The sequence below is a fragment of the Eleginops maclovinus genome, chromosome 7, assembly GCF_036324505.1.
Source record: "Eleginops maclovinus isolate JMC-PN-2008 ecotype Puerto Natales chromosome 7, JC_Emac_rtc_rv5, whole genome shotgun sequence".
Classification (NCBI taxonomy): domain Eukaryota; kingdom Metazoa; phylum Chordata; class Actinopteri; order Perciformes; family Eleginopidae; genus Eleginops; species Eleginops maclovinus.
In genome coordinates this window covers 22598014-22742192 of record NC_086355.1, presented here as the reverse complement: position 1 = coordinate 22742192, position 144179 = coordinate 22598014, and the positions used below count along the sequence as shown (strand labels likewise).

Below are 144179 nucleotides of genomic sequence, written 5' to 3'. Positions count from 1 at the left end.
AGTAATGGAAAATATTACTTTTATTTTTTTGATACTCAAATTAGGTTACTGATAACATACATTTAGAGGTAACCAACCCGGTTGTAGTGCTTGAATCTGGCCTTAATACATGTATATTAATTGTTAGTCTCCTTGAGCAGGTGGCTGCTTGTAAGGAAGCATCTGCCTCTGTATGAATGGGTGAATACTGAATAGTATATATATAGCACTTTGAAGGGTTGTAAAGACTGAAAAATGCAGTCAATTTACCATTTAACACCTTTGCTGGCCTTTATTGGAAAGCAAGCTGACCCTGATTCGAGCAGCAGACTTTGAATGTGAGTATGAGGCATTGCTTGTGTTTATGCGGCATATGGAGAGTGTTTGAAAGCCCTTCAGTTAGTTTCAGAGTAGTATTTGTTTCAATCCAAAACATCACAAGGCACTTTCCCTCTTGCCCCTTTTGAAAAAAGAGCAGCCAACACAAACACAAAGTGTCAAATAGTGGAGAAATGAAAAATGAAATCACTTTTGGAAAGTAGAAAGTAAATATTTGCCCCCTTGAAAAGAAACAACATAAAAGGGTCAGAGCGCATTCAAGCCTCATGAATGTAAATACATCTCTGTTTCCCCGGCTGAACACGGAACATTTTATGTTTCTCCTTGCTTTATACCGCAGAGATAAAGGTATCATTCCCTCGCACTCAAGCACTGTTCCCCATGTGTACACTGTAAGATATCACGGATTTACACCTTGTCATCCACGTATGACAAAATATGTGTGAACAAATCAAAGGTGTATTAATGTGGATTATCTCGTTTATCATGGTGAATAATTGGAAACAAGGATCAGTGCCTGGTTTATGGAGGACAACAGAGATGGACGGAGACGTTGAGTCGCCGGGCAACATACCAGCCTCACACATATACACTGAAGGAATAAAATAAACAGGCATGATACCCTCATCTTACTGTCAGCAGTGAGAGCTCTTGATGTTTATTACACTTTTACACCTTCCCCTGCTCTTTTGGTTTCATTGTCTCCTTATTTAGCCCTGCTGGCATTCCCTTTCTTCTTCATCCCTTTCGTCTTCTTCCTTCCATTTCCAAACTGGACAAACCCAGAGCTTAGCATACAGGAGGGGGACGGAGAAGAGGCAGAGAATTATAAGAGGAATGAAATGTTCGAATGGAAAAAAGAAGGGAAAAAAAAACACCATCCCCTCCTCCTCACAAGATTCAATGTTCAATTAAAAGACTGGAGAAAAAGGAGGATAAGGTGGAGGGGGGGTGAAAGAGAAAGGAAAACAGCATTGATTGACACTTGGGGAGTTAATCCCCTAGCCATGCTCATGGAGCGGGGAAGGACCCTCACAAAAAGTAGGGATCAGTGACAGGGAAGAGGTGGAGATGGGGGAGTAACGGTGGAGCACAGACAGAAATGGAGAAAGAGGAGGAGGTGGAGGAGAAGTTTCTTTGAATGAACAGCTGTTGTGTTAGGACACAGCGCAAACTCCTACTGGGAGGATTTACACAATACATTTCTCCTTTTGAGCAAGTTGTCACCAGGAGGTTAGAGATTGGGTCAATGGTTCGGGCAGCTAACACATCTTTAATAAGTGGGAGCAATAAGATCAACCCGGTGTTTCAGCAGTGTGTTGGTGGTATCCGGCCATATTGTTCTCCAAGGTAGAAAGGTGCTTGTAAAACCACATTTACTGACATAATACAGTTGTATACAAGTTGAAAGATGGTGTACTGGGATATGTTCAGACCTCATGTTCAGATCCAGGCCTTTGCACATGGTTCTTCGATACAGGAAGTTGAGCCGAGAGACAGGCCCTCTAGGCATCCTTAACTAGCACTTTGTTTTCAGCCATACTTTTCATATTTTTTCCGGCCTGCATTTGTCCTTTTGGCCTAGTTACCTCTTCACGCTGCCACCTATTAACGGAATTCAGCCAAGTGAACAGTTGTTTTACTTGACTGCTCCTGTTTGTTGAGTGTGCTTGGGGATCTTTCGCAGACATATCCAGACAAACATGGATCTAGCATTCCGTGACCTTTTCATTGTGCCATCATGCATCCAGGTATTGGAGCCATTAATAGCTTTAGATTTATAGTGAGCATATCTACCAAATAACATTTGCGATACAGCATTATTTATTTAATTAAATTTTTCGAACTTTTGTAATCTAGTTTTAATATAATAACATTTTTATAATGGGCATCATTTAGTGAGTGAACGAGTAACGTCAGTCTCCATCTGTGTTGGGCGAGAAATGTGTGTTGTTAGGTTGGATGGAAAATGGACTACTGTTTTCCGACCACATTACTTGCCACATATCTTTGCCGGGATATTTGGGTTTTGGATTTTTTTGTTTCTGGAATGTTAACCGGAAGTCTTGTTTAATAAATTATCATTTTTCAAATGGATCTAAACAGCTTCTCTCGTGTCGGAGACCTTCACTTTATTTAGCCACTTTCCCAGGACACCCCTTTGCAAGACTGAAGGTTCAATTAAAAGACAGGAGAAGGTGGAGATGGTGGAGGGGTGACAGGAGAAGGAAGTGGTATTGATTGACGCTTCAGGAGTTAAATCCCATGCAATTTTTCATGGAGATAGGGAGGAGCCCGATAAAGAGAGTGATCAGTCACAGGGGAGAGGGGAGGGAATAAGAGTGAGGGAAGAAAAGAAACAGGGAGGGGTGTGAAGACATGGACGCAGGTTCAGACCTTTTTCCTCCCCTGCAAAGAGTTTTCTTCGTGGGAAAGAAGGGTAAGAGCCTTTAAACTTTCCACTTGGCCTTTATGGAGTTCCTGTCAGGAGCAGGTGAGCCCTCCACTTGTCTCTCCTGCTCTCAAAACACGGCAAAGAGGCTCCGGTTTAATGAAAATCTCAAGAAAGCTTATGATTTGATTTAGATTAGTGACAGATAAATGAGTAAGAGACCTTTAGCACATTCCCAGTGGATACTTTGACCCAAACCGTCACTGTGATTCAATCCAAAGGTAATGATCTTATTAACTAAATGTGTGATTGATCTGCTCCCAGTAAGTCAGATTGATCCTTTTCCTTAACTAAGAGGACTACCCCATCTCACTGCCTTCACCCCATCTAACTGTCCTCGTTCCAAATGTGCAAAAACCAATGATATATCCCACAAAGGATTGACTTAGAACACACCATTGGGTGTGGAGGTTATTCAAGAACAATTATTTAAGTCTAAGGTCTCAACTTCTTGCAAGTTTTCCTGTGGAGAAACCCAATGGAGGAAGCTTCTTAGAAGTTATTGTCATCTTCTGAAGTGGGAACCCTATGCAGCCGATTCCGAACTCATCATATTTGGTCGCACACCACCATTCTTCTAAACAATCTAAGGAGCAATGCTTCTGAAAGGACACTTCTGAAAGATTTCCAATCATGGCCAAATATACTAGGGTCCAACCAAGATCATGTCTGCATATAAACTTAACACAAAAAGTAAGGACATTTGTGTTTGGGAGCTTATTTCTTTATTGTAACAATGCTTCTTAGCAATATACCCTATACTTTTGGAAACTCTGTTTTCTTACCTTTCAAATGGTGCCACATTTGTGAGGAACATGCATTTGTGGGACGAGAAGCAGAGCTTAGTGTGTGGGTTGCACCCATGAAGAATGTGACAAATCTCCTCTGCTAATGCCAAACTGCTTTTTTTTACTGTTGACTCTTTTGGTGTTGTTTGGTGGATTGGATGATTGAAGTCTGATCAAACAAGACATATTTTCAACAATTTATTTATTAACAATTTATTAATTTAACAAGCAGCCTGAGTAGCGTGTGGAAGAGCCATACACAGCTACAACAGTCTATCCTCCTCATGCTGGTCACCAGCCTGGTCACACTGCTGTGCTTCCCATTCTTCAACCAGTATTTGTCCCAAGTCAGCCTATGCGGTTGTGTTGATCACTGTGGCATGGACAGTACGCCCAAGCTGATCCCATAAGTGTTCAATGGGGTTGAGGTTAGGACTGCAGGCCATTCGCTCCTCTCCACTCCTACTCTATCGCTGCAGCATTCAGCAAAGTGTTCTCCGTGTCTTCTCCACACTGTGACCCTACGATCCAAGTGCTGTAGGCAGAATCTGGACTCATCACTGCACATAATGTTCCTCCACATGTTGAGGTTCCAGTGCAGGTGGGCCTGACAGTGAAGAGCAATCATGGCAGACCTCCTGGCGGCCGTACCAAACCGGAGATCGGTTGCTGTTTGACATTGGCAGAGGAGATTTGTCACATTTTTCATGGGCGCAACCCACATACTTAGCTCTGCTGCTCCTCCCACAAATGCATGTTCCTCACAAATGTGGCACCATTTGAAAGGTAGGAAAACAGGGTTTCCAACGGTATAACATTTATTGCCAGGAATCATTGTTACATCAAAGAATTCATCTACCAAACACACATTTACTTAATTTTTGTGTTAAGTTAGGTTTATTTTTTCACTGTGGGATATACCATTTATAATGAGGTAAATAGCTAGGCATACCTCAAGATCCATGTGATGGAAAACGCTATGCTCTGCATCTCTTCCAGCTCCCTTCTTCGACCCTTCCAGTCAATCCCATCAATGAAAGCCCTTTAGTTGCCGCCTCCAGGATCCCACCACCCCACTGGCTCATTGATGGGCAGCGGGTCCTTATCTTGTAGCAGCTTCTTCATGTTTGCCATTGGGAACAGGTCTCCAATACCTAGTCGATTAGGTGCTTTGCTCCCGGTGTTTCTACCAGGGACATCCTGGACAGTTCCTTGATCTTTAAGTTCCGTCTTTCTCACCCTGATAAGCCAAGAGTGAGCTGCTTCTAGAGGGGGTATTATTTTATGGCAACAGCAGTATTATAAACACAATCCTTTTCATCTTCTGTTGAAGTTTAACCAGCTGCCTGTTCAGTGATCCAGTTGATTATGATATTTGTAAATGTATCCACCTTTTGTGACTCATCCATGCTCCACCTGCCCCTCACTACCCCTATAATTCTAACCTGTTTTTAAACCTCTAAGTGACTTTGTTTTCCAACAGTTGAACAGATGCAGTCGTTCATGCTCTTTTGGTAAACGGACCAAAATTCCAAATTAATGACACTGTTGTGTGAGTGTCAAATCTGACTGATTTGCTACTTTCATGAATCATAAATATTGTGTTTTACATTTGATTGCTTCAAGGCCTTATGTTATCCTCCACAGTAGGCATTTGAACTAAAATTGCTGATTACCACTTTCATTACATTTTTAGTAGTTTAGTCAACTTTTTTACACCTATGGTGTTCACGGTCAAAAATGGCCACCATAGGAAATGAATGGGTAACCCTAGATTATGCTCAACCATTAGATAGTACACACCCACAGCCATGTTCATTTTGGAACACATTTTCAGTGTTTAGTCTGTGTATTGTCTTCAGATATTCATGTTAACCAGTAGTCTGAGACATTGTTAACTGCTTAAAAGGTAGGTGAATCAAATTTGGGAATGATTAATGGTTTTTGTGTCAATGTTACAGCAGTTATACCGGGAACACCAAAGTAAGGGGGGAAGATCGAACAGGAAACTTTTGGGATTTCCCATAACAAGATAATGGATCATTGAACCGGCATAACCTTAGAGCCCCTAACCATTGCAAGCAACACATACGCATATGGGGTCACTATACACTTTCATATGACACACACACAAAGATGCACACAAATAGTCATGCACTCACTCATATACAAACCCCCCCTGTAGACTCTAGCCCCCCTGCAGACTCTATAGACGCCATTTCATAGAGGATCTCCTGCTAAGCTGCAAGTCGATTTTGAGCCAACAAGCACCATTAACGATGCCATACTGGCCTTTGTGAAAGCTCCAGGGGGGGGGAGCACATCCTGCTGCTGCTGCTTCAGCCTGACGAGCATCAGGGCTGGTAGGGCCAGGGGTTGGACCGTGGTTTATGGTGCTATCTCACAGAAGGGCTTCATGACTTAGAGAGCCTTAATGAGGTGGAGACGTTTAATATTTTAACACTCACGGCTATTGTTCAGCCATATGCCAGAGTGATCCTGTCTGTGTCACCTCCTTCTCAAAAGGGGGAGGCAGAGATGGAGATGAAGATGGGACCGAGAGAAAAAAGGAATGTTTGATTCTGTGATACTTGATGTTTGCACCTGTGTCACTGATATTTGGATAAATCTATACATTTTGTAAGGAAACCAATTGTTTGGTGTCTTGTTCAACAACAGATTTACCACTGCTGAAAAACGTTTACTTCGGTCCAAATAGCGACACTTTCAGTAAGTACTGTACCTCTACCTGATACCTCTTTGACTGCTAATGGTAGGTTAATAATCATTATACACTGCAATATGTTTGTTAATTATTAATAGCTGCAGATTTGTGTATCTCTTGCCTGATTTGTTGCATGGTACATGTGTTGTGTAAATGTATGAAGAAACATCTGAAGCTCTTTGTAACCAGTGCTTTATGAGGGATAAAGCCTTGAAATAACTGTTGTTGGGTAAAGATAAAAAACAATAGAAAACATTTATGCGGCAATGGAGTAACTTAACGGCACTACAACTGGGGGTTTGTGTTGGGTATGTGCCCTGGGAAATACACACACACACACACACACACACACACTCAAACACACTCACCAGCTTTCCTACACCCGAGTGAAAAATACCCTTCACCGCGATGCTACTAACTTAAAAATGATTTTATAGATAAATTAAGATTTCAGAAGCTAAGCTAATCCAAGCGATAACTAAAATAACTTATAAGTGTACTCAAACTTGGAAAGCCATTTTTCTCCTAATCTTGTTTTGTTAACCTCTTTCCAGTCATATTTGTAACTCAACATGTGTTTTTGAGCCGAACTGACTGATTGTGAAAGAGCAGGTCACTTAATAATATGAAGGGATTTGTCACAGGCACACAAAATACTGCGGGTTAAAGGGGGAGAGAGAGCAGGGAGGCGAAAAGACAGAGACAAGTCTTCATAGGAGTCTAAATATGAGCTTTGATGATTTGAGACAGACACACAAAACATTTGAATGAAGGAGAAGAAAGGCAGTGAAAGAAAAGGAAAAAGCCTTTACATCTGGAAGAGCCTCTGACAGGAAGCCACCCATCTGTGGCCAAACAGCTGGGGGCCAGACAGAGTGGACCCTGTCAGCGTGAGTGTGTGTATGTGTGTGTTGGGGGTGGAAGAGAAAGGCTGAGTCACCGGTCTGGAACGGTGGATGTCACAAGATGTCTTCACGGCACCGAGCTCTCCGGGACGGAAGGTTTTGTTATGGGAACAGACAATTAACCTGTTGGAACAACTGTCCTCATGGCTGTGCACCGGCAGCTCCGCTCTGACAGCCCCCCCCCCCAGCCCTCACTAATGCCGCTGTGTTTTCATTTCCCCGCCGCATCTGTCAGGCATTACCCCTCACTGCACCTGAGGTATGTGTGGAAGATGAAAAATATATGGCTCACTGGCACAGGCTAAAAATAAAATCAGGACCATGGTTATTAGGAGTATTTTTAATTTCATGCCAAAAAAGTTTGTGTGGATTAGGCTGGTGTTATTTTGTCCATCTGTTCAAAAAAACTATGATTTATTCAGTGATAAATATTAATTTTAAGACCCAATGAAACGATGAATAATAGAGATAACACTCGTGAACATAAACCATGTCAAAGTCCAACCTGCTGCTGCTCCTCCACATTTACAACCTGCTAACATCTCTGATGGATTTATAATTGATATATCTGTTCTACTTACTGGGGGTCCTCACACAGAGAGTCAAACATACATAAAACACAACTAAAACAAAATAGCTCATCATTTCATGCAATTGACAATCCTATATCAAGTGAAAACTAAAGTGGTCATCCAATTCTAGCCATCATAAGGCCAAACAAAAGAAGAAAAAAACACAAATAATTGTACATAATAATACATAGCAACAGGCACAGCTCAATTATACTTTATAATTCTGAGATGAGTTTTTCGCAACCTTTTGAATTGTACATGTGCATTTTCATGAATGATATGGATGGGTATTATGTTTTCATTAAGATGATACTTTTATCCAAAGCAACTTCCAATAAGTGCAATGAACCATGACAATGCAAATTCAGAATAGCAAGAATCCTGCAGGTACATTAGCTTAAAATAACCCAAACCATTCAAAGTGCTGTTTCATAATGACCAAGGTCAAAGTGAACATTTAGCACAAATCTAGGGCTGTAATTTCATATATATATTTTTTTATACTTCTAAAGCCATTTCAGTCAGTGTGTGTGTGTGTGTGTGTGTGTGTGTGTGTGTGTGTGTGTGTGTGTGTGTGTGTGTGTGTGTGTGTGTGTGTGTGTGTGTGTGTGTGTGTGTGTGTGTGTGTGTGTGTGTGTGTTGGCTCTCTTAATCTTAAACAAGGCACTTTATGGAACACCATTATAACTCTATGTGCAATAACCAAAAATGAATAAAGAATCTGAGTTAATGAAACATAAATGAACTTCCTCACTGTGTAAACATTTTAGGAAGACAGTCCCACTACAAGGTTTTATCAGCAGCTGTTGAAAAGTCCAACAAATTGTATTTCTATTGTAATGTTTTTTGTGTGTGCTTGAATAAGAATAATGAAATGATTTTTTCTCAAGCACCAGCTGGATGAGAGAAAGTGGACTTTATTACTAAAAAAGTAGCACACAGACAATGAGGGGTTTAGGTTGAGCCTTATAGTATTATTTCCTTTACCAACAGGAAAAGTGTGAAAGTATGCTGAATCTGTTGGAAAAGGCGGGAAAAGATCATCTCATATTGCTCTTAAACTCTTCATAATATATATCATATGTTATCATTGTTCAGTCTACTGACCTGAGAATGATTTATCTGGATTATAAAATTAGTAAAGTGGGGTGGGTGAAAAGTCATGTACCAGGAATGTGAGCTGGTAATCATATGATTGGCCATTAATTGATGTATGACATTGCATTGCTCTGTGGGATTGCATGATACAGTTTCTAAACTGCCCTTCTCCATTGTACCTAACTGTGAATAAACAGTGTTGTTGTCTAGTAAGACCGCAAACCAAATACCATCTACTGACATCACGTCCTCTTTCTCTACCTGCCATGTCAGCGTGATGTATTTACTGCAGTTGTGTGGCACCTCAGGAAAGACTGATTTACTCCAAATATGAAACAAAATCCCACACAGAGGAAGCTATTACTCAGGCATGTTATTCATGACTGCCAGCGTTTAAACACATGCAATCTACACCTATTCTGTGCGTCTTTTTCAGAATAAAACAGTGGCGAGGCCTTTTGTCCTTCCATGTCATAACATTGCTTCCAGCCAGCCGGGGTGAAGGGACAGGTGCTGTTTCCTTCTTGTTAAAAGCTTTTTTTCTCCCCTCAGGTGTGTGTGTGTGTGTGTGTGTGTGTGTGTGTGTGTGTGTGTGTGTGTGTGTGTGTGTGTGTGTGTGTGTGTGTGTGTGTGTGTGTGTGTGTGTGTGTGTGTGTGTGCGTGCGTGTGTGTGTGTGCGTGTGTGCGTGTGTGGTGTGTGCGTGTGTGTGTGTGTGTGTGTGTGTGTGTGTGTGAAGGTCCTCTTGCGTCAGCTTCAAACGTAAAGGGGTTTACCTCCGGCAGGTTTTCAAGTTCTGACACACTTGATGCCCTTGAAGTCACCGGAATAAATGTGTTTTGGATATCTGAGTGCTGTTGAGAAGGACAGAAAGTGTGTGTATGTGTGTGTTTGTGTGTGTGTGTGTGTGTGTGTGTGTGTGTGTGTGTGTGTGTGTGTGTGTGTGTGTGTGTGTGTGTGTGTGTGTGTGTGTGTGTGTGTGTGTGTGTGTGTGTTTGTGTGTGTGTGTTTGAGAGAAAGCTTGTTTAAAGTGAGTGATGGCGACTTGTGACCGCAGTTGAAATCTGATCAGATCTGTTTAACAGACGGCTGTTTGTGGCCTTTTAACGCTTTTTGCAGGTGGTACACAAGCACACACACACACACCCACACACACACACACACACACACACACACACACACACACACACCACACACACACACGCAAACACACACATACTAGCAAAAAAACAGAATCACAAAATCCCAGAAACACTCACACATACAATATGCAAGAACCATGCTGGTACTCACACACACACACACTTGCACATACAAGGTTGTCCATCAAGTCTGGCATTGCACAGGCTTTCTCTCTCTTGTGACACACACTTACACACACACACAAACACACACACACACACACACGCACAAACACACACACACACACACACACACAAACACACACACACACACACAGACTCTGTATATCAGGAAAGCACTGTAAAGCTTTCCCAGGGGAAACAGCAACACAGCCATTCAATGGTCATTGTTATTGGGCTGTTTTTCTTTAAGCGATCCTCCCGGCCGTTCCTCCCTCTCTCCCTCTTTCTCTCACGCTCACAGTCTCTGCCCTCAGCTGATAGCTCCTGTCGGTGATTAATGCACAGCCTCGACCGTTAGCGCTTTGCTAATCAGCCCAAAAGCACTTTACTTAAGTGAGGAAAGTCATCCAAATGGTGTTGCGGTGTAAAAAGCCCTGTGTCGCTGCATGAGGTCAGGGACTCTGCGTCAGAGCTGGTAGCCACCTTACTGTGGACATGCCCCGCCATTTATCCTGCATCAGGTTAGAAGGCGGGGCATGTCCACAGTTGAAGTATTTGAACACAGCTTTCATACAAAGCAGTGTACATTTTGTTTGACTTCATAATTTCTCGGATATGCTTCATTAAATGGTAAATGGTTTGCCCGGCCTAACAAATTCCCAAAGAGCATTTACATATACGCACCATCATTCACACGTGCACGCCCCATTCATACAGAGGCGGGGGATGTGAAGCCACCTGCTCATGGAAGCTAACATTCACACACATTCACAGAGCAACATGGGGTTATGATCTTGCCCAAGGATTTACTGAAAGGGCTGGGATTGAACCCACAACCTTCCGATTGAAACACGACACCACTACGTCACACCCACAGTCGCCCAATTTTTCTTTTCTTCTCATGATTGGTCATTACTGTTAGTCGGACCCCAAAAGAGTGGTGTCATCGCAAGGTTAACGTTGTTTTAACAGCCGTTTTCACTGCAAGGCTCTGCGTCCATTCTCATGGTGAGCAAATTAATTCATGTGAATGGAGCTTTAAGGTTAAACATTAAATGTGTCCATTACTGTATTTTTGACTAAACGATATCATTCCAATCAGATGAACATGCCTGACTTGCTTTTTGGGTTTTCCATTAGGAAAGGATGTGGATGGTACCTGTTAGCTGGTTAGCACCAACTTCAGGGTTCAAAGCAAGCTGTTAAAACACTGCAGACCACTGATCGCCCAATTTATTTTTTTCTCCTGATTGGTCATTACTGTTAGTCGGACGCCAAAAGAGTGTTGTCATCGCAAGGTTAACGTTTTTTTTACGTGTTTTTGTTTAGAAGCCTGAAATACAGTTTGGAATGAAGTTCGTTCTAGGACATAAAACGCATCAGTTATAACCCACTGGTATGAAGCTTCTATGTGACATTAAAAAAGCGGTTGCTAACAAGTGACCAAACAAGGATATTAAACGTCCTCATGCTGAACATTAGCCACTTTTAGTTTAGCGATGGTGATGCGCATCCATGTGACCACGATGAAGTTATCCTCACGTTAGCTTTTTACTACTGCTGATTGCATTTACACTTCAAAAACCATAAAAGTATAAATACAGATTAAGATTAAGCTGAAGTATCATAAACATGTGTTTGCGACAGATCTTACTTTATGCAATATACTGGGATCCAATTGAAAAATCCCATTGCTTTTTTGTCGGGGGAGCCCTCCCAATGCTAACCTCCGGGTCGGCCTACAAAAATACTTAATCACTGCACCACTGAGCTGCCTATTAAGAGCAGCACTAATCTGTCATTGACAATGGATCACATCCCAATCTATCATGAAATTGGGTAATACTTTGGAGAATTAACACCCAATAGCTACTACAGTTTTTCTTACTGATTTTTTAAAATTGTTTTCCAGCAGGTGTAAAGGCAACACATATTATTTTTGGGCTACCAAATACAGTAGACAATAACAAACTTCAGAAGAAAAGCACAACAGTAAATCAAGGAATGACACTTAAGTGGAAGGGTTATAACGTTAGTGCACAACATCTGAAATGTAATCTCTCATTCTTTCTCTTTGAGACATATTGACAGAGGCAAACACACAAACACACACACACACACACACACACACACACACACACACACACACACACACACACACACACACACACACACATACACACACACACACCACACACACGGGGGCTAATGAGAGTGTTTCTCAGCCTCTGTTGGTGGATTACTGCTCTGAGCAGAAGAATGGATCTGATTGAGAGAGGAAACCAGCCGAGGGGTGAAAGGGGAGCTAACAGAGCGAAGGGGGAGAGTAAATAGCACTGACCCATGGGGGGTCGGCCCCCTTTCACCAGCTCTCTCCCTGGGAATCCACTCTCAGTCATTCAGGCTCTTCACCTCAACGCACCACTATCTCCCGACCCCTTTTGGGATTCAAATGAAATCTCATTAGCTCTTATTGGATTGCAACTTTCCTGGGATGCATAGTGTTTCAGTTTTTCTCTTTTACCAATTTCTAGAAAGGACGCTGGTGTCAGGAATAAAGGGCTCCTTTTTGTTACCCTCCCTTCATCAACCGCCTCGCCTAATTTCCGCTCCTCTTCTTTCCCCCATTTATTCGTTCTGTCACTCCATGTTTCTCTCTCCCCTCCTCTGTTAATTCAACATGTTGTATCTCTCTATCTATTCCCATCTCTTATCAATACAGTCAGGATTCATCCTCTTCTGTGGCCTCTGCATCCACAGGGAGTCTTTGTATGTTTCTAATGTACCATTAAATCTCAGTGCTTGTCAACGGCCCCACATCCCAAAGGCCACATAATTAACACAGAGAGAAAGAGAGGAAGAAACTGTGCAGGGAGATAAGATCATTTAGCACACTGATGTGAGGTTAAGAGGAGACAAACAGAATGAGACACATCTTTTAGGACATATAAAAACAGTATTTCATTCACTCAGATTATTGCAAAGGAGATAACCGTAGAAATGAAATGAAACTAGACGTTGTCACTGCAAGACCCTGTGTCCATTCTCATGGTGAGCAAATGAATTAATGTGAATGCAGCTTTAAGGTTAAACATTAAATGAATTCAATACTGTATTTTTGACTAAAAGATATAATTCCCATCAGATGAACATGCTCTGCTATACCTGACTTGCTTTTTGGGTTTTCCATTAGGAAAGGATGTGGATAGAATCTGTTAGCTGATCCACCGCAGTGAGGGTTCAAAGCAAGCTGTTAAAACACTGCAGACCACTGATTGGTCGAAGAGAATCATCACTAGTCCGTCAAGACATATTATACATTCTATGTGTAGCTTTTACACCGTTCTTATTTAATTGTAATGTCTATTTTTACAAGAACAACATATTAGTTTGTTCATTGTATGTCATAACAGGCTTTTATTTGGAAATCCAATCACTCGTATTGTTGTGTTGTTCTTGCATTCTTTAGGAGCGTCAAGACAGGATGCATGTTTGTCAGTTTTTATTTAACAGTTAATTTATTTGCAAAAAGTTATCATACATGCTGTGCATTTTATTATGTGTCTAATATGTAGTATTATATGTTTGTCGTTTATACTGTGTTTGTATTAAGTTTTCATGGTGGATTTGGAGACAACACTCCTGTTAAGACAAAACTGTGCGCTGAGGAAAATATATGCATGGACTAACTACCATCAATTGTAATCACATGTTTTTTCAAAAGACAGTTGGGAAAACTGAAGGGAAAACCATGTCTTTCAATTGATGAAGTGCACGTTTATCTTTTTAGTTTCTGATGAAAAGATTCAGCGAGTCTCCCGTTTACTCGGCAGTTCCTATCATGGTTATAGGGTTTTTCTTAGTTTTATTTTGAAATGTATCTTCCTCCTTGTGTCTTGTCTGGTGTCACTTTCTGTGTTTGCCCTCCTGTGTCTGATTGTCTCATTGGGATCACCTGTTGCCCTTGAGTTTCTCCTCCCCTCCCCAGCTATGTCTTGTCCTGTTATTACCCTTCTGTGTATTTAGTCTTGTCTTCACTTGTACTCCTTCTTCGTTCGTCGTCGCTTTTCCCCTGTCACTCTTCCCATGAGTTGGACTTCATGTCATGTCTTGATCTCTATCGTCTGCCTTCTCTTGTCCAACTTTGCCTTTGTGTTTTGATACCTTTACTTTTTGTTTGTACTTTGCCTGCTACCCTAGTTTTGTGTTTTGTTAACTGCTTTTTATTGGAATAAAGCTCGCTTTTTGTTAAATCCTGAATCCCACCTCCTTACCTCACTTGGGTCCTGTTTCCCCTAACCCTGACAGTTCCAAGTGCAATCGCTATGCCGTACAGTTGATCACCGCGTCTACTCTGAGGAGGAACTATCAGCAGTAGATTATTCATTCCTGAAGAATAAGTGGTACCAAAGTGAGTTGAATAGAGTGGATTCAAGTTTTAGTCAGTTTAATCTAGCAGAAGTAACTTTTGTGCCACACATTTGAAGGGATTTCTCAGGTCACACTCGAATACAGTAAAGTTGTCAGTCATTTTGATGTAAATATTGTCATGACCTCAGTTGAGTCTGATACTGAGCCGAACACTGACTGACCCTTGAATTACCCAGTTTGCATTGCAACATCCAGTCCCATGCAGAAAACACCTAGCTGTGTGACTATAGAGGTGCACTTTGTGACAAAGCTTTTCTATTCCTCACTCTCTCTCTCTCAGCAGGATGTCTGTAAGCTTTAACAGATGGATTAACCTTTTATTCCTCTTTCTCTCTGGCGGCTAATCCTCAGCTCTGCTTTGTTTGTGTTTTTGGATGACATGAGATCATCTGGAGTCTACGCTGTGCACACCGCCTCTTCCTCCTCTTGCTGAATCCATTTGTATTTTCCTCACTGTTCTTGTCCTGTGTCCTCTCTTGACCTTTTCAAAATTAAAGTGGGCATTCCATTCCTTAATTTGACTTACTATTGTTCAGGGTGAAGATTAGAGCTCCTTAACAGACACATGAACACATCAGCTAATTATCTCTCCTGGGTGAAAAGCATCAACCTTCAAAACCCTTTGGCTGCTCGACATTCAAAGAAAATCCTACGACAAGGTCTTGATATCCTCTCAGTCTACAGAGGAGTGTTGTGATGACATAATCCTGCAGGTGCAAGAATGAGAAGTGACCGTGTAGTGTTTGCTGAGGGACTAATGCCGAATTCCTGCTGGTTACGTCTTTATTACTAAATGATTACATCTCCGTCCAGCGAAACTTTAAAAGTTAAACAACCAATATTTATAAAAGATAAAAAATGCTCCCTGCCAATACTCTTAGGGCCTATTCCAGTCAGTATTCACAAACTTGAAATTCCATTAGACTATTTTCATGCACTAAAACCTATATAACACACTACTGTAAAAAACACAAAAGCATGATAGCTTTTTAACAGTCTCCATCACCATCCAAACCTATATAACCCTCATCTGCTGATATAAACTGCTCTATTAAAGAGGAATAGTCTGCAGTAAGTCCTGAAAGACACTGATTAGAAAGACAACGCACATGAAAGTAATGTGATTGTTGATCCATGCTTGTGTACCGTATAATGATTTTTCTACGGATGGTGTGCAGCCAACACAGAAAGGACAAACCGTGACCGGGCATTTCAGCACAAGTGACTGAGGAGAGAAAGTGTGTATTATTTTTATAAAGTGTGTTTAAACGTGTGCATGTGCGAGGCTTTGTGACGAAAGAGGAAGCCAAGCAGCCGATACAGCTTACCTGCATGTGTGTGAGATGAGAAACAGTGAGACTGTGTGTTAGAGGCGGTCACAAGTTGCCATCACTTACTTTAAACAAGCTTTCTCTCAAACACACAGACACACACATACACACACACACACACACACACACACACACACACACACACACACACACACAAACACACACACACACACACACACACACACACACACACACACACACACACACATCTATCTATCTATCTATCTATCTATCTATCTATCTATCTATCTATCTATCTATCTATCTATCTCTCTATCTATCTATCTATCTATCTATCTATCTATCTATCTATCTATCTATCTATCTATCTATCTATCTATCTATCTATCTATCTATCTATCTATCTATCTATTTAATTGCTGTTTAAATGAATATCTAGATCATTTTCGATAAATAAAGATTGTTTTAGAAATGACGCAATTATTTTGATGCTTCAGTTATCCCAGTTTTCCTCCCCTTCTTATCTCCCCCCTTCCGTTGAGCCATTCCCTGTCTTGCTGTCTGTCACGTGTGTGTGTGTGTGTGTGTGTGTGTGTGTGTGTGTGTGTGTGTGTGTGTGTGTGTGTGTGTGTGTGTGTGTGTGTGTGTGTGTGTGTGTGTGTGTGTGTGTGTGTGTGTGTGTGTGTGTGTGTGTGTGTGTTGTGAAGTGTTGGCTAAATGTTAGCATTGGTGCCCCATTGAGCCGTCAGATCACGTTTAGTCACCTCCCGATCAGTCTGAGAAGTGTACAGTGCAACATGGGACACAAACAACACAGGTTCACACATCTTCTTTCTTTTATCATTTTCTTTATTCATTTTTCACATTGACAAGAACACAAAAACACCAACAAAAAACGGGCATGACAACACTGCCAAGTAGGATAACCAACCACCAATGTCATGACACCACTCAAATTATGATGAATAAAGCTAATGCTAAGATGTACACATGATGGCAACCATACAAAGAAAGAGAGAAGTAAATATCTAAACATCTCATCCTTTACCCTTTTCTCATTATCGATCCACCCCCCATCTACCCCTGTGATAGGAAGCTGTCAGTCAGGATCCCTGCTCATCACTTCTGCCCAGTCAGCTTCGAAAGAGGAGGAGGTGTGTGGGGGGGGGCACTGTCTGAGGTTTACCCTACTCATCCTCTCACTCTGAGCTGATGTGACACCAGCATTGTACCCTCTTATCTCCCATCCACACTGAGCTGTGTGAATCTGAAACAGCGTTTAAAAGCGTCTAAATACACACAGATAAGCGGCCATGATAAGCTGTAAAATAGAACAGGAATGAGTGCTAAAACCCAGAATGACTTGGCATTTTACCACTTCTGGATCCCTCTTCTCAGTCAGCAGTTTTTTGAATGTGTTGAAATATAGTCTGTTGTTAACACAAGCTGAATAGATGTGCACACTTTGTTTTCCGACAGAAAATATGCCAGTAAATACACCTCTTGATGGATGATCGAAGCTTCTGCGTTAGTGGCTGCTAACAAGTGACTGAATAAACTACTAAACATAATCTCGCCGACACGAGTCCGTTTGACCGTGACGAAGTTAATTTAAAGACAACAATAGCCTTTTTTCCTGCAGATTGCATTTATGCTTCAAAATATATAATGATAATAACAATAATAATAATAATATGTGGAGATTACCCTACTGAATGAAACGTAAGTATCATAAACATTATGAGAGCTTTTTATCTGCAATTTACATAAATCTATTGGAGAAATCACATATTCTTTTTGTCAGCCTACAAAAATACATCATCACTGCATCTATATTCTTTATTCAAGAACAAAATTATATTCACTCAAGTACTGTAAAATATATCTGGCAGCATACATTCCTCCCTTTTTTACAGATTAAGATATTATATAAAAAGCTTAGTGCTTGTAAAATACAAAGCATTGTTACATTAAACCAGTCATTTTTGATTGTTTCAAAAAGATGTTTGTAGTTGCAGCCACTCATGTTTGATATGATTAGTCAGCTGTTCAGACACATTTTCTGTCCAACACATGTCAACAGTCATTTACTTAAACCGTTAAAAAAAATCTGTCTTCATTAAAATGAAAAAAACAAAACATAAGTGGTCGAATAATCAAAGATTTTACGTTGTTTTGCCTTGAGAGTGCTTTAGTGGTGTTGATGTTTGACAAGAGGAATGTGCTTTAGTGATAATGTTTTACATTCAGAGTGAGAAGACAAGTGGAGGAGCTTGCATCCTCTTCCTCAAATAGCCTCTCATTATTGTACTTTCATTTTGTCTCACCCATTGTGTCTTTGATGCATCTCTTTTCTTCTTCCCAGAGGGGGGGCTTCTGCAGGATTTAACAGTTAGTTTAACCCATTATTCTTTGTGTTTCCTCTCTATGACTGATCCTGCTTTTTCCTCGTTTGCATTTTATCCTGAAATAGAAATTACATGGGATAATCTGGGATGAGCACTGGGATTCAGAGCTTCTCTTTTCTTCACAAAGAAGAGCGGCACATAATAATCTGCACAGTCTTTCACTTCTCCAGGCCTACTGGGCATACTGGAACAAAGGAATCTCAGGTGTAAGTAACCACAGTCCAATTTACCCCTCTCCTAATATTGTAATATAGTTTGGGAATGTACATTAAGGACTCCTCTCAATAAAAGTGTGGCCTTTCAGAAACATTTTGTTAGTATTGCAACTGGGGGATATATTATGAATCAAGTTCAACAGAGCCAGGGTTTCTTTACTTAGCTAAAACTACACAACTAAACTCTGTGTTTTGTAGGTGGCTTTCTATTGTCTTTATGAACCCAGGCGTTCCTCCTCTGGCTCTGTGTGCGTTCACATAAAACAGATTGTTTGCACGTCATATGACCCGCAAACCGCACTAAAAGGATTGATCCCCGACTATTTCCACTTTATAAGACTATTACAAAAAAAATATCATAACGTAAGGCAACCTGTTGCTGCAAATAGTAAAACGTGCTTTGGCAAATCAGGGGCTTTTGAGGGGTATCCCACTCACGGATATGGAGTAGCAAGCCGATTGGCTGACGTCGAGCAAAGTGCAAATGCTGGATTGTATGGTTTAACCAAGGCGTCGATGTAGGAAGGGGCTGACCCTCACAGCTTGGTAGGCCAGTACCAGTGTCTTTGAGCGGATTCCGGCAGCCAGTGGAGGGAGCGAAGGAGAGGTGTGATGTCATGCATAGAGCTTTGTTCGGTTGCTGCTTAGCTTTATATATAAAGCATTCCATCAGCTAGGAATCTGTACCGCTCATAGATAGTCTCCAAAGTGACATTATTGCCAAAGGAACTAGTGAGTGAGTGGTGGTATTTGCTGATTTAAGCTTAGACTCTGACCATTATCTTTATCATTTTTTAAACTGCAGCGTGTTTTTTCTAATAGAAGTTTTGGGAAGTTGTGTTTACACCTGTGGGCCACTGTACAAGTGGGTGTTGTGTATTTTTAAATTGTGCAAAAGAAAAAAGAAAAACCTTTCGAACATTTCCAAAACTTCCATCCCCATTTCCCCTCGTCTGTGCCTCCCACACACAACACTAAATGTATTCTAATAAGATGTATGCTACTCAGAAAACAACCAGGTCAAATACTTTGTTATAACGATAAAACATTTAGAAATAAAATAATCATTTCAATGACATTGTTTACTTGCATTCAGCTGTTACAATTGATTCCTATACACACTTCCGGAAACACTTCTGCTGGATAAAGCACGACTGCACCGTCCATTTGAATACTCCAAACACTCGAACATATACAAATACAGCCCTTTGTTTCACTATCGAGTGCATGTTTACCACAATTTAGCAAAAAACAAATTGGCAACACAAATGGGATGTGGTTATTGTATTATGATGAAGGAGTTATTAGAACGTTTCTATGGATGCTTTATTTACTGGACACTGGGCTAGTGTCGATGGAAATCGCTCATTTAATGAGCATGCTAAAGTGCAGGAAGACAATAAAACCTTATTTTATTTTGTATGCATTTATCTTCAACACCGTTGGGTTATTCTATTTCTATTGATATGCTATTATAAGTTTTGCTCTGAAATGTAAAATAGAGCCATCAGCCATCATAAACCAACAAGTCCTTCAAATGAAGTGTCAAAATACTGCTCTTAAGAATGAACTCCAGAATTCTACTGATGCAACATTTATCAATGACCAAAAACTGGCACCATTCGGACCAGGTCAGGGAAAACTCATGTTAATGCCCCATAGTTTTTTGTGTGCATGCCGTCATTTGTACTTAAGTCACCTTGCATCTTCCCTCATCTCTTTCTCTATCCTCTAAACGTGTCTCATGTTGCATGTCTGCTGTGTATCCTCTGTCAGACACATGTCAGCGGCCGTTATCTCCCCCTGCTATCTAACCGCCCTGCTCCTCCTCTTCCTCCTCTTGTTCCCTGCGTTAGCCTCGCTGCTTTGCGTCCCACTTGACCGCTTTAGGCCTGGGGTGAGGAGATGCAGGGGCTGATGGGGGGTCTGTGACCCCTCGAGATGCACAACCCTACACCTTTTCAGACTTTTCTCCTTGTTGTGTTACTATGACAGAAACACAAGGGGAGGGTGGGGGAGGGGAGTCTCTCAAGCCCAACTTCTAACTCTCTTTGTTTTGCATTTGCCAAGGAAAAAGGGAGGCCAAGGAAAATAGGTCCCTCTGTTATTGCACTTTAATTTATTTATTGCATTGTATTGTGCTCTGGCTTTTCTGTGTGGGTATGGTGGGAGATGCCATGTCTGCATGGGACAATAACAGTACATTTATCTCAAGTACTTTACTTTATTTATATTTCCATTTACAATGGATTTTCCCACAGTGTAATTCGCAAGCTACCAGCTGCAACTTTCAAATACGAAGAAATGAATGCATCAATACTTGAAAGCTCTATAATATACATTACTCTGAAATGGGCCGCTGTGCAGAATTAGTTTTTTCTACTTTTGCTCCTCTAAAGTATATTTTGATGCTTAAACTTTTACTTAAAGCTTAGATGTTGTTCCCTCCAAATCCACTACCCCAAATGTTCATGGAATATGGTTCTAGTGAGTATCAAGTCCCCAAGAAGTGTGCCAGTTATTGAAGATCATTCTTGATGTGGTCCAACGGTGGTACTAAAACTTCTGTGTCAGTCTGTGACATCATTTTGCATCCCCAACAAAATCCTATTGACTAAAATTGAGATGTCTGTAAATCAGCGAATAATTTTAGGTGAATGTACTTCAAAGCCTGAACTGTTGAATATCCCCTATTTAAATCCTGAAAGCTTGTAGAAATGCGCAAAAAGCCGAATCCAGAGTTATCTTGCCTCTCCAAATTATTTGAGCCGAGACTGGCTGTGACACTGTGGATTGGAAACCGGGTTTAAGGAAACCTAAGTGAGCTTGCTCTATGAGCCCGGATACGGGTATTTTTCGCTCAAGCGTCTGGCCATTTTGGCTTCACGGGGCACTGACCACCTTTCAGTGAATGGACCCGGCCTCCAACACGGTATCTCTCTACATCCATGGTCAGTACTAACAGTTACCAAGCCAGCAGCCTGTGACTCCAGTGACACACAACGAGAGCACACAGGTTGACAGACAGACAGACAGACAGACAGACAGACAGACAGACAGACAGACAGACAGACAGACAGACAGACAGACAGACAGACAGACAGACAGACAGACAGACAGACAGACAGACAGACAGACAGACAGACAGGTTGTCGGTCCAATTTTTGACGACAGATATTGTAAGAGCATTTTTCTTTATTGATTGGTGTTTTTGCATTACATTTTGAATGAAGGACTCTTACGTGTAACAGTAGTTCTACACTGTCGCATTATTACTTTTACTGGGGTAAAATATCTGATATCAGATGTCCTCCTGTGATTGTAAAACACTGTTTTACAGACCATAGCAACGCCACTTGAAACTGCCAGACATAATATACCATGTCCTGTCGATAACTTATTTATGGAGAAAAGAGCTGAGTCATGTTGAGGAGTGCTATACCATTCAGTGTAGAGGCAGTATTTGAACTACATGGGTTTTAATTCCAGAGTCGACAGATTCTGGAATTAAAAGTTGGTGCAGAGAGGGAAAAAACTGAAAAGTGGCATTGTATGCCACAGGCTGGATGACGGGTTTAATTATGAGTTAGAGTTATTATTCCAGTCACCTGAGAAAGAAAATGTCACTTTCAGTGCCAGCTTGAACGTTATTTTAATTTCCAAACATGGCAGAGTAACAGGGTCCTTTCCCCCCTGTGGCACAGTGCCTCTAATTGTGATGCACGTTTGTGTTTGTTGATAAGGTCACAAAAGAACTTGACATTGTTTGTGCCTGCTTTGGTGGGCAGCTATAAACTTTTGGGTAACAGAACAATCCTCAGCCGACGGGGAGCTGGCGCGGTGTCAGTGTGGGCGTGTCGTGTGCAAGGCTGCAAGCAAACAGCCGCACAGATAAGGTGGGAATTGAATGGGGGAAAAAACACACGACTAGACAGAAAGTTCAAGTTCATAATTAAATTGTTCAGTAATAACAATAAAATGGCACAGATGAGCTGGCACAGATGTTGACAACACGGTGGGGAAAGGGACCGGTTCCAGCTCCCAGGATGGATAATAAAAGGGTTTCTGCTCGCTGTTATTTGTCAGGTACTTCATAATCCCTTTAAATTGTGCATTATTACAGATGAGGTTAGAAACAACCAAAGCAAAGGTGGTGAAGATGTTTATTTAAGATAGCATTGCTTCTTTGAGACAATGCTATTAAAAAAGAGGAGACACTACAATTCTGATCAGCATCACTCGCTCACATTATTATAAACAAAATTATGTTTTCATTTGAAATGTAGGTCATCACTCAGGAGTATTTGAACATTCCTTACAATTTAGAAAAATGTTGCAAATAAAGTACATAAGTGTGGAAATATGAAAACATATGAAACATTTGAAATGAACATATTTCTATTTGCTTTTAAATCTTTTACTCTCGTTCAGATCGTTTTTCATTTTCGTATCATATTTGTTTTGCTTTCAGACTTTTGGCCTTGATATTGCATTGAGGGGCGGTCCTTACCTGAGAGGGGATTGGGATCATGAGTGGCAGGTTTTATGTTAGCTATTTTCAATACAAAGTCTTGGAAGTTGCCCAGGAGTTGAGCTCTAGGGCCCCCAGTCCACACCAAATATATACGTAAATATATATTAAAAAATGATTTGTCCATGCAGTGACTTGGATCAGTGAGCCTGCTGCTACTATCCCAAGCCAACCCACTACACACTGAGCTACTGCCTGCCCTTTGACTAAGTTTTCATCATTATATAATAAGCAGTTTTATTTACCATATCAATATAACATCTACAGGGAGCTCATCCTCTTCTGTTCATGTACATCAGTGAGAAATAAAGTACAATAGTCCAAATCCACGTCAGTCATTTTCCACTCGTCCTGCCTCCACCTCACACCACTGATCAGCCACTCCCATCCCATCAGCTCAGCTTCCTAGCTGCCTCCCATCTTCGATCAAGCCAGTATAAAAGGCTCTTTAGCTCTGCCACTCATTGGCAGATTGTTCTGATGCAAGACTTTCCAGCGCTTTGGTCTTGACTGATTCCCTGACAGTGAGTTTGCTTGGACATGGTGTGGTGCAGTGATGACAAACTTTTGTAGGCCGACCTGGAAGTTAGCATCACAAGGGCCCCTTTGACGAAAGGCAATGGGATTTTTCCATTGAATTTTTGTTAAATAGCAGGAAATAAGCTCTGTGGCAAACACGTTTATGATATTTAATGCTTTTAGCTCAGCAGGATAATACCCACATATAAATGTCATGTTGTGATTTTTTTAAGCGTTAACGCAATCCCTAAGTGTTATAAATTACATCCCTGTGGCATAGCTGCGTGCCACCAACCCTTAAATGAAGCTATAGACTTTGAGGCGAGGGAACCAACGTGGTAAATGCTAAGTCATTTCTGGGTTTTAAGACTCAAGCGTTGACCTGCTGTCCACTGAGCTGCAGGTCTGCTCATCATCCAAACTATTTGTGTCTGAGTGAAATGAGAAAGGACTGCAGCTAAACATTTTGCCTGCTCCTTACACACACACACACACACACACACACACACACACACACACACACACACACACACACACACACACACACACACACACACACACACACACACACACACACACACACACACACACACACACACACACATACACACTCACACACACAAACACACACATACACAAACACAAACACACACACACACATCCGCTGTTGTATGGTTTGCAGCCTTATCAGGCAGAGATAGGGGCAGCTGTGCAGATTCTCTCAGGCCCTCATCTGAACTTCTGAACCTGGGGGCTGTTGTCATGACCCCTGCCCTCTTCCACATGTGCACACACAGATAAATTGGTCGCACACTCCCGCATTTCAACTCTGTTTGCTGCTCGCTTAGTCAACACTGTCACACTCTCACAGCCTCACACAACCCAAACACACACACACACACTCCCTAACCTGAACTCAGAGCACCTCACACTTCCGTTACTTTTCTTCTGTGTATGTGTGTGTGTTACAGGTTAATCTGCCCCTGATTCATATGGTCCTGTTGTGAACCCAGAAATGTTGTCGCTCACAGGCATATGTTTGTCAATTTGCACAATTAGCATAAGTGGCGTTAATTAGCAATAATTATCATTATAGTTAAGGACTGTCTTTTCATATTTTTGACAATTCTTTGAGGGATTTTTGGGGGTACTGAGGATGCTGAATGCTTTTCTGAAATTTTCAGGATCAACAATGGCAGTTTGAACCAGAAAATTGCAATATTTGTACTCCTTGTGGACTGATTTTGATACATTTTTGGAGGATTTTGTAGTTTTAGGGGACTCTGGATCATTTGGATTGGACATTTGCTTATTCATGTGAAAAGAAATGTCCGAAGAGGTTCTCATTTTCATCTTGTGCTCTGTATATCCAATGGACAGTCACAAACTATTGTCTGCTTAGGCTATAATGCTTATTAATGCAACTTGTGCTAATTTGGCAAATTGCTCAACAGATACAAGCTAGCATCTTGCAGTTTTTATGTGCTGGGGACCTGTATTATACATTTCTATCATAAAACTTTGGGGTACTTAACATTTCCGGGTTCACTAAGCTGGTAAAGACTATGAGTCATGGTCAGATGTTTTCCCATTAGAGAACTGCAAACACACACAACCAGTAAATAGCAGTAGCGCCTCTAAGCTCTTGTTATGCAAGGTCCGCCATGTAAACGCTGTTCCCTGGGGAGTTTACACTGTTAGAAGGTAGAAAGGGGCCATAGATGAAGCACGGATCTCTTGTCACAGAGACCACATGCACACCTGATCAAACCCAGTGCTTCCTGTCACTTCCCTTCACATCTAACTCCCCTGAAGAATCCCATTGGTTGTTAGGCCACTATATAAAACAGATATCTACACACACTCTGTCATGTCTGCCTCTGTTCCCTGGCAGCAGCCCGCCCCCAGACAGGCTCAGGGTTGTAAACGATGATTTGGCGAGGCTTTCCAGCGAGATGGGAAGGCATGAGTGCCGAGGAAAAGCAAAACTACTGTTGATCCAAACATTTCTCATAATCATCTGGAGATGGGTGTGACGTGAGGAAAAGAGTGCAAGGAGGCTTTACCTCTTTGATCAAAATGCTGCCGGAGAAAAAATATTACAGATGAGAGGAGGAGAGATTTTAAAGAAGAGTGGCATGTCGGAACAAGAAGAAATCTGAAAGAGTTGTAGGGGAAGATGAAGAAGGACATACAGAGGAGATGTTTCAAGATATGGAAGGGTGGGGGAACAGGCCAAAGAGACGGGAGAAGGAAATCATGACAGGGTGATAGTGAGAAACAGATGAGCGGACAGAAGTGTGCAGGGAGAGACAAGCTGACTGCTTTCCACTTCATCTTACTGAAGAAAGATTATGAAACCCCAAAACATCAGGTTTTCTGCACCTGTATGTTCTTCTGTTTTGGAGATGCACATGGTAAATGTTGGGTATCTTTTGTGGCATATTTTGTATGTGACAATTGCCCTCTGTGGTGGCATATCAGTTTTTAAATTAAAAGCCCTTTTATGTTCACCAAAGCATTCCATACCAGCTAACTAGCTGTTAGCCTACCTAAGTTCTCCCACACTACACCTCTCACCGCGCCCTTCACTGGGTACCAGTGGCTGCCTGAATCTGCTTCAATACACTGGAACTGGCCTACCGTGCTCTCAGGGGATCAGGTCCGTCCAGTGGTGGGCCGTCAGGGCCAGCAAGGCCTTCTCTGCTGGCCTAAACATCATCAGAATATAAATTAAATTTTGATATATTTTTTCCACAAATACGTATTAAATTATTCCCCATAGTCTATTCTCTTCATTTTATAGCGTTCGTCTTGGCTGCGCTGCTTCCAGCCTCAGAACGAGATTTGGAGGGCTGGCCTTTATGTTAGAGCTTTTATCCAATCATATTTCAGCCATAATGTGTTGCTAGGGTCAAAGAAATCTGCCCTTAGGCCTTCAGAATCAACAGTGCGGGCGGCTGTAGCTTAAAGTGAACGCAAACAAAACTGTGGCGTTAACCAATCAGATTTCGAGGTGGCGACAACGGGCCAGCTGGCAGGCGTACGCTAACGTTAGCACGTGCACATCTTCTGATTGGATACGCACTATTGAGAGGCAGAGCTAGGCAGTAGGCAGAGCCATACAGTCTATGGGCAAAGCTAGCAAACAGAACTAGAACTTGAGCGAGCTAATTTGTGTAGATTTCTACAAGCTATTTTTTTCAACCCACAATGGCTGAAGGAGGAGAAGAGATCAATTTGGTCGCAGATATAATTACAACGCCATTTTCAAAACGAACTTTTCAAGTAAAGCTACATATCTTGAAAAGGGAACGACCAACTCCAACGCTAGCGAGCCTAGCACAGCAGGGAAACTACGAGCGGTACCCCTGGCTCACAGCCTCCGAGAGGCACTGCAAATTGTACTGCCGGGAATGCCTGGTATTTGCAACTGATCGATTTGGTGTTTGTAGCCACACTACATTTGCAAACTTGAGTTGTCTAACCAAGGCAGCAACGAGACACCAAAGCACAGCTGGGCACTTGGAAGCACTGGTGCTTTTGAAAACCTTTGGGGACACCCGAGTGGATCTACAGCTCAACGAACAAGTGCGCAGGGAAACGGAGCTCCACAACGAAAGGGTGAACAAAAATAGGGAAATATTGAAAGACTGATTGATTGTGTCCTGTTTCTGGGTAAACAGGAACTTTCATTTAGGGGACACGATGAAAGCGCCGAGTCCAGAAACAGGAAACTACGTGGAGCTTCTTTCTTTTCTTGCTGAGAACAACACAGATTTGCATTACCACCTGTACACAAACAACATGTTTACTGGGACGTCAGGCAAAATACAAAACGACCTGATTTATGCTATTGCTGAAGTGATGGGAGAAGAGATCAAAATGAAGATTCAAAAAGCTCCCTTTGTCGCTGTTATGGTGGACGAGACGTCAGATGTGGGTAATGTAGCACAGCTGGCTCTTGTCCTGCGTTATGTGACAGACACAGGTGTCAAGGAGCGGTTTGTCAGATAATCTGATTCATTGAGTTAACTGTAAATGCTGATGTATTGATTATAAATGCTTCAGAAATATTAATATAACTCTGTTGTACTTGACTATGTTAAGGTGATGCAACGCCCGGTTATACTGCGTTTCTGTCTAAATGTATAGTTTGTAGAGCCATGGCGTCATAATGATGGCATTAAGAGGTGGAATAATTCAGGTAGGACTGTGTAGGACATCACTGAAGGCCTAGGTGTGAAATGCACGGCCCGCCACTGGGTCCGTCTTACATCCAGGACACGGTTAAACCATACACTCCAGCACGTGCACTTCCCTCTGCATGTTAACTTCAATAGTCTTTTTTTGTCAGACCGTTTATAGATTCTTTATCTTCATAGTCAACTGTATAAACAGCCGCTGAAAAATGAAGAGCCCACTTTTAGCATTTTCTCGTGTTTTATTATTTATAGGTATGTCTTTCATTGTAGTTATTATTATTTGTTATTGTTGTATTCTATAAACTACTGACAATTCTTCTCTGTGTTGGGATTCAACAGACACTGGAATGGCTGCCATACATGTAGAGATAAAGATTTAAGAAACATTTGGAGTGGTCTCTTAATTTTTTCCGCAGCTGTATATATTTTCTCCAATTCCGGTTTATTTTTTATGCTTTTATTTATAATTTGAAATGTTTCTATTTTTGAATTGTTTATTTCTCCTTATAATTATGTGCAATGGCGGTTTTGTTTTATGCTGCTGCAACACATTTTCCTTCCCAGTTTGGGATTAAAAAAGTACTTCTTATCTTGTCTTATCAGTCAATTGGCTTGCCGCTCCCTCCCTGTGACTGGTCCAAGACACCCTTCAACAAAGGCACGTCTATCCTGGCTCTAGAATAGTGGAACAAGCTTCCCACTAATATCAGGACAGCAGAGAGCCTACATATCTTCTGTCGCAATCGGAAAACCCAAAAGTCACTTTGGACAAAAACGTCAGCTAAATGTAATGCAATGTAAAAGTAAAAAGGCAAGCGTACCTTTTACCTGTTTATTTTTTTCCCCCCTCCAGTCTCTCAACTTTTTCCACTTGTCAACCAATCAAATTGTATTTATTCAGCCCAATATCACATACTTCAGCCGTCTTTACAATCTGTACAGCCCATGACACAGTATGTCCTTATACCCTTGCAGCACATAAGAAAATATCAGTTAACAGGGCAAATATTTTACAAAGCTTAAGGAGTTTCATGCAGAGAATAAACAGCATAATAACATTACAACACAATGTAGACTTTTCCAGAAAAGTCTTAAAGTGACTTGCTTTGTTTGAGAATCACTGCTCTTCACCTGTTCTAAATACTCTCTTCACTTTGAAGCTGTATAACTGTCCCTTTCTTTTAGTAGAGTAAGCAGCTCTTGTGTTTTTGCCACAGTATGTTCAGAGTGTTTCTCATGTCAGAGCATTTGATCACAAAGTGTCACTGTCACATATGGAGGTGCATGGTATGTCCAGGTGTAAACTGATGTACTCAGAGCTGTCTGCTTGGGACTTGTTTCAACAAAGACGTGTGTAAATCCATGTCTGAACATGGCCTCTGACTAGCAGCAACTCACAGGCCTCCATCACGCCATTCCTCTCATTCCTGCAATTAGCAACACACCGCCTTGAAGAAACAACATGCTCTCCTCCTCTGCTCCTTTGTTCTTTCTCACGCTGGGACGACTGGAGATGATTGCCTCGACGAGGAGGGGGACCAGACGCAGGACTCCTCCTCGCTTCTCACTTCTTTTCACTGAATACTCCCTCCACCTCCTCCACATTCCTGATGCCAGAGCATGTGAGGAGGAGACATTCCTGGGCCTTTGAGGGGCTCAGGATGCTCCTCCGGTGAGAAACGCAGGGAGGAGCGGTAATGATAGGAGATGTTTTACCCTTCATTGTTTATGGCTGTTTTCCCTTTATTCATAAAGCTGGAAGTGGTCGGGGATCATGGGAGATAATGGCCCCTTCTTTCCCTTCAAGTGGATGAGGTGAAAAGGATGTGCAGTTAGTGTGAACCGGCCTCATGTTAAGTGGCTTTGTTGTTGTGACCTATGTTAGATATATTTTATGGAATTTAGAAAGCAAAGACAAATCTGTTAATATAATAGGAAACATTTATTTTATATTTGTAGTGTTATTGATTTCTGTGGGGCGGATATTATGCTTTATTTTAAATGTCCAACCATAGAAGATATACAGAACAACCAAATAAGAACAGGGAAACTATGACATACAAAGACAGGAATAAGGACTAAAATACATTTGAAAAAATAAGAAAAAAATAGCCATAAAATAACCTAATAATAAGGTAAATACAAATTAATAGTAAAAGAAAAAAAAGTAAAACATTTAAAAATATCACTCAAATATTTGTCTTTTCATGGTTTTGGGACAATCAATAATAGGCAACCATGTCTCAGTATAATATTATTAACAATATGTGTTTTTGGTTTGTTTACAGACCCATGGTGTATGAAAAAAAGCTAGATTTAAGACTTATAATTCATTATTTTATTAAAAGAGAGTGAATATCAAAAGCACATCCATTTGGTCGACTCCAAACCGTTTTCAGTCATAAACTGTCTCTATGCTCTATCCCCCAAAAAAATGTATACACTGTTACATATTTACACATTGTTGAAGGGCAGTTAAAACACAGATACTCGGCTTGCAGAATACTTTACTTTCGGCCAGCACTTAAATTAACAGACTGGGCCAAAATCTTGGGAATTTCCTCCAAAATTCGATCAAAACTGAAATGCACAATAAGGGGACGTGATTGAAAACAAACAAAGTGCCTCTGAGTGTATCTCAGCATTGTTCAGCTTCATTAATCTCTCCTGCTTTTTCCTTTATCCTCCCACTCCATCCATTTTCCATTGTTCAGCTTTTCTGCCTTAATTGCTGTCTGTCCGCCATGCATTAACATTCCTCAGACTTATAGAAACACACATAGAAAAACATCCACACGTCTGATGAGTGCTAGCTTAGTCAGCAAACCTGCAGATAAACACAGGGCAAAGCACACACACACACACACACACACACACACACACACACACACACACACACACACACACACACACACACACACACACACACACACACTGGTCCACATTGCCACTGCCGGATGTGTTGTTAGGCCGTGATCCATCAGGTCTGGTTCTCAGGCAAGACAGTCCAACTCATTGCATGACACACACTCTCTCTCTCTCTCTCTATCACACACACACACACACACACACACACACACACACACACACACACACACACACACACACACAAACACACACACACACAAACACACACACACACACACACACAGACACACACTTACCTTAAAGCTCTAAAGTTTCGCACCAAACTTTCACAGATAACTCCCTCAGCTTTGAATCTCAAATATGTGTTAGTTACCCTAGTCGTATCTTTTTCTGTTTAAGAAAACAAAACATATATACATATATATATATTCCTGAAATCCTCTCTCTTCCTTTCATTTCTGTAAATGAGCAGAATCTTGAAACTTCAGTTATGTGGTCATCCCACACCATTTTCAATTCAAACTCCATTAACCTGCCAGTTGTGGCGCTTTTAACCACATCACACACACCCCTTTAGCCCGATGAGTTTCCATGCCATTTTGCTTTGTAAATTGTTTTTCCTCTGATTCACCAAATTGCTGTTTGCAATGTTGTTTTTTAGTGTGCATGTATGGAACCTGTCAATTCACGGATAGTAGTAGGTATAGAAGTAGAAAACCACCCACCTCCATATTAAAGTACGAAGAAGTATGATGAAGACTGCCAATCACTGGAAAGCTGGAACTGTTGTTTAAAATAATTAAGCTTTATTTGTATTGCACTTTTTATACATCGGTGCTGCTTAAAGTGATTTACACATGACAAAATGAATAGAAACAATGAATTCAAGTCAAATATTAAAACCTTTTTTGCACACATGCAGCATATAAAGTATAATATAAAAGATTTAAAGGAATACAATGAGGTAAAATATGCAAGATAAATATGAATAATAAAAATAGATAAAATCATAATAATAAGCAGTAAAGTTAAAGACATAAGAAAAAGTAAAACATTAAAGAGGTTTTCTATTTATAAGCTTACACAAAAAATATTGTATGACATTGTGGTTTTCTCAATTTGTATTTTTCACTGGCACAATCCTTTAACGTTTAACAACCTGCAATGACACAAGCATGAGGACATGAACCTCCAATTAGTCCCTGCTCCACATCCAGGGAGGCAGAGGCTTTCTCCATAACACCTCAGCCCCCAACATGGACATGGTAGGTGGGAAACTGTCTTGTTTTCCTTGTCTCGCAGTCATATTCAAACACACAAAAGCTCTCTCACAATATCCTGTTTCCGAGTGCTGCCCCTCAATGCAGGATCCCCCTGTGCTGGGCTGGATGGAGGAGGGAAAACAGTCAGGCATGTGAGAGCCGGCCGCGCAGGGTTCACAGGCATCAGCGGCAGCCGGTGCTGTGAGGCAGCCTGGCATTGTTCACACCCTATAAGCTGTGACTGCTTCATGTCTGGCCAGAGACAATCCTAAATAAACATGCTCTTAAATCAATGCTGTGTTTCAATTTGGGGGTTTCTGTACATACACGGGCTATTTGAAGGCATAAGTGTGTACCATGGGATGTATGGCAAAATGCACTACGGGTACTAGAATGGTTGAGTGTTGAGCGCTCTACACTACTCGCCATCTTGGCTAATTAACGTAGTAGTGGGTCGGGATTTCTGTTGGACCAGGGAACACAGAACTACTTAAAAAAATTAAACATGTGGATTTTTATTTTTACTATTTATTAAACGCACCACTTCCTGTGAGGGCACAGCCACATTGTAGAAGTTTAGTCCTATTTGTAGTATACTGGTGGAAGTGTAGGTATTGGGACATAACCAAGTATGATTGGTCAGATACTGTCACGATTTGTTTATTTTTTATTTTGAATTGTTGCAGTCTGTCGGTTTCCTGTACTACTTTGCCTCCTGTCTCTGTGTTTTCCCTTCTGTTCACCTGGTGCCCCTGTGTTTTCCCTCCCCATCCCACGCTATGTCTTGTCGTCTTGATTGGTCTTTTTTGTATTAAAGTTCTGGTTTTCTGTTGGTGTTTGTGGGTTCTTTTTGCATTTCTTAGGGATTAAGAGGTATTGTTTGTTTGTATTTGGGTCCATCCTTCGCTGCTCATTCCTAACAGTAAGAACCCACCATGGACCCGACTGATGGACATTTTGAAGGGCAGTTATATTCAGTCACATATATGTTGGCTTGCTCCTATTTACTGTACGTGTATATAGACTTTGCACTGTTTGTTGTTTTATGTCTTATAATTATGTTGGATTGTTGAAGGAGCTTGTGACTTATCATTGCCATTTGTAGCTTGTGTGCTCATGGCAATAAAGCCTTTGAATCTTGAATCACAGAACTAGAACAGAAATTATTTCAGGGGGAAAGGGTTCAGAGAGGTGCATGTCCGGAGGTGCTGAGGTCAGTTCCTCTTCAAAGGAAACTGTAGCGCTTACACCTCATTCACTCATTCACTGAAACGCTAACTAAATATTTTACTTGATCAATGATCAGTGCTGCCGTTCACAATGCTGTCACTGTCTGGGCCAACAGAGCAATGTGGACAGAGTCTCTGAGCCATTCAACCGCCATTGTGCAACGTTGGCTTTAATTTAGGGATCAATGAACTGTAAACAACAACTGACAGTTCGGCAGGGAAGATCTGATGTGTGCTTTATGAGAAATATTTCAAAAGATTACAGATTTGTAATACTCTATCCACTTCATTAAAACCTGTACAGGAGTATACTCTGGAGAGTTTACCAAGTTGCTTCACCTCAGTGACCTGAACACAACGAGCGCATCTGTTTCTCAGCAGAATCCTCCAGAGTAGAAATCCTGGTTTCTCATGGAGATTATTGCTCCTGTGGCTCCCTGATTTATGTTTTGCACAAAATATGAAACCAGCTCAGTAATCAGAAGATATCAGGGAGAGTGGGAGAGGGAAGGAGCAGGAGATAGCAAAGAGTTCATGGTCAGTTGGGCAAACACACACACAACTAACACACACATCACACTAACAAACAGGTGCAATGCTCAAGTCTAGTATTGCACTTTCTGGGTCTTCAACAAGCAGACTGCTAAAAGGCAGTTTTATTGATCTTTTTGTGTGTGTGTGTGTGTGTGTGTGTGTGTGTGTGTGTGTGTGTGTGTGTGTGTGTGTGTGTGTGTGTGTGTGTGTGTGTGTGTGTGTGTGTGTGTGTGTGTGTGAATTCAAGTATTTCTGCATCACAGGGACATCTTCTATGGCTGTTAAAGCGGTCGCCTTTCTCCGTTTAGTTATTATATTTTACTGTGTTTCCTTGTCACTTAGCAAATTCCTTTTTAATAGGAATTCCTATAGGGTTAGTAAAAATATCATCCGTTGACTCTGTGTTCCTGCACTGTGGTTAATGAAATATGCAAATAAAGTATAAATGTTTAATTTAGAAAATGACTCAACTCAACTGGTTTTTCACAGCTGTAACTCAGGCTGTCTGTAGAATCAACCAGATGTTTGGTGAATTTCCACTCTGAGCATGATGGAGCAGTTTAACAGAGTCATTCCAGCCTGTTTGTGGCAGCACTTGTTTGTGTTAAAGGTGTGTTTAAGCTAAAGGTGTCCATTATAGTGAAACAGCCGCCATAAAAGTCTGCTACTGTTGCTGCTTTATGACTGAGCCTGGGGGGCTCTGCAGGCTGTGTGGGACTAATGTTTGCACACACACAAATGCACTCACATATACTGCATACACACCCTAGAGAACTTTAATTTATCTCAATAAACACACTTACACCAGAGGCATATTCAGTCACACACACATTTGAACATGCACAAACAGACTCATATATACAGTGGGGCAAAAAAGTATTTAGTCAGCCACCAATTGTGCAAGTTCTCCCATTTAAAAAGATGAGAGATGCCTGTAATTTTCATCATAGGTACACTTCAACTATGAGAGAAAGAATGGGGGAAACAATCCAGGAAATCACATTGTAGGATTTTTAATGAATTAATTGTTAAATTCCTCAGTAAAATAAGTATTTGGTCACCTACAAACAAGCAAGATTTCTGGCTCTCACAGACCTGTAACTTCTTCTTTAAGAGGCTTCTCTGTCCTCCACTCGTTACCTGTATTAATGGCACCTTTTTGAACTCGTTATCAGTATAAAAGACACCTGTCCACAACCTCAAACAGTCAAACTCCAAACTCCACTATGGCCAAGACCAAAGAGCTGTCAAAGGAGACCAGAGACAAAATTGTAGACCTGCACCAGGCTGGGAAAACTGAATCTGCAATAGGTAAGCAGCTTGGTGTGAAGAAATCAACTGTGGGAGCAATTATTAGAAAATGGAAGACATACAAGACCACTGCTAATCTCCCTCGATCTGGGGCTCCACGCAAGATCTCACCCCGTGGGGTCAAAATGATCACAAGAACGGTGAGCAAAAATCCCAGAACCACACGGGGGGACCTAGTGAATGACCTGCAGAGAGCTGGGACCAAAGTAACAGAGGCTACCATCAGTAACACACTACGCCGCCAGGGACTTAAATCCTGCAGTTCCAGACGTGTCCCCCTGCTTAAGCCAGTACATGTCCAGGCCCGTCTGAAGTTTGCTAGAGGGCATTTGGATGATCCAGAAGAGGATTGGGAGAATGTCATATGGTCAGATGAAACCAAAATAGAACTTTTTGGTAAAAACTCAACTCGTCGTGTTTGGAGGAGAAAGAATGCAGAGTTGCATCCAAAGAACACCATACCTACTGTGAAGCATGGGGGTGGAAACATCATGCTTTGGGGCTGTTTTTCTGCAAAGGGACCAGGAAGACTGATCCGTGTAAAGGAAAGAATGAATGGGGCCATGTATCGTGAGATTTTGAGTGAAAACCTCCTTCCATCAGCAAGGGCACTGAAGATGAAGCGTGGCTGGGTCTTTCAGCATGACAATGACCCCAAACACACCGCCAGGGCAACGAAGGAGTGGCTTCGTAAGAAGCATTTCAAGGTCCTGGAGTGGCCTAGCCAGTCTCCAGATCTCAACCCCATAGAAAATCTTTGGAGGGAGTTGAAAGTCCGTGTTGCCCAGCGACAGCCCCAAAACATCACTGCTTTAGAGGAGATCTGCATGGAGGAATGGGCCAAAATACCAGCAACAGTGTGAAAACCTTGTGAAGACTTACAGAAAACGTTTGACCTCTGTCATTGCCAACAAAGGGTATATAACAAAGTATTGAGATGAACTTTTGTTATTGACCAAATACTTATTTTCCACAATCATTTGAAATAAATTCATTAAAAATCCTACAATGTGATTTTCTGGATTTTATTTTCTCATTCTGTCTCTCATAGTTGAGGTATACCTATGATAAAAATGACAGGCCTCTCTCATCTTTTTAAATGGGAAAACTTGCACAATTGGTGGCTGACTAAATACTTTTTTGCCCCACTGTACAAAGAATCACATGCATACAAATGTGTGTAAACAACGCACAAATACTCACCCTAACTAACCCTCAAAGCTTTGCGTGTGTGTGTGTGTGTGTGTGTGTGTGTGTGTGTGTGTGTGTGTGTGTGTGTGTGTGTGTGTGTGTGTGTGTGTGTGTGTGTGTGTCACACCTGGTCTTGTGAGAGCACCTGGTTGCTCTCCTCCCCTTCACCTCCCGTTCACCTGGCCAGCTACAAAGTGAATACTTTCTTCGACCTCTTGACATCACCAGAGTAAAACACACACACACACACACACACACACACACACACACACACACACACACACACACACACACACACACACACACACACACACACATACAAGAACACTCCTACTCCCTGTTATTGTAAAACCATGCATTATAAAACCACATTTACATACCCTTTCGAACATCTATTTCATTCTTTAGAAAGAATACATTTTTTTCACACACACACACACACACACACACACACACACACGCACACAAACACACATTTCCCATCACTCAGATGCATAGCCAGACCGGGGCCAGTGCAGTGCGGAGTTTCAGGCAGAGAGCACTGATCTGTTAGGACAGATGCTCATCCGACACACAGAGTGTGGGGGGGGGGGGGGAACTGACCTCCCAACCTTGACCCTCACAGCCACCTGGTTGTCTTGATCAAGAGTGACATCGCCAATGAAAGTGCTATCTGTGTGATGGTCAGCTTGTTGACAGTGTAGCTTACATCCTGGTATTTGGGTGTGAAGCGATTGTAAATCAATATTTCTCGGGAGGTATTTTAAGTCTTGTTTGTTCCATATTTTTATACCCTAAAAAACAATATCATTTAAGTGATAAGCTGCATTCACGTGATACGCCTTTTGCTCTTTGCATACCTTTTGATTGGCCGCAGAGCTTTGCAGTGAAAAGAGCTAGTTAAGTCATGTCTATAGCTATACATTGACTTATGTCATTAAGTAATTGGACATTTATTTTCTAGCTGTGTGTTGTTTATATTAAGTTATTATTTCTTTAGTGTAATTATTTCAGTTAAATGAAAGTAAGTCTTTATGCTTTTATTTTGAAGGCGGTTGTGGGCCTTATTGGAGACAGGTAGGCCTAATGGTGGGATTAGCGCACCCCAGAAGGCACAGAGGGGCAACCATTGTTCTTTACAGGGCTGGACTGGCATCTGAAAAGGGCCCGGGCACTTTTGATCACCCAAGGGCCAAGCGCCATTTTTTTATATATATATATATATATAAAAAGACACAGCACAAGTCACAGCACATGTCGTCCTTGTGACAGCTGACAGCTCAAGACAAATGGAAGATTTCTATAAGCTGTCAAAACAATACAAGAAAGGTGTACGAAAATAAATCGGTACATATTTGTGACTGATTTGAGAGAGTGGGGGCGACACATTTAGTCTTAGTTTCAGGCAATAAATGGGAAAAACGCCGAAGCAGTGAATAGCTAATCTGCCTAGCTAGCTAGGGTATTTCTAGATGGGACGGCACTAGCATAACTTCAAACACATCACATGACCTTGTAACAGCTCGACAAATGGAAGATTTATATATGCTGGCGCAACATTACAAGAGAAGTGCATGAAAATATATCAAATGGGTACATGTTTGTGACTGATTTGATAAAGTCAGGATGACAACTTGGTCTCGGTTTCAGGCAATAAATGGGAAACGAAACGCCGAAGCGGTGAATAGCTACACTGCATTGGCTAGCTAGCGGGTGTGTTGAGCTGAATTCTAACCTCAATCTCTCCCTGCTGGGTCACGTCTCGTGACTCTCGTCTCTCCGTCTCCTCCTCCTCTGGTTCCCCGGCTCGAACCACCATCTCCTCCGCCTCCTCCTCCTCTACATTCTCCACCACCTGTGCGCTCGTTGTCGTTGTACCGGCGGCCCCACCGCCCGAACCCGAGGTTGAGCTGCCTGGTTCCCCATCATCTCCCACGGCCCCAGCAGCAGCCCCACTACCCGAACCTGAAGTCGAGCTTGTGCTTTTGAATAAGTCGGTGATTTTTGCACATTTTGCTGCGTCGTCTTTAAGTTTTTGCTTTCTCTTTTCCATTCGCTTCTCATGGCCACTCTTTTGTTTCTCCATCTCGCGACCTCCCTATCCTCCACCATTCGCTTACAAAATTTGAGGTGATGACTTGGGTCAAGTGAGGGCCTCTAGGGAGGGGCGGGCCTTCGAGAACCAAGGAATTTCATTGGACTAGCCAAATGTGCCTCAAGAGAAGCATCCAATGGGCCACGATGTGTCATGTTTTTACCGTCGTAATCAATAAAAAATATAATATATATAATGTATGTTTTGTTTCCGGCCCTGGGAAGGCCCAAAACGTTGGAGGGCCTGGCGGGATTTGCCCGGTACGCCAGATAGCCAGTCCAGCCCTGGTTCTTTAGGATGTTGGATTGCTGGAATACAACTAACTAAATGCACAAAAAGGATATGTTTTTTCGTAACATTCGCCTGCTGGTGCACCAGAGGCAATTTTGAGCTAATTCTCTGTTTAATTTACTTTTAAGTTTGCCGCTACATCGCGTAGCAGGAATGGTTTCAAGTTTCAAGGTTTCAAGGTTTTAGCATTGATTTGGACCCATTTCACAAACACTCTGAATGCAGATTATTTCTCTCTGTCATCACTTGTAGAGTGATTGGAAATGTTATCTAGGACTTCACACTACATTATAACCTTTTTATTGTTCCTGGTTTAACAAGCATCCCCCATGCTGCTAAATGAGCTGTGTCCCACCCATTATCAGTGTAACATCAGTTGTCTGCCCATTCTTCCTAGTTTCCTTCTCTTCCTGGTATCCCTTTCCCTCGCTGCAGGGATCAGGTGGGAATGATGCCTCTCCCCGCTCCCAGCTCCTCTGCTCTGGGACCGGGCGATGGGAATGTCCTCTGTCTCATAGTTACACCATCTTTAGTGTGACCTGCTCCGAAACACATGCAGGGGCTGGGAAAATAGAAAAAAAACAGCGTAGTGTTCTTCCTCTGCTGTGGCCTCATCTTTTGGGAGTCAGGGTGAAGGCCAGATGGGGGGGAGGAAGGGGTGTTGGTGGAGGAACAAATTAAAATCAAGTTCAGGTGCTTTTGTATCATCGGCATGAGCTGTTATATTTAAATAAAACCCGTAATGCAAAAGGAAAAATCATGGGAGGAGATTTAACATGACTCTTCAATTTTGGAAGTGGAACTCTCTTAGCAAAATCTTCCTCGTCCCATTTTCTTTTGTTCATTTGTTCTGTTTTTAATTCAGCAGGTGGACCTATTGCTCATAAAATAGTGTGTGTGGGCTTTACTGTGTGTGTTAAACTAAAACGGAGCATTGTCTGTCAGCTCAGATTTTTTCTAAACTGTATGTGCTCATGTGTGTCAGTGTTGGTGTTTAGACTACTGCCTGAATATGCTTCATGAAAGGCAGGCTTTCCTATAAATACAATTATTTTTGATCCTAAATATCTTGGTTTTGTCTTACATAAAACACTTAAGTAAATAAAATAAAAATGATATTTATTTTCTCTGTTTTGTATTTGCATTTCATTCGATATTGATGTAATCCAAAAGTAACTGAAAGTAATCAGGTTGGATTTCTTTTATATTTTTGTACTCAGATTATGTTACTGATTACATTTTTCACAGGTAACTAGTAATTGTAATGGAATACATTTTTAAAGTAACCCTCTCAACCCTTCATAATCCTCACCTTTTTCTCTCTCCCCTCTCTCTCTATCTACTATTAAAGCTATCCATCAGTCCCAACCTGTGCGGGTGAGAGAGTTGACACACTCTCAGTTCTCACAGCTCCATGTAGAGCCACACACTTCCCTTTTAGCACCGCTTTGGCTTGTTTTACGATGGGACGTCCTGCTCCGAGAGGCCATCCATCTCACTATCTCACCCTCGCCACACAAACACACACCCTCAAGTGGGTGTTGGAGTTGGGGGACAGCTTTGTTTGCAGTGCACTGAGACTAAAAACACTCACTCAAGTTTTTCTTCTTCCTCGCTTTGTTAGGCCCGGGGTGAGAGTTCATCTGTGAAAGAAAGGGGGGGTCAGACGCATCGATTTGGCCTTGTGACATAGGACTGGGGAAAGGGGGGGTGTGGAGAATGACCTCTTACTGTTGCAGCTTGGCTCGGGGACTGACTGACTCTGGCGGTGTTTGCTGAGCAGTGGGGGGACACAGGGGTATCATCTTACCCGAGTGCTCGACTGGGAGCTAACCAGGCTTCCTATTCAGCCCGACTGTCAGTCAATATCTTCCTCTATTCACACAGGCTCAGCGTCCTGAGCTGCTGCTGCTGAGACAGGGATCCGTGCTGGGGTTTGTTTACCTGCTAACTCCATTGTCCAGGGAAACAGTGTGTACAAGAGATAAAGTCCTTTTTAATCATTTAAGAGAGTGAGTAGCTTAAAGGGTCATTCTGCTTTAATACAATCCATTACTTTTGGATAACTTCAATATCAAATGCAATTCAATTAAATACAAGAGAAAATACATATCAACAAGAAGTTTTTTACTAGAGTATATTACGTAAGACAACAGAAACATGAATGGAAAATGTGTCTCCTGCTCAGAGATGTTATTGATAGGAAAAGCTGGCTTTCATGAAGCATACTCAGGCTAGCCTATACACCAACAATTAAACACATGAGCACATATTACAGTTTAAAAAAGCAGATATACATTAACATTTCACGTAAACGTTACTCCTAAAAAGTGTTCCTCAGTGAACACCAGAGTTATTGTTGAGAACTGAGGGTGTGTGTAGTGGCTAAATATAAACCGGACAGGGTGAAGAAGAGCATAATGTTATAATTACTGGTGCAACAGTGGAGCTAAACTTAAATGAAGAAATGTATATCCGTTTGAAATATGATTTTATGACATTTGTTTAGTATGCAATGCTTTGAATCAAGTCATTGATCATTATTATCCTTATTTGGTGTTTTAATATATTGTGCTTATGAGTCAGGGGTTATTCCAGAAAACTGAACAACTCCTTATATATTGATGTCCTGTCCGACACAGAGAGGTCAGTCCAGGCCTTATTATGAAACCCTAAAGCAGTTTCTTATTTTAATGAACCAGCTACATTATAACTTAATACGTTTTTTTGTTCTATTTTGCTTCATTAACTCCAATCATAAATCCTGCTTTTATACGTTTTATATTTTTGCAAGTTTAAACAACAAATACATATGTGTGAGAGGCGGTCAAGTACCAATAAAAATTGTGTCTGTGTTTGTGTGCCCCCCCTCCCTCCCCCCCCCACCCCCCCACCCCCCACACACACACACACACACACACACACACACACACACAAATAAACAAGGAGAAGGGGTGAGTGTTTGTGGATGACCTGGTAAAGGCTGCCCTCCAGTGGACAGAGGGTGATTCTACCTTTTTGCCTTAATTGTGAAACAGACACACTTTGCATTCCATTTTCTCCTTCTTGTTTCTCAGCAATGCACATCTATCGACATCCTTATGATGTGAAATGTTTCATTCTAACACAAGAGAGTTGAAGGAAGTCACTTTTCATGAGACCAGAGGTGCCAACTTCTTTTTTGCATTTTAAACTTGGCAGTTAAGAAATGACTTTAAAACCAGCTAATCAGAAACACAGTAAAACATGACAGCATCAATAATGCATTTGAGACAGAGAAAATGTGTTGTTAAATAAAAGTGTTTTTCCATTATTGTCAAAGATTTTTATTTTTATTTTACAATATTCAGAGCAAAATAGAGAAATCATTTATTTTTTTAAGCAGATGGATTAGTTTTATCATACAAATTTAAATACTTTTTGTAATCTTTTTATTAACAGTGTATACAAATAAAACATGAACAGGTGCAGAACACGATATACACGATAAGCTACAAACATATAGAACATAAACAACATGTAATGCCATAATAGACAAAGCATGAATACAAGTAGCCTATATATAAAATAAGGTAATCAAAATAAATGTAAACAAATGTAGGGATATCTTTATACTTCTATATATTAAATGTACCATTCTGTGACCCCTCTGATCTAATATAATGCATTGGACCTGTATATTTATATATTTATAAGGGATCCAATATGTGTGTATGAATGGATTGGAGGTTGTCAGGGCTATATTAATGCTAGCATACTGCCACCACCCCATTTAAAGGACAGCATGTGTTGTGTGCCAATTGAAAACTGTAAAGAAAATGTCAAAAGAGCAGATGTGTGAATACTAAAATGACTTAAAGCTCCTCCATAAAAAACCTGCTGTGATTATTGTTACTTTATTTGGATGTTTGGCCTTCACTGTGCAGGATATAATTGTATCATAGGTTGTTGTTTGTGTTTTCCTTGTTCTGAACACAGGAGCATCAGATTTAGAATTAGATTCAGAGTACTCCACTCCAGATAGCAGACTCTCCATAAGGTGTCTCCCATATGATATTACTCTTACTGCCACAAGGGAGAGACAAATGTCCGTACTCCAGTTTCAAAAATACATTTATTTAGGAATGTATTTGAAAGGATCAAAAGGTAAGAGGCGATAAGTCTTTAATCCGTGAGAGGCTTTTTGGTTTTTGCTTTTTACCTTTAAAATTGTCAAATGGTCATTGGTGCGAGTCCTGGACTAAGTAATGGCGGCGGGGTGTGCCTGGTCCGTCCGTCTGTCTGCCTGCTCCCGTGTCCCCTGGTTGGTGTTTGTTTTTCTGTTTATTTTGTATCAGCATTTTAATAAAGCTCGCTTTTTGTTAGACCCCCATCCTTGCCTCCTATGCTTTAACTACTGCACTTGGGTCTTGTTACCAAACCCTGACAAATACCTTCTCTGCCAGATATGGAAGCCCCCCTTCAGATTTTCACCTACTGAGCCCGGAGTGAAATGCTTTATTGTGCATGAACTAAAGGGGAACAGCAAACACCAGTGTGATTTTGGTGAGAGTATGACTATCCTGGACTAAGTTACTGGTATAGTGAATTCAATGTCACCTTAAAATATTCAAATAAATTAAATACCACAGAGGAAAATGACAGTCAATGGAGCAATTAAAGTGAGTAAAGCCAGTTTCAACAAATGATTTCTTAGGCTTGATTGGAAATAACAGTGTCAGACGATCTGACTATATCATATATGTTATATCATTGCTTGCCATGTTTTATTTAGTTTGTATTAGTGGTTATAAAGTGTTTATATAAGAAGGTTTTATGAAACAGGACTATACTGACAAATGACATCTTTTTCATCATTTCATCATTTCATTATCTATTCTTTAGGAAGGAGGTAAAATAACAGAGTATTCCAATACGAGCCTCCTCTCAAATGTATGCACATAAATTATTCAGCGGATTGCTGTTTAATCTGATGGGAAAGGTCTAATTCAACATGGAGAACATTTTAAATGTTTAAGTTCATCAGTTGTCTTATCAGATTGTATACTAACAATACAAATATTACATTACATAAAAAATATCACACTAAAGACGAGGGATCAACATTTTAGATGTAATGTTTCAACTTTACGGATGAAACATTACATCTAGGTTATAGTGTTTGTATCAAATTACATTCTCCTTACCATACCCGTTTTTTTTTCACCTATGTAGCTTTTTTGTTATATATTGTGTTAAGAAAAAGTGTTTACTATGCATTTTAGTGGTGGAAATAGTACTCAGATTTGAAACTTTAGTAAAAGTAGCAATGCTTAATTGTATAAATATTAAAGTTAAGGTCCTACACTCAAGATTGTACTTCAGTCAAAGTGTAAAATGTGTAAATTTTCAAATATACTGAAGTACTCGTTATGCAAAATGGCCCATTTTAGAATAACATTCAATTACTGAGTTATGAATATTGATGTGTAAGTTTGTTCATCACAGCTGGTAATTGTAGAGCTAATTTGAATTATTTTACACACAGCTGCTGAATATTTTAACCTACAATTATACCTCATAGTTTTAATTCATAATTGATTTATATTTTGTATAAACTAATTTTCTAAATCTGAACAAAATCAGGACAAACTAGGCTAACTAAAGCAATCAAATACATGTAATGGAGTTAAAAAAAACAACAACACTATTGTCTTCCAAAATGAATTTGAATAGAAGTATAAACTAGCAAAAAAATACTTTAAATTGTATTTAAGTACAGTACTTGAGTAATGGCAGTAACCCACACTTATACTGTATATGAACATGCCGGCAGTAGATGTTTCTCCCCACATGACTATTAGAGATATACAGGGGTTTGGGGGGGCTTCACAGCTCTGACCTCCATACCCTCTATCATGTGTAACACTGAAGGTGACAAAGCTTGTGGCAGCCACTCTTTAAATGATTAAGAGTTGGGAGAAAGTCCTACATAAACAACCTTAAAAAACATTAAGTTGTTTGTCTGTCTTGTGCTTTAAATATTTATTAGAAAACGTAACTTCTGTTTAAAATATTGGCAGCTCGATATTATATTTCCACCACTGCTGTGACCCCAGGAAGCCACACGGCACTGCATCCCACTCAGACAGCTCTCTGATTTAGATACTCTCCCTTCTGCAGCACCAACATTGTGACGGATAAACAAATGTATCAGGTGATTTAAATATCCCCCTGGGCTTAAAATGCATTATCAGTCTCCAGGTTGTGGGGGGGGGTTTTGTATACACACTCTACCCAACCTGTCTGGAACCTCTTCATGTTACAGTCTGGTGAGACAGAATGGACTTGATTTTGAAAACACTCCAATTGAAGGAATACTTTATATATAGAGTGTGGTGCAAGTACTCAGATATTATATTGAAATAAAAGTAGCAATACTACTGTGTTAAAATACTCGGTAACAAGTAGAAGTCCTGCATTCAGCTAACTAAACTTGTACAATAAATGTAATGAAGTAAAGAGTACATTTGCCTACAAAATGAATGGAATAAACTTCTATAAACTCAATTGCATACAGTACAGTTCTTGAGTAAATGTACCTAGTTACTTTCCACCACTGACTGCCACAGAGGGTGGGGCTGATTCCTGGTAGTTGAACAATCTTATAGGGACTAGCCAGGTTAGCTTAGCTCCTCTGTCAGCTCTCTCCCTGGGGAACTCTCTCTTCGAGGTCACTTTTCACCCTTGAAAGATGAATACAAACACTTCAGAGAAATGTTTTGTATATATCTGAGACCTATAATATATTGTGGAAAAAGAAATAGGGTACCTACATGATTGATTCCTAGTGCATGATAAGGTCCTTTTTCTTTAGAGCTACTATGAGGTGGGCATTTTTAGTTCAGCATGAAAGCTCTCAACAACTATTGAATGGACAATTTGAGAGACACTCGTGCTCTTATATGCATATATTTTAATACATTTGGGGAATCCTCCTCTATCGAATGTCCAAATATATGAAAAACACATTTCATCCTCAACGTAGCAAGTTGGCATTGTCATGTTACTATCTGACTCTCTCAGTTTAAAACATTGCTGTGTCTTTTTTTTATAGATGTGTGGCAATGACTAAACACACTTTGTTTTTGTGGGTGATTAAAGAGTGGAACGCTATGGTTTTATTTCTCAGAAATGGACTTTAGAGAAGTGTCAGGGAGGTTAAAACACTTTGTGTCCTTTTGGTGTGTGGACAGGAAGAGAAACTTCATATTTTCAACAAACACTTCTTACTCTGCCTGCACTCATGTGACTTCCTTCCTCTTCATGTTTCCTATCAAATTCCATTTAGTTTGCTGAATCGTCAGTAAAGCAACATTTCGAGTTGTGCCCAGCATTTGGTTCTGAAAATACGGCCATATTTTCTGTGTTTTTTAATGCAAATATTTCTGTTTCAATAGGTTGAAGACACGTTTTTTGTCTTTATTTTAACTATAAAAATCAAAAGTCCAAGCATTAATTCCTCACACAAAAGTAATTGTGCTTTGTGATGCAGTCGTAATAGAAACAGGAAACTGTCTGCTGAAGAACCCCACTTCTTCTAACACCTTTCATACTTCACTCCACATTAAATCATGTCTACGACAGCATCCTCAGCTTCTGTAGAACGAGTGTGCTTTGTTTTGTCCTCCCGTCTCTTTGTAAGGAGGTCCCGGACTACGTTTGTGGACCAACAGGGGCACAGCTGTGACCCCCTGATCAAAGCAGACTGGGGCCTGAGCTCTGTCAGTCCCAGCGTTCAGCAGGCCCAGTCGGTTTGGGATTATCACACCTGTGGTTCAGGGATTAATCCCATCAGAGACATGGGAACCAGGGACAAGAAGGCTCCAAAGATCCAGGGTAAAAAGGGAGGAGGGCCGTACTGTGTGGCGCATCCCAGGACTGTGGCCCCATGAGCCCTAAGTGCCATTTAACATTTGTGGGTCAACAGGTTAGAAAGGTGTTGAGCAGATACTGGCTGCTGCTTCTCAGGATCAGGATGTTATGCTCATGTTCAGGTCCATATTTGTATTTTATGCCTTTACTGGGACATGTCTCCGTGCTTTAATGCTCAAAAAGCTCTTTATTTGTCTCATACTGCCTGTGCTGCAGCTCCTCTTTCCACCCTCTGTCTGAAACCAGAGCTCAGTCTGCTCTGATTGGTCAACCGCTTAGAGATGTGTCAGAAATGTACTGGCCCTTAGCGTAACACGTAAAATGTGTTGTAGCGCCAGCCAATGGAAGCGCAATATTTAGATAGTGATGTCATTATAATACAGTAGTAAACAAAGGAGTCCAAGAACTTTAGGATTATTACCTTTGCAGACCATTTAAATGCACAAAAAGCTATATAAGTAACACACTTCCGGAAAGGGAAAACCCCAAAAAGCAGAATAGGGCCTCTAAATATAGGGTTCTTCTTGGGTGGCTGTGAGGTACAGTGACCAATTCAGTCTTTCTTTGGACAAGATACTTAACCCAAAGTTGCTCCCGGAGGCATGGTTAACTGTGTGTGTGTGTGTGTGTGTGTGTGTGTGTGTGTGTGTGTGTGTGTGTGTGTGTGTGTGTGTGTGTGTGTGTGTGTGTGTGTGTGTGTGTGTGTGTGTGTGTGTGTGTGCGTGCACGCGTGCGTGCGTGTGTGTACGTACTGTAAATGAGGCTTCAAAACAATAATTATATAGGCTATTGTCTACGGGGGCCCTTTTAATATCATTTTCTGCACATCAAACTCCATAAAAGACATAATGTTCTCTTGTTTGCCCGGTCTTTAACGGTCATGGCAACACACCACTAGGACAGTACCTCCAATGTGTGTTGATGTATGAATGTGGATGTTAGTTCATCATTTTAGAATGTATTCTATTTTCCCGTCAGCAAATGGTGTGACACAGAATTAGTATTTAAGACTGACACCTGACCCTCCAAGTGGAACCCTTGCAGTGTGATATATCTGTGCTGTATCAGCTTTCTTTCTTTTACTGGTCATGCAGAAAATCCTCTCTCCTTATTTGTTTAGCTAATTCCAATGGCATTTTTCCTAGTCTGCTCCTCCTGAGTCAGTTTGTCTAACAGCTTATGTCTCCAGCCCACTTCATCTTAAAAAAAAAAAAGATCAAGAGCCATCCCTTCAAAGCTGCTGTCCATTTGGCTTATACCCTCCCCCAATGACAAAATCCTCCAAGGCTTCTTTTTGTTTCGTTTAAACAGTTCATGGTCCCGTACTTGGATGGCCTTTGCATTACTTCTACACCTGCATACCTGCACACAAACAGTGCTCATCGACAGGTTGCATCTTAAAACACCTTTATTCCACTTCAAAAAATTCACCACAGTTATGAAACACATGAAATACATTACATTACATAGCATTTAGATTACACTTTTTAAAAAAGCTACGTACAAGTAATGCAATAAACCATGAGTCACACTTCATTGTAAGTTATGGTCCTTAAGTTAAACTGTTAAGTGCTTTTTTTAAAAAAAATATATATATATATATATATATATATATATATATACAGTGGGGCAAAAAAGTATTTAGTCAGCCACCAATTGTGCAAGTTCTCCCATTTAAAAAAATGAGAGAGGCCTGTAATTTTTATCATAGGTATACCTCAACTATGAGAGACAGAATGAGAAAAAAAAATCCAGAAAATCACATTGTAGGATTTTTAATGAATTTATTTTCAAATTATTGTGGAAAATAAGTATTTGGTCAATAACAAAAGTTCATCTCAATACTTTGTTATATACCCTTTGTTGGCAATGACAGAGGTCAAACGTTTTCTGTAAGTCTTCACAAGGTTTTCACACACTGTTGCTGGTATTTTGGCCCATTCCGCCATGCAGATCTCCTCTAAAGCAGTGATGTTTTGGGGCTGTCGCTGGGCAACACGGACTTTCAACTCCCTCCAAAGATTTTCTATAGGGTTGAGATCTGGAGACTAGCTAGGCCACTCCAGGACCTTGAAATGCTTCTTACGAAGCCACTCCTTCGTTGCCCTGGCGGTGTGTTTGGGATCACTGCCATGCTGAAAGACCCAGCCACGCTTCATCTTCAGTGCCCTTGCTGATGGAAGGAGGCTTTCACTCAAAATCTCACGATACATGGCCCCATTCATTCTTTCCTTTACACGGATCAGTCGTCCTGGTCCCTTTGCAGAAAAACAGCCCCAAAGCATGATGTTTCCACCCCCATGCTTCACAGTAGGTATGGTGTTCTTTGGATGCAACTCTGCATTCTTTCTCCTCCAAACACGACGAGTTGAATTTTTACCAAAAAGTTCTATTTTGGTTTCATCTGACCATATGACATTCTCCCAATCCTCTTCTGGATCATCCAAATGCCCTCTAGCAAACTTCAGACGGGCCTGGACATGTACTGGCTTAAGCAGGGGGACACGTCTGGAACTGCAGGATTGAAGTCCCTGGCGGCGTAGTGTGTTACTGATGGTAGCCTCTGTTGCTTTGGTCCCAGCTCTCTGCAGGTCATTCACTAGGTCCCCCCGTGTGGTTCTGGGATTTTTGCTCACCGTTCTTGTGATCATTTTGACCCCACGGGGTGAGATCTTGCGTGGAGCCCCAGATCGAGGGAGATTAGCAGTGGTCTTGTATGTCTTCCATTTTCTGATAATTGCTCCCACAGTTGATTTCTTCACACCAAGCTGCTTACCTATTGCAGATTCAGTTTTCCCAGCCTGGTGCAGGTCTACAATGTTGTCTCTGGTCTCCTTTGACAGCTCTTTGGTCTTGGCCATAGTGGAGTTTGGAGTATGACTGTTTGAGGTTGTGGACAGGTGTCTTTTATACTGATAACGAGTTCAAAAAGGTGCCATTAATACAGGTAACGAGTGGAGGACAGAGGAGCCTCTTAAAGAAGAAGTTACAGGTCTGTGAGAGCCAGAAATCTTGCTTGTTTGTAGGTGACCAAATACTTATTTTACCGAGGAATTTACGAATTAATTCATTAAAAATCCTACAATGTGATTTCCTGGATTTCTTTTTCTCATTTTGTCTCTCATAGTTGAAGTGTACCTATGATAAAAATTACAGGCCTCTCTCATCTTTTTAAATGGGAGAACTTGCACAATTGGTGGCTGACTAAATACTTTTTTGCCCCACTGTATATATATGCCAAGGAAAAAGCAAGTTGGTTTTCAGTTTGCAACGGAATATATGTAGACTCTCAACTGTCCTGATATCAGTGGAAAGCTCGTTCCATTATTTTGTATAGCATAAAGGTGAGGTTCATGGTTCGTTTGACCATGAATTGGATGTAGGACGGACCAGATCCCTTTACAGCTGTGTAAATGTCAGTACCAGTGTCTTTAAACAGATTCTGGCAGCCACCTGGCAGAACTTGGGGAGGTTGAAGGCCAGTCAGCATGATGCCTTCTGAATTAGCTCCAGGGATCAGATGGCATATGCAGGTAGACCCGCCAGGAGTGAGTTGCAGTAGTAAAGGCATGAGAAATAGGTTGAAATAATTTTTACAAAAAAATATTGGACAGATGTATAGAAGAACTGATTTAGACTAAGTCACTGTTTCGATTTGATTTGATTTATTTTTAACGTGTAAAACAATAATACAAAAAAAGTATTAAAATAATGAAATGAAACAAGAAAATTATGATAATGTTCAAACTTAAGCCGTATCAAATTGAAAAACAAAAAATATTATTTACAAATGATATAAATTGATCTACCTGATTACACATCCGAAAAGGGGTGGGAAGAAGATTAAACTTGTTTAATCCCATCCCTTCTTCCAAAAACCAAATTATTTACGCTTGTTTTATTCTTTAACAAAATGTTCATCTAAATGTATGTCTACATAAATTATACATTTCCAATTATAAATAGATGATATCATTATTACTACAATATATATAGCCTACAGCCGCGGAAAAAATTAAGAGACCACTCCAATCTGTTCTTAAATCTTTATCTCTACATGTATGGCAGCCATTACAGTGTGTGTTGAACAGTAATGTCGGTAAACGCGCTACTAAGTAACTCGTTACCGATTTAGTAACGAGTAATCTAACGCGTTACTATTTCCAAACCAGTAATCAGATTAAAGTTACTTATCCAAGTCACTGTGAGTTACTATTTTTGTCATTTTCCTTAGTAAAAAGATTTATTTTTGCTTTCTTCTTGCGTCTCGGGGAGTGACGTCTATGCAACAATTAAGTCACGTTTTCAGCACGAGGACACCTCACGTGTAATACCACGCAGCGACACAAACGTAAACAACAATGGAGGGAGGAGAGATGCGGGTTTTCTAGCTGGAAATACAGGCACTATTTTGAGTTTGTGTCAGCTAAAGATGACAACATTAAGGTTAGTAATAAAGTAACTTGTAATCTAACTTAGTTATTGTTAAAATCAAGTAATCACTAAAGTAACTAAGTTACTTTTTAAAGGAATGAACAGTAAACAAATTACTTTTTCGAAGAAACTGTGGCAAAGTTGCCAGTAGTTTATAGAATAAAATTTAAAAATAATTTAACTCAAAGAACATATAAATAATAAAACAAGAGAAAGTGATAATGCTGAAGTGGTCTCCTGTTTTTTTCGGCGGCTGTATATATAGATATTATTCTTTTACTATATTTTTACATCCACCATCCAAAATAACTTTGTTATTAAATAACAAACAAAACAAAACATAAAAAGAACAAATAACAAATACATAAAAGAGGTAAATGGTCATTAAGAAAAGTTAAGATAACAACTTCAAGCTGACACTTATCCAAAGTGGCTTGCATTTACTTTAATATGGTAGACATGCCCACGGGAGCAATCTGGGGTTCAGTAACTTCCCCAAGGACACTTCTCCTTTTCCTTTTTAAACAGCATTTAGGAGAAATTCACAATCACACTTATATCTTGATAATGTTGTGAAAACAAATATATGCTATATTGAGCTATTATTATTAAGCTGGTTTATACCAAGTTCACAGTGTGATTCATGATTTATGGAATTCAGAAACATTTCATTAGATGGGAAATAGGTAAAAGATGTTGTGAAATGTAAAAAGTGCTGCAGACGTTTTTCACCCAACACATCCTTTCATTTCTACAAGAAAGAAAAGACAGAACATTCATAATGATGTCATTTCTCTCATGTTTGATATCTGATAAATGAAATGCCCTGGAATTAAAAAGAAAAGTCACATTTGAGGAGCTTCATAAAATTCAGATCCAGAGGAGAACAGCAGCCATCATTAGCACTGCAGTCAAGGCAGGGGGGCCCCTCTCTGCTCCACCTGCAGAGATGGGGAAAAAAAGGTTTCAAAAAGAATATAGTTCTCTTTTAGTACCCAGACTTTAAATGAATAAGAATGTGTCAACAAGCAATAGTCTAAATTCATTGAATTCATGAATACAGTCTACATACTTATTTATGTATTATTACAATACATGGTATTTCAATTTACCCCACAGTGCAGTATGTAAAAATCTGGTTTAATTTGACTTCATTCTATTTTATGTATATATAGTTGATTTGTTCTGCATTTTACACTTTACCGTTCTTTTGCACTGGTTTATTTGTATTATTTCTTCCAATGTTTTAACTTTTGTCTTAAATATATTACGATGCATTGTTGGAGGAGCCTTAATATTTGCATTGCCAAAATAACACTGTAGCTGTTGTGCATATGACAATGTTTAAAGTATTAAAAATCATAACACTTCCTGTAGAATGAATATCTCTATACGTACAAAACAGACCTTTTTCACAGGAGACAGTTTGACTTGTCATAGTAGGTTAAGAAAAAAACAGGTGTTTCTCTCTCCTACTGAGACATGATAACATGTCTTCTGTGAAAAAGGCCTGTGGCTATTACACAGTTAGTCCAGCAGGCGTCAGTAGCGCCACATGATAAGGCATCTAGTTCTGTGATTTAGGTCTGAATGAGGCCCAATACAAACATATCCCTCTACCCTCACATTTCATGATATAGTAAACTCCTTCTGTATCCTGAACTTGTTAACATCAGTCTGACAATGTAAAATGTCTCTCCTCTTTTGCACAGTTCACTTTAAGTTGTTGCAGGAAACTTTTGTACACGACGTGCTTTATGAGGGACACAAACAGTGTTGCAAACAGTCAGGTAGGGCAGCTGGTTAAGTCAGGACCAATGCAAACTTCCCGTTGGAGGGTTTAGTAACATCCTGTTGGAGGGTTTAGTAACATCCTGTTGGAGGGTTTAGTAAATAAGTTAGCATCACAAGTGCTCTCTTGGATTTCATTAGATTACGGATAAAGCAGAATATACGATTGTGGCAAAATCACATATTGTTTTGCAGGATAATCTCCACACTATCACCGAATTTGTCATTTCTGAAATGAAAATGCTTATTGCCAGAAATGTCGTAAGTCAAAAGGTGAACATCTCTCGTTAGTGTTGACCACAGATCTTGTTTCAGGCATCTTAACAAAAACACATTCAAAATACCATTGACATCGAGATAAGGGAACCTGAAGTAGTAAAATGCTAACTAATCTGCGGTTCCTGCACCACTGTATTGAGCCCAATGTTAAAATTCCCAACCATATAGCAGAAATAAACAAGTGTACATGCAAGTTAAAAAAAATGCAACTGTACAGGTGGTTATAAATCTCTCATTTTAAATTATATTAAGCGTGAATTTAAGTCATGAATAAGGGTGTGTCTATTTTGAGTGACAGGGGGATGCAGTGACCCTAATGGGTAGGTATTTGCTACTGAGCTCCACCCACGATCTACCTCTCTGAACATTTTAAGAATAGCTAGCTGTTAGGTGGAGTCATCACTACCAATATGGCCACCACATACATTGAACTACTGAACGGCTCTTGTAGAATATTTTTGAGACGTCAACAATTTATGCAGTTCACAGTTTTAAATTAGGAAATTATCGGTTAAAGGATGCCTCACAACAATCAATTCTGCTATTGACCTACTGTGGTTTAAAGTGTAGTTGTGGCTCTGAGTCGCATTGAGGGTAGGGTTGTGGATGAGGCACGTTGCAGATAGATATGGACCTCCATGAATCTGTATGGTGCTTCTGAGACGGTAGAGATGATCTTTAGGGTCCTGCTCTGCTGTAGTTTGGACGTCACTCGAGGCTAAAAAGTGTTGGGATTTGTTGAGCTGCTGAAGTCTCCAGCTTACCGACGACTCAGGGAATCCTTTTTGTGCAGTGCAGACTGCAGTCACCTTATCATATACAGCCAGGCTGATATCCTCGTATGGAGCTGTGAGAAAGTGAAGTTACTGACAAAATCCGTTTTGTCCGCAACATTGCTTCTCCTTTCTTAACTGAGAAAATGCTATGTTTTCATCTATCAGATTAATCCTGTAAAGAAAAGAGAAATGTCCTTCCTTACCTGCAACATGTAAAGTCATTTGGCAGATTTGATTGTTTTCACCTTCGCTCATAGTCCCTCGGCTTTCAAAAACTTGTGCATAAACATGGAAAACCTTTTGGTCATCTTCGAGTGTTGTGTTTGTAAGTTTGACTGAGACATTTCCTCTTATCATGTCCTGATGGAAAACTTTGATCCTGTCTCGATATAGTGTGTCCACATGTTTTGGCATCTCTTTTCCTTTATTAAAAGAGTATAAAACAGCCTTTCTGTTATCTTGCCAGTAAAATCGTAGATTACTTAAATTAGTAATAGTGTTGTTCATCAAACACGGAAGTATTGTTGATTTCCCGACAGTAGTGTTGACCCGAGTAATCCCTGTTGCATCAGACACTGAAATAACAGAGGACAGTAAGATATTTTCTGTCTATCCTCACACAATGCTATTCCCAAACTAAACAAATGCTATGGATAATGAAATATTCCATTGTGTTCATGTCATGTACACACACACACACACACACACACACACACACACACACACACACACACACACGGCAGACTTACCTAACAGGAGAAAGTTGATCACTGATAGAATTATCATTTTTACTTGTCAAACACCACAGAAGAAAACTAGTAGACTGTTCGCTGCTAACACACACACAAGTTTGATGATCATAGGCCGTCCCTCTATCAGACCTCTGTTTCCTTTCTGTGGACAATTAACCACCCTTGTCTTCCCCTTGTTGCGTGTGCTGACTAACCATTTATATTTATAGAAACTGTCGCTTGAATACTACCAATTATTTTTAAAGTCGCACATGGGGACATTTTTTTTCTTTTTAGTACGATAGAGTGTGGTCAGTGTATACATTTAATACAAAATAAGATGATCAAGTGGTGGGAAGTAACAGACAAACCACGTCATCCTGAAGTCAACTGAGGACACACTTCCCTAAAATGCACATGTACATCGGTTTATACTTCTGCAAATACACTAAGGCCTCAATCCTTATTCTACTAAACTTGAGTTCTGTCTTTCCCAAAAACTTGGTGGCTCTTTCGAAGGGAACTCTTAACCAGTTCAGAACACAAATTACTTTAAAAACAATGTTTTGTTAGTATTGGAGACCATATGTCCAAGAAATATGACATATCTTTTGGTGTTGTACAAGGAAGCTGTCTTGGTCCCCTCCTATTTTCATTATTTGCTACCACTTACTTGGTAATATCATCAGGGAGCAGAACGTTGATTTTCATCTCGCTGCTGATACACCAACACACTAAGCTCTGTGACCACCTGCCTAAAGGGAAGAAACATTCTACCTTCACAAGATGAAGGTGACTTATTTTCAAACGCTGCACATACATCACTTCAGTTACATTTATGCTACAGCAACAGGGGGATGCAGTATTCTGTAGCTCCCATGACCTTCTCTACATCAGTATTCATTGTTGTCGTTTTGTCTATATTTGTCAAACAGGTATGGCACGTGACAGAGAAAATAATGCATCTATCACAAAGGGGCAAGAAAATGTGACTTCTGAAAAAAAAAATGGAGTCTTGTGGCTTAACTTGCCCCATCTAAGGAGTACATTGATCCGTGCCAAGGGATACATAGAGCTTGGAGTAAAATGACAAATTTACTTTTTCAAGTTTCAAGTTAAAAAAAGACATCATCCTTTCTCTGCCACTACCTGCTTTGGTGTCTGCACCGTAGTGACACTTGTTTCATCAACAATATAAATTAATTAATGGGAGTGAAACAAACATGTAAGAGCCAGATTAGAATCAGAATGAACTAAACCGCTCTAAATATATATATCCTTGTAAATGTAGCTTATAGGTACACACATGTACCAGTCTGTAGTCCAGACTGTCAAAGACCTGCCAGGCCTACTGCAGGAAAGATGGTGGTGTGACTTCATATTATTGAACCACTGTAGACCTTAAACAATATAATTCATTATATGAAGATACTGTATTTAGGTTGTTAGCAGAGCAGCCCGTTACAGCGGCTACTCGTTGTGAAACTCAACTGTGGGGTGCACCGAACGTGGAGGACAAAGAAAAAGACGAGAGCCTCTCTGCTGCTTCTCATGGCACTCACTCTGCTACTCAGCGCAGCTGCGTGCAGGAAGGCCCTTTATTAACCACGCCCACCACACAGGTGGCTTGTCCGTGTGAATCACAAAGAAAATCACACATTTAGTATTAAGCACCATTCAACACCCCCTCTTGCTCTCACATTATTACAAACAAATCAAAACATTACCTTTACAACCAGTCAGAAAAACATCACATATTACATCTCCAGATTTTTTTTTTCAGTTATCCCCAAACATAAATCTGGCAAATTTAGCCAACTTAAATTTTGTTGCAGGCTTGGTCATCAGATCTGCAACCATCTGGTCAGTTGGACAATATTCCAATAATACTTTACCATCAGTCACAGTGGACCGTATGAAGTGGTACTTAATGTCCACATGTTTACATCGCTGCCTACTGACTGGGTTCTTAGCTAAAGCTATTGTGCCTTGGTTGTCCTCATACACTGTGGGTAATACATATACATGTCCATCAATACCATCTAAAAGTTCTGTGAGGTACAGACACTCTTGGATGGTTACAGCCAGAGCAATATACTCCGCCTCACACGTGGACAATGCTACAGTGGGCTGTTTTTTCGTCTTCCATGACACCAAAGTGGCACCCTTAGTCAGGCTTACACAATACCCACTCGTACTTCGTCGATCATTTACATCACCAGCCCAGTTTGCATCACAGTACGCATGTATACCCAGGTTTTCATCACACTTTCTATAACACAACTTCTTATCACTTGTGCCTTTTAGATACCTCAGCACGTGTTTAACTGTACCGAAATGCTGATCAGTAGGTTCATTACAGTACTGTGACAGTTTGCTCACAATAAAACTCAAATCAGGTCTTGTGCAAAAAGTCAAATAAATCAGACTACCTGCTGCTTCTCTGTATCTTGAAACGTCACCCATCAATGCAGCATCTGTGTAGTTCAGTTTTTGCTCACAAGGTGTTGATCTAGGTTTGCAATCATGCATGTTAAACCTTTCAAGGATTTTCCCAACATATTTTTCTTGAGACATTGTTACACAGTTGTTGCCCTGTGCAAAATCAATACCAAGAAAATGTGTTAGTTTGTCTAAATCTTTCATTTTAAACCTTGCTGTAAGCATGTCCTTTGTAACCTTCATAGCATTTTCATCACTTGCAGCAATTATTAAATCATCGACCCAAATTACCATGATCACCTTCTCATGTTCTCTTGTGTGTAAACACAGTGATCAGCTTGGTTTTGTAGAAACTTGTTTTGTGTCAGATACTCGTGTAACAACTTATTCCAATTCCTGCCTGATTGTTTCAGCCCATATAATGACCTCTCTAGCTTGCACACCAACTCTCTGTCTGTGTGAGATTTCACTTTGTACCCTTCTGGCTGTTCCATGTAAATCTCACAGTCTATGGGTGCATTTAAATAGGCAGTCTTCACATCCATTTGGTGTAAGATCAAATTTTCTTGTGCTGCCTTCTGCATCAAAACTCTTACACTAGTCATGTTAGCTGTAGGGGAAAATGTCTCCCCACAATCCACACCCATCTTTTGACTGTACCCCTTAGCAACATATCGGGCCTTGTATTTTTCAGATCCATCAACATTGGTTTTAATAGCATACACCCATCTACCCCCCACTGCTTTCTTACCCTCAGGCAAGTTGGTCAGGGTAAATGTGCTGTTCTCCCTAAGTGAATGCATTTCCTCATCCATTGCTTTGACCCACTCTTTTGATTTATCTGAGGTTACATCTTCTGTAAATGACACAGGTATGTTACACATCACACGATAACAATAATCAATGTTACTCTGGACTTGATCAGTCTCCTCCTCAGACACATATTTAGAAACACCGCTATCTGTGTATCTGTCTGGTCTCCTCCTCTCTCTGGAAGGGTAACGGCTGCACTCAGGCTCACACTTGACCTCAACTGTCTGTGGTTGGTGGTGGCTGACTTCAGGTCTCTGTTCCACTTTAACATGATGATCTGGACTTCTGGACCTGTGCTGGATGAAGTCATCATTCTCAGGTGCAACATCAGTCTGTGTCTGTTGTTCTACACCTGATTTAGCCACAAACTTTACCAGTCTGTGCTTCTGCACTTTCTTATGGACAGGAAAGTAAACAATGTATGCAGGACTGTTTTTATCGTACCCGATAAAAACACACTTTTCACACCTTGGATCAAGTTTTCTCTTGTCTTGTTTATAAGCAAAACATTCGGTTCCAAACCTTTGCATTCTAGACAAGTTGGGCCGTCTTCCTGTCAACGTCTGGATTGGTGTCTGCCCTGTGCGTTTGTTAAAACACCTGTTCCGAACCACAGCCGCAGTCTGGACTGCATAGGTCCACAGTTGTTTTGGCAAACCACTTTCAATTAGCATGCACCTTGCCATGTCAAAAAGTGTGCGCCAATTGCGCTCAGCAGTCCCATTTTGGTGAGGAGAGTAAGGTGCTGATGTTTGATGTCTGATTGCATTTTTAATGAGTAAGGTCTGGTATGCTTTCCCTGTGAATTCAGTACCATTACCAGATCTGAAGCATTTCACTTTGCCATATGGGGCAGTATCAGCTAGAAACTTCTCTGTAGCTTGTACTGTGTCACTTTTATTTTTCAAGAAATACACAAACACTGTATTGGAAAAATCATCAGTAAATCAAAGTGCATATCTGTACCCTTCTCTCGACTCTGGGTGGATTGGTCCTGCCAAGTCTGTGTGTAATAGCTCTAGAGGGGCTTTAGCCCTCACATCAGGGTCTCTGTTTCTAGTTTGGTAAAACTTGCCCTGAGTGCACACTTCACAATGTAAAGGTTTGTTCGTTGAACGCTTAATTTTCATACCGTCCACAACATCTTGTAACTTCTGAATGTCATTGTAGTTACAGTGTCCCAGTATCACATGCCATGTCTGCATATCATGACATCCCTTGCATTGATCATCACATTCATTGTCATCATTGTTTACTGTGTGCAAATAATATAGTCTATCGTGTACGTGAATGTGGAATTTGGTACCGTCTTTGTGGATCAGAACGTCCTTCCCCTTCTTGAAGATCACCGTCGCTCCGCTGGCAGTAGCTGCTTTCACGGATAGAATGTCTTGTGTGTAGGATGGGATATACAGCGCCTCCCTCAGCGTTGCGTTCAGGCGTCTTCCTTTGCTGTCGATCAGACAGACTTCTGCATCGCCTCGGCGCTCTGCGACGCCCTTGCACCGCGTCCCGTCCGCCAGCTCCACGCAATGTGTTTTGGCCTGCATGGAACCCGTCATCAAAGCTAAAGCTTTGCCAGGTCTGTGACGATGTGCGAAGTTGCCCCACAGTCGACCATCAGGCCCCTCACGTCCACTCCTGCTGCTCCTTCGCTCACCCGGAAGACGTACTCCTTGTCCTGGTCAGCTGTCTGCCCGGATACCTTTCGTGCGTCGTCTCAGGTCCCGCCGCTGCCTCCGTCTGCAGGTTGTGTCCCGGTGTGTGTTGCTCTTGCAGTGACTACACCAGAGTTTACGCCGGCAGGCTCTGGCCAGGTGTCCCTTCATGACGCATCTGAAGCACACCGTGTCCGCTGCGGCCCTCTCGGCTCCCCGGTCACCTGCCCCGGCGGGTCTCGCTCTCTGCTGCCGCACGTTCATCACGTTGTCATCTGTCGCTGCAGTGCGCATCTTCTCCGTGTCCTCGTAGCTGCGTAGATTTGTTTTAAACTTAGCAAAAGATATTGTCTCATCTTGTTGTGTAACATGGATCGCGAATGGTTTGAAGGACTCAGGCAAACCTTTCAACACCATCGCTACCAAAAGTCCGTCACTTAATGTCTCACAGGCATTTCTTAGCGCTGTGATTGCGGTCTCTGCCCGGATCGGTAGCTACTCCGTCACACTTTCACTTTCTGACTTCTGAAGTGAAGTCAGTTCTGTTTCGGCTTATTATGCGTGGCTTTCCTTTACCTTGATAATAGTCTCTTAAAATTCGTAGGGCTTTCCGCCCGTCATCGGCAGCCTCCCGCATCACCAGCGACAAACTTTTATCGTCCAGAAACTGAATGAGTTCTGCATAGGCTTCCTCATTCTTTCTGGTATCTTCCAGCAGCTCATCCGCGTCGTCGACAGTGGGCTCTGTTAGAATTGTTTCTTTTAAGCCTTCCAAACGAAGGTGGCCCAAAAATTTCGCCTCCCATAACTCATAGTTCTTTTCATCTCCATCAAACAGGAGCCGCGCCCAGTGGCGGCTACTTCCATCGGCAGCTCGTCCGCTCATGGTGCTAAAACTTTTATGGAAACAAAATAAACAATAATTGAGAGTACCATTCAACATAGGTACACAACACCAGTTAACCTTAGCTGACCTACCTGCTAAGCCCTTCTCTTTCCAGTTGTTTGGTACAGGAAGGATGTTTCCATAATGTTTAAAACCTAAAAAACAAATCAGGTGTGTAAAACTACATTGAAATAGCATGTTATACTACAGAGACTTAAATTCAGTGCCTTATGGGGGCTTACATTGAACCACTGGCTCACTTTACCCCACAGCATTTGACTCACTTTGCCCCATAGTCACTTTTTTTGAAAAAAAAAGTCTAGTTTAGTCATTCATGTTAATATTTAGCTAAATGAGTCACATGGTTTTACACCTTGATAAATAACCAACTTGATGATACATATTTTCAGATCTGGATACATTTGCTTTGACCTAACAGTAATTATACCTGACATGTTGAAAATGTGCTTTGTTTCACAATATACAGTGTTTTTGTGAATATGTAAACCTTTTTAAACTGACTAGTTAAGATCTCAGAATTAGTATTCACCGCCAGTCAAATGACAGCATATATTTTCCCCCAACATAGAAGGTGGTACTGCTGGACAATCTATTCTTCTATTAACTTACATTACACACTTTTTGTATGGTTTATACAAACAACATATGAGTGTATACTAGTGAATCAGTTCCTAGTGTGGATGAAGCAAGGACAGCTTTAAGCTCGCAGTGACCAAATGTAATGCTTTTCATGATGGCTTGACAATGAAACAAACAAACGGGCAGGGTAACCGTGGTAACACATGTGGGGAGAGAAAACAGAGAGAGAACAAGAGAGGGAGAGGGCTACAGAAGAATAGAGAGGGGGAGAAGTTATTCAATGGCCAACTGGACAGATTAACTGACCCTGTGGAATTTCAGCTCAGCTCCTCAGAGATTTGAAAACTCCTCACAGGGAGGATGAACGAAGAACAAGTCGTCCGGATGGCTGTAGGAGTGCAGGAATTTCTACAGTGAAAGAGAAAGCAGGAGCACACAACACAGAGGTATGTTCAATTTCATGTGGTCTCTGATTGGCTGGAATGGGGTTTTGATGCATGTGGGCTCCCCTAGCTCACATTTTCACTTGGACAGATATCTGCAAGCCTCAGTTTCACTGTGTGTTCCAATGTTAACATGCTAATACCATGAACTACAAAGATGAATATTGTCAACATTATACCAGCTTAGTACATGTAGCATGTCAACATATCATATAAAGCTAAAAGCAACATCACTCTGCCTCCTACATCCAGCCTCACTCTCCAAATACTTTATATACTTTCAGTATGTGCTGCAACTGCACTACAAAGGAAATACTATTGCATTAAATCTACATACAACTAGACATAATATTTCTTCATAACATTTCTCTGCATACTAAACCTTTCTCTAACATAGTTTTCAAACAATTAGCCTTTTTTGTCCTATTGATGCTTGATGTTTCAGCTACAAGGAGATCCTCAGATCTCTCCCTGTGCACAGCGTTTGTTTTCTGCACATTAGAAATGTATGTCGCTGCTTATTTCAATGAGATGCTGTTTCTACAAAATAATTGAAACCAGAATATACAGTAGACCAGGACTGTCATAACTTGATGGACCTGGGGCCTAATGCTGCTCGTGGTCAATTTAGAATAGGACTGGAGCAAATTCTAAAAGTTTAATGGAATATATCCCACAGATGAAACATGGGCTTGTCTCATATTGTACTTGCTAAATATGTAAAAATATATACTACTCAGTATTCATGTGTTAATAAGCCCACAAATAAATGTGGTCAATTAAATTTGAAAACATTTTCAAACAAAATCTTAGTTTTTCAGTTTCAGTTGTTTTCTTGGACTCAGTTTCCTTTACCATTACTTAGGCCCATAGTGCGTTTTCATCCATCAGTTCTTAGAATGTTTTCTTTTAACCACGATAGAATAAATAAATCCACATGCATGTACACAACAGCATGTCCAGTTTTTTACCGGGGCGGCCCAAGTGAGGCACTGACACCTGGGGGAACATGAAGCATGTGCTCAAGGTCTTAAAGGACAGCATTTTTGCCTTTGTTTCCTTTTTAATAATTAGAAAATTAACACACACACTACAGATTTCTCTTTAAAAAATGTAGTATGAGGGCGCTGCATTTGTATATAATCTATGTAAATTCTCATGAGAATATGAACAAGATGCCTCTGCAAACGTAAACAACAATACAACGTCAGAGCTCCGTAAAAACAAAGCTTTTTGTTCTGTTTTTGACAAACAGAAGTACGCACGTCGAAAGTAAACCCTATGCACACGGTCATTTATTGGCTTTTTACATATAAGGGTTTTGGGGTTGAAATGCAGTCCCATTGTTAAACGTTAAACGAATATAATATTTTTGAGTTATGGAAGATGAGTTCAGGATTTGTTCAAAGAAACTGGGTTTTTCATTCACCCAAAAATTCTGTAAACATTATAAACCAAGAATCTTTAAGAAGCCTATAAAAGAAGTCAAGAGAAAATAACTTCAGTAAAAATAACAGCAACTTAACAGGTGTCATCTGAACACATCGTTTTGGCCAGACCAAATACAGAATCAGAATCAGAATCAGAACAAGGGGCAAATAAGATTAACAGAATACAAAGGAGACAAAACCCAAATCTCCCCTTTGACATGGAAGCATGTGGTTTGTCCTAATTTGTCCCAATTAGCTGCTGGCAGTATTTAGGAGTCCTCACCCCTGAGCTATTGATTTTGCTGAACCAGGAAGTAACCTACCCCATGACCACGGTAACTCAAGTATACAGAAAATCGATAAAACAAACAAATACTTGTGTTAGCTGTGCTACAAATGTGTGATAGTAGGCTAAACAAAATTATGTCAGGTAAAAAGTTTACCATTTAAATCAAATATGTGGTGTTAATTGTTGGTGTTTACTGCAACTGAAATGAAGCAAGACTCCTGGAGGATGGGTGCAGTGTAATTGCTTGACCATGTGTGGCTGTGACCATCACAGAGTCTACAGTATCTTTGCATCTTGTATCCACTTAAGTTCACTCTGAGTTATTTAATTAGTCATCTGTCAGTTATTTAATGAACATTTGTGTCAGAAAAAGCCGCTTGTGAAAAGTTTGCAGACCCAAACACAGCAGTTATTATTTTTAGACTTGCTTGGTGCCGGTTATTATAGTTCTCCTTATAGGCTAAAAAATATTGTGAATACTGTATGGCTTTTAGCTGAGTGTAATTTGGAGGTTTATAATCTCCACCTCAGATTTCATCACTCTGTCCTGAAGAAAAAATAGATCATGGGTTCAAATCCCAGCAGTGCCTCAGACCAGAGTCGTTGAAGGAACTGTAGGGGTGATTTGGTTCGGGGAGAGTGAGTGTGGCGAGCAGACAGGGTCTCGGTCAGAAGACCCAAAGGGCAAGGATGCAATGAGGCAAGGAGAAGGCAGGGTTTAATGCAAGAACCAGTATTTATTTTCCCTTTTGGTCTTGATTATTTTGTGTGCTGCATGAGAAAACAAAGAAACAATACAACTACAATTAAATAACGAAGTGGTCAATCAAACAGAGAAACCAACAATCATGTGCAAATACACAATTCAGAACTAAACAGCAAAGGCAACGAACAAGCAACAATCATGTGTGAATACGCAATCCACAACTAAACAGCAAAGTAACAAACAAGCAACAAACAATTCCCACATGGCTCCTAGCACATGTCTGAGAACAAAGGGATCAGCAAAACTACCACAAAGGCATACAAATGAAACAATAAACAATGAATTGACCACTCACGTTAACTTGAAAACGCACACTTCAGGATATGTGGAGGAAACTCAGGACACAGGGTTAAATTGGTGTGCTGGCAGGGAGTGCAAAGGATGAACTAAAGGGTGAGCAGGCTATTTATAGTCTCCGCCCCTTAGCTGGCAGGTGGAGTGGGATTCAGTTTGGCAGATTCACCATATTAGAAAGATAACTGAAAAAAAAGGACGAAAATCCAGGGAGTCTTTTCATAGCCGCCCCGGAATTGGGATCAATTCCTCCTGAAAGAAAGACTCACTCTTCTTCCAACTCTGGAAGCACCATCAGACGACACACTGGTCTGGTGTAGGTTTGACGGCCGACCTGGACGTCAACGGACCGAACACGTCCGTCTCTACCGGCCATGACAGCTGTTACTCGACCTGTTGGCCAAGAGGCCCGCGGCAGTTGGGGGTCAAGGATCAGAACAGTCTTCCCTACTTCCAGATTCTGGACTTCCCTCAGCCACTTTCCTCTGGGTTGTAGGTTAGGCAAGTAGTCACGAATGAACCGTGTCCAGAAATGGTCCGCCAACATCTGGCTATGACGCCACTTCCTTCGCCCAAGGAGCTTGCTGTTGGCAAAGATGGCTTGTGGCAGGGAGGCGTCCCGCCGCCCCATCAGCAGCAAGTTGGGAGTGACCGGATCAGGATCACTGGCAGAAGATGAAAGATAGCCTAAAGGCTTTGAATTCATAATGCCTTCTACCTCAACCAGGACAGTGTGAAGGACAGCTTCAGAAGTGGTCTGATTCCCGAGGATCACTCGTAGGGCGTTCTTGACTGATCTGATTTCGCGCTCCCAGACTCCTCCAAAGTGTGGAGAACATGGCGGATTGAAGTTGAAGGAAATCTGCTGATTGGCCAAGTGTTCCTGAAGCTTGGGTTCCATGGCCTGGAAACATTGATTCAACTCCCTGTCCCCAGCACGGAAGTTTGTTCCCCTGTCCGCCCAGATCTCAAAGGGCTTGCCACGACGGGAGATGAAACGACGGAGTGCTAGGAGAAAGGCATCGACATCCATGCTTCCAAGCAAATCCAGATGTAAGCAACGAGTGGTTAAGCATTTAAAGATAATTCCCCATCGCTTCTCTGTTCTACGGCCATGGTGAATGATAAAGGGTCCAAAACAGTCTACACCAGTGGACCAGAATGGTGGTTTGAAGAGACGCAGCCTTGCCGGGGGCAGATCAGCCATCTTGGGCACTTCAGGAGAGGATTTCCACCTCTGACACTCTCTGCAACTGTGCTGATGTTTACGGATGGCTGGTCTTCCTCCCAGGATCCAATACTTGCGTCTCAACTCTCCAAAGACCCTCTCTGGCCCCGGATGCAGCAGGGACTCGTCATAGTGCTTAATGATGAGCTGCGTAGTGGGATGCTTTGGGTCCAGAATGATTGGGTGGATGATGTCTGGGTCTAGGTCCTGGGACCTGCGTAGTCCTCCTCCTACCCGCATCAGCCCAACATCTGGATCAAGCTCAGGAGAGAGTTGAAGTAGACTACTTTGCCTAGAGAGAGGCTTTCCTTTACGGAGAGCGCCGAGTTCTTCAGGGAAGCATGACTCCTGGGCTTGTTGTAGAATGAAGGTTTCCGCTGCTGCACCTTCGGTCACTTTGTCGGATTGAGTCAATGTTTGGTCAGTAGCGGTGATGAGGTCACTCCAGCTTTGATGCTTAGAGGCATTCGGCAATACACTGGGGGCAGCAGAAACATTCAGGCACGTAGCAGCCTTCCTCAGTTCTGTGCTGTCTGTGAGGGATGAGGTGTGGGAAACACCTGGAGCAACAGGCCAGCAAGTCTCAGGGTGCTGAAGGAAGGCAGGTCCGTCCGTCCAGCAGCTAGGTTGCGCCAGGTCACGCAGTGTCTTGCCTCGGGTCAGGTCATCAGCTGGGTTGTTTGGACTGTCCACATACCTCCAGTCATCTGAGTCTGTGAGTTCTTGGATCTCTGCGATTCGAGTGCCAACAAAGACCTTGTAGTGGCACGACTCTGACTTCAACCAGGTCAGCACTGTGGTGGAGTCACTCCAAAGGATGGTTCGGGCCAATGACAAGGTAAGTTCAGACTTCAAGGTAGTGGCCAACTGCGCCCCTACCAAGGCCGCGCTCAGTTCAAGTCGAGGCATTGACAACTGTCTCTTTGGTGACACCCTGGAGCGGGCCATGACGAATGCCACATGAACATGATCTTGGCTGTCATGGACACGTAAGTAGACCACAGTGCCATAGGCCCTTTCTGAGGCATCACAGAAAACATGCAGCTCTCTGTGTACACCTGACTGGTCAGCACAAGAGGGCACATAGCAGCGAGGCAGTCTGATGCTTGAGAGGTCAGCCAGTTCCTGTTCCCACTTCAGCCATCGGTCAACCAGTTCAGATGGAATGATGGGGTCATCCCAGCCTCGTTTGGTCTTCCACAAGTCCTGAACCAGCACTTTGGCCCTGGTGGTATAAGGTAAGATATACCCTAAGGGGTCGTATTGACTGGCCAGAGTGCGATAGATTAGGCGGAGTGTGGGAATCTTGATGGGTGTCACACGGTGTTTGTATCCCAGGCTATCAGGAAGGCAGCTCCAGCGCAAACCTAAGGTGGATTCCTGGGGGTCAATGCCAGCTTGAGAGAGCCACAAGTCCGTGCTAGCAGATCTTGCCTCTGGAGGGAGATGTTCGACAACGCGGGAGTCATTACTCGCCCATTGGCGAATTTCGAATCCCCCGCGAGACAGTGTGGAACGAAGTTTGTCCAGAAGTGCTTTGGCTGTGGCCGAAGAAGGGAAGCTTTGCAGGCAGTTGTCGACATAGAATGCCCTCAACACTGAGTTCATCACTCCCTCATCACTCTCTGGGTGCTCTTTGGCTTGACGCTGCAGGGCATAAATGGCGCAACAAGGACTACAAGTTGTACCGAAAGGTAACACCTGCCACTCATAGGTCTTTGGGTAGGTATCTTGAGCCATAGCTCGCCAGAGGAATCTTAGCAGTGGCCTGTCAGCAGGGAGTAGATGAACTTGGTGGAACATAGATTTTATGTCACCACTGATGGCCACGCTGTGCTCACGGAAACGGAGGAGCACGCCAAGAAGAGAGGGACCCAGAGTTGGACCAGGAAGAAGGCTGCGATTCAGATTCAGGCCATGAAGCTGGAAAGAGCAGTTGAACACCAGCCGGTGTTTCCCACTCGCTTGTCTGATGATGTGATGTGGAACATACCAAGATTCTGAACCTGGCTGATCATCTTTGGGATCCACCTCCTTCACATACTCCATCTCGACCAGTTTCAGGATCTCCTGGTTGCAGATCTCAATGAGCTCAGGGTCCTTCTTCAACCTGCGTTCAGTTCCTCGCAGCCATGGCAACAAGTTATGGGTTGAAGAGGTTAGCCGTGGACTGTTCGGTGCTCTGAGCAATGGGGTAGCATATCGAGACACTCCACCTGCTTCTTTCACTGCAGTTTTCGTCTCGAGCAGCTCCAGGCAATAATGATCCTGCTTAGAGCGGGTTACTTCCTTCTCCTTACGGTGTGGAAAGGAATCGAGTCTCCACAGTCTCTCCACATTCTCCATCAACTCAGCAGTAGCTGGGCAGGATACAGTGTTGCAGAGTGTGAACAAGGCTTGTACATCAGAAGTCTGAAGTCGAGGTAAGGCATTGGCTGGGCCCTGAACAGCCCAACCCAAGGCAGTATGGACGGCGATGGGTCCCCCATAAGGTCCCATGTGGACAGGCTCTTTGGGCACCAACAAGTGGGAATGATCTGAGCCTATCAGGATCAGCGGCCGGGCTTGGACAAAGTCCGGTAAGGGTAGGCCTCGTAAGTGGGAATACTCCCTCTGCAGGTCAGAGGCGGGACAGGAATGCTCAGCCAAGTTGAGGACAGGAGCAGTAAAGGCATTGGCTATAAGGAATTTGATTTTCTTCTGGCTCACTGGGGAGATTGAACAGGAGATTGTCTCACCACTTATGGGAATCACCTCATGACGCACAGTTCTGAGATTCAGGACCTCTTCTGGTCCTTTTAGTTGCAGCTGGGACACTGCAGAGGTTAGGATGATCGTTCTTTCTGAACCATCGTCAAGTATGGCATATGTCTTCAGCCTCTGCCGGCCATTGATCAAGAAAATTGGGACTACCTTCAACATCACACGGGGAGATCTGTTTGGCTGATCCATGTACAGAGTGTCTGCAGAACAAGGTGCACGGACGAGCAGATTGAGGGTGTTTCCCGTTGCTGATTTCTCTGAGCCATGGGGGCCTTTAGATGTTGACGGTTGAGGTATGATGTTATGCAGGATGGTGAGATGCAACTCTTTGCAGACATTGCAAGGCTTTTTGAGGGTGCAATTATCTGGCTTATGACAGCGGGCACATCTGTAGCAACGATCATTCCTCTCTATCCAGGTTCTCAGTTGTGACGGGCTAAATTCTTTAACTTTCGGGCAAGTTCCCAGGAAGTGTTCCTTGTTGTTACAGTATGGACAAAAAGGTTGGAACTTGGGTTTCCCATGGATTGTCATCCCCCTTCCATGGCTTGGTTGAACATCAGGCTGGCTCTCCACAGTGGCGGTGTTGCTCAGGTACATTGTGGTCGGCGTCGCCCTTCTCCCCAGGTTCTTCTGGACTGGCTCTCGTCTCTCCACTGACGCAGGTCCCGAGACTTGTTGGGCAATACTCTTGGCCCGGGCTTTAACCTTGAGCCATGCTGAAAAATCTTCCAAGGTGTATGATTGTTCTGAACCCTCTTTCAAGATGCCACGAAGCAAACAGTGCTCAATGAAACTGTCTCGGGTTTGAATGGGGAGCTTGGCAAGAAGCCTGTCTACGTGAGAGCCACACCGTAACTCACTTCCGTCTGCACCTTCCACTGACCTCAGCATGCCAATCAATGAATGTACAGAAAGAGCGAAGTCCTGGAAAGCGTTGCTGTCACCAAGTCTGACAGGTGGTGAATTGAGGATGCTAGCTATTTCACTTTGGACCAACTGCCGTGGCTGGCCATACTTTGCCTTAAGGGCAGCAAGAGCGGAAGTGTAGGGAGTTGAGGCGTGCATATAGGACTTTGCCAGTTTGTATGCACTTGGCCGCCTCAAGTGATCCATAAGGACCTGAAACTTGTACTGTTCAGAAAGGTGAGCGTGGATATCTAAGAGATTCTCCAACGCCATGGTAAGCAGAACAAAGTCACTTTCCTTTCCGCTCTCAAAATAAGGCAATCTTGGCTTCGGGATGCCAAAGGCAGTCGCTACTAAAAGCTCCATTATACTAGCGCCCTCTGATACCCTCTCAATGGGGTTAGGCAAGGAAAGAGGTGCAGGTTTCTCACGAACCGGATCTGAAGGCCTCTGACTCCTGGCCGGACGAGGTGCGGTCAGCGCTATGTGGTGAAACAAAGGAGGTGATGGAGCCGCATGCTCGGGACTGGAAGTCTGAAGTAATGTGTGACTCTCAGCAGTAGGATCAGAAGTTGCTGCTTGACTCACAGCATCTACAGGTAGACTCACAGCTGGAGGTAAGTGGTGGTACGAAAGAGATTGTTCACTCACTGGAACTTGATAGGAGACCGATGTCTGAGGAACCTCAGGGGGAGCCTGCTGCTCGGAGAACAGATCAACAGGTTCAGCTGAATCCAGGACTCTGGAGCTCAGGGAAAAAGGAGCAAGCACTTGAGGTGGGTCATTCACACTGGACATAGCTGGCGGAGCGGGTGGATGTTCTGTGGTCATTCCTACATCCCCAGTGAAGGATGTGATTAATCGAGCCTCTTCCAGTTCTCTTCGGACTTTCCGTAGTCGTCGCTGTAGAGTAAGAGACCGGGTCATCCTCTCTCTCTCCTTCAAAGCTTCTTGTGCTCGCCTATCCAGTTCTTGTGCCCGTTCATCTATAGCTTGTTCCTCCTCAATCTGACGCTGTATCTCCTGCAGTTCTCCAAGTTTCCTCCTCTCATCGACCATGGCCGCCTGTTGTGGGGTGAGCTCCACCTGTTGGCTCCTGCGTGAGCTTCGGGAGCTTCCACTAGCATAAGTGGAGCTAGAAGAGAAGGCCGTCTTCGACCTTGGTGGTGGCTCACGCTTGTCGCTCTTGCCCCTGGATCTGCCAGGTCTCACATCTCTCAGGTGGATCGGAGCAGATGCTGGCTGTGTAGCTGGCTGTGGAGCGGGCAGTGGAGCGGGCAGGGGAGCGGGCAGTGGAGCGGGCTGAAGAGCTGCTGATTCAAGCTGGACATAGTCGTGGGTAACTTCATAGTCCTCTTCTTCTTCCTCCTCGACTGTCGTCTCTTCCTCCTCCACTCCTCGTTCCTCAGCGGCTGTGTTCTCTCTCAGCGTCTGATCAGGGTTTTCATGGTCATCCGCCTGGACATCAACAGCACCTGGGGGTGGAGGCGGCAGTACGGCTGCTTGGCTGTGACGAGGGAGGCTTTTGGGCTGGCTGGAGAGTTTCCCATCAGGATCCAGGAAGCCATAGCGGTCAGGTGGACGTCTCTCTCGTGTAGGTCTGGATACCGTCCCCTCACTTCTGGTTCCAGCTTGGGGGGCCTTCTCTGGCAACGTCAACTCTCTTGACTCCTTACCGTTGCCTGCCATGGTATCACTCACTCAGTATCCGGCTCGAAGGACCATTGAAGGAACTGTAGGGGTGATTTGGTTCGGGGAGAGTGAGTGTGGCGAGCAGACAGGGTCTCGGTCAGAAGACCCAAAGGGCAAGGATGCAATGAGGCAAGGAGAAGGCAGGGTTTAATGCAAGAACCAGTATTTATTTTCCCTTTTGGTCTTGATTATTTTGTGTGCTGCATGAGAAAACAAAGAAACAATACAACTACAATTAAATAACGAAGTGGTCAATCAAACAGAGAAACCAACAATCATGTGCAAATACACAATTCAGAACTAAACAGCAAAGGCAACGAACAAGCAACAATCATGTGTGAATACGCAATCCACAACTAAACAGCAAAGTAACAAACAAGCAACAAACAATTCCCACATGGCTCCTAGCACATGTCTGAGAACAAAGGGATCAGCAAAACTACCACAAAGGCATACAAATGAAACAATAAACAATGAATTGACCACTCACGTTAACTTGAAAACGCACACTTCAGGATATGTGGAGGAAACTCAGGACACAGGGTTAAATTGGTGTGCTGGCAGGGAGTGCAAAGGATGAACTAAAGGGTGAGCAGGCTATTTATAGTCTCCGCCCCTTAGCTGGCAGGTGGAGTGGGATTCAGTTTGGCAGATTCACCATATTAGAAAGATAACTGAAAAAAAAGGACGAAAATCCAGGGAGTCTTTTCAGTCGTCTATGGGTCAAATGATCAAGATCTGCCCTTAAAACAGGCAATACTGTCCTTGACCTGACACATGCACATATGGCAACTCAGTTTGGCTGACCCAAGAACCATGATCCTAAAATACCGCTTACCCTGGGATAGTATTTGGAAAGGTGTTGAAGCAGTAGAAAGGACTAAATTATTATCATTTCAAATTTCAAACATTTGGCCAGCATGTTCTTTTTCTTCACTCAGATGCACTGGGCTCAAATACATCTGCTTGCTTCCTTTTCCCTTGCACCCTGTTTCTCATTTGTTGATATAAATCAGTGCACTGAGAGGCGCTAAAGCAGCAGTCATGCAGGAGAAAGAGGCACAAAGAAACATGGCTGCATGTTTCAAAGTTCAGCTACAATCAACAGTGTGGAGCTGACAGAATGTGGACACTTTGGTTGTTATTAAAAATGAATTAAAATCTTTCAATCATGTTAGAGAAACACACTCCATGACATTTAGGGAAGGATGGACTCCAAGAAACGCAATGAATTAAGGATTATCAGATATTTCTTAGGAGAAAAAATTCAATGGTTTCCAATCTGTCAGCAGATGAGTTCCTGGTTCAGACACACAGACACTTCCGGTTTCACAGAGACTGTGGTTGACAATAGAAATTCTGAGAAGTAGGGGAATATCAAAGCTGCCATTAAGATTCACAGAAATTCTCAGCCAGAACTTCCAGATAACTGTGTTTGACTGTGATCTGGTGAGTGTGTGTAAGTGTGACGATAGTGGCAACTTTCAGTGCCAATGCTGTTTGTGATGGAAACAGAAATATTAAAAACCCCAAATATTCTCGGCATGACAATTGCTTATGAAAAAAAGGAAGCTGTGGAGTTTCAGCATGTGATGTGCTGCATAGACCAGCTAAAGTACACTCAAGAGCCTTTTGCCTTTGTTTAGATTTTATAAATTAGCTGGATCTTCAATCATGTTGGCCGCCCCTTTGTTATCAAAAGTGTATACTACTATGTTTTTAATAGCATACAGTGTGGAGTGGAACTGATTAAACTTACCAAAGTACTGTATTCTTCGTGACACAAATTTAGCTATACTACAGTTTCCTCTTCGATGCTGTAGGGGCAACACATGTGTTTTGGGTCATCACTGTGTCACTGTTCATAATTGTTGGTGTGTGTGGAGTTGTGTGGGTAGTGGTACTTTGGTGGAGGATCTCACAGGAGGAATTACAATTTCCGGCACACCTGCTGATCATTAGTTTTGTTTGTCACAGAGACAGGGAAAGTATGGGGTTATTCAGTGTGCGATGGAAAAGATGTAAACTTCATGCTGTCCTCATATCAGTGTTCCACCATTTTGAAGCCAGGACAACAGGTGTTTTTGTTTTTTGGGGGTTTTGGGGTACCTGGGTCCCATTCGCAGAGCAAGTGCACATGCATAGATCCCTTCACCGCACGGTGGGCCAGTAAAGTCTTTAAGCAGAATCTGGCAGCCTGTGAAGGAAGCGCAGGAGAGGAAGTGTAAAAAAAAATGAGGTAGGTGGATTTGAGTCGCAGCATTCCGAATTAGCTGCAGAGGTTGGATGTTGTTGAAAGACCACATTGTGCGTTTGGTTGTGAAAGTATTATTATTTGTAGTGATCACTTCAGGAACCGCAGTGAAATATAATATATAATAATTAGCATAATTGCAATCGATGATAAACTATACTAAACACTCTATTACGGGGGCCCTATTTAGTTTTGTGGGGTGCTCCCTTTCCTGTAATGTGTTATATAGGTCTGTGTTCATGTAAATTACCTGCAAAGGCTAAAATCCTAAAGTTCCAAAGGGAGTTTTCTCTCCGACACACTAAATCCCCCCCCCCCCCCTACTTTATATGTTAAGGGGTGGGACATTTCCAACATCTCTAAGCAACTGACCAGAGTCAGCCAGCTAACCAATCAGAGCAGACTGGGCTCTGGTTTCAGACAGAGGGTGAAATGAGGTGTTGCAGGACAGGCAGTATGAGAAAAATAAAGAGCTTTTTGAACATTAAAGCATGGATACATGTCACAACTAATCCTGAAAATTGGCATAATTGGACCCCTTTAAAAGTATTTTTGGCGTAACTGAAAATGAGAATTATATGTATGATTCTCCATGTTTGTTTAGTGAAGAAAACACAAAGTTTAGTAGTAATATTTCTACCACAAGATGGTAGCATATCCAGCCATTCCATGGAGGGAAAATAGCTGCCTGGAAATGAGAGGCGGGTCCGAAAATAGAAGGAGAGTGAGGCAGCGGAGAGAGGGAATGGGAAAAAAGATGAGAAGTGAGTCGAGAAAACGGAGCGTTTGACTCTCTCATGCTGTATCCATCCGGGGATCCAGAAAGTAAGATCTCTCTCTGTTGCTCTCCCTCCTTCCTTCCTTCTCTCTCCCTCCCTCCTTTAATCCATCCTGAAGATCTCTCCCTCTCTCTTATGTGCTCAGACAGACAAATGAGTTTTTCCAGCCAACCAGCAGACACATGTGGAAGCTGCTGCTGCCCTCACTGCAGGAGCGAGCTGGGTAGATGAGCTTCGAGCCAGACAGCAGCAGCATGCCCCCTTAACCGGCTCTGAGCAGTCCACGTAAGTAGGCCACACTCACATGCATGTGCTGTCAAAGGGAGGCTTGTTCCATCGTCTGTCTGCTGCACACACACACTACAGAACACATGCTGATGGCGCACACTCTGTACACATGCTGTAAATTAAGTTGTTTGTGCTTTTGCCTCAAACTGATTTACCGGCAGCAATACATCTGGCCTGGGAAGTTATTCAGGGTATATCTTTTTAATCAGAAACATATGGCCTCACAGAAAAACGTCCAGACAGCTAAGTTGTGATGTAATCTGTCAGCCCAAAGCAAACATTTATGTTGCATCGCCTGATAGAAAGATGAACCGTCCACTGCCTTTCAGTTTATCTATCTCTTTTAGGATCATTTAACCAAAATCACAAATGACATTACCACGTATATGATTCTAGTTTGTGCTGAAGGTTATTTTTACCACTGCCACTTTTTCCATAATCTCTGCATAATTCTCAGGGACTCCTCAAACAGCCTGGATAAAAAATGGAAAAATATCTTCAGAATGATCTCCTTGCTCGTAATGTAAACTATAGAATAATGGAACGTATGAACTCAATAAATATAACAGTCACTATGACTCTGAACATAGAAGGAAATGGTGACGCTGCTTTAGTGGTGAGGTCAGGGTGGTTTGTTTGGATAAAGCATTGGACTTTAATTCAGGAGACAGCTGTTCACTTCCTGTTTCCTACTCACAGTCAATGTTTTATAAACCATATCATCTATCGTTCTCTAACCAAGTTTTGTAACCATGACGAAAAAAAAACTTTCACAATGTCATTTCAACCCAAGCAATAACAGTTTTCTGAACTGATCCAAATAGTTTTGGTATTTTTGCCTAAATCAAACCAAACATTGTCAGATCATCAAGCAGCTGAAACCACTTTGGACAACACAGAAAAATTATGTTGCCCCAACTAATGGAGGCACTAGATGAACCATGTGTTGTAGTGGCCAAATGTTCAAGTAAACTTCCATTTTAGTCTAGTTCCAATCTCGATTTTTTCCCATTGTCTTATATAGGGAAAAGACGTCTGTAAATCAGCTGAATTTTTTTTAAAGTAAATAAACTTCCCATTACAAACACTTTTATCACCCTTATTTAAATCATGTGGGTCTAAAATGCGCTCAAAGCTGAATCAAGAGTTTAATTATTCTCCCTCTCCTAAAATAACCTCAAGTGTGCATGGTCTATGGACCCAAAACCCCAAACTCTGGGTTATTTTGAATCAATACTCGGTCCACCTTGGGGTTTGTGCGCCACTGAGTGACTTTCATATAAATGGGGCTCCAGGTCCAACGCTGTATCGAGTTCTCTTTGTACAACCATGGGTTGGATCAGCAAGTGTTTCTATGTTGCTCATACTAGGGACATGATGAATAAAGGTCTGGTGTAGGTGCTTAAGAGACAAAAACACTTGTAGAACCCATAGAGAATCAATCTCAATGAAAGGAATTTAATCAAAAAGAAGTCTTACATTTAATCTAATTTTATCCAAAATAAAACAGTGTAATCGAGATTGATTTGGTGTAAGTCTTGGAGATGTTGACCGTACAGATCTCTGCCTTCACACAAAACATCTGTGAGCCAATGTGCCATAGTTCCATTATTTGGAGAGGAGGAAAACTTCTCACACAATAACGATCTAAATTAACAAATAGCATTACAGGTAAAAGAAACATTTAGTTTTTCTATCTAAGGGTTAATTATACCTTTTTAATAAAAAAAACAAACGTGATAATCCAAAAAGTTGACAATACCTTCGATCTAGGCCTTTTGTACAGCCACCATGACAATAACATGACACAACAAGAACATTTTTACAATATCCTTTTCATGTTATAACAACATATTTCTATACCTAATATCTACACCTGTATGAAATGTTTTTTGTATAAAATTAAATTAAATAAATCTAATGTAAAGTAAATGATTGGTGAGACACATTCAGGCTGCCATTTATTTGAACCCCTGCTGCTATGCTCTCTTTCATACCCCTGAGAAATAGTTTGGGAAAAATCAAATGTTCTCTCCTTCCATCCCACTACACTAACACGAGGCTGGAGATTAGCCGCTTATGAGACTCTGGAGTTTTGTTTTATAGCCTGCTAACTTGATTCCACTGTACAGCAGTCAATAAAAATAAACCGCCTGCAAGAAAATGCTTCAGCAGCTGCCACTGTATATGACGATCTGCATTCAAGTGTAGGGGAATGCTGAGTGGAGGTATTCAGTACGTAAACAGGCTGCCCTGTTCACCATCACAGAACAACTGAAAGTGGTTAAATACCCATGGTATTGTTTTGTATAATCTTCAATACCACACAATTTATAACTTCATGACAAGAGGAGGAGGTTATGTAGGTAACAATTAAGTGTATGCAATCTGCTAAGATGGCTGCCGTGTCTCTAGCTCCTCTCCAACTTTGTATTTCTTTTCGTTTTATTTCAGTGTTTACTTACATTTCGTATTGTACTTATATATACTGTATAATATGTTGTATTGTTGGAGTTTTTTATTGCCATAGCTACTGTGCATATGACAATAAAAACACTTGAACTATGTTATTATTTACCTGCATACATTATTGTTTACATATGTTGATTTCCTTAAAAGAAAAAGTATATTCTAGATCATTATATCTCGGTAAAAATCCTATGAAAGTCCTAAAACAAACAGTAAATTGATCTTAATAGCTGTGTGCCTGATATATCCTCCTCTGTTGAGCCATATGATGCAAATACCATAACTGTGAAATCATCCGCTGCTGAAAGTAGTCCCCAACAAATGCACTTCAAACTACAATGGGAAGCTGTTCAGGGAAATTACTGAGGCTTTCAAAAAAGGATAAAACATTCATGAAAGGTATTGAAGCAATAATTCAATATTTGATGTGTGTTATATAATCAAACACAGGAACCTTTTGTGAATATATGGCCAAAGCTGTTTGGAATACGCTCATTTTGTGACCTGCTTTTTGTTGTTGTGGGGCAGGGGTTGGGGGAAACTTGTAAACCCAGCAGTGTGTTTATTGATTTGTTAGGTTCTTAACAGATCAAAATGCAAACTCATCAACTATAGAATTAACATTGTACTTGTATACGGAAGAAGCTAACAGTAGCTGTGGGGGGAGTTGACTTTCTGTACATGGGCAGCATGTCCTCAAGAGGGAGGTCAGCCCCTGCAAAGAAAAAACTGAAACGTTGACTTTAATTAAATGTATTATGTCAACAGATTACAAATAACTGTATTAGTTTAGATTAAATGAATAATATTAAGTTTAATTACATAGAATATAAGGTTCAACTCAATATTATTGCTTTCAACTAACGTAATACAGTTATGTGTAATCTGTTGACATATTACAATGAGTTAAAGTCAACGTTTCAGTGTTTCAGGGTATGTTGAAACATCCTTAGGCTATTATATATGCTGAACTTCGTATTATTCCCCATGGCATGGCCTATGGTGTGTTATCACTCCTGACGAGCAGAACATTAAAGCATAGAATGATGTCACAGTAGAGGCACATAATAAAATATGAAGTTGATAATTAGCAGATTAGGGCCCCTTTAAAGACAATTTCATTGTAAAGGAGTCTGCTGTATTTTTCCTAACAGTATAAATAACTTTCACAATGCAAGATAAAGAAAACCCTTTTCAATGCATTCTGCTGTTTATAGAACCCGCATCCATGCGTCTCTGTAGTCGTGTGGAGCTGCAGCTGCTGAGGGAGAGGGAGAGGGAGAGGAGCGAGAGACATTGGAAAGGGATGGGTGTCCTGGAGGAAGAGAGGGACTGTAAGAGCGAGGTGAAGAGAGAGGAAGGGAGGATTAGGGTGGGTGCCTGTGGTGTAGCATGATGTCAGAGGAATGTGATGAGCCTCTCCTTTAACAAGCCATGGAGCCGTGTGGAGCGCCGGCCACCTCGAGATTTTTCTCACACACACACACTTCACCCTGTTTAACTACTTCTGTCGTACACACACACTCGCCTACAAATACACACTGGATCCAAAAGTTGATAGGATGACACTTAATCATTTTGAAGTTAAGGTAAAACAAGTTTATGTTTTATATTTCTTTATGTACAAAAAGTAAATTACTATAACTCTTTATAAAATGCAAAACTCACATTTTCATTGAAATATTGTGACATTTGTTTTCAGAGGTTTTCGTTTTTGTTGTGTACTCTCTCACCATCTGGTCCTGCAGCTGGGGTTTGTTTCAGGGATTACAGGGATGGAGATGGAGGAAAGGAAGGCAAATGAGAGAAAAAGGAGGAGAGGGAAGAGAGGGGCGACAGGGAGAAAAAAGGGAGTGGTAGAGAAAGCAAGGACAGGCAGATGGAAAAAGAGAGAAAGTGACTTGTGTGGTGTGTGGGAGAGCCAGACGCTGGGAACAGCTGGAAGATGATGACTAATAACAGCAGTGAGGTAAGGCGGTGCAGGATGGAGAGGACATGCTGTGTGTACGGAGGGCAGCTGCTACTGTAAACCAACCTCGGTGAAGTCAAGAGTATTTATAGCTTTGTGGCCCTGATAGCAGAAAAAAGATTTAAAGTGGTTTAACCCCTTAACATCCCCCCTGCCTGAAACGCCTCCATTGGACTCCATTGGGCTTCTGTAATATAATGACATCACTACGTAACACTCGCTCTTCCATTGGCTGGCGCTACAACACATTTTACGTGATCGGCTAAGGGCCGGTACATTTCTGACACATCTGTAAGCAGTTGACCAATCACAACAGAGCCGGCCAGCTAACCAATCAGAACAGACTGGGCTCTGGTTTCAGACAGAGGGTGAAAGAGGTGCTGCAGCACAGGCAGTATGAGAAAAATAAAGAGCTTTCTGAACATTAAAGCATGGAGACATGTCCCAGTAGAGACAGTAAATATAAATATCAACCTGAAATATGAGCCCTTTAAAGTCACATGATTTGTATTATGTCCCCCTTTTGGTCATAGAGCTCGAATACATGAAATATGCAAATTTCCTAAATAAAAAACATTCAAGTCAAGTCATAACTCATTGTCATTCCAAAACATGTCATACATGAGGGTGGAACAACATGGGGAACTCAGGTCCCAGTGTAGAAATGTAGCAAATAGGCATAAATAAAAAAATTCAATAAAAAACATTATTATAAATAAATGTGTTGGTATATTAAAGAAAGTATGCATATTTCAATAAAGATAAAATGTACATTATTTCTTCTACCCACATGTTTTTAAGCAAAAGTTTGTTTATCGATAACATTTAAATGCAACAAAGTGCAATAAAAAACAGACCGAGTGATTTAAAAAACATTGTATGCGAGCCTAGGACTTTAACTTCTTTTGATAATAATCATAATCATAATCATAAACCTTTATTTATATAGCACTTTTCATACAGCAGGTGCATCACAAATACAAATGCAACAAAATATTTAAAAAACAGAGCGATGAGGAGACCATAACCGGCCCCATATTAGTATTTTAAACCAACATTTGTTTACTTAAAGGTTAATAATATCAAACGTGGTGCGAGGCTTATTTGCATCAACACTGCATGTCCGGAGTCCCCAGCAATACAGTAGAGTAGATCAGTTGAACTGTTCTTCGGAGATTCTTGATTTATAGTTGACATATTACCTGGAACAGATGTAGAGGGACCAACCGCAGGTCATACACAGGAAGCTCTGTGGAGGAATGATGAACTGCGCTCTCAATGAGGAGAAGACAGGAGTTTGTGTCTTGTCCAAGCCAATGTTTTATTCAAGTGTGCACGCTCTATGCGCCCAGATACGGGTGCTTTTGCTCTCGAGAGTCAGGCCATTTTGGCTTCATGCGCCTCTTAGCAACAATAATATAACATCGGAATGAACAGCGTCCCGCTGATGCTGTATCCTTCTCTTTATCTATGTCATTCAGTATGCACACTGCAACATTTATACAGAAATCAATGTCTTTTTAAACTCATCTAAAACATATGATAAGAGTTCATCATGATTATTTAACACGTATTTATTATTTTTGTATTTTAAGGTTTTAATTAGATTGTTCTTCATTATGCATATCCTTTTTTTTTATCCTTGATGGACGTTTTTCTGTGTGCTTATTTTCACATTCTGCGAAAGGTTATATAATGAAATCTGGAATAAAGTCAGGGAACATTCATATAAAACATTTCCTATGTGGATAGTAAACAGGCTTCTGAGAAAGGGGAAGTGCTTCCTGGAGAGAAAAAGTGAAGTGGCACCTCAAATGTGCATAGGTCTTGTACAGTAAACCCGTTAAATACTTTGTTTAAATCCCACAGAGTGAGGAAAAGGCAACTCAAGCCCAACCACCCACAGCATATAAATGTACACACAGAAAATATTTAGTGCACATTACAGGTTACTTGCTGCACACACCCTCAAACTCATTGCAGGCCATTTGTTTAATTCCAGTCTGTTAATCTGCCTCACCCTGCATGGATTTAATTGGTTTTAGAATTAGATATATCGCCAAGTTAGATTCAAAATAGGCATGATCCTTGGTATTTTCATATAAACACATTTGCTAAATAAAGTAAATTGGCAATGCACAGAAAAAAGTTGGTTAACAAGGGTTTCTCAGAGAGGGGTGAGTGTAACCCCAGGGTAACTCTGGATTTACTGTAGATGTACAAACTATTTATTTCAAAATCTTATACAAGAAAACTCAATTGTTTCAATTCTATTTTTACGGCAACTGTTAACTGCCGTAAACAGTTGCCGTAAAATAATGCGGCAACAGAAGCAATCATGCTCACAACAAAGTCTGTTTATTGTGCCAGTTTCAATTTCAACACCAGACAAAAATCAGGAGAGTATATTTGTAGTAGAAAAGTAGCTGCAATGTGACCCATGTTTCTCATCAAATGTGTGAGTGCAACTCGCACAAATATGCAGTTCAATGCAACTACAACTCTGTCTCTATAATTTCCATCCATCCATCCATCTTCTCCCGCTTTTCCGTCAGGGTCGCGGAGGTAACAGCTCCCATACTCCCGCAGCACCTCCCACAGTATCTCCCTGGGAACCCGGTCATATGCCTTCTCCAAATCCACAAAGCACATGTAGACCGGATGAGCGTACTCCCAGGCCCCCTCCAGGATCCTTGCAAGAGTGAAAAGCTGGTCCGTCGTTCCACGACCAGGACGAAAACCGCATTGTTCCTCTTCAATCTGAGGTTCGACAATCGGCCGGACCCTCCTTTCCAGCACCTTAGAGTAAACTTTCCCGGGGAGGCTGAGTAATGTGATGCCTCTGTAAATTGGCACACACCCTCTGATCCCCCTTTTTAAAAAGAGGAACCACCACCCCGGTCTGCCACTCCTTCGGTACTGTTTCCGACTTCCACGCAATGTTGATGAGACGTGTCAACCATGACAGTCCCTCAACACCCAGAGCCTTCAGCATTTCTGGGTGGATCTCATCCACCCCTGGGGCTTTGCCACTGTGGAGCTGTTTAACTACCTCAGTGACTTCCCCCCGTGAGATGGGAATTGATCCCCCTTCATACTCTAGCTCCGCCTCTAACATAGAGGGCGGAGTTGTCGGATTCAGGAGTTCCTCAGTGTTCCTTCCACCGCCCTAACACATTATCAGTTGAGGTCAACAGCGTCCCATCCTTACTGTACACAGCTTGGATGGTTCCCTGCTTCCCCCTCCTGAGGTGTCGGACGGTTCTCCAGAACAACTTTGGTGCCGACCGAAAGTCCTTCTCCATGGCTTCTCCAAACTTCTCCCACACCCGCTGCTTTGCCTCGGCCACGGCTGAGGCTGCTGCCCTTCGGGCCCGTCAATACCTTGCAACTGCATCAGGAGTACCCAGGGATAACATATCCCGGAAGGCCTCCTTCTTCAATCGGACGGCTTCCCTGACCACCGGTGTCCACCTCGAGGTTCGAGGGTTACCGCCCCTTGAGGCACCTAAAACCTTGAGACCACAGCTCCCCGCCCCAGCTTCGGCAATGGAGGCTTTGAACACCGCCCACTCTGGTTCAATGTCCCCAGCCTCCAGAGGGATGCCTGAAAAGCTCCGCCGGAGGTGTGAGTTGAAGGCCTCCTGGACTTGGGAGTCCTCCAGACGTTCCCAGTTCACCCGCACTACACGTTTGGGCTTACCGGGTCTGTCCAGAGGCTTCCCCCGCCACTCGACCCAACTCACCACCAGATGGTGATCAGTTGACAACTCCGCCCCTCTTTTCACCCGAGTGTCCAAAACATGCGGCCTCAGGTCCGATGATATGATAACAAAATCAATCATGGACCTTCTGCCTAGGGTGCTCTGGTATCACGTACACTTATGAGCATCCTTACGTTCGAACATGGTGTTTGTTATGGCCAATCCATGACTAGCACAGAAATCCAGTAACAAACCACCACTCCGGTTCAGATCGGGGGGGCCATTCCTCCCAATCACGCCCCTCCAAGTGTCTCCATCATTGCCCACGTGTGCATTGAGGTCTCCCAGTAAGACTAAGGAGTCCCCTTCAGGAGCCCCATACAGGACTTCTTTCAGGGTCTCCAAGAAGGCTGAATACTCTGAACTGCTGTTTGGTGCATAAGCACACACAACAGTCAGAGTTTTCCCCCCCATGACCCGCAGGCGTAGGGAGGCGACCTCTCGTCCACTGGGGTAAACTCCAACAAAGCGGCACTCAACCGGGGGCTTGTGAGTATCCCCACACCCGCGCCTCACACCTTGGGCAACTCCGGAGAAGAATAGAGTCCAACCCCTATCCAGAAGTAAGGTTCCAGAGCCGACGCTGTGCGTAGAGGTGATCCCCACCAGATCCAACTGGTAACGCTCCACCTCCCGCACAAGCTCCGGCTCCTTCCCCCCCAGAGAGGTGACATTCCACGTCCCCAAAGCCAGCTTCTGTCGCCTGAGTCTGGTCCGTCGAGACCCTCTGCTTTCACTGCCACCCTTCTGGCAGCGCACCCGACCCCATCGCTGTTTCCCGTAGGTGGTGGGCCCGCGGGACGGAGAAGCGGAGGTGTAGCCCACGTTGCTTATTCGGGCTGTGCCCGGCCGGGCTCCGTGGCAAGCCCGGCCACCAGACGCTCGCTGACGAGTCCTCCTTCTTGGCCTGGCTCCAGAAGGGGACCCCGGGCTTCCTCCGGGCAGGGTATCCTCGCTTCCAAGTGTGTTTTTCAAGAGGTCTTTTTGAACCAATCTTAGTCTGGCCCCTTACCTGAGACCAATTTGCCATGGGAGACCCTACGAGGAACACAAGGTTCCAGACAACACAGCCCCCAGGTTCATCGGGGCACACAAACCTCTCCACCACGATAAGGTGCTGGTTCTCGGAAAGGCTCTATAATGTCATGCTGACAAATAAAATGTTTTTCCATGAATTCAGTGATGGTTTCTAAACATTCGAAACTGTTGCTGTAAATTTAGAAACTGCTGGTGCTGCACTATTTTGTTCTTCTATCTGTTTTTACCAAAAATGTCCATTGTCAGAGGAAACTTGAAACAAAATATATTTCACTGGGACTATATTATTGAAAATAACACTGAGAAACACTGATACCAGATGCAGAAACAAAAAAGACAATGGACAAGGAATAAGAATAAACACCTAGGCCTAGTGACGCCATCTTCCAACAAACGGAACAAACCAAAGGTAAACATCAAGTTAATGAATAGAATTAAAACTAATAAACTATGCTGTTTGTCACTGCCTTTGCATTACTGAAACGCAAGTTCAGAGGTCAAGCAGCTAAACCATTTATTGTTGTATGTTTATCTCCTATAATGAAGTAAATATCCCTTACAGTTTTAACATACAAACAGCTGCATTCATCAGTAAAATGTAAGGAGCCTAGTACCTGGTGATCTGTGGTATCAAATGTGACAATTGTTTTCAGTCTCAAGTAGATTTTGTCCAACTTTACACTGGAAAGTGCTCCGCTGTTTAAAGAGAAGGGAGGGGAGAAGTTTTTTCTGGAAATCAAGACTGCTTATTCAGTCCACTTTTCCATCGTTCCTGACGGGGAATTAAAGAGTCCAGTGTTTCATTATTTCGGAACATTTAATGTGGCTGGCCGCTGCCTATTTCACCACAGTGCAGCGATGCGCAGGAACTTTTATAAGCAGCCGCCCCAGTAGCCTGGGGCCTGGAAGGACCTCTCTCTAGTAAAATTGGAGAACAAGAAATAAGTGGTTCAATTATATGTGTGTGTGTGTGTGTGTGTGTGTGTGTGTGTGTGTGTGTGTGTGTGTGTGTGTGTGTGTGTGTGTGTGTGTGTGTGTGTGTGTGTGTGTGTGTGTGTGTGTGTGTGTGTGTGTGAGAGAGAGAGGGGGCTGTACTGGAAATAGAGAGCTGATTTCAGTTGGCTGTTGGTCTTAAGCTGGCCTCCACATGTTGTAAAAACACAGACGCAAAGCAGAAGCAGGTTACTACAGGGCACAGAGCAAGAAAAAGACTTTCTTTGTGTGTCATATGCTTTTAGTCAAGCAAAGTACTGCAGTGAGTCATGGGAGGGGGAATAAATCTGGGATAATGCTGAGCTCGGCTCTTTGATGACAGTTAGCATCAAAATGTAAGTTCTGAGTACGGCTGTCTTACTTCACACTATTTATTTGTTGTTTATGTACATGTAGACCCCTGCACATAACAACAAAGACAATAACACGTCTTTTTGCACAATATCACTTGCCATTAATCTTGCCAGCAATGTGAACCCGAAAATGTTGAGTACTCCAAAGTTTTAAGTTGGAAATTTATAGTACAGGTCCCAAGCACATAGAAACTGCCACATGCTAGCTTGCATATGTTGAGAAATTTGCACAATTAGCATAAGTTGCATTAATGAGCATTATATTTTTGCAGATTCTGACAGTTTTGAAGGTTATTGAGGATGGTGAGTCCGTTTCTGACATATTCAGGATCCAAAAGTGTAGTTTCAACCGGAAAGTCGCAATATTTGTATTCTTGGTGAGCTGATTTTAACTATGAGTAGTGTTGCAACCATTGTTTTTAGAAAGCACAACATGAAAATGAATCTCTCTTACTGTTGGCAATCCTTTTTCAAATAGACAAGCAATCTGTCCTATCCAGAGTCCACAAAATCGATCCAAAATTAAACAAAATCAGCACACCGGGAGAACAAATATGGCCACTTTCTGGTTAAAACTGCCATTTTTTATCCTGAAAATGTCAGAAATGCATTAAGTATCCTCAATAACCCCGAAACCAATCCAACATTGTCCAAATCTGCCATTTCTTTACTATTGTCACATACAGTTAGCTGTAATGCTAATTCATGCTAAATACGCAACTTACGCTAACTGTGCTAATTGCTCAACATAGCTGGTTAGCATCCCACAGTTTTTATGTGCTGGGGACCCGCATTATACATTTAAAACTTTGGGGTTTGGCAGTGCAATACTATTACTGTGTCCACCTGGATGGATACTTTTGTAATTTGTGTAATTTCTATCTCTAATACTTTATGCATGCCTCTTAATTAATAGTTGCCTCTTCACTCTTGCTGTAAAAATGAATTTTCCCCTCTGTGGGACTCATACAGGTATTCTGATATTGACTTTATTTTTATAAAAATCTGTTTACAGCTTTGCCCATCCCTCTACAATCCTGTCGCTCCACTTTGTGAAGATGTAGTCTGTTGGATCTCCATGGAGATGTCTCCAAACACCGTCTCCTCTGTCTTGTTCCCATGGTCTCTGTGGCTGATGTTCTTCCTGACCCCCGTCACCTGGACCACCAGCACTGCCCCCTCATCTGAAGCTTCTCCGTCAGCCAATACCACACTGTTGTTTGACAGTGGTACCAGCCTGCGGAACTGCAGCTGCTTCGTGGCGGTGCGGGACTGTGACGAGGCTTTAGCCAACTCGCTGTGCAGATGCCACACCGCCCCACGCTCCGCCCTCCCCCCGGCAGGCCTCACAGAGCCTGGGACGCTCACAGTGTGGGTGAAGGAGGTTTGGGTTCTGGAGGAGCTTCTGAACAGCAGCAGGGTCGGCCATTTGCGGTTGTCTTTTTGTGGAATAAAACCAATGGGCAGTCAGTACCTGGCTCTGCTGGGTCTGCAGACCCTCAGGATCCACAGTGCAGCACAAGAGGCCCCCTACCCCAACCAGGAAATGACTATCTCCCCAGCAGCAGGGCTTGCAATGGAGATAGAGACCCTCTCCTTTGACATCTCCTCCTCCCTCCACGTGACCTTTCTGGATGTAGCAGTTCTCAACGGGCTCTCTGCCCTGAAGGCGTACAGTGTTTTAGGACCACCTGCTCACACCCTCCCCCAGCACTTCCCCTACTTGGCCTTACCCCTTGCTATACCATCTTCTAATACTCCTGGTGACCCTACAGACCCCAGTGAGCAGGCTGCAGAGCCTCCACTGCTTTTTACGTTTGTCTACTAACAACAACAAGCTGAAAAAACTGAAACGTTGACTTTAATTAAATGTCAACAAATGATACATAATCGTATAAGGTTATTTAAAGGCAATAGCATTAAGTTTAAATAATGATGTTAGGTTTATCTATTATTGCTTTCATATAACCTTATACAGTTATGTGTCATTTGTTGACATTTTATTAGTACTTTTATTTAGAGCCAACGTTTCAGTTTCTTTACTGTATTCAGGGCCATGCATGCAGTATAAGGTACAACTGGTGCGCAAGAATTACAAAACAGCTGGATGTTATTTTGCACAGGAAAAGTTGCACATGTGGAATATAAGACCTTTATGGGCCTAAAGGTGACTTCGAGCTGGGTCTCCGGAGAGGCTGACATCCTTCTCCTCCTGATGATCTGCCTCAAAGGAGATTATTGACTCCAGGATTGCCACATGTTTGTTTTCCAGCCCTGAAATATAACGCAGACATACAGACAAACACAAGGTTTGGGAATGCTAACACAAGCTACCAAGTCATGTTTTTCTTCAGCATATTGTTGGTATCATTATACAACGTAAATAATATTGATGTGCTAACAAGGAAACTGTAACGACCTTGATTCTCACGTCAAGGCGATGCTTTGCTTGTGCTAATGTTCTGGAACTGCAGCTCATACTTAGGTGCTGGTGCATGGTGTGTTTTAATGCTGAAATATTATCATGTACCACAATATAAATGTTTAACAATTTACTAATGCTTCATAGATCATAGTGCTGTGAAATGTACAATTAATTCAAACTGGCCCTTACAATCTACATTCATTGCAGGCAACAACAAAAAAAAACAGAAATAAGAGGGATTTAGGTTGCCAGATTGTGAAAAAGATCTGCTGATTACCCTTGCTGTTTGTTAGTAATACAGTTTTACATAAGCTCATTGGTATCTTACTTGCTAATAAGCCATATAGAAAGTTAGTAAATAATACTAAGCTAAATTAGTTACAACTTATAAACTCTTTATAGCCGAATAATTTCAGCAGCTTGGCAACTTCTAATTATAATGGCTTTTAAGGGATCTATAAAGCATTAGTAACTCTTTTGTTAACCATTTAGAAAGGTATAATTAAAAACCTTTTAAAAGTTTGCCTTACTAGAAGGAGGTACCAAAATATCCTTATGGGGAGCAATGAGTTAATGGAAAAAAGCTTATACAAGAACAAGCTGTTAACATGGTTCACTATTAAAGCTAATGTTCTGATCAAACCTTCAAATAATCTCAATAAGAGTTTACATTTTTAGGCTCTTAAATGGAATGTTAGCGGCTTATCTGCAGATGTTCTCGTAAACACTACTCTCCGTGTTCACTCAAACAGCAGGTAGCTGGACGCCACCAAGCCATGGCTACGCCTGACATTATAACATGAGTTATTATGGAGGTCACATCAATGCATGTTCACATCTGGCCTTAAACATTTTCTTTCTGCAGAAGTGTCTTTCCAATTGTCAATTTTCATATTGGATCCAGAACATTTGACAGCGTTGTGAGCTCAAGCTGGTTTTGTAGCCCAGCTTCCAAGTATTGATCCGATGACACACAGCAGGTGAACATGTGACAAGTGTAACCACAGTGTAGCCACAACAATATCGACACGGGGGGAGGTGTTCCAGACCCCACTAAAAGCTACCAATATTGTGTTAGCTCCTCTCCCATCCAGGTGAAGTCAGATATATCAAGGCAGGATTAAATGGACAGCAGGGAGCAGTTGTTTTTGATTGGCATGACTGTTGATGAGTGAAAGGAGGAACTTGAATAAATCAGTGGAGGAACTGAAAAATGAAAGATTTTCCTTGCAGAATACAAGGACTTGATGGTTCCATGGATGTGAGGGAGCATTGTGGCTAGATGTGAATGATGAGAATCTTGTCCCGGCTTATTGGTCTGATGTATTACATTTACTCAAGGCGCGCCACTTGATTGATTAGTTTGTGTCACGCTGACATCATGGCGTTGTTTGATCAGAAATTAAGGAAAGCTGTGTTGGCTATCATCAATTATAAATACCCCTCATGTGGGTGAGTTAATTCTAAATTAACATGGCGTGTATAACAGTTACGTGGCTGCCGTATTTATTCCTTATTTAGATTGCTTCATTCTGAGTGCTGATGAAGAGGCTACATCGTTAGCATAGCCCTGATCAAACTCCATTGATAAAACAAGTGTTTTAAAAGCTGTTTGCTTGGCGCATTGCGGACGGAAGTAAAGTCAGAACCCTCCAAATCTCCATCATCATCATCATCATCATCACCATCATCATCATATTGTTTCAACATACTTAAATCTGTTGCAATAAAATCACAGCAAAATGTGGATATCTTTGGTTCAAACCGCTGTAGTAAATCAGATAAGTGTGTTAGCAATATATGCTCTGGTCAAACTTGTGTTGCTCTCCGCCTTGAACACAGCATAACACCAGGATAAAAACGCTTAATAGGTACCACCAGAGACATTTTCGTGGGACTCAGGGTTTTACAAAGTAACAGGGAGTCCTTAGGGGCCCAAAGTCCCTTTAACTCTCCCTAGAGGGTTAATGCAGCTCTGGATTAATGGGAGAAAGAATGTTTATCCAATTTGATTAATGCCATGCCACATTCGGTGAAGGGTTTGATAGATGTCTGCGTTGTATCTGCAGTTCTAACTTGCAACATGTGGCGGGTCTTGTAGTTCACCTTCATGTCGGACTGCTGTACAGTCTCAATAAATGAGTTGCTGTGGGGAAAGGAGAAAGCAAAAGAACAAATTCATGCCTCAGGGATCAATAGAGCATGATAAAAAACAAGATGTTCTGTGGCAGCTGATTCCAGTGAACACTGTCTGGAACCTGTCCAAACAATCCAGTGTGGGGTCAGCATGAGCACCAGAGGATATCTTGAGTATGGAAAGGAGCTCTAAAAGTTGTTATACTTTGTTGAAGATATATTTTTTAAGTAAATTATAGTCAATGTGTCTTTTGTCCAGATTAGGACAGCTGTCTTTGGCGAAAAAAACATAGAAGATAGTATAAGTAAACAAAAAAATGGAGGACAAGGACTGTGTCAGTCTGCTGTGGTATGAGGAGGCGCAGTAGGCTGCTGCGTTTTTCCAGCTGCTCTTATTGAGTGCAGATGGCCTAATAAAACAAGTTGTTTTGTAACAGGTTAAAATGGAAGGCCAATGAACAAGATTGTTACAACCCTATGTCACCAAGCAACAAATAGCACTGTATTTGGATCAGGACAATGACTCTGTTTAATTGAGTGACTTTTGCACTTATTAGCACACAGGTCTCTTAAAGGATAGAGCAGGAAGGGAAAGAGAAGGTGTCAGTCATCATTTCCCTGAGCTTCTTCAGTGGTCTGCGTTTTTGTCTCTGGATAGTATTTGCAGTCACTTTGCGCTAAATGTGAGAGGGATTATAGGACAATTGGAAAAAAAGAAGTCAAGGTTGTTTCATGCTTCCTGCTGCTCTCTGGTTCCAGCTCATATCCTGTGAGAGACTTGCTTAAAGCTGCTCTCACAAACACAATCCAGGGCCAACACTTCTGTTCCGCAGATCATTCAATCACCGTTCTGGGTCTGAGTGTTTCTGTGTGTGTATGTGTGAGTGCTTGTGTGTAATTGGAGGAACATGGGTGTGTGTTATCTCCTTTTTTGGCAACATCACAGTTAGAATCGGAGGATGAAACACTCTTTATTGTCACATACATGCACACAGCAGAGCACACACAGTGAAATTGGTCCTCTGCATTTAACCCATCCTAGTACTAGGAGCAGTGAATTTGTCACTCATGAAGTATCCTAGCAGGTTCAAACCAACATCCCAGTGTCACATTAGCAGATAGAATGTGTGCAGTACAAGGGTTGGAACACAGTTGCTAAGAGGACTCACAATGTAACTTAAGAACTCCATGTTTTCTGTTATTTAAGGGATTTATTTTGCATTTTTTAACCCATTCAAACAGTTTTAAACAGTTTGATGACGCAACCATAAAAAAAAGGAAGGACAGAGTTCAATGCTTGCCTAGTTCCTCCCAAAGGAATAGGGATTAAATGCAGTTTCAGGATTTTGCACCATGTTGAGTGCCTCAAATTGATATGCCGACGAAAATGTGGTAATTATAGCAAATCAGAGCAATACTACTTTAGATGCGATTAAACTTACATTGCATATTGAAATGATTCATTAGTTCTCACGAATTTCCTTCATGTTATCTTGTTTTCAGTTGTCCTTTAGTTGTGGTTGTTTATGTCAAATGTCCTTTGCTATCCCTGATGGTAGCTCTGTTTAGCTGCTTATTGCTCCACTTTGTTTACCAGCCGGTCTCTAACTGTGTGTGTCTGCTGCTTAATGCTGAGCACACACTGTCCAGTGGTTTTTTACTGAATACAGCTCCATGAATGGCTGCAAAGGCACATTACTGGCCTCCATCGAAGTCGCTTTGTTCTATGATACTTGCCATAACTGAGCTTAAAGTTTTCACCTGTTTACAACTATTTTGTCTTTATTTAGTTTTGTGTATAGTTTATGTATTCCTGCCGTGTTATTTGTTAAAGCTGCACACTTGTAATATTTGCACTTCTAAAGGCTTGTTTCCACTTCAGGCCCTCTTTTGGTTCCCGGGGCTTTTATTGATTTTGTGTTCAACTGCAGACACTCCCCCTCTCTGCACTGTCAACAAGACACTTGCAGAATCCTTTCATTGGCAACCAAACAGAGGCCTTTCCTGAATTGTATGGCGTGTTGAAACTATTGGCAGTACCTGCACTATTTAAAAATGGTGATAATATGCATCACTTCCTGTCTGTTTCATGTGACAGTTCTCTATCATCAATCAGTGGCCCGCCGTGTTTTAACTCCAATTTTATTGACTAAGGCAAGGCAAGTTTATTTATATAGCACCTTTCAACGCAAGGAAATTCAACGTGCTTAAAAAAAAAAAAGACATTAAGAGCATTAAGAAATAGTGCAGCAGAAACACATTATAAAATGGCATTTAAAAACAGTCATTAAAAAGCAAAGTAAAATAAAATAAACACAACAGGTGTAAAATACATGACGAAAAGTTACAGTGGAATTTTAGATAAGATTAGTTCAATTAAAAGCAGCGGCAAAAAGAAAAGTCTCCAGCCTGGATTTAAAAGCAGTAAGAGTTGCAGCGGACCTCCGGGGTTCTGGGAGTTTGTTCCAGATATTTGGAGCATTATAACTAAACGCTGCTTCTCCTTGTTTAGTTCTGACTCTGGGGACAGAAAGTTGACCCGTACCAGAGGACCTGAGCGTTCTAAGGTCGCTTCGGACCTCAACTGTGGTGTTCCCAAAACAACTTTTGCTAATGGAAACCAAACATCGCCAGTGGAGTTGGGTAGAACCCTGGCGGCTGTGCCATGCTGTGGAAATGTGGCATTACTGTGTCTTTAACACTTGGGTATGGAAACAGGATGATGACTTTACCGCCAGGGCCTGGGAGTTTTACCATGCCCTTTTTCCGCAACAATACTTAACTGTGGCTCTTTCTTTGTTGAATGGAAACACATTTTTATTATGCAACAGGCAAAATGAATGCCTGTGCAACTGCGATGATTACCATCTGGAAAAGAATACAGCCAGATCATGGCAAGTTGCTCAGGGAAGAGCAGTTGGTACTGAAAGTCGTTCCAGACACCTTTTGGTCGCCTTTACGCCAACTTTAGATGGCCAGTGTTCAGCAGAGGATCAGACAGGGGGTTCACCCTCTCATAACATTATTGCTCTTACCGAGAAATCCGCCTTTAGTCACTCCCATCTGGTGAACGGGGTGATTACACACCTATTAATGCTTTTCAGACAGGATGTTCAGAACAGGCCATAAGACTCTGTGCTCATGCCCCCGTCAGCACACATCACACAGCATTAAAACGTCTGGAACATTCCACCACAAAATGATTGAAAATGAGATCACTGGGTTTTTTGGGTTTGACATCACTCTCTTCTGTTGGAGCTGTGACTTCCTTTTCTTCTCTTTCTTTTTTCTCTCGCTCTCTTGATCTTCATCACCGCACCTTAAGTAATGCATCAGGGAATGTAATTATTCAAATGTAAAACACAGATTTGTAATGTGTAAGCCACGGCTAATGTGCCTTGAGATGGTTGGAACACATGACAGCAGATCTGCATTTGTAAAACTGTTGACATGTTGAGTGAATCGTGTACTGTTTTAGGAACGGCTTGTGTATTTAGGACTGGCTTGAGAGGTTTGATTTGTATATAATTTGGCTTATTTAAGAAAGAATTCCTGGAGCTCATTTGTTTATCATGAAAAGACGATGTGGATTGTTCCTTTTGCCCACACATTTTGTCTCTCTGTATAGTCTGAGATAATAAAAGACTTGTTTTAAAACGTAGGGGATTTTTCTTTCTTTCTTTCTTTAAACTTCTGATTTTAGCCCTCTAGCTTCATCTATGTTGCTGAAGCTCCCATCGGCGATTACCACACAGTGTATGTGCTGCAATTTGATTTGTTTCTTAAGACCTCATTACAGTGCTGTCAGGGTTGAGGAAACAGGACCCAAGTGCAGTAAATCAAGGGGAAGCAGGTAAAGGTCAAAAACAAAAAGCGAGCTTTATTCAAAAGCTGTTGATGAAAACCCGAAGCAAGGGTAACACAGGACATGAAAAACACTTAGCTCCAGACATGAAGGGCGACAGGAACAGGCAGGTAACATGGACAAGATCAGGCAAGAAACATGAGCAGCCAGCAGGCTTGGGGAGTCACGGATTACATGTAATGGGATAACATAGTCAGGATACAAAAAAAAGGTAACTGTATTTGATTACAATTACATTTAAAAAATAAGTAATCAGATTACTTTTACATTAAAAAAATAGAGATTACTGGCAGGTTTACAATACATTTAGAAATAAACATCGATATATTACAGGTAGATATACCGAATACATTTTCTTTCTGGTTTATATTTAGGCTATTTTAATTCTTTATTTTAAATACATTTCTTTTTTAATGCAGCAGTGGACATCTGATTTATTAAACAAAAATACAGTCTATGCTTTTGATTCATGTATTAAGCTTAAAAAGCGTTTTCTAAAGGATTACTGTTGCATTTTTATATGAAATATCTAAGGTTACATTTTTACATCTTATTGTTATTAATTTACTCTTGTTTTCATTTGCATTGCATTTGATATTGAGGTAATACAAAATTAACAGAAAGTAATCAGATTATATTACTTTTTTATATCATATTTTGATACTCAGGTTAGGTCACTGATTCCTTTTTTTGACATGTAACTAGTTATTGTAATGGATTTCATTTTTAAGGTAATCCTCCCAACCCTGGCAATCAGACACTAATAGGCAGGTTCTCTGGAGATAGTGTTTACTTATGGAAAAGCTTTGGCTGAAAAGAATGGACCAACAAAGAGTGTGACGTTGAAACAGGAGACTTGTTTTTGCACCCGGCTCACCATCACCATACTAAAGATTATTTGCCACAGTCTCTCCATGTCGAAGCTGCCAATGCAGATATTGTTGTGGAGACATTTTTGGCTCTGGAAATTAAACAAATGTCTTGATTTAATACAGAGGCAGGTCAGAAAACTCACTTTTGTCGTTGCATCTCCACACTTCAGCAATTAACACTGTCAGGTATGGTATTTCCATTAGGAATTATGGCTAAATCCCTTCAAACTTTTTAAACACAAATTATGCTTGCCTTCTTATACAAAAATAGCAATAATAAAACGATTATTGCTATGATTATGATTCATATTAATTAAAATCATTATAATAATAAAATAATTACGTTTCAAATGATGTGTTATGATAATTCAATAATAATGAACTGTGGTAGTAGATGGATATATTTTTGAACAATAACTTTACTCCAGGCAATCAGTATGATGTAACTTCCTTACATTCCTAGTCTGTGTTTACTCCGCATTCAGAATTAGACAGCAAAGTGTGACAAGAGTCCTTTTGCCAGCTAAATGGTCAATGGTTTCAAATCAAATGTTGGACTGCCGTTATAGACCACTACAACTAACACAAACTTGAAATGTGAAATATATTTTGATTTAAAAAATGCAAGATCAACCAGCTGTGAACTCAATCACTTGCACCAATAAACGTTACACAAAAGTAAAGATTTCATATTGCAGTTTAAAAGCATTTAAGTGAACTTTTACTTCTGCAGTCAATTGAGGTGTCATTAATATGCCTCACTGGGGGATAATTCAAATTTCTCAGAAAAAGTATAAAACATGTAAGAGTATAAACACATGACCGTTTACACTGATCCCCCAGGGACTTGACTTTGTCATTGGCATTATCTCAGTGTGCATGAAGTTTATGTAATGGCTTCCCAGGAAACCAGGTTTTAGCTGCGATTTTACCCTTTCTTTCAGCGCCCTCTTGTGGCCACTGCACTAGCTGAAGGGCCAGATGTTGCTCAGTCTGGAAAACACCGAGTGACGTTTGGTAAGTGCAGGTGAATTCTGTCACACATCACATCAGTGCAACATATTATTATAGTGACCACTTTTTATTCCTATATCAGTGGTAAATTAGTATATTTACTCAAGTAATGTACACATTTGATTGTACTTTACCCAAGTATTTTCATTTTAAACTACTTGATACTATTACTCCACATTTTGGAAGCCAATGTTAGTACTTTTTAGTCTTTTTCAGATTTATTTATTAGTAACTTTATATATTCAGACACACAATACACAGGAAGAACTTGGTAAATTATGATTATTTGGTATAGATTAAACCATTCAATATTATATTTAAGATACTAAAACCAAGAGAAACTATTTTGACAACAGTTTTGCTAAGAAGTTTTAAACAAATACATTATTTATATTACCAGCTTCTGAAATGTGAAGATTTGCTTTCAAATGAAAATATTTATATATTTTTGTTTAGTTTTTTCTGCAATGAGTACTTTTAATCATACATTATGAACATTTTCATAAGTGTACTTACATCTTTAATTAAGTAAAATTCTGGATGTAGTGCTTTAACTTGAAATTGAGTATTTTGATTTAAGTAAAGAAGCTGAATGCCTTTTTTTTTGTATCACCGTCTAATATTAAATGTTAAATTATATCAATGCTGACCATGATGCTTAGCCTGCTGGGGTATTGCATAGATATGAGATAATAAGATCAGGCAAAAATAAGCAGAGGTGGGAGAAGTACTCTTGTATTTAAGTAAACGTAGAAGTAACAGAGTGTAGGAATATGTTAAAAGTAAAAGTCAATCAAATGGTAATCAAGTAAAAGTACAGTCATTGTGCAGATTGGTCCATTTCAGAATAATATATATCATATATGATATGTTTTGTGTTATCAAAGCTGGTAAAGGTGCTGCTAGTTTTAATTATGTCAAAAGTGTTTACTTAAGTACATCACTTGAACACTCAGTTACTTCACAGCTCTTACATTGAAAGCGCGAAAGGAAGTAGCTGTGCCTTTCCTGACGTCTGACGTCACTGTGGGCAATCTTTTGACAGCACGCGCAGTACTTTTCGCTTTTCCTTCTTGGACATTGAAACGTCTGACGGCAGCGGTGTTTTCTGGTGAGTGTTTACTGAACGGTGTATACCATGGGAGAGATGGTATTTTATATATAAGCTGACACTGCTGTTTATAAGAGTTCAACAACAACAGAAACGCCACTCAGCCTGCCAGCGCTCTGTAAATGCATGTATACTAACCTGTATTTATTATGACTAGGAAATCAACTGTAAACTAATACAGTAACTAAGTTAGCTTTGAACTTGGTCAGAAATTAAGCGTGAATGTCTGTAAAGGTGCTTTATATCATTTTATAAGAAATACTACGTTGTGTTTCCATTTGTTAGAATTATGTTCACCTTTTGTTGGTCAGTTATGGCAGCCTAAACTCTGTTAAAGAAAACACCGTAGCCAGTTTATGGGACAATTATTAGCATACAGTGATGTAAAGCAACTCATTTACTAAAGTATTGCACTTTATTACTGTTTTGACATACTTGTACTTTACTTGAGTTCATCCATTTAATGCTATTTCATATTTTCCGGCTACATTTCAGAGGTAAACTTTGTACTATGTACTCCACTACATTTATTTAACACTCGGGTACTACAGGGTAATGTAATAACCATAATCATTATATAACATGTAGCTCATACTTTGTACTATTTTGAAATGGGCCATGGTGCAGAATGAGTACTTCTACTTTGTGAACTTGAAGTATATTTCAATGCTGTTACTTAAGTAAAGGATTCTTCCAACTGCCAGAGTACTAGTATTCATGAGCCTCATGCGATTTAAAAAAGAGAAAAGAGAAGGTAAAGTCTATTTTATAATAATTTAAAGATGATACAATAACATTATTTTAAACAAAGAAAGAGAGAGAAATGTAGTTGTCCCTTCAAGAATTTACATACTGTACTGTATTTATTGGTGGAATGTAACCAAGTACCATACTTAATTAATATGACATACGTTTATGCTACTTTATATTTCTTCTCCACTACAATTTAGAGGCGTTATGTACTTTGTACTCCACCATATTTAGTTAACACTAGTACATGTGTATGCATACAACACATTATATGCTTATATGAAACAATGCAGTACTTAACTACTTAAAATCTCTAAAATTGGCCCCACATTGACAAACTACAACATCTAAATGCAAGTGATAAAAACTGAATAATATAGTACCCTTTAATATTAAAATTAAAGGGTACTTTTTGTTTTGATACTTTCAGTACATTTGGCTGATAATACTTCTGATCTTTTTGTTACTGGCTATTGTGCAAATTGAGTTATTTTAGATGTTGTTGTTGTTGTTGTTAAGTACATTTTGACTCTGATACTTTTGTATTCGTACTCAAGTAAAGTCTGAATTCGGGATGATTACTTGTCATGGAGTATTTAAAATGTTTTACTTTTATTTATGACAATGATCCGAGTACTTTATCCACCTCTGCCTGTTTACCATAAAAGCAAGTTCTTCATACCTAATATAAGGATCACTGCGCTCTGTTCTCCACAGTTATCATGCAGTGTTCAGAGGCTGAGACACACACACTCCCTGGGGCTTTATGAGAAAATGATGAACTGCCTGCCTCTAGTTCTTTATCTCGTATCCCTTCTTGACTCTGGTAAGTAAACCAAGATCAATCAGATGAGTTCATTTACGGCAATATTTGTCAAATACCTCAGATGCCATTGACTTCTACACACCATCGCTGTTATCACTTCTGACAACTCATTATTCTTTCCTGCCGGGTGTGTCTTTATACCTTTTTGTGACTGCATCATGTGCTTCATGTTTACACAGTAATTAGCACCCTTCCTGCTCCGTGCAATCTCTCTATGGAATCTGTAAACCTCTGCCATGTCTTGAGTTGGGTTCCTGGTCCCGGCACCCCACAAAGAACACAGTACAAAATCATCAAGAGGTATGACCCCGTCCACTCTCTTATTGGCTGCTCTTTTGTCCTACAGCACATGGCCAAAGAGGTTAATAACCAGCCAACAGCCAGATTGTTGTTGTTTATTTTTAGTGCGTAAGCAATGCAAATCTACTAGCTTCTTGCAAATGTTCTAACATTTGGCTTTTAAATGGAGCTATTATTTTACCCTGGGTAGGAGAATACAGTCCATTGGACTGTATTATGAAGCTCTTACTCATATGAACGCCACTGTCTCCTTGGGCTGGGTCTCTTAACCACAACCTTTTTTCTTTGGTAATGTTGTACGCTTTCCAGCACCCACTACCTGACTGCCTTCTTCAACTCAGGCGAAGTTTGAGTTGCTTTCAGTTACTTGTGTATGCACGTGGCTTCTTTTTTATTTAATACTTCTTTATTGTCATTTTTGGGAAATTGTTTGAATGGACAAATAACAACAATATTCGAATTAACTATCTAAATACATATCAATATCAGTAATACTGTATACTGTATCAACATACCATACAGCTTGGGGAAAAAACAGGGGTGCACTACAGCATACATTACAGCAAAGTGTCATCCAGCTCCTTCGACTATTTAGATTCTCTGTATAAGTCATATAGATCTCAGAAAGTCATCTGCAGTGTACCACAATTTATATATTTTCCCACACTTATTTTTGGTATAGCAGCCTATCTTAGTTTCAGCCACTGGGAAATCCCACAGCATACTTCTCTTAAGCCAATAACAGGACAAATTGTTTTTGCTTGCAAGAGGCAAAAGTTCATTATTCTTGTTTCCAAAAAGCAGCTTCATTTTCCCCCTTTTTTTCCATTCTTCACTTAAGGTTCATCACAACTGTATTATGCTCAAACTAAGAAAAAAGTATAAAGATGCTTCCTTAAAACGTGGCTTATTATTCTTGAGTTATGAGCTGTAGAGGATCCCTTTTTCTGGATTTCGAGGTTAAAAAATCAATTCACATGTCATTTAAATACATCATCGAGCATTCAGAATAATGATCTCTCCCCTTTAAACTTCATCCAACTGCCATCATATCGCCTAGATACAAGTTTTTAACTTTCCTTTGAATACCTTTGTAATTAGCTAGTCATAATCAGAAATATGTACCTGTGGTGTAGATGGTATGTGAGGGCGGATGTGACTGAAGAGGTCAAGCTGTTCTCTCCTTATCAGTGGCATGAAGAAAGGTCTTTGTACAAGACACTGAACCCTAAACTTCTCCTGAGGGCTGTGAATGTGTGTTTGAATGTTCAAGGTGACCAAGATAACACAACCAACAGTATGTCTTTTAATTATTGATTAAATTGACAGCTCCCACATAGGAGTGATTTCAGTAAAACAACTATTTATCACAATCTGAGTTCGATTGTCATAGTCCGGCCATCTTTTTTATAGTTATAATAATCATTTATTCACTGCTTATAGTCGACGATCTAGATATATGCTGATACCTCTAAAATAAATCTAGGAAACTTAAGCAGACAGTACAATTATTAACCCAGCTGTCGGTTGAAAACATGCCTTACATTCCACCGTGCTCTCATGCTATATGAGATTACAAACAACAGTTCATATAAATGTATGTAATTTGTTCCTCTGATAATGTTATCTCACCAGATGTACAGTAACTGATTGAGCTGTCAAGTTAAGCTTGACAGTTGTTTCTTGAACCTGTGGACAACAATTTCCACTCAAAGTCAACTTCACCTCTTTAAAGTGTTCAGAGTAATGGAACGTTTGATAAATTCCACGACAACTGTTTACTCCAACAGATTCGAAAGCTGTTGACGGACTTAAGCGGACACTGATTTGAGCATTTTTTTGTGTAAACCCAGGTTGTTCCTAATCAGATTTTTCCTTTAAACAAAAATATGTCCTTGGATTTATAACATTTTCTCCGGACACTTACTGGGGACAGTTTCTCGACTCTTGTACTTTCTACCTTCAGTTTAAACACAGTAGAGAGACAACAGGAAATGAAAGGAAACGGAGATGGGGGGCTGATATGCGACAAAGGTCCCCAGTAGGGCCGAGGATGTTGTGGTTAATATGTTAGAACTATAAACCCGACTGTTACCTTTGTTTTGGTAGTGAAACACAGTGGGGAATTACAGATTGCTACTTTCTGCAAATTCAAACCTTTACGGCTTTGGTGTAAGCATGCCGGATCAATGTTCAATTCAGCCGAGTGGAAACAAAATGTACACACGACAATAGGTCCTGTTTGATGTAAACATACCTCTTGATGTCAGACTGCAGATCTATAGACCAGCCTTTTGGGTTTGTGTCCCTCACCCAGAATAATCAGGTGTTTGTGACCTCCAGTTTTGTTTACTTTGCGCAGTTAGCACCTAGCATTGTCCGATGTGCTCCAAGCACTGTAGCGGTTTGATGCGCTCTTTGAAATCCCCTCTCAGACACCTAAACTCACTTCGCTCTCAAAAACACAATCATTAAAATGTACTCCAGGGAAAATGATATCCCTTGAGATGTGATGTTAAAAAAATCCTTCAGTCTAAAGTATGTTATTTTCTTATTTTATTTTTACCACCACAAACATCTAGTGACTCCCAGAAACTATGCCCAGGCTGCCCAAACTACGGCTATCAGTACCCAAATAATTAGTAGATATAGTTTGAAAACATGGCCAGAATAAATGAAATATATATTACAAAAAATCTGAATAATTCATTTGCATGATTTACATGAGTGTGAGTTCTTCACGTCATATCAGCCTTTTTAGTGTTATCATTCTCCCTGATCAACCGAGAGTGAAAACCGCAACCTTCTCATTTGGTCACGTTTTCAATCCGATTGTCTGTCTGACAATCTGAGGCCAACTAAAGCGCCTACTTTGATGGAATATCTGAGTGGGTGGAACTTTTTAACTCTTGAACCTCTGCTTTTGCGGACCATGAATGACGGTCACAGCGCTGTTTGTTTCCATCTGTTGTGGCATCTAGAGTGTGTGTAAAGCAGGTGTGACCACAAAGGGCCCCCTGTATTAAAGGAACTGATGATTCTCTTATAAAAAGCTTTGGGAAGGAGTGTGAGTTTGTGTGTGTCTTTCAGTTTCACATGATCTAATCTTTGGTTTTGACAGTCATTGTGAAGGTTCATATTACATATGATTGTATTTGCCTTCTTTGCCGGAACTGAATACACATGATTTATTTCAATGCTGTATTGAACTTGCAACCACTTCTGTGTTATGGTAATCTTAGCAAGTCATTCGCAACATCTCTTTCTCAAGCATTTCGGTGATCCAAATCCTTTGAAAAAAGGAAAACAAACAACCAGTTGATCCTACTAGCAGTATTGTGTGAATATGAAGCACTTCCTCTGTGCCATAGAGCTCCATTGTTGACCAGAAACTATAAAAACAAGTTCTGTCAATCTTTTTTTTTGTTTTTTTGAATCGCACTTATCACAATAATAATCTGTGATTAATCACAAGTTTAATATTACTCATTACTTGGATGTTGTATGTTTCTGTTTGTGCAGGGTGGGGAAGAAACAAACCAAGAACACACAGTACTCAAACACAACATCAATTAAGCTGAAGCTTCACAAGTTTAAAGAATATGAGCTGACTGTCCAGGCATCCTACAACCAAACCCTGTCTGAAGAGTCCAAACCATACATCTTCAATCCTATCACACAAAGTACGTCACATGAGCATCTTTTTAATTCCCACCACTGGTTTTAACCTATCCAAATATGTCTGAAGTCTTATTGATTGGAACAGGGCTGCAAATATTACAGTACTGTAGGTTAATTAAAGTAAGCACAACTTCAGAGTAATATTGCTACTTTTCTCACATTATTTTTATTCCATTTAGATATTTTGAGCTTAAACTTTCACTGAAGTAGTGGAGAAAATCTGTATTTCAGTTAGTTGGTATTTATCAGACTTTGACTGGTATAATCTGTTGAAGTCCGACAAATTGTACAGTGTAATATGTGTTGAAAATAATTCTCCCTAAGCACAATTTTAAGTGTATTTAAATAGAATATATAGACAGCACCAGCCCTTCTAACTGTTGCCACAAGCGAAGATGCTACGCTGTTTGTTGGGGTTGAATTTCAAACAGCCTGCAGAGGGATTTCAGAAAAATATATTCAGAGTGAACAAACTGGCCAAGAGTCTCCTTCTCCAGTTATGTTTTGAGTATGGGATTATGTAGTCCTAAAGATGAGGGAACTTCTTTGTGTTTACAGTTACGCTGTAGGCATGTGTATTTTTCATGTGCCTTCCTGTCCTAGGGATATTTTTGTACGATTGTAGACATTGTCTTTGAGGAAAATACTACATTGTATACATTTCAAAAAGAACATTCTTTTTTCTTGTGACAAGCTAAAATAGGTCCTCCAATATTCTCACTACTTGGATGTGGCAACTGCCTCAAGATCAACATTTCACTCACTATACCCGACAAAATCCACAAGATCTACAATCCGACATTCAAAGTGTCTTGGTGGAAACCAGGAGAAGAAGCGGTAAGACATTCTCACTTTATCTAAAACTATGTATTTCTTCTAATGATTGTAAAGTGTACTATATCCTGCTGCACACAGAAAACCCAATATCCCACATGTTGCTCACTTTTATTGCGCTTTAAAAAGGATATCAATGTAATCATGTTCATTCTCCATATTTAGCGGTGGACCATAGCAACACCAAGTAAGAATTATACTCTGACCAACCTTCAGAATGGTACAGAGTACTGTGTAAAGGTGCTCACAGAAATTAATGTGAACAGCAACACAGAGCCATCCACTGTGAAGTGCATCTTCACCAGCATTGTGGAACCAAGTAAAGGTGAGCTGAACTTTCAGAGTTGATTTTATGATTATTATCAAGATGCTGAATTGAAATTTGAGGTTAATGGGCTCTACTTTAACATGAAGGGGCACGGCGTGAAATACAGCTGAGTGCCTAAAGACGGTGCCAGTGCTCTTTGGTAATTTTATGGCCAGGGGTTCCTGACCTAAGACACATTTAAAGAACCTGTAATAAAGCTGTAAAGAACATGTCGTTCACTAACACCTGTTGGTATCAGAAATAACTTGCCCAATTAAAAGCCAAGTCCCTTTGTTCGCCAGCTGTGGCCGCATGTTATTTCAAATAAACTGTAGTCTCAATAAGATGCCCAATTTGGATGGCTTTACTCTCCAAACATCCAAAGTTATTTTTTATAAAAGTGATTTGATTGTATAAAATATCTTTAAGCCCACCAATCGCAGGCTACCCACTTGAGCTAGTTCTAATCTACTTAACTCACAATCTCGAACAGTAAAAGAAGAAGGCATATTGATCCCCTCGGTGAAACTCATGTTTTTAACATACAGTTACATTTCAAAAACATACACGCCACAAAAAAGGCCTTTAGACATTAGACCCGAAACACATGCATTGATGGAGAGGTGTCGGAGTGGGGGGTGCTGCCATGTCTTTGCAGCCGGGAGCAGGTGCGAGTATGGTCCCTTGGGACTTGAGCTCTCTGTTGACCGTCTGTCCCGTAAGCCAATCCCCTGAGCTTCTGCCACCTTAGACTGTCAGAGTCGAACAATCAGAAATCAGAAGAATTAATCTGCACCGCAAACTTTATGCATCATACTGTAGTCATCCAAATCTCAGGACTGAGGGGAGAGAACCAGGGGAGTTTAGCAAAGTACTTAATTTAAAAAAGCAAACATTTTTTGGTACTTTTTAAAAGAGACAAGGATAGAGGATAGGTAGGAACTGCACTTTGCACCATGCACCTCTATAAGAATAAAGCCCTATATCTGTCACCCTTTGTTACATGATCCACCTCACCACTGTGTGTGTGTGTGTGTGTGTGTGTGTGTGTGTGTGTGTGTGTGTGTGTGTGTGTGTGTGTGTGTGTGTGTGTGTGTGTGTGTGTGTGTGTGTGTGTGTGTGTGTGTGTGTGTGTGTGTGTGTGTGCAGACCCTGTTATTTTAGGTACAGTTGCTGCTCTTCTGATTGTTGCTGTCATTGTCCTGATGACCTCCATGTTCGGCCTTTACTACACCGGATTCATCTGTAGACCAAATGCAACTCTACCTAAACCGCTTATTGTAAGAAACATATCTGTCCGTCGATTTATCTATCTATCCATTCAAGTTCTTAAGTTGAATTATTCCCCCCTACTTTACACTTTTTACAGCAGGTCGAAATACAGTACAGTAGGTCGAAAAAAGCAAATGAAACCTTAAAGGAGCAATGAAAAGTATCTATTGGAATGTGAAGTTGCAGATTGAAGTTTGCTAAATACCCATTTACTCCCTTTCCAAGCATGTAAGAGAACCTACAGTGGCCTTAAGGTAAAATAAATACTTTACAGCACTCAAGGCTTCTCTCCAGGGAATTTATTTGATAAACAGATGGTTTTTTTTTTAATGTTCAGCTTTGGGTGTTCTTTGATCTACCTTCTCATGTCCCTTCTGGTATTCCAAAACCACACTTTTTTCAGCCAAAAAACACACAGAGGGAGACCAGCAAGGTCTCCCAACAGTAGTCCACGGACTAAGGGGTTACTTCACGCTGACAACATCCAATGTCATAAAAAAACAAAACACATTTATGAATATTTTATTCTATTTATGCCAATAGATCCCCACAAATTCCTACACATGGTCCTTCAGATTTCTTTCTCTCTAACTGTACTTTGAAGTCAGTATGCTTCATGCAAAGAGTTTCTGCTATTGTCAAACAGCATTTCATCAACAAAGCTCCAACAAAACTTCATTATCAGCTTTTAGCGCATAAACAACCTTTATCAACCCAAAGGTTTAAAATAGGGACTACTGGGAATTTTTACTTAGCTCAAAAAAAGTACAACTTGATTTACAGTTGTCTCTTTCCCAATGTAAGTCAAAATGACATCATGGAAGCAGCGTTTGGCCACTACGGCAATTCCAAAAATGGGCTTCAACAGCTGGTGCACTACGTGGAGACTTTGTAAGGACTGACTGTAGATACCGAAGCTTCAATTTAACCCTCAAATTTCACAGAATATTTGCTGTGTTGACTCACTTTGGCACCATGATTCGATTATGTAAGTAGATGATGCCCCGGGATGGTGCATTTTTAAGTTGACATATCTGTTACACTGTCTCGCTCTCAAGTTCCTCACCTTTCTTGTCTCTTTTTTCCCTCTTTGCCACCCTAGAAGGCTCTGAGCCACGGCTACATCCTGACACTGGATAGGATAATCCCTGACAATATCTCCATTAGTGAAAGGAGGAAGAAACCGAGGAAGCACAACAGTGCCATGACCCTACAACCCGCCACTAGGGGCGCCGACTCAAGTGAAGAGGACGAAGACGAAGAGGGAAACATGTACCTGGATGGAGGCGCAGAGCTTTCCTCGGGGGAAAGTTCCTGCAAAAACTCTGTTGATGCGTCGGGGAACAGCAAGGTGTCTGCGTCAGGGCGCTCTGGAACTTTGATGGGGAAGATGCATGTCCTGCACACAGTGATGGAGATTGAGGCACCACATGGGGGGCTGGATGGAGATGAGCCCAAAGCTGAAGGATCAGAGATTTCTTTCATTTCTGATGGACCAATCGCAGGGGAGGTGGAGGAGGAGCAGGTGTGTGAGGTCTCAGGGAATATCAATCTGTTCTCAGTCACCCTCGCTGCGCTGGCTGCATGGGAGGAGCACGACACAAGAGATTCTCTCACAGACCTTTTGAAACGTTCAGACCTGGTGCCTCTCCTGCACACACACACACATACTGAGTCTGATGATCAGACAGCCGTAGCATTACTGCTACCCACAGAAGAAGACATGACTGAAAGCACATGTGCGGACACTTTCTCTGGCTGTGTCAACAACTGTGATGATGAGATGCAGCATGAAGAGACAACAGAGGAGGAGGACGATGAAGAGGAGGATGAATTCTCTGCATACATGAAGCACTAATAAAAGGGTGCGATTTATGAAAATATCAGAGGTGGCAATGTTTTTGAAAGGTTTTATATATGAAACTAAACAAGGCTTGAACAAGGCTATTTCATGCAGCTTTTTAAGAGACATTTAAAGAGTAATATATAAAGTGTAGTATAACTTGAGCTTAACCACTGCTTTTTTCTGCTTTACTGAAGAGAGGTCATCTGTGGTGTGTCGTGCCTCTTTTACACAAGCCTCTGTAAATCCATGGGCAGGGAAGCTCCTCTGCTCCATGTCTCATGGCAAAGAGAAGCAGAAACATTGTGGGGTCATCTCTCAGATCAGAGCAGCAGTGAACTATTTCTGATTGTATTGTTGTTTGCACTATAGACTGTTGTCTCACGTTGCAGAGCTTTACTGAGATATATTGTAGGTATATTATATGGTATATATTTTTTTGTTCAATAAAAGATTAAAATGTAGACCAGAAGGGGAAATCCACAGAGCAAATCACACCGTTAATTATGTTTTAAGTGCATTCCTTTTTATTTGAGGTAACTGAGATTTGTTCAATTGAGTTGCCTGCTGTTGTTTTGGTGCTCTGTTTTTCTATTCTTAAGAACAAAAGGCCACACAAAACCCATCCAAACAGCTCTCCTGCAGCATTTGTTTTGTTTGAGTTGTTGAAATTAAATCATCGTTGTACACTTTACTGAGATCTTGGATACATCCCACTTATGGATATAAAACTTCCTGAAAAGTCAACATAAAAAGATACCTCACATTAACTAAAGTTAAATCATTTTTCTTTTTAACTTAGACATTTTGACTTTTCCCAGCAAGGCAATACAGAGTGTCACTGAACCAGCTTGAACATTACCGCGACTCAGAAACTGAAGCACATCGTTGGAATTTCCAACAAATGTATAATTGACACCTATGCTTTTGTTTCGTTAAAACGCCTTCATTAAATCCCCCATTAAAACTCAACTCTGCAATCAACCCACCATACACCACCAGACATTGTATGAATGGGTGGATTCTGGCTTGTGTGGGGTCTTAAAGTCTCATATTACTTCCATGCTAACAGTAACACATTAGTAACATAACAAGAATTTATACCTGAAACATATTGAATCATTTCAACGCAAGAAATCATACCCTCGTGGGGGGCGCGCTCATGAGATTGGCTTAGAATGGAGGAGACATCTGATTGACTATAGATAGAAAACATATACAAATACGAATCCGGTGAGCGTCAGGGGAGTCTCAAAAAACCCACACACAAATGCACAGCGATCCATGCACAGAGAGCGGTTTGTGTTTGCAGGGTCAGCGGTTTGAAACGGATCAAAAATGTGTGGATCAAAAATACACATGTAAAACTTTTTTCTGAATTTGGATGTTATTTACATGTATGTGAAACGGAACACATGTGTGTCTTGTTGAAAAACATTTGTGTGGATCCTGAAATACCAGTGTGAATCCTTCTGTGTGCATTTGTGTATTATGAGACTGATCTGACCCCATAGGCTTGTGTTGTGGGTGCTTGCAAAGACTAGGAAAGGACTTTAGTCTGTGTACCATAATGTGAATGTCCCCTCTGATGGACATTTTCCCAAAAACATTGTAAATGTTTAGGAAATCTAGAGCTGTGTCCCAATTATATACTACATGTATGGGTTCTCTCTCGTAAAAAGACCAAATTACACAGTATTCATACTAAAAAACATGTTCGCTGCGGGTCATGTTAATGTACGCTATCGTCCAACAATTAATACATCAGTCAATATGGGTGCACACTTTCTTAAACTCTCCTGTTTGTAAGAAAAGGTTTGTTGATTTGTTGCTAACTATGTAAGCTGAAATATATTTAGTGTGTAGGCCTAGTATGCACTGCATCAATTGTGGTATAGAGCTCCTGCAGATGATGTCATATATGCTGGTCACGTGACGAGATACGACAGGGGCAGCCATTTTGGCAGTCATCGCGGCAGTAAATTGACAGGCACTGGCAGACTGTCAAGGATGGTGGATAACTGCTGTGCACCAGGTTGCACAAATAGGCGTGGGAAAAAGAAAGGTGTATCGTATTATCGCATTCCTAAAGACGCGGAGAGGAGGGAGAAGTGGATTGGAGCGATTAAAAGAGCCAGGAGCCTTCAGAAAAAGACTGAAAGATGGGACCCCCCGGCCGTTGGCTTTCGCTTATGCAGTGATCACTTCATATCAGGTGGGTGAAGGAATACAGTACAATGCTACAAAAAGTTTCTGGTCAGTTTAATTAAATTTAATTAGTTTAATTTAAGAAGTAGCACCCAGTTATTATAGCTAACGGACACTGTGATGTCCCTTTTTAACTCAACAAGTGTGGCTCTGGCGCAGCCTAGCCAGTTAGCAAGTTAGCTTGTAGCAAGCTAGTGGTAAACAAACCCGTGTTGAAATATTCCTTCTTATTTTGTAGGGAGAAAGAGTGATAATCCGTTGAGTCCGGATTTTATCCCCTCAATTTTCGATTACCTTCCATCTCCAGAGAAGAGGAGACATAAAACGAGACTGGAGGTTTTTAACAGAAGGCAGAAGGCTAAACTGCACAAAGTAGAGCAGGCAAAGATATCTGCTAACGTGACACTGCCTATCAAACTGGAATAATTTAATACTTACCCTTGCAGTGATGATGCCGAAGTTTTTGGATGTAAGACTCCACAGTTGAATGTTGTTTACGAAGCCGGACTGACACCATTTGTAAGCCTCCAAGCTTTTGTACGCTCTGAGGGAGTCTCCTGAGTACACTGATGGAAAGCTTACAAAGATAGCTGTGGATGTCTGCGTAGCGCAAGTCGGGTACATCGTCTTCAGAGCAGGAGGTTATGCTCTTGAAAAGCACACCGGGTGAATTATATGGGTCGCTTATATTTAATCTCTCTAATTTTGTACTATAAAGCCGAATTTCACTTGAATTAAAATGAGAAGTATACTCGCTCGGTAAGAAAACACTGGCACCGGTGGTCATGTTGACTGCCAAAATGGTGGCTCCCAACCAAAAGTCACGTGACCGCAGGAGCTCTATTGGATTGGAACAAAGCCTAATGAAGGATTTATCAGGCAGTTGGAAAGACACCAGCAACAAAATAATGGGAAGTTAAATGGGATTATTGAGGGGATGGTGGTGTTTATAGCTTAATGTTGCAGACCACTGACATGTCATTCTATCACAATTCTTGACACCATGCTTTAAAAACAACAAAGTTGAAAAAGGTATACAAACAGCAGTTTTATGACTTTTCTTCTTCTAGGTCACGTGATTTCCTATCAGCAACCTCGTCAGATGCTACGTTCACATACCGACGGACAAATTAAATCATCTCTAGAGCCAACGTAAAGTTGAAAGCATTTTTTATTGTGTGTTTTATAAGAAATTGGGGTAAAATAACACGAGATAAAATGTAGTCTCATCACCACCAGATAGCGTGGAAATGAATGCTGTTTTTCTTTTGTATTTATTATTCCTCTTTGTACGATGTATGTTATCGCTGTCCAATTGAAAATGTCAACTTTTGTACTGAAATAACAAAAAACATTCCTGATGCTTGAAGTCGTTTTTCCAATTAAAGGATCCTATTGCTGGAAACGCTTTATTATATTATTGTTTTTGTGTGACAAATTTGAAGGTATCCTGTCAGTGTGCAAACTTAACTAGGGTCCCTGAAGGCAGCACCACTAGTGTGTATCCGTGTGTTTCTTACGTCCACGCCGCTGTCTGTCAAAGCTGGAGAAACAAGTTCTCAGGACAGGTAACTGTAATATTTAACTGTTGAATGTTGACAACTGTTTGTAGCTGGGACCTTACTACTCTTCTAAAAGCTTCAGTTCGCTACATGCTGACACAGTCAATGTTAGTCCTCATGGACTAACTCATGTTAGCTAAAGTAAGCTAACGATAGATACATTTCTGGCGAGTGGCTGTCTTGAAAAAAACCACGAATAAGACCAACTGAGTTACATTAAACAAAATAGAGTTAAATGTGTTTAGAATGCATTCATTTGTCATCAAAGTTACGTTAGACTGTGTATAAGCTAACAAGCTGGTACGCAGGCAAAGTGAAAGTATGTTTGAACTCACATGTGACATTGTTTCGATGTGAAAGTACACTGGTTTAACAGTACCCTGATTTAATGTGGAAATGTAACATTCAATTGTGACTAGGGTTATTTACATTAAGTCTAACGTTAACTGCGCGTGGTGTCAGTGGGAAATAACAGATAGTTTGCTTCACACTTGATATTCATCACATTACATTCATTTCTCAGACAATTTTGTCCTAAGCGAGTTATAATAATTGTATTAACAACAAGATATGATACAGTTGACTAAAAGGCTGAGCTGTTGTAACTGCATTTTCTGTGATTACAGAAATAATTAATATGACAGTGAACGCAGCAGAGGTGTGGCAGTGTGGGGGGCTGATGTGGGGGCAGTATGACCGCTCTCCTGTGGATGCTCGCGCTGCTGCCTCACGTGCTGGCCGGTGAGGACATGCATATAGTTTTGTTAAGTTTCTGACATTTTTGTGAGATGTTTGCTGGGCCGGATCTTTTTTTTTTTATTGATTCTTTTTCTATTTTTTAAACTTGGCACAGATATTACCCACAATGCAACTAGACCAACAAGAGTTGTATTGGGGATTTCAGTGTGTCAGGTTTTCATATTTAACGTAGCTTTGGAGCTTTATACAGCTTTTTCACACATAGTAGTGCTTCTCAAAAGCTGTAAACAGACTTTGATACGATTGTGGAGTTCCCCTTTAATACTGTCAAATCTCTGGACACAGAACGAGTAAATACTGTTGTTAACAAATCAAATAACTTGTTCTTTTCAATGCCAACAATTAGTTCAGTTCAATTCAAATGTATTTATATAGCCCAATATCACAAATCACATTTCTCTCAGAGGGCTTCACAAATCAGCAAACACGAATGACAATATGAAACAATATAGGGAAATGACAAGATAAGAATGAAAATACCAATGAATGGTTACATAATATAATGACACAGATACAGTTAGAATACAATACTTAAAATTCCATAAAATGAAGGGTCCATGAGTATGTTTAAAAAGGAGTTGAAAACCAGTCCTAACTGTACGCTGCACCAAAGAGGAAAGTCTTCAGCCTACTCTTAAATGCGTGCACACTGTCTGGTCTCTCTCCAGAGGAACGAAGCTTGGTAGCCGAAAGCTCTAGCACCTGATCTTATTTTGTGAAATCTGGGAACCACCAACAGAGCTGCACTCTTGGATCTTAATGCCCTAGACTCGAGGGACAATAGTGGATTAAAAGATCCTGTAGGTAGGATAGTGCCTGGCCATTGAGCGCTTTGTATGTAAGTAAAGGCATTTTGAAATCAGTCGTGGACTTAACTTGGAGCCAGTGCAAAGCTGCTAAAACAGGAGTGATGTGGTCCATTTTCTTTGTTCCTGTTAAAACCTGTGCTGCAGCATTTTGTATTAACTGATTAAATGATGAGTTTGGACAGCCTGATAAATGGGAATTGCAATAATCCAGCTTGGAGTTAATAAAAGCATGGGTGAATGTTTCTGCATTGTTATGATTTAGAATGTATATTTGAGGTGCATTTTCAATATGAATGTGCTGTACTGTATGTATTAAACATTTAATGCCCTGTTTGTTTGTATTACAGCTATGATTAAATTCCCCCCGCCCGTCAACATAACCCTGACCTCAAGCCATTTCGAACATGTGTTGAGATGGGAGCCTGGACCAGGGACACCCACAGGAGTCTACTACCATGTCACTATAATCACCCAAACGTGGGTTTCATCAGTGTTTGGCATATTATATTGTGTTTAAACTAACTGTGATCTCTATAGAATCAGTCGGTTGCACCCTTATTGATGCTTTCTGTTTGTGTTAAAACAGAAAAGCATTACAGATGTTGGTCAAAGTTTGTTCAAAGACACACACGCAAAGATGTTTGTGAAGAGACGTGTAAGGTTCAGTTTAAAGTCATAATATATCTAGTGTTCCGAGCAAGCTAAAATAGATGTTTACCAGGGCTGCAGTGCTGCCAGAGAGCACCGGAACGCTGCTCCGGCACCTCAAAAATTGCAGTACGCGTAAGGAGCTATACACATGCTGCATTTCTTTATATAGTGCTTTTCCTAATGCTCAAAGACGCTTTACATTAAATCATAACAGAAACAACAGTCCTAAGGGCAGAGTAAAATGGAGTATGAATAAGTGAGTTTTGAGAGATCTTTTGAAGGATTCCAGAGTGTTGGCCTTTCGGATGTGACTGGGAAGGGAGTTTCAGAGGGAGGGGGAGGCTGCAGCGAAGGCCATTTCATTTGTCCTGATGGGCTGCAGTAGATTAGCTTCAGCAGACCTGAGGGGAAAGGTATAGGTGTGTTGTTGGATTAGGTCACTGAGGAAGGGGGGGGCAAGGTTGTTGAGGGCTTTGTAAGTGAGAAGTAATATTTTGAAGTCAATCCGGTGTGTGATGGGGAGCCAGTGGAGGTCATGGAGGATAGGAGTGACGTGATCGGAGCATCGGGTGGAGGTGAGCGTGTGGGCAGCAGAGTTTTGGAAGTATTGCAGTTTATTTAGGATGCATGCAGGTGAACCAAATAGAATGCTGTTGCAGTAATCAAGTCGGGATGTAATGAAGGAATGGAGGAGGTTTTCAGCAACGGTGGATGAGAGGGAGGGTCTGATGCGGGCAATGTTTTTGAGGTGGAAGAAGGCGGTTTTTGTGACCTGGTTAACGTGGAGGAGGAAAGTGAAAGCAGGGTCAAAGATGATACCAAGGTTAAGGACGTGAGTTGAGAGGTTGTCAATGTTCAGATAGAAGTCCTAGGAGGAGCGGGTTAGTGAGTTTGGGCCAATAATGATTATTTCAGATTTGTCGCAGTTTAGTTTCAGAAAGTTGTTTTTCATCCGTGTTTCGATGTCAGTGAGGCAATTGGTGAGTTGGGAGTGTGTGGTGGCAGAAATACATTTTGTGGAGAGGTAAAGTTGGGTGTCACTGACGATTGTTTCTTTATTTGAAAGGCCAGTGGCGATCTTTTCATCTGTCATACTGATCATACTAAAAAGCAATCATTCCGATTCATACTATAAGACAGTAGGACAAAAATACAGTTTAAAGGGAGAGTAATGAGTAAAATATGGAAATACAAAAGAAAGTACGACCATATTCCAATAATTGTTTTACTACTGAAATGTTCACAGTTCTGTTTCATATCATACACTTTATATAGTAAGCTATAGCCATATGTTTCTGTTTGGTTAGTAGATTAATCTATTAGAAAGAGTTTTAATTCATATTTCCATTTCATATTGTCTGTTCTTTGGATACTCTATTGAGATTTGAGAAAGCTGGAAGGTCGCACCAATTGTGCTACGTACACATTTTATTGTATGAAAGACTCAAAGATTATCTTAAGAAAATATGGTTAGACCTTCATATGTTGACAAGGACTTTCGCAGTGAGTAAGCATCACCAAAACCTCCCTATTGTCTATGTTTAGTTGAAACAAGTCGTCTCTTTTGGTCCCTAATGTCTGCTCCTCTCCCTCCTCTGCTCCTGCAGGGGGACTGGCTGGGTGCTAGTGCCTGGCTGCGAGCATGTCCAGTACCCACTGGTTTGCAACCTGACAGAGGCCTTCTTCGACCGAAAGCAGGTGTACTACACCAAACTCTCAGCACTGCTGGACTCAAAACCAGAGGCACTCGCCGTTGTCACACAGCCTGCATTTCAACCCATTAAAGAAAGTATGTTGCGACGCTCTGAATTTAGATGTTGAATTAAAGGACTAATAATGGAGATGGTGTCTAGATATGCCTCTTCCTCTCTTACCGCCATGGCGCCACCCTATCATATTTTCTCCATTTGATCTTCTGTTTCTTATCAGTTGAAGCAGAAGCCTTTCCTTTCTTCATCAAAAATATAACAATAACAAATAAATAAAGAAACAGCATACAATCTCAGGATGTCAGGTGGGGATAAAACTACATCTTAACTTGTGTTCTTTTCCATTTTCAGGTTAAAATGTGTGTGTGTATCCCCTGAACAATGTTCTGTTAGCTCAGTTAGCTCCTTTAGTTAGCGTACTGTTGCAGGCCTGCTTCTGCTGGAGTTAGTTAAGCACACACTGAAGGAACCATTTCATTTTGGAATACTTTGACTACAGAATGTTGGACATTGCCTGCTTACAACATAAACTAGCAACATGAATCCTTGCTGAGAGTATGGAACTGTGTTTTACTAAATAATGCTCCTCATATAACACTGAGAGCTCTGAATATCTAATTTATTGCAAGTTATATCAGTGAAAATGAGATGCAAAACAAGCTCTACCCCCTGCACTTATTTACTAACTGCTGCTCTGTTGATGTGTCGCGGAAATTGCCCTTTAACAAATATATGGAAGTATTTATAGTGGCAATCTTCCCCTTTTTTTTCTGTGTCTGTGTTCTACAGCTGCCCTGGACCTGCCCCTGCTGACTGTGACACCATGTGGCAAAGATCTGTGTGTGGACCACCGGCCCACCGTGGAGCACCTGAGGGCCTCCTATGATTCTCTGTATTACACACTCAGGGTCACGAGCAACAATGCAGACAAAGCACAGGTACTGCACATGGACTCATCTACAAGGGTCATCTACGGGGCTTTACAGACAAATCACCACCAAGCTGGCCAGCTAACCAATCAGAGCACACAGGGCTATTGTTTCAGACAGAGGGGCTGCAGCAATAATTGGTGCTGGGTGAAATGTACAGGGTAGGAACAAGAAAAGATAAGCATTTTAATGCTACTGTGTAATGTTTTGAAAGCTAATGCTTGAATTTACAAAGGTCCTCTGAGGACATACAGCTCCGGAAAAAATTAAGAGACCACTTCAAATTTGTCTTAAATCTTTATCCCTCCAGGTAGTGAAAAAAACAGGTAGTGTACTTTTGAATTTAACCTAAGAAAATAAAAAAACTGGATGCTTTTACTCTAGCCTGTTCACTATTTTTCAGACGAAATGCCTTTTGCATTCACTGGCAGTGTGACAATAAAAAAACCTGTTGATAGATTAAAATTAAGAGGTATAGAATTGGAGTAAAATGACGTCTTCACCCCAAAGACGACCAATTGTATATCCCATGTTACCTTGAACCCTTGAAGAATACTTTGTTTTTCACAAATACCTCCACTGTGATTGTGAAACTAAAACAACACTTAAAGGTCTTGCATGATCAACACATCCATATTCAGCTCATTCATTCATGGACAGGCAAACTACTGATGCTATGATTCCAACGTTTTTGAATAAATGTTTTTGTAACATCTCAAGTCAGCAGTCAGTTCAGCTCCGATGTAGGCTTGGGCAATATATCAATACTATATTAATATTGCTATATGACACCAGATATCGTCTCTTTGGCTCTGTAAGTGGTGTCTTTCCTGGTTTTAAAGGCTGCATTAAAGCAGAGTGGTGTATATTTCCCAAATTTATCGGACAGTTTCAGCTGGTCTAATTATGAGAAAGAATTAATAGACAATCCCTCTAAATCTTTACCATATCAAGGAAAAGGGCTACAAATATTGTGATGTTTGATATTCCTCATATCACCCACCCTACTTTGAGGCATACACAAAAACTGTACCTTAATTGCTGGGTTGGTCTTTACTAAAGTGCCATCTTTGTGTGTGCAGTTCTTTGTGGACACCCAGTCTCTGGGACGAGTGATTCTGAAGGACCTGGCCTCTGGCAGACAGTACTGTGTGTCAATCCGTATTTTTGATCGTAAGGTGCCGAGGGAGTCCAACTACAGCCAGCCTGTGTGTGCTTCCACCCCCGCCCACTCCACTCCAGGTACAGGTCCCTGTGTTTGGGTGCCACAAAATGTTATTGTTACGCAGTGGGATTCTGTGAGCAGATGCTGTCTTTTCCTAATGACTGCTGCTTCATATCTTTCTCTGACCCCACGGCGTCAACATTGATGAAGAGTTGTTAGGAAAGGTCTCTCTGTCTATAGTGTTGCAGTAGTGAGTCCTAAAACCTGGAAACAACCTAGCAGTTTACCACTTCCAGTTCCCTCATCTCAAAGTAAATGCTTGTTTGTTTGTTGGGTTTCTCTCTCCTGTAGTGTGTTCTATGGTTTTAGTGTATGTAAATGGTGTGCAAAGGCTAAAATTCCTGTGTTGCAAGTGATAGGCTAAGGAGTGGGACATGTCTAAGCAGTTTGCCAATCACAACAGAGCCGGCCAGCTAATCAATCAGAGCAAATTGGCTCTGGTTTCAGACAGAGGGTGAAAAAAGGTGGTGCAGCACAGGCAGTATGAGAAAAATAAAGAGCTTTCTGAACATTAAAGCATGGAGACATGTCCCAGTAGAGACACAAAATACAATAACAACCTGACAATGAGCAGAATATGTTCTCTTATGATGGAGATGAAAGATGTGGGCGTATGTGTGAGTAATCCTATGACCCCTGTCCTTTGTAGACCCCTGGATCTCTGCCTCCTTGTGTTTTTTGGTGATGTGTGTTCTGGTGGTTTTGGCCCTGCTGATCTACACTGGTTCCATCTGTCTGTCCCGGAGGCCCCTGCCACCCGTCCTGGTGAGTAAAACAATCACTTTAGTTTTTCTGGTGTTGGAGAATTAATGGTCACAGTTCCTGGAAAGTACCCGGCTGCCCCCTCTTAGCTGAAAGGCACATTACATTTGTTGGTTAAATGTTTTTATTTTTCTCTTTTTTGGAAAGTGGCAAATAGTCATTTATATTCCAAAATGATTCACAAATTACTTCTTGATCAGGTAGTAGGTTTAAAGTTTTGGTTTCTGCTTTCATCATGCTGTCCAAGGGACACTGGAAAAACCTTTTTTTAGGTAAATTAGTAATAAGTCAAAGATTATTGTTGGACCTAAAACTGCTATGAGGAATGTAGTTATATAATTAATGGTCAGATATTTGATGGATGAGACATATTGATAACTCTGTCCCTCAGCTGTCTGATAAACGTTTTGTTAACAAGCCCAAAAGTCAGGGACAAAATGTGACTCTTATTGCAATATTCAGATGATACATTTTTTTTTAAGCTTATAAAAGGAGAAGGACAACTTCAGCGGTCATGTATCCTCTCACCCTGATAAGCGCCGATACCCCTCCCTCTCTATCCCTCCCTGAAATAATGACTGACTGACTGACTGATAGTGGCACTGCAGGGTCTGGGACAGATTATTTTTTAGTTCAATCTAAAAAAAGGTCTTGATTTTCAGAATATTAAACTATTATTGCCCAATTCAGGTGTGCAGTGCCTCCCTTTTGAAGGGTATTGTATGAAATATTTGCTCAATATTTGGATGTCAAAATCAGTTAGAATATCATTGCAAAAGCTGATTATCTCTTCTGCCCAACAGTATGTACAACCTAAATTGTTTCTGGGTTGAAATAGCAGGTCATATTATATCACATTTTATCATTCATTGTCTGAGAACCCTGTTTGTGTGTACAGAACATTGTATTTGTGGCATGGGTTTGAGTTCAGAAAGTGGATGATTGGTTTATAAAGTGACAGATCAGACTTTTATTCAGTCTTAAATTAAGCATTCAACATGGCCTTATATTAGGAGGAAACTTCCTTTTAGCTTACAAAAAATGTGTTGTTTTATTTGCGGTTTGACTGTTTCTGAGTAAAGTAACAGGAAATTGCTGCTGGCGGAAACACACTCAAGCAAAGCACACTCTGTGAATGCTACTTTAGTGGCTGTGGGTGATGCTGTGGGTGGGTGATACGTGCGGTGACAGAAGAGAAGGCAGGCAGCTGCAGAGACCTGGCTGTTGTGCAGCAGGATGGAAGCTGTGCCTGTGAGTCCTCCGACAGAGCTGCACATCAGATGGCCAACATGCTTTGCAAGGTTTGGTAAATGTGGGTCAACATGAAAAATTGAGTGAAAAGTGAAAAGCTCAACATTTAAGCACTGTTCGTGTGTTTTATTGACACTGTAGCTTGAGTGTAACAAAATGTCTACAGTTTGAAAATTGGACTTCTGGTATCAAAAATGTATTGAAAATGTTATTATTAATGTTAAAACAAGTAATCCCTCAGTTTATCTAGACACATACTTAAGTACATATTCAGAGACTTCAATAGACAGCACGTAATTCCCTTTTATTCACTAAGATATTGTAGCATAACCAGTGAGATCCTATTTATTGTACGATTTCGAATTTGATATTTATTTATTTATTGGCATCCATTCAATAGTTTGACTTAGAACTTTGTTACGAGTGAGTTGTGAACCTGGAAAAAGAGGGGGGTGAAGGGTTAGGGTTAGGCATTTTACATTATCCGAAGTGAGATCATTATTCGGTTGGTAGCTTTTTGAAACCAGCAATTCATATCAGTCGTTGGATTTATATACTAACGGCATGCTGGGATGTAAGAAGCGTTGTGTGTTGGCGTGGGTTACAGTTAACCTTCATTATTTGCGCTGTCTGTCATGCTAGGGGGATTCAAACACGCGTTTTGTGTTCAATTAGTTGCAGTTTCATGTTCCATTATTAATTAGCTAAATCCAAAGAGACACATGCAGATATGGAGGGGGTTTCCCCTCACCCTATGTGGTGATAAATGAAATGCCAAGTGTGGAGGCTCACCAACAGTTTATTGTCCAGCACACAGCAATTCCTGGCACTTTAATATGATTCAGCAACTTTCACACTGACGGGAAACACCCTGCTTGATTGCAAATAAGTAGTACAGAATTTAAGGAAAATGTACATCTGAATTTAACTGAAATTATAAGTTAGTACTCAAAGGATTGGTACATTACAATTAATTTGTCAAGTTGTCTTTTCCATCGACCAGTCTTTAGAGACTGCTAGAGCCTATGCCATGTTCCCTTTAGTGTTTACTTCCTGTCTGTCTACTTCTGCTGTTCCCTTAAGTGTTGATTACTTGTCTGTCGTCTTTTGCTAGTCCCTTTAAGGTCCCCTGTTATACTAAATGCACTTTTGATGTCTTTTATACATAAATATTGCCCCATGCACCAAACCGGATCCAGTTCAAGATCCGATCTTTTGCTTTTCTGGTTCTAGCCTGTAGCACCCCTTGTGTTTCCATCGCTCAGAGGCCAAGTGGAGCCCAAGTGGAGCTGCGTCATTGCGTCATCACGTAACCGTTTATGTGCCCTCTTATGACTGATTAATATTCACTGTCTGACTGTCACACAATCAGCTGATGCATACCCCCACCCCATAAGTGAATGTGTTTCAGTCTGAATTGACGCTGTTTGGCATCACAACGCTGTTATGAAAGTGTCTCTGGCTTTAGACAGGTAATGTTAGCATAGCAAGCGAGGCTACTCTGACTATCTTCACTACTTTGCTATCCTAATGTGGCATAAGCCGTTTTCTACAGGCACATTGTACCGGCGTAGTTTTCGTTATGGTTTTACTTCTGATGGCAGCCTGTGTAGCCCATCTATTGATTCCTTCCGATAGCTGCAATAATACAAAACAACAGGAGAACATCTGCCTGCTCTTTCCAATAATCAATAACAGTGAACAGATGGTGATTAAAGTACGGTAAACATAAACAGCATCACACTAAGCCTGGTTAGTGTTGCCTGACTTTATAAAATGTGTGTTTTATAAGTGTGTGGTCGCGTTGTAGTTACTTTGCTCAGCGATACTGCTTGTTACAACTTGTACTCGCTGTACTCGCCATAAACTATAATTGTTCAGGTTGATCTCCCCCCTCCGAAGTAAGCGTGACGTATTTGGTTGTTGGATCTTGCCGAGCAGCCAAGTGGGTCCAGAAAGATCTGGTTTGATGCTTAAAGCCGGCGCTGCTGCAGTGGAAACACGAAAAACCAGATCTTTATCGGCTCCGGGTTGGTGGAAACGCGGCAAACGTGTCCCCGGTGTGTAAGGAGATTCACAAAGTGTCAGAAAATACAACCCTCTCTCTTTTCCTCCTTTTCCACATCTCTAAAAACGGGGGTAAAAACGAGCTGATCCAGATTTGACGTCATAACCGAAATGTGGGCTGGCTTTACATTGAACTCCTGGCAACATCCCACCTACTTGACACTTCCCAACCTATCGTCCTCCATATACAGTCGCGAGCTGAATCCCCTCCGCAGCACCTCTGTTTGTCTGTGTATTCTGCAGGAGGGACTTACAGTTGTTGTATATATCAGGGGTTTTCAACCGGTGGTCCGCGGACCCCTGGTGGTCCGCGGCGGCATTGCATGTGGTCCGTGACAAGAGCCTATGTTGATCAGTTCACCATTGTTTTTTTTTAATATAAATTCGCTTTGATATTTCAACACATTTCCAGAATACCGTTACATATCGTGAAAAATATGTTTAAAATAATATAAAGGAAATTCAAGCTGACAGAATGTAGCCTTGCGCCTATCCAGTCTATGGTAGCCTGTGATTCGCTAATGGTAATGAGTTGCGTCGCTAACCTCACTTATTATTCATTACGTACAGTCTTGCGAGCAAAGTTGACACACATTTATAAGCATAGCCGACGAGAGTATTTTAAAGACCTCATGACACGTGGAAAATAAAGTAATATACATACACACATTGAAAGTACACATACAAAATAGTCACTTGAAGTTGGTTTTAATCATTATGATAGAGAAATTGAGTTTGTACGGCCTTTTAAAAGTGCGATTTTTGCGATCTGCTACCGACCTTCCTATTAGTCAGTCACATGACCTATGACGTACACTCCGGAACGGCTCCTTGGTCAAGACACTATCCCACCTGTCACTCACGACTATCCTGACACCTGTCAACAACATGGATTCTGACAACTCCGATTCATCCTCGGATCCTGACACATTTTTCGAAGTGGCAGAGTCCGACCCAATGCTGGAGGACAATGTGAGGGGCGTTATGCCCTATAGATACGAGCCATACTTGGATGAGTTGGAGCCACAGGGTTCTACGGAAAGTTCGGATGGCGAGGCAGAAGGCGCTGTTGGTGGTGCTGCTGTGGCAGACGGTCGGATGCCTATGGATTTTGGCAGACTACAGCACGTGGAATGGTAACTTCCTTCTTGTTCACTTTTCTGACAATGAACACTCCGTAAGATATTGTACTTTGTAATATCCACCACAACCAGCGTTTGCACCAGCGAGCATGTGTGTGTGCAGTCTGCCTCCTCACCTCCCAGAATTAGCCAAATAGTCACCATTACTAGCCTACAGATCGCAAAGGGCCATTGTTGTTTCCCGGTGCTTGTCATAGTCTTAATCTTTATTTAGTTATGTTATTTTTTTTGAGAGCGATGAAAATACCAATTAGGTCTACTATATTAGTTTGCCCTGCGTCATACTCATACAGTAGCCTATGCTATAACCCAGTAGTAGCCTATGCTATAACCTAGCTCCTGACCAGTGGCCATCCTTCCGCGATTAGGCTAGTTCTACGTCGGCTTTTCACGCGAATCAACCCATGACATTGACACTTTGTAAAGTTCTGTGACAATTGTAAGATTGTTTCAAGCCCCTTGCCTTTATCTGTTATATTTTAGGTGTTCTTGTGGGAGATGTGAGCCAATGCCACTGGTAGTGGAGTCGGTGTGCTGCCGCGAACAGTCAAGAGTGTGCGAGAGGAGAGAGGAGGAGGGAGCAGACACCCGCTGCATCACAGAACATTCTGGCTTTGAGCCAGTTTGTCTGAATCTGCATGTTCTGCGCACCGCACATTTCCACTATCGGCAAGAATACGGGGATGTAGAGGGAAACGAGTGAGTATACAATCCTATTGTAAAATCATTTGTATGGACTAGTAGGAATTGTATGATTTGATATCACCAATGACGTAAATGTATGCGTAAAACGAACTGTCATGTAGGTTACAGTAGGCCTAGGCCTACATCTAAAACACCTGTGTTTTTCTTCTGATTTTCTTTCAACTTTTAGGTGGAAGAGGTACACTGGATACAGACAGTTTGTGCGATGGTGCTACGAGTACCTGGGAAGACATGTCAGGGTCCCCATACCTTCCTGTGTGGTGTGGTGTATCCGGAGAACTTTTCCCTCCATTGATTACAGGGGGTTCCAGGACACCAACAGCCCGTGATGATACATGTATGCTGTTAACTTGTTAATTTTGTTTTTTTAGTTTAAATACATGAGTTTGTAAATACATGAAAATGAATGTCAATACATGATACCTCTGGCTTCACATGAATGTGTCTTCATTTTTACAACTTACAACAGCTTACAACAAATAGGCCTAGCAAATCAATTTACACCTTCACCATGGAAGGGTAGCTGATATTTTTGATCATACGGTGTCTAAGATGTGCTGTACTTCAGGGACAATGCAATACAAGCCCACATGGATAAGGGGGAAAACTGTAGCAACACAGACATACTACACACCCTGTAATGACACTTTTCAGAACACCAAGGTGAGGATGGAGCAGGAGGTTCCCAACACAGTAAATCAAAGCACTCACGGCAAAGATGAAATTAAGTTTGTGTTTATTCCATTCAGTCCGGTTCTCATGTGTACATTTAGGTGTTATTTGTAATGCTAAAGCGGGTCATATGTGCATTGACTGCTGCCCTCTTATCCGGCTTTTCGAATGATGCATTGAGTGGCTCTGTAACAGGGGACGGGTCTGGGATGTCAAAGTCATCACCGTTGTAGTCCTCACCTCGACACATGGCCTCCACCATCCGCATCAGCTCTTCAGCATAGCCTGTTGCAGAGGAATATGGGACAAGGTTCAAATTAATCCAACCATAGATATGACACACGACTATGTACATCTCAAAATACAAATCATATCTGCAATCAACTTTCTATTATGCTTACCAAAAGATGGCTCCTGTAAGACTTTCCTCACAATGTAGCCGCCCTTCTTATACTTTGGATACCGCAGGTTGAACATCATCTCGCCATCGTGTCTGCTCCGCTGCTCCCTGTTGGCATTCTCGTTGAAATGCAAAGCAGCCAGGATCCCTCTAAGAACAGAACACAAACAGAATAATCAGGAACAAGATGACCATTCTTAACAGCGAAACATAAACAAGTCAACCCAAAAGAGCCCATGTTACCCCTCTATTTATCAGGTTGCACTGCCTAACAGTGGCTGCCCAAACCAGGCACAAGGCCCTGACCCTTGCCTACAAAACCACTTCAGGACATGTACATTTCCTGTGCACTGCAAATGTTGCAAGCTGTGATTTTGTCCTCGATTGTAAGTCGCTCTGGATAAAAGCGTCTGGCAAGTGTAATGTAATAGAATGTAATAATGTCCTAAAAGAATGTTTCACGGAATATTTCTTTGATTACCTGCTCTCCATCCCTTTGTATGAAAAGTGGCACATCTTTGGCGCAAAGTGGGTAATCACGCTATGGAATGCTTCGAGGTAGGATGTCTGGTGTGACGGGGACAGGCGTTGTATATCTGCACACAGCCTCTTGTTCCGGATGATCTTCTCCACTTCAATAGACACCTTCGTATCTGAAGAACATTGTACAAAATACATGTAAATTATGCAACATGATGCAACATGATACTGTGATCACAATCTCTGTAAAATAAACATTAGGAGTATACTAACGACAACTCAGCCACGGTTTACGCTGTTCCCTGCCTTCCAGGACTCCGTGCGCACAAGAAGAGAACAGTCCCTCGAACCCGGTGTGCCTGTTGTGGATGTGATCGATGACTGATGTCCATTTGTCCACCACAAGTTGTCCACTGCCAGGAGGCGTCGAGACCACGGACCAGTACAGATGGTTTATAATACTTCCCACCCAGGGTTTGAGGTCCTGGCAACCTCTAGTTTGTCCAAGGCTCTGCAGCTTCTTCTTGACACCTGAGTAAACATGTGTAGATGAATAAATAAATAGAAATCTAATGTACTGCTTGAAGGTCTTGACTCCAAGGGCATAACTAAAACCCTTTTTAGATACATGAACAGCCTGTAATAGCCTGAAATAGGCCCTGTCCTCCACACACACAAGGATTTCACACATAAAATTTGTCCAAACCCAAAAAATCATATCTTTCAAAAAGGAATGTCAAGGTAGTGCTTCAAGTCTCTCTTAAAAATTACATTAAACAGGTTTAAACATGTTGCACTTACTCTTGGCTACATGCCATATGTCAAACTGGTGCGTGATGTCTGGATGGTCCTCTCTAATCATCATGTTGATGCCTATGTGTCTGTCTGTCACGAGAGTTCCGACATCCACAAAGCCCTGGACTTTCTCAAGGGATCGCTGCAGTCCCACTTTCTCCATGTGGTAGGACCCTCCAACCTCATTGCTCTAAAACATAAAAAGCAGGAGATTTTGATGAGCATAACATTGACTAGTATAAAATTGTCCTTACTACGACAGAAGAGTGTGTTTTCTATACTGGGCAGGACTCACATAGAGGCATAATACATCTGAAATGTACCTGTACAAGTTGTACGTCAATAACAGCTGTTTTCCGGAGCTCCATTGTTGAGTAGGTGCCGTACTTAGCGCAATGCCCTGGGGTGTCGGCACGCCCGTCACCACCACACACGATGGGTTCCCCTTCTGCCTGTAGCAGACAGAGCATGGCAAACTGCTGCTCGCCCCAAACTCGCTTCACAGCTTTGAAAAGCACCTGGTCCTGATGTCTGAAGAACGATCTTTCCGACATCACAGCAACGCCCAATCTGGATAGGACACGCAGCACCTTGGTGACAGTGGCCCCACTGAAGAGAATGGCAGCGGACAACAACACATTCCCAGCTGCTGTTCTGCCGAAGAAAGGTTGACTGTTCCATAGTCCTTGGTTCCCACATCCCCCGCACTGGATGGTGACCTGCAACTGTGTTCCTACTTCTTTACACTGCCAGGACAGTGACCTGCTCCCACAAAGTCCACAGCTGCACCATGTTGACAACAGCGTCACCAGGCATTCCCAGAACACAAGAAAAACGCTACCTGCTGGCGCCTCAGGTGGCGGCACTGGTGGAGTATTGTGTTCAGGACTCTCTTCAGCTGAATCATCAGAGGACGGCAGCTTGTAGTCGGGATCATCTGTCGACATGTTGTCATCTGAGTCAGAGCCACAAGAGGTTGAGTTGTCGGTGTTGTGAAAGCAAAAGCAGTCATCCTCAGTCTGAGTCCCAACAGTGACCATTGATGTAGTAGCCTGCACACCTGGGGAAAAAACAATGTTTAGTATATAGAAATCAGTGTCAGCTTGAAGGAAATCTTCATTCAATACACACAACTTTTTGTGAAGCTTGCTCGCACTAGTAAATTTGTAGATTGTAAAATAGTCTTTTCCTAAGACAGATAGTTTTTCCAACATTCTTGTGTAGATGTGAAAATAGATGTTTGACATAGAAAAGGATTGTCATTAGTGATGTATCTATCTACACAAGATGCAATGCTGAAAAGACCCGTTTCCCCGGACATCTGTTTGGCTAAAATACGTACATAAATGATAAAATACCTTTAGTCCGTCCCCTTCCTTTGAACTGCATAGCCACCGTCCTTGTTGGTGGCCTCAGACACACTTGAACGGAAAAGTCACTGTGCTGATCTTCTGTTGAATTCACCTGAATAAATAAGTAAGTAAATAAATAAATGTGTGTATACATATGTGTGTGTGTGTAAAAGTTAAAAAAAAAACTAAAAAATAGAGTTTCCTTCCAACACAGGTAACCTAGTAAAAAGTAGACCAGTGTATTTGTCTTACAATCAGCTGATTCTGCACTGGTTGAATTGAGTTTGTGGTGGGTCCTTGTTAGGTTTTTAGTGTTTTTCAGTAATGACAGTCCATCTATCTAGTTAGGTACAATGGAGTAAATGGTGTAACGGTTATGTTATATGTGCTACTGTTGTAATTACACCACAAAAGTACTTTTACTTTTAACACCTCTGGAGATGGTGAGGGTGAAGGTCTGAGAGAGGGGGCACTGGCACTTGATATACTGTAATGCTGTGTGTAGTTAGTCAAATAAAATCTTTAGTCAGTAACTTAGTTGACCTGAACGCTTTCCGAAAACTTACATCAGTAGATGGGTCCCCGTCAGGAAAGTCATCGCTTTCCTCTTCAGCAACATACTCAGACTGGCATTCCTGTAGTACCTGAAACATAAATAAATAAATCACAAGATTTAGCGTGAGTTGGAGGGGGAAAAAAACGCTACCGCAAACCTAAAACAAACACTTGAGACTTGACTTTTTGCTAACACTCTGAGGTGAACTTAGCTGAATAGCTAAAGCACTTAGCACTAGTAGCCAGCTGAGCTGAAGTGTTCAGAGCTAGCGCCAACTTCAACTATGAAGAACCACCGCAAGCTGTTTACACAGTGCCAAACACTCATTCCTTTGCATTTCATTTCCCTTCCATTATTAAAATATAGTCCAAAATAAGAAGGTACGTACCTCCAATCTCTGCCTTTTCTCCAGAGCATGAGACCTCCGGCTCTTGACGTCGCCGTTCGCCCCCGGGGCTAACCTCGAGCTTGTCCCTCGATGAAATATACGCGGAACCGAATTGGGCAGCAAAACCTTCTTCAGACGAACATCAATACCAAGCTGCTCCTTCAGAGCGGGGATCGAGTCGTAGCACTCCTCTTCAAAATGCGCTGAGCAAAGTACAGACGACGAGCTTGGCTTCCATACTGTTCCTTTCGGACCAGCTCTTGTCCTACAAACTTGTTGCGTCCAGAGTTCACACAAAGCAGGGTCTTTCGGAAACCGATGAAGGGTAAAACCGTTCTCCCTGGTGTTTGAACAATACGCTGCAACACACCGCTCAGGCATGTTCTCAACAAAAATATTAAGAACAAAACTTTAAAGATGCTAAAACTGCGAGTACGACTTACTGTGACTAGAAATGATCAAGGTCAAGGGTGGCAGCAGGTGCAATCAGGTCTAAAAGCGTTCCGGAGCATACGTCATCTTTATGTTGGAACGTTGTCAAGACACTGGCCTGTGGATTTCAGTGGCTTGCGTACAAATTTCGAAAATAACAGAGAACCGGGCATATTTATCACAATTATGTATTTCAAATCGAAAATAAAAGTTATTTTAGACTAAATAAAAAAAGGTAGTCTCTAGGTGTCATGAGGTCTTTAAGATAGGTTGTAGTACAGCAAACATTTGTTACATATGTACTAGTCTAGCTATATATCTAGCACCAATGGATCGTTTTGTAGTGAGGAAAGTGCCAGAGGGACAGGCTGCCATGACAGAGGGTCAGGCTGCCACGACAGAGGGACAGGCCGCCACGATAGGGCAAGGACAGGCTTCCGAAGCGTCAACTTCGCAAAAAAGACGAAAAAGAAAATACAATGAGGAATATGTTAAATATGGATTCACAGTGACGACAGACAGAGCAGGAGAGGAGGTACCACTGTGTTTCGTATGTTCAACAATTCTCTGTAATGAAGCTATGAAGCCGTCGAAACTTACGCGGCATATGGAGACGCATCACGTCCACTTGAAGGCCAAACCCGTTGAGTACATGCAACAGATGTTGCGTGATTTCAAAGGACAGCAGGCTACCATGAGGAAGAGTGCAAAAATAAATGAAAACGCACTGAAAGCATCGTATCTGGTCGCTCTCAGGGTTGCAAAAAGTAAGAAGCCCCATACCATTGCGATGCAGCTTATATTGCCAGCAGCCATAGATATGTGCAGAGCTATGGTAAGCGAAGAATGTGCCAACAAATTAAAAACTATTCCGTTGTCAGACAACACAATCGGAAGACGAATTGGGGAAATGGCAAATGATGTCAAAGACCAGCTGATGGCAAAACTTCAGACAGTTCTGTTTTCCCTTCAAATCGACGAGACGACAGATGTTACTAATGATGCGCAACTGTTAACATTTGTGCGATACGAGGACAGTGGCACTATGTGCGAGGAATTTCTTTTTTGCAAACCACTGCCCGGGCGAACTACCGGTGTAGAAATATTTAAAGCACTGGACGATTTTTTCACGGAGCACAATATCTCGTGGCAGAGGTGCGTTGCATTATGCAGCGATGGGGCCCGAGCCATGAGTGGCAGCAAGACTGGACTGTTTGCGCATGTAAGGAGGGTGGCTCCGGGGGTAATTTGGACACACTGCCTGATTCATAGAGAGGCTCTCGCCTCCAAAGATCTCAGTGTTGAGCTCAGTGGTGTGTTTGATGTCGTTGTCAAGACGGTCAACTTCATAAAACGAAACGCATTGAATACACGCCTGTTTTCATCCCTATGCCATGACTTGGGAAGTGAACACAGCTCTCTCCTTTATCATTCAGAGGTGCGTTGGCTGTCTCGCGGCGCTGTGCTCGCCCGTGTGTTTGAACTACGCGGAGCTATCTACGAGTTCTTGTGCGAGAAGCATTCTGATCTGGCTTCCAATTTCAACGATAGTTACTGGTTAACTAAGCTGGCGTACCTCACAGATGTTTTTGCAGAGCTGAACAAGTTGAACAGCTCCATGCAAGGGAGAGATGCAAACGTCATGCAGCTCTACGAGAAGCTCGACGCATTTGTGAAAAAAATGTCAAAGTGGATCGAACGAGTGGAGAGCAATAACTTGGCGATGTTTCCTTCAGTTGAGGAATACCCTGACAGCACTGACATCAACGACACTATATGTGAGCATTTGAGGAAGCTTGTGCGTCAATTCGCAAAGTACTTCACTGATTCGGAAGAGTGGCGCCGTGACAGCAAGTGGATCCTGCTCCCATTCAGTGACGATGCATCAGTAGGGTCAAGTCTGACGGCTGTGGAAGAGGATAAGCTGATTGAGATGTCCACAGACTCTGTCAGGAGGCATATGTACGACACACAGCCCCTTGTTAAATTCTGGATAAGTTGCCAGACAGAATTTCCACAGCTTGCTGCAAAAGCAATGAGGTGTCTTTTGCCCTTTCCAACCACATACCTGTGTGAGAGTGGTTTTTCTACACTGGCGTACTTAAAGAATAAGTACAGGGCTAGGCTTGATCCAGAGAATGACATGAGACTGTCTCTGTCTACCATTTCGCCACGAATAGACAGGCTGTGTGGACTTCACCACGCCCAGATATCACACTGACAGGTAGGCCTAATTCTCCCATGTTTTCACTGTTACGACCCTGGCGGGTTTAGGCCCCGCCCTGTGTTAATGGTAAGCCTGTTCTCTCTCCCTGCTTTTCTCAATCTCTCTCTGCTTTTCTCAATCTCTCTGTCTCTACAGCAGGTGATTGGTGACAGGTCTGTCCTGGCTGGGTTATAAAAGCCCTGACCAGCCAGCAGTTGAGGCTGCCTTGGTCTTCATTTGTTGGATTTTGGTTCTCCGGTGTTGTTGGATTTTTGTTCTCCGTTGTTGTTTTGTCACACACCTAGACTGACTTTGCATGACATTTTTAGTTACTTTTCCCAATACTGAATTGCACAACACTTTATTATTCTTTATTCTTTCTTTAAAATAATCTTTAATTTAATTTAATTTAATAAATCTACTTTTATTATTATAAAATCTGCGTGGCCTCTCTTTCATGTTTCATGCATTGAGCTATGCATGTAACACCAAATACACACGCGCACGCGCAGGCACATCAGTGGGCCGCGGATTGCTTTCTAGTCCGAATGGTGGTCCCTGGGACAAAACCAGTTGAAAACCCCTGGTATATATAATAGGGCTGTCAAACGCAACTTCCTTTTAAGGGCACTCGTTTTTTTTAACGCACGCGTGTTCTGTGACTCTCAGCCCACTCCGTATTTGGAAAAAATATCAGGAAACCATGGTAACGTTGTGGATCACAGCAGAAACACACTACAAATGGAGAAGGAAAAGTCACTTTTGAATGGAAAGTTGAGTTGTAAAGACCTGGGGTTTTTTCCCGACAAGACAGAGGGAATATTTACGTGCTGCAACGACCGCCCCCGGCAAGCGGAGCAGTCTTTCAGCAGAGACGAGAGGACAACATAATAGCTAAATGGTGGCAACAGACTGTAGGTCAGTAAACACTGGAGGATGAGGCTCTGCTAGAGTCAAAACGACCGCACATATGAAGTGCCTTAGAGAGCCGCCACTGTCAACAAGATTCAGAACTGTGTCGCAGATTGTTGCAATAACAATGATGTTGACTGTTTTGAATAAACATAATTACATTGCTTGTTATTAATAATAATTGTAACATTATAACTCTCTAATAAATAAACATTGTTTAAACATTGTTTATTTATTATAAACATAATTTATGATTAATTATAAAGCAATGATATTTGTCCACCCACAAAAACTTGAAAAAGAACCTTTTTAAGGAACATTTAGAACAAATAAAAAATGTGCGATTTATCCTGATTAAATATTTTAATCGACTGACAGCCCTAAATATACAATACATATAATGTCACTGTTCTAACGTGTTTCAGAAATAATGCTGGATGTGGTTTGGAACATAATATGGCGTTTAATCACGGCAGCGTTTAGCTCTTCAGACAGAGAGATCATGACGCTGCAAAGGGGCGTGGCCAGCTTCAGCTCAGCTCAGATTTAAGGCCACAGTCACAGAATCAGCACTTCAGGAACATGGCTGAAATAGAGGGAGATGAGACATGCTTCAATGGGTGATCTGTTTGGTGTTTTGAGCAAAACACTTCACAGACATGTTTTGTATAGATTTTGCACTACAATATATTGTTCAAATATAGTTTAATAGGAGACTTTTAAGTGTGTACTACCTGCCTGTCTTCTTCTGCTGATTTCTGTCTTCTTTCTTTCTTTCTCTTGCGCTCTTTCTCTTTTCTTTTCTAAAATAAAAACACTCCCAATTTGTCCCAATTTGATTGACAGTTGTCCATTTAAAACTTGGCTTTGATCCAAAAGTGTTTGGAAAACAAGAGAGGGCTATCACCATTAGCTGTGTCTGATATCAATCAACCATCGTGAATCCACAGTTTGGTGCTCTTCGCAAATAAAACAACTAATATGGTGTTTTCTTATGGAGAAAACTAATGTTTGTTTGTACAGCTAAGGTTAATTTGACCACACTCCTTTTATATGGATTGATATGACTGCACATAGTCCCTCTTTAGCAATGGTCTGTTAGCCAAAGATAACATACCTTTGGAATGTTTAAATGTACCAATCAGATTTGATTATTCAACTAAGAAACTTAATTTAGATTGACTGTAAGAGGTATAGGGGAAAAAAACGTCCAAATTGCATTGTCAATCCACACGTCACTTTGATCTATGCTACCCTAACACGGTGGGGATTACGTCTCATGTCATGATTTGGACCTAATGATAATTCAATGCCCAGGCCCAAAGACATTCTGAGGCTCGTGAGGCTCTGTGAATTTGTGTGGGCCATTGGTCTCTATTTTTCAGCTTTTACTTTGGGACACAGAGAATTTTAAAGCTATTTGTAACATGACTGATTTGTTATTGAACATAATACTAGTTGAACTAAATAAAAAAATGTCCTTTGAACTGACGTTTCTGTTTGCATCCAAATGTTCCTTTCCAGTGTTTCTCTCCTGTTCCTCGCTCATGCTGTGGATGTTTGATACATTAATGAATAAAAATTATTCGGGGTTGTCGGAGCATGCCTGTGAAAGTAAAAAAAAGTTTGACTACACAGACATCTCTCATGCTTAATGTTGTCCTTTTGTTTCAAGAAGCTAAGAAGTTGTATTATGAAGAGGTTATTTGCCTACTTGTCATTGCTCGTGCTCCCATGTGACTATTGCTCATGCACACATTGCAATGTTGATGCTGAAACAATATGTATGGACACAGAAAATGTACTTCCTGTGAGCTTATTTTGGAGTCCAGTTGCTGTTGAACCCACTTGATGGTTTAAACATTTCATTTCCTTCTCTCTCTGTGTCTCAGACATCCATCCATCACACTGAGGAAGAGTTAGCCGTCCCCTCCTGCAACTCGTCCTTGTCTTCTCTCTTGAATCTTGAACTTGCAGCGCCCCCTTCAGGTAGAAAGAGCAGCAGCCACAGCTCGGACGAGAGCGATGAGGAGGAGAGTGTGACGGAGAAGCCCGGGTGGAGCAGAGGAGGAGGTTATCAACTGCGAGGAGGCACTAATCCCCTCTCTTCCTCCTCTTCATCTTCTTCCTCAGAGTGTGCTCCTTTATCCCCACAACAACTGCCAGAGCAAACATCAGTCCACTCTATCCCTCAGCCGGATCCCTCCCCACCAGCAGAGACATGTACCAGTGCTGGACTACAACCTGCCCCCGCCAGCCCCACAGACACACACTGTTCCACCACAGGGACGAAGGTGGAGGGAGAGGGGGGCAGCCAGGAAGTGAACTTCTTCACATTGACTTTCGGCAGCCTCGGGGAGGAGGGGGGCGGTAAATCACATTTTGACACTGTAGAAGTGGGGTCAGAGGGGGAGTCACAAACTGTGGACACCCAGGAAGTAGCCATACAAACTGTTTCCTGCTCGGGTGATGAAGAGAAGGAGGAGGAGGAGGAGGAGGAGGAAGAGTACTCTGGGTATATGCGACGGTGATGGTCCTGGGGTTTCCCAACAGGAAGTACCTCTGTTTCATTTCTTTCTATCATTTCGTAGTGTGACACACATTATGAAGTGGTAAATGATACTGATACTGCAGACTCTGAGGCTGTGAGCCGATTACCGTGGGTACAGGGGGACAGGCATCAAGGTGCCACCAACTAAGTCTAGGGAGTTACGACTGTCCTGAACGGAAAAAAATCAAAGTTAAAGAGCCAGACTCTTGTCCGAGGCGCGTTGCATTCCTCTGTTTCCTGTGAATGACACTGTGCTTCCTCTGCAGCTGGAAAGGCAGGCGACTTACCTCTCAATACCACTAGTTGCTGTTTTTTTTATTTAATCATCATTACCATCCTCACAGGATGGACACTCTTTTCTGACAAGCCCTCTTACTTTACCAACTGACATGACAGGTTTTTAGATCAGAGGGATAGAGTTGAGAAACATGGCTCCCATGCGAGAACGCAGGAATTAGGAGAGCTAAAACATAAAATATATATATATATATATATAATATATATAAACATATCCTCATTTTATTTCACTTTAAACCACACTTCCACAGTTGCAGAGACCACCTTTTTCATTTCAGCAGGTTAATGTTCACTTTCACCACCGACTTAAACTCCTCCTCTGTCTTTTTCCCAGTTCATTGTAAAACAGAATAGGATTAGGGCCAGTTAGGGAATGTCCTTCTTTTTTCTTTTTTTTGCTCTGAGAAAGAAGTCAGAACTTTGGTGATTAAAGACAAAATGTTCATATTTTTTAAAAAGTCAGAATTCTTATTTTTCTTGTAATTCTGAGTATTCAGTCAGAACTCCAAAGAAAAATCACTTTTGATCTCAAAAATGTTTTCCTAATCCTGTTCCGTGGCATTAATATTTGGGCTGTACGATTTAGAAAAAATCACTTGTTGCAGTTACATTAACTGATATTGCAATTACCATAAGGAAGGGATTGCTCATTTTGCATCATTCTTTTTTCTTATTGCCATTAGAAAATCTATTTATAAATGACCATGATGTGATGATTAATTTGATAAGTACCCACAACAAACAAATATGATGTTTATAGTCTGTAGAATACACTCTGTAAGACTGGATGTATTTTAACACATATTTAACAAATATTGCACCTCCTGCGATTTTAATATTGCACATGACACATTTTACATGAACTAATCAGCCCTAGTATTTATCTTTCAAAACGGTTTTCATGTTATTGAAGAATGCAGTTATGGATTTATTGGGGACTGGTGGCATGTTTCAAGCAAAGAATGAGGAATACTTTTAAATTGTTTGTTTTTTTACATATTAAGCTCATCTTCTCTGTGAGCTAAAGTTATTAATGACTGTTTTTTTCAAAGCATTTCATCCATTTTATTATACTCAGGATCAAGACGGATAATGAGAGCGTCTGAATTTCACTTACAATGTTCTCCTTCAACATGCAGTGAGAATCATTTGTAAAAACAGCTTAAGCTAAATAGTAGTTTCCAAAAAAGGTCAACATGATGGGTACTGTAAATATTTGGGTTTTTTATCTCTTCAGCTCTTAACTCTGAACCTGTAGCGACAAAGAAACTACAGGTGACACTATTAAAGAGGCCCTGTTGTTCTTTTTGGGGCTTCCTGTAGTGTGTTATATAGGATTTAGTGCATGTAAATGGTCTGCAAAGGCTATAAGTGGCCTCCAGAGGGGGTTTCTCTCCCGCCTTGAAACGCCTCCTTTGAAATCCTTTGTTTACGTCTGTATCATAGTGACTAACGTTCGCTTCTATTGGCTATCGCTCCAACACATTGCAAGTGATAGGCTAAGGGGTGGGACATGTCTAAGCAGTTTGCAAATCACAACAGCCGGCCAGCTAACCAATCAGAGCAGACTGGGCTCTGGTTTCAGACAGAGGGTGAAAAAAGGTGCTGCAGCACAGACAGTATGAGAACAATAAAGAGCTTTCTGAACATTAAAGGATGGAGACATGTCCCAGTAGAGACACAAATATGAGCTTGAAAATGAGCAGATACGTCCCCTTTAATGTTACTTTAACTAAATGAAACTAATTGAATCAATCAATTTAAAACCTTTTGGAAATGATTGTCAGTTGAATAATGAAATGTTTAGGTTGCAGCTGTTTTGCATACAGAAGAAATGACCACTTATTCACATTATGTTAAATGCTCTGTTTTTAGCAGGAATATGTTGTACTTCATGACATAGTCTATTACACGTATGAACTCTGAACTGGGCAGCTGATCATCATGTTTAGTTATGACAGGGGACATAAGTGAATGAATGTGACACCGTTACAGCTGTAATACATGCCATTCTGTTTTTATGTGGCCATATTTCATCTTTCTGTTCAGTATACAGTCATGTTAACATTGCACTGGTTTTAAGTTACACATGGTACATAGAGTTATTGTATTCAAACACCTATTTCAACAAAAATAATTGAACAAATTCCATATGTTACATTCTTGTATTTTTATACTCACTGTGAAAATATTGTGCTCAAACATCTACATTTCAGTCAAAATAAAGTTACAGTTTAAATAGCAAGCCATGTTTTCTTCTGTATTCTCCCAGTGCAAAAAAGTACTAATTCTTCAACAGAAATTTCCCAAAGTGGACAAAAAACAAAGTACAAATAAAAAGCCTCATCTCAGAGGTGAAGTGAAGTGATCTGACTCCAGTGTCAGACAGAACGCTCACACACTCACTGCATGATTGGAAGAGAACACACACAGGGCGGGACTTCTGGGGAAATAGAAACTCAACTGTTCTCATGATAACACATTGTGTATGTTTCCCAACCCCCACACATACTCCCATCACTCTATATGTTGTGTGCTCTAACCCTTTACCCAGCCTTATCTACCTTTAACTGCGAGCCTCGACACGGTCCATGGAGCACGATGAAGCTGTGGATGATGCTTCTGCTTCTGCAGCTACACCTTGGTAATGCTCCCTGGATGAAAGGTGGGGAGGAATAGGGGGTTGTTAATGTGTGATTTAAATCAGCCTCCTGTCTTTGTTTTTATACCTTTGGAGTGACCTTTGTGTGTTTGGATGATAGCAGTATCTATAAATGCATGACATTCTGTTAAACATATTTGTAGTGGTGTGAAATAACTAATTTACCTGAAAGATTGAAATGCATTTTGTAGTCTTTTGTTACTTTGTACTCCACTATACGTATTCAATACCTTTATTAACTTTACAGATCTGGATTAATGATGGTAAATATAACCAACCCTTAAATCAGACTTTAGTTCACCTGCAGTAAATCCAGCAGCTACCCTGCAGTATACAAAGCCATTAAAACTAGCTGCACCTTTACCAGCTCTGAGAACACTTTAATGATCAATAATTATAAAACATATCAGAGATATTATTCTGAAATGGACCAATCAGACAATGACTACTTTTACTGTCGCTACTTTAAGTACTTGATGAGAGTACTTTCTACTTTTACTCAAGTTCAAGATCTGAGTACTTCCCCATCTCTGCATACGTGTTCAGATGCATAACTTTGAACAGGAAATCTTTTAGTGCCATGTTTAGTTCAACGTACCACTGTCCCTTTAAATTGGGGTTCACTTTCTGTCCCCCTGCAGAGGTGAGTGTGTCCCTCCCTGCTCCTTCCAATGTCTCCATCTCCTCTTTTAACATGGAGCACATTCTCAGCTTCCTGCCGGGCCCCGGGACCCCGTCAGATGCCCGCTTCACTGTTCAGTTCCTCCGCCTCAGGTATTCAGTCGCTGGGAATCAGAGGGCCTAACCCTAACAATATACTCATCACCAGTGTTGTAATGTCACCACATTTACTCAGCTACTGTACCTCAGTATAACATGAGGTACTTCAAATTATACAACTTTTACTCCACTACATTTAGTTATCAAATGTTGTACTTTTTACTCTAGGTACATTGCAGATTTAGGTTTATAAAAAATATAAATAGACACATTAACTATCATACATTATTATTGGCTGAACTACCCAGTAGCTAGTGTTTAAAGTGATTATATTAAATCCCACCTTCACCAGGTACTACAGTGAAGTGATGAACTTTCAAGGTTTCAAAGGTTTCAAACCTTGAAGTGATGAACACATGATTGCACCAATAAATACAATTAAATAATGACAAAATATCTGGTGTTTAAATGTGCTTTTACTTTTGGTACTTAAAGTATATTTTGATGCAAATATTTTTTACATTTACCCCGGTAGAAATGTGCACTACTTTGACTTGTAACCTTATTATTTTTACTCTGTAGTATTACTACTTTGTCTTAAGTAAATCATCGGAGTACTTCTTCGACCTCTGCTTATCACTCTGTTTGCACTTTATACCTGATCAGATCAACATGTGCAAGTTAAGTTTTGAAATGTCTCAAATAGTGGAGTGTAAAGTACAATATCTCCCTCAGGAACCTTAACATTGAACTTGTACTAAGTTTCATTCTACTGTTGATTAAATGTTTGATTTTTGTTTCTTTGGCACCTTCCTAACTGTTTGACGCAGCTCTTTTCATTTTTCATGAGAACATGTAGCAAAATCATAACTTAACACATAAGTGTGAATTCCATGTTTGAGGATGACTCATGGAGTGGCTGTTTTCAGTGCTTTCTAAATATATTACTCATTTCGCTGTGCTGCATGTTTATGATGATGCATTATCGGCCCCTCTTAGTGCTGCAGAGAGCTGTAACAATCTATCAAAAGTGGATACAAGCACCAACATGCCCATGTTTATCCCTTGGGGGCCAATTTTTTTTCTGTTCGCCATTTGAATTTCAATGATAATGGGGACCATTTTGCATATAACTGTATTAGGTTAGTTGAAAGCAAGTTTAAATAAAAAATGTCAGGTTCAACTAAATGTTATTGCTTTCAACTAACCTATTACAGTTCTGTGACATTTTTATACATAATACATTTAATTAAAGTCAACATTAATTGTTTTGTTCAGTGCTGGATCATTGCTAAAACATTCATTATATTGATTTTCAAATTCTAACAGGAAATGTAATCTTAAAATAAAAATAATCCATTTTTAAAAATATCTGCTGTACCTCTCAGCAGGAAGAGCCAATGGAAACCGCTCGCAGCGTGTGCAAAGCTGACGGCCGGACAGAAGTGTAACCTCACCCGAGCCTTCAAGGACCACTTTGAACATTACCAAGCCCGAGTCCAGGCCTTCACACTCACCCAGACATCCAACTGGACCGTGTTGGGGGGATTCCAGCCTCTGACAGACAGTGAGAAACACTCGCAAACATACGGAAGATTTAAATTCACACACAACCAAACACACTGCAAAGTAGACGATGGATAACCTGATGGGTCCAGATAAAGATATGCACATAAGCTTTCTATTTATTGGAAATGTAGTGTCCACCATGTGAATGCAGGACATCTTTGCTTCACGATTTTACTTTATGATTATTCGTCCTGCAATGAATCTCCCACCAGTAGACTGACAGTAAGTGAGGTTCATGTCTCTGCAGCGGTGCTGGGACCTGTGGATGTGTCCTTGTCCGGCTGCGGGAACTGTTTGCTTCTGCGGCTCAGATTTCCTACAGCAATGGAGGTCGGTCTAATATATAGACAAATGGTCCTCAAAATGCGAAGGACCAGGGATGATGTACAGGTAAGAGGTGAACATTGCCTTCGGGTCTAAAAAACTAAATCTCAAAAAAGATCTCAATTGTTAGTTTAGAGTCTTATTGTGCAGTTTTGATTGAAAAAGAGGATAACGCAGCATATACTAACGGGATAGAGGCGTAGCAGTCTTTTATCCCTCCCCAGCTCCACGCGTTTGTCTAAATATGGTCAATTTTGGTTCCTAAAGCCAAACTTAAGGCTTCAAAAACCACAAACCAGCAGGGGATGTAACACCGTGAGTAACACAGTACTAGTGGCAGTGTTAGCAGCTAAAGCTTACTAAAATTAGATCTCTTTTTTAATGCAAAAAGTGTAATGAGTAGGATTTCCCTAAAGACTGTATAGTCTCCTCAGAATAATCTCTTTCACTTTTTACTAATGATCCACTGGAAGTGTGTATAAAAATGTAGCGACCTTGGGCCAGATTGTAATCACTCCAGGAGAGGGCTAGAAAAATCGAGGTTGCAAAACCCAAAAAAACCCTACATATATATACAGTATCTCACAAAAGTGAGTACACCCCTCACATTTTTGTAAATATGTTATTATATCTTTTCATGGGACAACACTGAAGATATGACACTTTGATATAATGTAAAGTAGTCAGTGTAAAGCTTGTATAACAGTGTAAATGTGCTGTGATAGAATCACAGATGGACTACTTCTTTTCACTCTTCAGTGATTCCACCTGTTTTTCATTCTGCATTTCCTGTACAACACCTGGTGTGTGGCGGCTATTTCTTGGGAAAAAAATAAATACTTTGACACAGGAAGTGACGTGCATCAGCTTTACCACATTCACTGCCACATGTCTGGGATTGGAATTACCCAAACTGGATCGTTATGATGGCCTTGCACTATTTCTTTTTGTATAATAATAATAATAATAGTTTGAATTTATATAGCGCCTTTCTAGGTACCCAAGGCCGCTTTCCGTGTTGTGAGGACAGACAGAAAACTAATAAACAAACCAAAAAGTAGGGCAAATAAATAAAATAGAAAACAGAAATGGCAGTTGTGGTAGAAGAACGGGGGACTAAGATGAGTCAGTGGTCAAAGACTATGGTGAAGAGGTGAGCTTTTAGTGAGGATTTGAAGATGTCCAGGGAGGCAGCATTGCCGATTTCTGCAGGAAGAGCGTTCCAGAAGGTAGGGGCAGCAACACTGAACGCCCTGTCACCAAACCAGGAATATTTACTTCGTGTTTTTTTATATAAATTGAAACATGAGAACAGTCTTTCTTAAGCACAGCCGTGGAATGTACATTAACAGTACTTGAGTACTTTCATCAATCTTTAGATTACATGCTAGATTATGTTTATACTGCAATACAGGGTGAAATATTTAGCTTTCGACTCCCAAACATTAGAATATTTAACAGCTTTACTTACCACCTTACAAAGAAAAAAAAAAAACCTACATACGAATGCATCTGGAAAAAATAAGTACATGCCTAAAAGTGAACATTTTCCGTGTGTGTGTGTGTGTGTGTGTGTGTGTGTGTGTGTGTGTGTGTGTGTGTGTGTGTGTGTGTGTGTGTGTGTGTGTGTGTGTGTGTGTGTGTGTGTGTGTGTGTGTGTGTGTGTGTGTGTGTGTGTGTGTGTGTGTGTGTGTGTGTGTGTGTGTGTAGTTCAGTCTGAGCCTGCCTTACAAAGAAGAGACAGTGATCCCATACCTGCAGCCAGGTGTGGAGTATTGTGTGACCGTCTCCATCTCGTCCCTCTTCACCATTAAAACTGTCTTCAGTGGTCCTCACTGTGCCTTCACCAGCTCTCCGCCCTCCAGGAGCTCACGTACGTACCGCAATCCTCTCAAACAGACACACAATAGAATGGTAAAGGCATATCCTCAAACCCGGAAAGGATTTAGCATTTTACCACTTCAAGTTTTGTTTAGAAGCCTGAAATAAGGTCTGTGGTTAACACAAGCTGAAGAGATATTAATGTGTTAATCCATGACGTAAACTAAGTCAGTGAATACCCCACTGTTGAAAGTCCGAAGCTTCTACGTCTCATAAAAATGGCGTTTGCTAACAAGTGATTAAATAAACTAATAAAGTTAAATAAAAAAATAAATAATTTGGTGCATTTACAATAAGTAAAATATAATTTCTTCCTCTCGCATGAAAAATGTAATTTGAGTGCACTAATCCAATCTTATTAACAGATTGGTACGTACATCAACACAGAAACCCACTGGAGAGAACAACTAGGGAGGTGTTTTGTCTTAGTTTGCAGAAAAATAACATCAGACCCATGGCTCTGACTCTTGGAACAGTCAGGAAATTAGGGATGCACAATGTATATTTTACTGCTTAAACTGTCTCTCAAAGAGGATAGGGTTTGTATGAATGGTAAGTCCAACATTCAAATCTTACGTTATTAAAATCAAAAAATCGCATCAAAATATACCAAAAGTACATGAAGTAAAAGCAATTATGCAGGATTTTCAGAAACTGACCTTTGTGTCCTCAGATTATAAATTGGAATTGAATGGTTTGAATATGCCAGAGTTCCTGTGTGTGTTACTACTGGTTTAAAGGCTGAAAACGGAACTGAATCTGAATGTCAACGGTTCCTCACAGAGATGTAAATGTGAAACACTTTGTAAATAAACACTGACACTCCAAACCAACATCAAAGATCCAGTTTCAACAGAGCCGTCTGTCGCGTCAAATTACTTCTTGGTCAACTGTCGCACCTGATCACAGCATAAAGACGACAGCTAACAGTTTGTCTTCTTCGGCATTTAAAAAGGGAAACCACGAAACGCATTGTATATATGGGCCTAAAGTGTGTACATGCTCTTGTGGTACACCATTAATTTTCACACCACTCCACTCAACACTTAGTTCCATTACAGACAGCCTTGGGGTTGTTAAAATATCTGACTATTATTATTTATTTTGCCGAGGATGGCGGCAGCGGCAAAAAGTGCTGATGGTCTCAGACACACAACTAAAACATGTCCGAAAGACTCACATCAACATATTCAAGTTGTGTGCAATACCTGCGGCTGTCAGGTTATTTTCTAGGATTCTCAACTGAAAGTGCTGAATTTTGCTAAATGGCCCTGCAATTTGAAGGCTTATAAAGTTTCACAGGTTATGTGATTTGTGATAGAAAAAAAAAATCCCAAATTGGGATCGATAAAGTTTATCTTATATAAAGAGAAGTGTACAATATTTAGAAGAGATATAATGTATGTGAGCGTGATATGTTTGCTGTTCTACCATTACAGATGTTCTGATGCTCGGCCTGCTGGCTGCAGTCTGTGCTCTGGGGCTGCTCCTCATGGTACTGCACTTCTACGGACTACAGAGATTGGAAGTACTGAGAAAATGCCTATCTACAACTGTGGTAACAGTATAATCCCATGTTCATCTTGGCTTTAAATATTTCACTCTAAAAGGTTCTATAGGTTTATTTAGTGTATTTGTCGTTTTGCCCTCAGTTATCAAGATCTTAATGAGGAATTGGTTTCTGTTAAAGCTCAAACTTTGATTATCAATGATCTGATAAGGCAATTGATTAGGAGATGAATGAAAACGTCCAACAAAAGAATATTAGCAGATACTTTATTTGAGCTACAACATAACATGCTAACAATGAAAATGCTAACATGTTTAGGGTTATCAAGTATAAAAGTTAATTGTATTAGTTTAGCCATTTTAGCATGGTAGCATTAGCTCTAACCACAAGGTACAGCAGATCTTGATGGAAATATTTATGGTGGAGCTGGAGGTTAAGTTAGAAGATCCGCCCTCTCACCCTCTTCCATTTTCTGCAACTTTATACTTCTACCCCACTACAATTCAGAGGTTAATTATGTACTATTACTCCTTTACATAAATGTTGTACCTTTATTTACTTTACAGATTTTGATTTATGATGGTAAATATAATCAGCCCTTAAATCAGACTTTAGTTCACCTGCAGTAAATCCAGCAGCTACTCTGCAGTATACAAAGCCATTCAAACTAGCTGCACCTTTACCAGCTCTGAGAACACTTTAATGATCAATCATTATAAAACATATCAGAGATATTATTCTGAAATACACCAATGTGCAGAATGATGATTACTTTTGGTACTTTAGCTACATTTTGTTACATATATTTTACTTTTTTTTAGCAATCTTATATACAAATTATGATGCCCCATAGGCTCCTATTTACAGCCGGTGGTATTGTGCTAACTGGTTGATCAATAACCCTCCTGAGACTCTTATCACTGTGAGCAGCATGTAACTCTGTTTTTCTGTCTTATCTGCAGTCATACATCCTCCTGCAATGCCAGCGTGGTAGGGGTGCGCCCATTGAACTGTCAGGTCAGATGTCAGCTGTGCAGCGCCTTAAAGAAGGCTCTGCTGACTGCCTTCTGACTGCACACAGGCCACTGCGGAGTGCCTCTGAGGGGGGAGAGGAAATCCATTGAGAGGGCAGTGAAATCTAATGTGTTAAGGTAACATGGGAGGGACAGGACGTAAAGCTTGTCTGGGTGGATGGGATTTGGTTAAATGGTTTTGAGAAAGAAAAAGTCTAATCCTACTATCACAGTGAGATATTTTTGTAAATTGTTAAAATCCTGTTTCCATGCCAATATTTCTAATATTCCTCTGATTTGAGGTGAATGGCGTTATGTAGCTGGTGTAGCCAAGAGAATAACTAGCTCGTATAAGGACGATCATGTTGCAAGGAATTCTACCTGTGATCCAGTTGTGTAAAAAAGCGCATAAGAGATCAACATAGTTTATTTTTGCTTTACTTTGAGTATTAATACGTATTCACTCTAAAGTAGTATTTTTGCATAATCCTGCTGTCCTCCTTCTTATATTTTTCTCAAAAGCAGATTTGTGTCAACCATTACTGTGATTACAATAAAGAAATGATGATTGTCTACTGGATCCTGTTTTGAGACAGCATTTCTTTCCCTACTGCTATAGAAAAGGTCCCTTATAGTACTGTTACAATACAAGCTTGATAAACAAAATGTACTTTCTTTATAGCTGGGTCTGTCTCCTTTATACTCCAGAATGCTTAACACTCCAGGAAGTGGCTGTGGGCTGCATAGATGGTTAAGTTAACATTTGTGTAGACAATAAGTTTAAAATCAGTTGAATTTATACCTGATCAGAAGGGTTCCTTAGATTTTCCAACTATGATAAAAAGCACTTCTTCTCAAATGAAATGGTTTACAACTTCTCAGAGAGAACAGATATGTGGAATAGAATTTAAATGTGCAGAAAGTTTTGAACATAAGCAGAAATCTTGCACCAACACATGAATATCCAGTTGCTAACAGCCTTGATCAGTCTTTAATAATTTCCTTAACTAAGGAAAAATAATTTAAGAGGCCCTCTTCTTTATGGGGTTTTCCCCTGTAGTTTGTTACACTGTATAGGTTTTTGTGCATGTAAATAGTCTGCAAAGGCTAAAATCCCTGTGCTGTATCTCACTCCCACGTGGCTGTCTTTCAACAAGAAGGTTATGGGTTCAATGCCAGCCCTGCTGTGGAAAGGAGAAAATGCTGTCCCACAATGCTTTGCGGCCGCAACATTTACCGCGACTCAACATCCGGCCGTTCACTGAAACTATCGATCGCGACGAGAAATGCGTTTCATGAAAGTTACGGTGCTCATTAAGCAAATTAAAACGTATACTGTAACTTGTGTTAGAAATAATCAATATATTGAAACGGAACATTAAAAGATAATTCACTGTTTCAGGACCGATCATATTTGTCCAATTCCGGTAGTAGGCTATTACCGGATGTGGTTTTTAGCCTCAGATAGCATAAAGCTAATATTGTATTGTATGAGTAGAGGGAGAAGGACGCGTGGAGTTACATACTAAACACACCGCCTCTACCTCTCACTCATTGATGCTGCATTAATACTATTACGTGTTTGATAACTGATAAACCTCAGAGGGATTGCATAATAGAATATCGTAGGTGAGCGCTTCAGGACATCACTAACAAGATGGCGACAACATGGGGTTCTCCCATAGACTGTCTATATATACAGTCTATGGGTTCTCCGGATTCACATGGGGGGAATCCGGAGAACCCCATGTGACAAGCGGCCAACAGGATCCAGCCCCCGCTACCAACCAATGAGAGCACGAGACCGGAGCACGTCTTATTTTGAAGTTGTTTCTTGTATGGTCGGAAAGGGGTGGT

General features: G+C 41.2%; 7 protein-coding genes and 1 long non-coding RNA gene across 14 annotated transcripts; 6 read left to right on the top strand and 2 right to left on the bottom strand.

The window, feature by feature from the left end:
* Positions 1 to 50104: 50104 nt before the first annotated feature.
* On the bottom strand, positions 50105 to 54690 carry LOC134867619 (uncharacterized). The gene is made up of 4 exons (XR_010166153.1): positions 54486 to 54690; positions 53940 to 54311; positions 53514 to 53807; positions 50105 to 51831 (listed from the first exon to the last, which is right to left on the bottom strand). It is a non-coding gene; the product is annotated as an uncharacterized LOC134867619 (long non-coding RNA).
* Positions 54691 to 61221: 6531 nt separating this feature from the next.
* On the top strand, positions 61222 to 92809 carry LOC134867700 (polycystin-1-interacting protein 1-like). Of its 2 annotated transcripts, none has more exons than XM_063888473.1 (3): positions 61222 to 61312; positions 73859 to 73998; positions 85603 to 92809. In XM_063888473.1, the coding sequence occupies exon 3, from the start codon at positions 85666 to 85668 to the stop codon at positions 86413 to 86415; it is 750 nt and encodes a 249-aa protein (XP_063744543.1). In that variant the 5' UTR covers positions 61222 to 61312; positions 73859 to 73998; positions 85603 to 85665; the 3' UTR covers positions 86416 to 92809. The 2 variants fall into 2 exon arrangements, with proteins under 2 accessions (XP_063744543.1, XP_063744542.1); XM_063888472.1 differs by lacking the exon at positions 61222 to 61312 and adding an exon at positions 73681 to 73759.
* A 3093-nt stretch (positions 92810 to 95902) lies between these two features.
* LOC134867746 (interleukin-20 receptor subunit alpha-like) lies at positions 95903 to 106517 on the top strand. 3 transcript variants are annotated; one of them, XM_063888542.1, is made up of 8 exons: positions 95903 to 96010; positions 97478 to 97586; positions 97766 to 97886; positions 101409 to 101569; positions 102262 to 102404; positions 102567 to 102726; positions 103858 to 103988; positions 105086 to 106517. In XM_063888542.1, the coding sequence occupies exons 2-8, from the start codon at positions 97535 to 97537 to the stop codon at positions 105836 to 105838; spliced, it is 1521 nt and encodes a 506-aa protein (XP_063744612.1). In that variant the 5' UTR covers positions 95903 to 96010; positions 97478 to 97534; the 3' UTR covers positions 105839 to 106517. The 3 variants fall into 3 exon arrangements, with proteins under 3 accessions (XP_063744612.1, XP_063744610.1, XP_063744611.1); XM_063888540.1 differs by having other exon boundaries at positions 105083 to 106517; XM_063888541.1 differs by lacking the exon at positions 95903 to 96010 and adding an exon at positions 96089 to 96764 and having other exon boundaries at positions 105083 to 106517.
* Positions 106518 to 109479: 2962 nt separating this feature from the next.
* Positions 109480 to 134888, top strand: LOC134867747 (interferon alpha/beta receptor 2-like). Its single transcript, XM_063888543.1, has 8 exons — positions 109480 to 109599; positions 110220 to 110334; positions 111509 to 111638; positions 113420 to 113601; positions 114311 to 114459; positions 115533 to 115692; positions 116325 to 116440; positions 131688 to 134888. Exons 2-8 carry the CDS (start codon positions 110286 to 110288, stop codon positions 132324 to 132326), a joined length of 1425 nt encoding a protein of 474 aa, XP_063744613.1. The 5' UTR covers positions 109480 to 109599; positions 110220 to 110285; the 3' UTR covers positions 132327 to 134888.
* LOC134867751 (uncharacterized) lies at positions 118280 to 122560 on the top strand. Its single transcript, XM_063888552.1, has 3 exons — positions 118280 to 120891; positions 121381 to 121596; positions 121772 to 122560. The coding sequence occupies exons 1-3, from the start codon at positions 120644 to 120646 to the stop codon at positions 121929 to 121931; spliced, it is 624 nt and encodes a 207-aa protein (XP_063744622.1). The 5' UTR covers positions 118280 to 120643; the 3' UTR covers positions 121932 to 122560.
* On the bottom strand, positions 122322 to 126941 carry LOC134867744 (uncharacterized). Its single transcript, XM_063888537.1, has 9 exons — positions 126246 to 126941; positions 125868 to 125945; positions 125308 to 125413; positions 124273 to 125009; positions 123956 to 124139; positions 123428 to 123685; positions 123156 to 123327; positions 122676 to 122824; positions 122322 to 122559 (listed from the first exon to the last, which is right to left on the bottom strand). Exons 1-9 carry the CDS (start codon positions 126624 to 126626, stop codon positions 122372 to 122374), a joined length of 2253 nt encoding a protein of 750 aa, XP_063744607.1. The 5' UTR covers positions 126627 to 126941; the 3' UTR covers positions 122322 to 122371.
* Positions 126941 to 129870, top strand: LOC134867745 (SCAN domain-containing protein 3-like). The gene is made up of 2 exons (XM_063888538.1): positions 126941 to 128901; positions 129040 to 129870. The coding sequence occupies exon 1, from the start codon at positions 127006 to 127008 to the stop codon at positions 128896 to 128898; it is 1893 nt and encodes a 630-aa protein (XP_063744608.1). The 5' UTR covers positions 126941 to 127005; the 3' UTR covers positions 128899 to 128901; positions 129040 to 129870.
* Positions 134889 to 134933: 45 nt separating the features above from the next.
* On the top strand, positions 134934 to 142902 carry LOC134867749 (interferon alpha/beta receptor 2-like). 4 transcript variants are annotated; one of them, XM_063888547.1, is made up of 7 exons: positions 134934 to 135308; positions 135947 to 136079; positions 137417 to 137592; positions 137842 to 137984; positions 139629 to 139791; positions 141239 to 141357; positions 142272 to 142902. In XM_063888547.1, exons 1-7 carry the CDS (start codon positions 135170 to 135172, stop codon positions 142431 to 142433), a joined length of 1035 nt encoding a protein of 344 aa, XP_063744617.1. In that variant the 5' UTR covers positions 134934 to 135169; the 3' UTR covers positions 142434 to 142902. The 4 variants fall into 4 exon arrangements, with proteins under 4 accessions (XP_063744617.1, XP_063744620.1, XP_063744618.1 ...); XM_063888550.1 differs by having other exon boundaries at positions 134935 to 135287; XM_063888548.1 differs by having other exon boundaries at positions 134935 to 135287; positions 137414 to 137592.
* Positions 142903 to 144179: the final 1277 nt, after the last annotated feature.

What these genes read in the sequence shown, in the direction of transcription:
- LOC134867700 (XM_063888473.1), top strand. Translation starts at nt 85,666, where the DNA reads ATGGAGATGTCTCCAAACACCGTCTCCTCTGTCTTGTTCCCATGGTCT.
- LOC134867746 (XM_063888540.1), top strand. Translation starts at nt 97,535, where the DNA reads ATGATGAACTGCCTGCCTCTAGTTCTTTATCTCGTATCCCTTCTTGAC. An exon ending in GGAAACCAGGAGAAGAAGCG is followed by an intron (nt 102,405 to 102,566) that starts GTAAGACATTCT and finishes CTCCATATTTAG; the next exon opens with CGGTGGACCATAGCAACACC. An exon ending in CTCTACCTAAACCGCTTATT is followed by an intron (nt 103,989 to 105,082) that starts GTAAGAAACATA and finishes TTGCCACCCTAG; the next exon opens with AAGGCTCTGAGCCACGGCTA.
- LOC134867747 (XM_063888543.1), top strand. Translation starts at nt 110,286, where the DNA reads ATGACCGCTCTCCTGTGGATGCTCGCGCTGCTGCCTCACGTGCTGGCC. An exon ending in GTCACTATAATCACCCAAAC is followed by an intron (nt 111,639 to 113,419) that starts GTGGGTTTCATC and finishes CTGCTCCTGCAG; the next exon opens with GGGGACTGGCTGGGTGCTAG. An exon ending in CCCCGCCCACTCCACTCCAG is followed by an intron (nt 115,693 to 116,324) that starts GTACAGGTCCCT and finishes TGTCCTTTGTAG; the next exon opens with ACCCCTGGATCTCTGCCTCC.
- LOC134867751 (XM_063888552.1), top strand. Translation starts at nt 120,644, where the DNA reads ATGGATTCTGACAACTCCGATTCATCCTCGGATCCTGACACATTTTTC. An exon ending in AGACTACAGCACGTGGAATG is followed by an intron (nt 120,892 to 121,380) that starts GTAACTTCCTTC and finishes GTTATATTTTAG; the next exon opens with GTGTTCTTGTGGGAGATGTG. An exon ending in GGGGATGTAGAGGGAAACGA is followed by an intron (nt 121,597 to 121,771) that starts GTGAGTATACAA and finishes TTCAACTTTTAG; the next exon opens with GTGGAAGAGGTACACTGGAT.
- LOC134867744 (XM_063888537.1), bottom strand. Translation starts at nt 126,626, where the DNA reads ATGCCTGAGCGGTGTGTTGCAGCGTATTGTTCAAACACCAGGGAGAAC. An exon ending in CATATGGCATGTAGCCAAGA is followed by an intron (nt 123,686 to 123,955) that starts GTAAGTGCAACA and finishes ATGTTTACTCAG; the next exon opens with GTGTCAAGAAGAAGCTGCAG. An exon ending in TACAAAGGGATGGAGAGCAG is followed by an intron (nt 122,825 to 123,155) that starts GTAATCAAAGAA and finishes TTCTGTTCTTAG; the next exon opens with AGGGATCCTGGCTGCTTTGC.
- LOC134867745 (XM_063888538.1), top strand. Translation starts at nt 127,006, where the DNA reads ATGGATCGTTTTGTAGTGAGGAAAGTGCCAGAGGGACAGGCTGCCATG.
- LOC134867749 (XM_063888546.1), top strand. Translation starts at nt 135,170, where the DNA reads ATGTTGTGTGCTCTAACCCTTTACCCAGCCTTATCTACCTTTAACTGC. An exon ending in GTTCAGTTCCTCCGCCTCAG is followed by an intron (nt 136,080 to 137,413) that starts GTATTCAGTCGC and finishes TGTACCTCTCAG; the next exon opens with CAGGAAGAGCCAATGGAAAC. An exon ending in TCCGCCCTCCAGGAGCTCAC is followed by an intron (nt 139,792 to 141,238) that starts GTACGTACCGCA and finishes CTACCATTACAG; the next exon opens with ATGTTCTGATGCTCGGCCTG.